The sequence below is a fragment of the Harpia harpyja genome, chromosome Z (assembly GCF_026419915.1).
Source record: "Harpia harpyja isolate bHarHar1 chromosome Z, bHarHar1 primary haplotype, whole genome shotgun sequence".
Classification (NCBI taxonomy): domain Eukaryota; kingdom Metazoa; phylum Chordata; class Aves; order Accipitriformes; family Accipitridae; genus Harpia; species Harpia harpyja.
Window position 1 is genome coordinate 71231178 of NC_068969.1, and position 144179 is coordinate 71375356.

The 144179-nt window shown below is 41.4% G+C and overlaps 1 protein-coding gene and 1 long non-coding RNA gene across 4 annotated transcripts in view; one reads left to right on the forward strand and one right to left on the reverse strand.

The window, feature by feature from the left end:
- Window positions 1–7108, forward strand: part of LOC128137401 (uncharacterized) — a 7750-nt gene extending 642 nt beyond the window's left edge. Inside the window, exons 2-5 of the long non-coding RNA XR_008233686.1 lie at window positions 1998–2082; window positions 3088–3220; window positions 6484–6648; window positions 6903–7108. This is a non-coding gene — a long non-coding RNA (uncharacterized LOC128137401). The remainder of the gene's footprint in view (window positions 1–1997; window positions 2083–3087; window positions 3221–6483; window positions 6649–6902) is intronic.
- A 13023-nt stretch (window positions 7109–20131) lies between these two features.
- On the reverse strand, window positions 20132–112942 carry DAPK1 (death associated protein kinase 1). Of its 3 annotated transcripts, XM_052778285.1 has the most exons (25): window positions 112737–112934; window positions 72198–72419; window positions 60673–60811; window positions 58628–58757; window positions 58306–58354; window positions 58127–58153; window positions 57552–57704; window positions 57362–57407; window positions 55641–55730; window positions 54288–54380; window positions 52602–52721; window positions 51354–51452; window positions 50451–50549; window positions 49181–49279; window positions 44457–44654; window positions 43222–43419; window positions 39762–39860; window positions 36307–36384; window positions 33352–33574; window positions 30725–30913; window positions 28779–28976; window positions 26312–26450; window positions 24918–25038; window positions 23167–23355; window positions 20132–22545 (listed from the first exon to the last, which is right to left on the reverse strand). In XM_052778285.1, exons 1-25 carry the CDS (start codon window positions 112796–112798, stop codon window positions 21313–21315), a joined length of 4293 nt encoding a protein of 1430 aa, XP_052634245.1. In that variant the 5' UTR covers window positions 112799–112934; the 3' UTR covers window positions 20132–21312. The 3 variants fall into 3 exon arrangements, with proteins under 3 accessions (XP_052634245.1, XP_052634246.1, XP_052634247.1); XM_052778286.1 differs by lacking the exon at window positions 58127–58153; XM_052778287.1 differs by lacking the exons at window positions 20132–22545; window positions 23167–23355; window positions 24918–25038; ... (3 more) ...; window positions 33352–33574; window positions 36307–36384 and adding an exon at window positions 38884–39356 and having other exon boundaries at window positions 112737–112942.
- Window positions 112943–144179: the final 31237 nt, after the last annotated feature.

The window sequence follows — 144179 nt, forward strand, 5'->3', positions numbered from 1 at the left end:
ATCTGAAATGTACACCCTGAAGCTTCAGGATAGCACAGCAGAAGGAAAAGGACTTCTGTGCTGGTTCCTCATGGGGCACTGAAAGTGAGTGTGTGCAAAGCGACGATCTAGATGTGAGATGAAGCTGGTTTAGTTAGTGGCCAGCATGAAACAAGGTATTTTAGGATACTGTTTCACATTGCAGTGGTGTCTTGATGACTCCATGACAAGGCCATATATAGTGCAGGAGCCGCAGAGCTGAGGGCTGAACGCTGCTTCTCTGACTTGTCTCATGAGTAGCTATAAGCTTATGCAATTTCCTCTTGCTCCATATGGGAACATCCACAAGGATTTCACTAGACCTTACCCTTAGGCTTGCAGAAGAGCACAGTGCATGACTGACACAACATTCATATGATCACTTCTCATCCCGAGTCTTCCTCTGCTCTTATAGTAGGTGATCTCTTGGTGTGTGGTCACGCAGTGCTAGAAAAGTGGGCTGTCATGGGGTGATCGCTGTGGTGCCTATGGTAGCATACAGCCGTGCTGGACTGTGGCCCCACTGCCTAATATTCGGGCCTGCTCAAGTCCAAGCCTCATCATTCACATGGCAGTGTCCTTTACTTGTGGATTCTTCCCTCCCCGAGCAGTACTGCTGTAAGTCAGAGACTCAGGTATCAGCCAAGTAAGCTGTTTTACACCCTGGCTCGCAACCAACTCATTACCTACAATACTGATGATTTAATGCAAAAATTTGACCTTTGCCCATCGCTGGTAAGGTGGTGATGGAACCCCTTTGCCCAGGGGCTGCTCTGATGCTGCATGCCTGGGTTGCCTTCTGCTCCCCTGCCCCCTGATAGTGGTCCCAAATGCCTCCCATTAGCATGAAAGGCAGACAGCTGAGCACACACTGCAATCCAAACACAGCACTGGCTGTTTCCTCTTCCCCAGTTAACTTCTTTTTAAGGATTTTGTGTTTGACTAAACGAATAACTGTTCAAAACACAGGCTGTGTTTAAGGGAGAACAGTCTGGGCTCCCTTCTGCTTTGTATAGTTGGCAAAGGCTGGGGCAGCCACGCTGGGGGGGGCACAGGAGCCACTGGCTGATGTGTTCCTCCTCCCCACCGTGGGAAATAGTTTGCCTGGGTGAACACAGGCTGCTCCAGCTACCATCTCTGCTGACAGAGGCTTTCTTTGCTGCAGGTTTCCAGGCAAATTTACACAGGCCCTCAGTCCTGACACTTGGATCTAGGACTAGGTACATTCCCAATCTGGCTGCAAAAGCTTAATCCCCAAACACTCCAATGGAGACAGACAGAAAGGAAGGAAGGGGGAAAGAAAGGAAGAAACCTACAGAAGATTCTCCACACTAGCAGTCTAGAGTTTACCTATAAAACCTTATTTTGTGACTAATTTGACTATATGTACAGTGGTAAATATGAATATAAAATATTTTTCTAATTATTCTTTTTTCCTGGCAAGAAGAGTATTTTTGGAATCAGTTTTGGGTGGGGTTTTTTTTTTTGCATTACCAATAATTGTTTCATGAAATAATATATCTGTAACTCAAATATAACATCACACACATTGTTTCATGTATTGTTCAATGGGCTGAATTTGTTCTGTCCTAAACCATTCATGGAATGTACATGAAAATGCCCAGAAAGAAGGGTAAACTATTAATGGAAAATCATGCTTTAGTGGTGTTCTGCATTTAGTATACTACGATCATTTAAATTAAAATGCTCCTTCATAATAGTATTCAAAATTTCTCCCCTGAAGCAGTAGTTGAAATTAAAACTACAGAATTCTCTAATCAAATACTGGATTAGACTTGGTTGAGCTGGCTGGAAAGATTTCTAATTCCACATAGGAAGCTGTTTTCCCCTCCTCTTCTTTACTTCTCGCTGAAAGGCAAGCCAAGCAGAAGTGGCAAAATCCAGCTGAGACTAGCCCATGCTTCTTTCTGTATTTGGCTACATTTAAAAACTATGTATAAAACATTGTCCATTTCCAGGTATTCTAGTCTTCAGTTGCCTGATTTGCCTGAAGGGGACTGAAAACATTAAATCAACACCTAAAGAACTATCAAACAAAGGCTGGTAGGTACAGATTTTCTTTAAAAGATAGTTTGGAAAATTCAGACTCAGATAACTGGCTGACTTTCCAGGTTTGCTTTTAAAAAGGAATCGATACGCACATGTTTTTAAATGATACCAGAATGGCTAGGACGGGTATGTCTGCATGTTTTAGCTCCGGCCGTAACGTGCCCTTTTCACCTGGGCTCGGGGAGAATTTTGTGCCTTGCAGATGATCTTGTACAAACCCGGTGCCACTGAGGTTGTTTGCTCCTCCTGTGGTAACCTCGGCCAGGTAGAAGTCCACTTCCTCGGCTGCGGGCCCCTCTGCCACCAGTGGTCTTTCTCTTAACCTTTCCTCATGTGACAAAGGTTGTGTGCTGACAGCTCCTCATGCAGAGTGAAAATGAAGACAAACAAAAGGACAGAGTTGCCAGAAGTGACTGATAGTTGGCTTAAGTAGAATACATGGGATTTCTTAACGTCTTCCCTGGCTTTTTCTCTTCTACCCATCAGGTCAGTTCATAGTCCTTTATAGTGCACTTTTATGCCTCAACTACTTCAAAACAAAAAAAGAGTGAAAATAAGCTCTTCTTCCCTCCTGCCCACAACCTTTATCAGCAAGACCATTCACTCTGGAAAATTCATTTTCATTAAGTGTCAGCCTTACCTTATCACTATTCTTTGAGAGATGCGGAGGGCAGCAGCCACCATAGATACTCTGTTAATGCACATTGTATGTTTTCGGCTAAAGCCTGGCTGCAGAAACAAATTCCTTAGGCTGACAAAGCAGCGTATGTGTCACTGCAGGGCTGCCTAAACTGTGGGGGCAGAGGATGAAAGCCAATTCTCAAGCTGATTTTTCCTTTTTGCTTTTTTTTTTTTTAAGATAAAAATGTTAGTATGTTCTTTGAAAAAGTCCCAGAACCATTTGTTTCTTGCAAAACACTGGAAAGACTACAAGAATTCATCACCTGGGTGTGTAATTCATCAGCTTAGATGTAATTCTGCATGCTGAATTCACTACAGGCTTGGAGGAGAAAACAACAGACTGGAAATACCATGGTCCAGTGAGGTCTTGGCTGAATTGTTGCTGTTCTCCTCCTCAAGCAGAGGAATTGTGGAGGATGCTCGCTACTTGTTCTCACATACTACGGCAAAGGTACATTCATAGAAACCAAGCTGCAGTGTGCAGTGGGGTTTTTTTTCTGATAAGACTGCAGATAGTGGGGCTGTGTGTGGTTCTTTATGAATGCTAAGTAGGTGAGATATATCATAAGAAAACAGTTTTATCCTCAAGTCCCTGGACAATCTTATCCCCACCTTCAGTTACATACTTGCAGTTGTGTACCTGCGTAATTCACCTGCCTGTTGCCTGTTGTTTTCCCCCACGTTTCTGTTTTGTACCTCCCTCCCACGGGTTCTGGGAACAGCCAGGGTTATGTCACATTTCTCAAATAGCTTTTTGAAGTTACTGACCCTAGTGTTTTTCTTACTAAATTGCTGAGTGTGCCATGAAGCAGGGGCTTCTTATCAACAGGGAGTGCAAGCAGAAATACAGCACAACTAGCTTTTTCCGTTTTCCTGTTTTAGAAAGACAAGAAAATACTCAGTTTCATGTGAATCATAGTGAAGTACACAGCGCCTTATCCTGCCTCCTTACGTAGGCTGAGCTCAAAGAGTGGCAGTAAGAGTTTGCTAGGTAAGCAAGGCAGAATAAATGGTGAGATTCATGCTTGCCCTGCTCCTGCTTTGTTGGTCAGACCATCAGTACCTTCTGGGTTTTTTTCTCTAAGAATAAAAGATCTAGGGCATCATATCATCCATATCTCTATTTCCCTTCTCCTGTATCTTTTGAGCACATCGGCCATTGCAAGTCAGGTGTGAAAGGGAGGAGAAATCTTCAAGTTGCCTGGAAGGCAGCAGTTTAGTAGGAGAGACGAAAACCAAACCAGAGTGTCTGCTGGGGAAAGCCAGGTAGACCACAGCTGCCACAAAACAGTGCTCAGCAGCTGCTGGTGCTCCCCCGTCTGAGCATGTACAGCTCCAGACTATCAGCTCTCTCTTGCTCAGTGGGGATGGGAAGAGGTACAGAGAGGAAAGGAGGAACAGGAGACAAAAGAGGGATGCAACGATAATGACAACTCACTGGTGGTGGCCTCCCACCACTTTTTTTTGCCATCCATATTGCCCAGCTGTCTCCACAGCCGGTTCTCTCATTTACTTGCAGAAGATCCTATAGCTACCTGTGTACTGAAGACAGACAAATTGTTGAAATGATGAATCATAGCTATGAAGAGCAAGAGGGAGCACATTCCTACCTGCACTTCTTTTCTAAAAAAACTGGTGTGTTGAAGCAAAAGGGCAGTGCAGTGTCCTTGGCTAGGAAGATCAAGCCTTTGCACTGCAAGCAGGCAGACTGCAGACAAAGGAGGAGGCAAAGGCAGAATGAGTTTTGCTTTTCTGTTTGACTGGTTTTGATTATGTGAAGTCTTCTGGGTAAGTGAAATCCCTGTAAAGATTGAACACCCTGCGACTGCCAAGTATGATTGACAATGTACTTCTCATCAGTAGCAGAAACCAACAATGATAATAAACATCAATAATTTTTCTAACCAAACATCTTAGAAAAGCAGTTAGGTTGAAAGGATCAGCACTAAAAGCACTCATTTTGCATGAGGAATCCATTATTTAATATGAATTTTAAAAATAGAACACTTTCCTGTTTCTATAGATGCCACTTCTAAAACACTTGGCATGAACCTCCAGCCATCACAGTTCTGAAGACATTAAAAAAGCATGCCCTGTAATATTATCCACAGAGGTGATTTCATGTAATTCTGTGAATTTGCTCACATGAATAAATTACACACACACTTTTAAATGTTTGCTGGGTGGAGCCCTAAACAGCTAAGCTGTCTGTTTCAGTGGGATGGCAGAATTAATACTTTTTGCTCAGGGGATAGCTGATAACACCAAGTCTTTTATCCACTTGTAATACAGTGCCTTGGGTTTTTTTCAGCACTGTAGCACTAAATTTCATGAAGATTATAAAATAAAAAATAATTATAGGGCACACATATGCAGTCTTACTGAAGAAAGTGTGTTTTGAAGAGTGTATAATTTAAGATGGTATTTCTCAGAGGACTAAATGGAAAGTAACCTGACATTTTTGACACATAACTTGAGAAATTAGCAACTTTCTAAGAGATGTGTAAGCAAATTGTACGCTATTGAGGCCAAGTGGAGCTGGTGAGAAGAAATTTTCTCCCTGCCCCAAAGCTGCTGTGAAGTTCATGCAGCAGTTTTTGCAGGTGCTACTCTGCAATGCAGAGTATAAGGATCATTAGTGTTTTGTTCCAACCTGTGGAAGTTACAGCAGTATTTCATAGCTATATACATCCAGTGTCCAAAGAGTCCAAACTTAGGGCTTGAATATGGTGAGTCGATGGTGGTGGTGTTGCTGTTTGTGCACAATGTGTTTCATGCTAGAGGGATGCTTCTCATTCTCTTCCAAACCCTCCTGGTGTTCTTCCCTCAGAGATTATTTGCACTTGCATGTGGGGAGGAGAAGGCTTTGAGTATCATGAGCTGAGGATTTTCTTTAGGCAGAGTTGATGAAGCAGTACCACTCACAGACGAGATTAGCAGTCACATTACTTGTACATGGAAACTGGCAGGGTGAGAGCAGATCAAGGCTCCTGTTTTACATAGACCTTGTTAGAGCCTTTTTTTCATTTGTCTTTGAGCCTTGCTTTATACGCTTTCTTGTACTACAGCGTCTGTAGAGCTTTCTTTTGTCACTTGAAGAACTTGATTTCTTCTGAGCTTCCTCAGGCTGGAATAGATGTGTTGATTTTTTTTTTTTTTCCCCATCTTTGGCTAAAAAAGCCATCCCCCGTGCTGTAAACATCCCTGCAAACTCTTGCTTTCCTTCTTGTCAAGTTGTTTCCCCTGATAGAAAAGCCCAGCTGTCTATCCACTTGGAGATGGTAACTGAAAGGACAGCATGAGGCAGTGGAGCACTGTCTGCTCTATAGGGCCTTCTTCAGTATGGAGCCTGAGCAGAATGGGGTAAATTCACACCCACTAACACAGATGGGCACAGCACCCAGACTGCTGGACAAAGGCAGGCATTATGCTTTCCCTTTGAAAGATGAAACAACTCCCAGACTCTTTTTGCTGCTGCAGAAGTAGCATGTGCCTAGATACGTTCTCGTCCAGCCAAGCATTTACAGAGATGTTTAAGCATGTTGCGCCGCAGCCCGGCTAGTATGGTGACTTCAAACGCGTGTGTCCACACATGACTTACTTGGCTAGCAGCTATAGCAATTAAACAAGTTTTGCCAGTATCTTGGATCGACGTAGTCTTTTTCCCATTAAATAGGTCACAACTTTGTTTTTTGATTTGTGCTCGTTTACCAGATTCTTGCGCTAGCTGACAGATAGCCTGAAGGCACAAGGTTGCAAAGGGGCAGTGGAATGGCTATAGGTCCTCTGCTGAGAGACACGTCCCTCCTGTTCAGGCACAGAGCTACCGCTGCCATGCCCTCTGTACCTCTACAGAGCCCCTGCACAGACAGACAGGAGGTGAGCGAGGGGAGGAGATGGGGTCAGGGCATGTTGTGCTCTGTGGTTTGGGGATTGTGCAATCCAGTGTCACCATGCAGAGACGTAAGCCAGTGCAGCAGTGCATTCGAGTGTCTCCCTGCACCAGACACCTCCCTTTACTTTACCAGAATGCATCGCATACAGGCTATGCAGGAAATGAGATGTCATAGGTATGTGGTTATGTTGCAAAAAAACCTGACCATGTGAAATCACCACATTTGTTTGTCTTACAGAATGGTCAGATGAGAGACCCCTCACCTCCTTTCACAGGTGAATTGAATAGATTGTGCTTCCAAGGGTGATGGGGGGCAAAACAAGACCATCTCTCTCACCTCCCAACAGCAAGTGTGCTGACAGGAGTTGAGGAAGGATTGTAAAACAGCCAAACAAAGGAGGAATGTTGCAATGGCATTTTGAAATAAACCTGTTTGTGACAAGCGGTGACTGTGGTGATATTTACGCTATGATTCATACTGAAGTACAGCACCTGCAGTTTTAGTCTGGGTGACTTTTAGGATAGAAGCAGCAGTAAATACTGTTCTAACATTTGAGAATGAGAAAGCAAGCATCAAAGCTGTTCTTGGCTCTGGGACTGCACTAACTTAGACTAGGGCTTGTGTAAAGGGTGGCTGGAGCACCTTCCCACTGCAAGGTGCAGCTTGCTTATAACTGACTCATGACAAACAGGAGTTCATACAGTTGCATATCTCTCTGTATTCACTTGCAGTGTCTCTTCTCTTTTATGTGGTAATTGCAATTACAAGGAACTCTTAGCTGGCACATATCATACCACATCAGAGCTCTTTGAGGATGGCCTCAGAAAGTTCCCTACACCACCTCCTGCTCCTCCTTGATGTCAAATCTGAACTTTCTTATCTGTCCCTGTGCTAGATTGCCAGCGATGGTGTCTGCCTTTCTGTCCGTAGGCTCCAGGCACCTACTGGCAGCCTCCTTACAGAGAGACATGCATGTTATTCTCTCAGTGCTGCTGATAAGCGAACTTCTACAGCCAGGAAGAGGTCAGAGATGGTCACTGCTTTGTATGCCTGGTTGTTGATGCTGTCGGAAGGCAGCTTGGGTATCTGCTTTTAAAAACTCATCAAATTCCAGCGGGCACCTGTGGGAGCTGCATGTGATAACACTGGAAAAACAGCCCTTCTGGGGGAACCAAAAAGTCAGGCTCCTGTTTCTTTACAGAAACACAGCATGGAGGCTTCAGAATACGGGACTGTGCTCCTGCTCCTGCCCTAAGACTATTGCTAACTATCTAGTTAGTGAAAATATCTGGCTTACTGCCTATATTACCAGGGGAAAACGAGATCAGAAAATGAAGTGTCCACAGATTATTTCCTCCAAGAAGATCTTTGCTTCCAACAAAATCTTCAACATAAGGATTTCTCAGTTCAGTCTTGAAAGCTGTTCAGTGTTTCTTCCTACAAGTGCTTAAAGTACTTGAAAGTGCAGTAAATACTTGAAAGAATCTTCACACAGACTGGTTGGATGACTCCTGCTTAGCTCTACACATGTTCTTTTGTTGGTTTTTCCCTGTACTCAACCACTGGGGCTAGTTTTGAACAGTTTAAACAAAACACCCTTAAACACTTAGGGGGGGAAAAAAAGAAAGAAAAAAGCAGTTTGTTCAAATAGACAAATGCCTATCCAAAAGCCTGGAAGAACTGCTTCCTGTGGGAAACCTCCTTGCTGACATTTTGCCTTTCTCACCTGTCTTTAATTTTTCACTTGAAGGAATTTTTGTTTATTTTAATTTTTGTTTCAGACAAGGACGATGACTTTGTATCTTCAGAGTCAATGCAAATGTATCTCAAATCCTAGCCAGTGCATTTTTTTTTACCACTGGAAAGGTAAAAGTTGTACCTCTGCACTTCAGAAGCAGGTGCATGAAAGCCAGTGTTATCCACACCTGAAGAAATGACAGATCCCTTGCCTGTCCTAAACTTAACAGCTTTTCACCACAGCACAGCCCAGTCCTTCCTACTTATTTATTTTAATCGGGCCTTACATTTGCTTTATACATGAAGAGGGAAATAATTCACAAATACAGATTCCCAAAGCCCTGCTAAATTAATGAGTTTTTCCATACCTAGTAAATAAAAGACAAAACTTACAGGTAAATAGAATTACCAATACCTTTCTGTACTCCCTTTATTGCATATCCAGACTAATTAGAGACACAGACACTCTGGAAGTTGCACAAAGGGACATCCTCTTCCATTCACATGCAGCGTGACCTCCCCAATCTGCAAATCTTCCCCATCAGCTAGACCCAATGCAGAAAACATCACGAGGCAGGGAGAGCCGGGAGGAGGCTGCATCATTGGTATGTCTGTAGCTGATGCTGTTACACAAGACCCTGCAAGCAGGGTCGAGGGGTGAGAGGAGAGGTGCTGCAACTTCTGTAGTGAGGAAACATGGACCACTCAGAGAAAAGTTCATCCTAATCTGCGGTTACAGCTTAGCTGTTATACTGTCCAGAGTCTGGTATCCAGCTGCAACACCTGGGAAACGCGCCGTCCAAAAGCAATACTGTGATCCTTGGTCACACCTGACCTGGCGCTGGGGACCAAGTTGTCCTCTCCTCTAGCTCTCGGGGTGGTGCCTTCCTGGGAAGGCTGGTCCTGGAGCATGGCCCCTGTAGATGACCAGGGCCGTGTGTGAGCCACAGCGTGGCAATCCCTGTTTGCTTTGAGGGTGAAGAATGAACAGGTTAAATGAACACCATTCTTCAGAAGCAGGATCACAGACTATCCTTTAAATTCATCAGCGTTTGTTAAAATACTAGGGAAAGTGCTTTCTGATTCACTTACAGAATCAGTATGGTTTGTTGGTTTGATTTTTTAATGCTTTCCCAGGCAGAATGACTTAGACTCAGGTCTTGAAACCACCAGTAATATTTGGTGTGCAAGAAACAGAAGATTGAGCCTTGCTTTTTAACAGCACTTTGATTTTTAATTCAATTTGCTCATTATGTTGGTTTAAGAAGCAGCATTTACAGCAGCTGCTGCATATCTGTAAAATCAGAGTTTTTTTCCCCTTCTTTTCTTACTGAAAGGAAAGCAACAAATCCAAATGCCAATAGACTAAAAATATCTGCTGGGTATAATGAAAGAGATGAAAGGGGTCAGATGACACACAGATGAGTTCTACTCAGAAATGTTTAATGGCAAGTAGTACCGCATTTCTTCTTCACGTTCTGTGTCTTTCCATCCACATCTCCAGCTAGCCTCTCTCCTCCTAGTGTTTGTTTTGTTGCAGCATGTAACGCCCAGGTCCTATTCAGCTAGGGTGGTATGGCACATGTCTACATCTCTGTGACAGTGCTGTAGGACCACAGCATGCCCTGTACAGCTCTAAGGAGTTTAGCAAAAGCAATGGTCATCTGAAGGCGTAGAGCTCTTGTGGCACTGAGACTTCAACCAGTTTCAGAAACATTCCGTGTGCTGAGCCTCAGCCCAGCCCCTGCAGCCAGGGCAGTACTATTATCTGCTTGCACACCGCAGAGGGCTGAGTCAAGGATGGACTCTTGACTTCAGCAATGCCACAGGAATCCTGTGGTGCAGGCAGGAGTACAGCAAACTCCCTTTTTCTTGCTTCAGTACTAACCTTGCCTTCATCACCAGCTGGACCAGAATAAGCTGTACCCAGAGAGAGCTTGAGGAGAGAAGGAAAGGGCTATGGCTGTCACTCTTCATTTTCTAACTGGAGTAAACCAATCTGCAATTCCTAGTACTTCAGGCATGGCCGTGAGTCAGGAGGGCTCACTCCCACAGCAGTGCATTTGCCGTGCTGCCCTCTCCTCCACAGCAGAGCAGATGTAATTGGTGCTCAGGGCTGGCTTTCCTGGTTAAACATCCCCCAGGGTACAAGCTCTACCATCTCGTATTTGCCAGTGTTTCTGGATTTGGGATAGATGCTGGTTCCCTAGAAGTGGGTGGAGGGCTGTTTTAGTTTACCTTGATCTTTTTTAAGTGTCTTTTCTGCCAAGGGCCACTGACATCTGAACAGAGTTTTACCAGAGCTTGTGGAAATGCTTTTAGCTAAAACAAATACTGAAGTCAAACCTTTACAGGGTTTGAAACTATTTATGGGTGTGGTTTACCAAGCAGTTTAGGCTGATTTGAACCAGCATTTCTGCTGAAAAAAGACATTCTGGCCCTTCCCTCTCCTGTGACTTCTCATTCCTTCTCTAAGCTGTAGCAGCAAGCTCACTGGGCTGCAGACAGAGCCTTCAAAATGAAGTGATAGCTTCCTGCTGGATCAGTGAGCCGAACTGGCTGAGCATGCCAGGTACTAGTGCAAGCCCAAAAGACTGCAAAGCAACAGTGGAGAGGACAGCTTTTCCCCTTTCAGTGCAACACAGTTTTGGATTAGCTCAAGATACTTGGGAAAATGGACCATCAAATCTTACAGTGTCAAGATTAGAGTGCTGACCTGAGATATTCCAGAACTTGGTTAAAGTCTCTTCTGTGTCAAGCTGAGCAGGGATTCAGGCCAGCCAGCATCAAATTCACCTACCCTAACACCTACATACAAACTCTTGTTTATCCCTCTCCATTGTTGCAAAAAATATTCTGGATTAAAGATAAGAATAAGAAAGAGCAAAATGTCAGAAACACAGAAGTTGCTGCAACAGGGTATCTAACCCCTCTCAGCTGTCCTGAGTGTAGTTATGAACACACATGCACCCGCACACACCAACTACCCTGCAAATAAGAGATGTCAGCCTTGGACAGATTTGCTGATCAGTTGCCAGCAGTCTCCTGACCAAAATATATGGACTAAGGCTTTGAACTGTGGCTGTCGGCCAAAAGAGCACCTGTTCCTCTCTCTCTGCCCCAAACACATAGTTACGTTAGCTGCTGCATGCTTAGTTTTGTTTACTGTTTCCCACTAACCTCTATCGTACTTCTTTTCTAAGAGAGGTTAGATAAAGCTGAAGACAGCACTTACTAAGCTGGTAGAACTGGACTCCCTCTTGCAATCTCTGTGAAGGGGCTCTGCCAGAACTGGATGTACAGGGCTCTCCAGGAACCATTACAAGAACATTGGCTGGCTTTAGAAAGAGTAGTTAATCTTATTTCCCAGGTGCCTTGTTTACCAGGACTATGGATGAACCAGGGTCTCCCTCTCCCAAGACCCTGCCTGCATCATGGGGAGTAATGCAGAGGATTTGTCACTGCCTCCTGCTGCCATTTAAAACTGTCTCTGCTCCTTACAGAAAGCAGTGTAGATGTTTTGCAAAGGTGAATGCCATAGATATGTTTTCTAGTCTGGCTATTTCAAGACTTAATTATTCCATTCCCACTCCCCAAAATGTTTTATTTACTCGGATCCTTGGAGCTGGCAATCACAGTTAGGCTTCAGATAGCAGAGGTTAGGAGGAGCATATCTGGTGCCCTAGATTTGAAACTGTCCCTGAAATTTGGTGCCCCAATGGACTAAAAGTCAGAAGGAAGGACTATAACTATTTGTCTTATAGCAAAACCAGATAGCTTGTGAAATTTGTTCTCCATGCAAGAACACCAACCTTTTTTTGACCCTAGACTCTAATTTCAGTCCTCGGCATCTGAACACTGCACCTTTGATCAACAGCTACTAGTATGTAACATCCCCAACCATTTTGCAAGGTTGAGAAGCCACTGATTTCACACATTTCCTTATTTTTCACATTCCCATTCTACTTTAATCATCAGCCCCCTTCCACATAATTAATAGAAATACCTGGAGATGACAGAGAACATTGAATAAAGTCTCTCTCTCTCTCTCTCACTTATGGCTTACACTGCAGCCCTTGTCTCTCCACTGGGGAGTCCAGGACAGTCCCTTGGCCACGCCAACTACCGCATCTCTGCCCATCAGGAATAAGATGGTGCCATTCCTGGCTAATGCTGGGAAACGTGAGGAGACAACATATCTAGAGTCTGAACTTGGCTCTACCATAAGACTACAGTATTGTGGCTGTAAATAATTTTTACTGTGACATGATTTGGACAACACCTCTCATCAACAGTTGGACTGATTCAAACACTAACAAGAGGAAGGACATCCTCACAATTAAGCATGTGTCAGATGAAAACTAAGTGGCAGAGGCAGTTTAATAACCTAGCACCACACCCTGCCTGATGGCAACAGAGCATGTCAAGAAGTCGCTGTTGTTGGCAGTGCTAATGGAGGCCTTGTCTGAATTACAGAAATGTGCACCTACACAGTACGGCTCCAGCTAGGATTTTTAAGTGTTGGGAAGCACCCTCTGGACCACGGCAGAGAGTCTTCTGCTGGGCAAAGACAGGAAACATTTCTACCAAGCAAAGGAGAAAGAAGTCCGATTCTCATTTGGCACGCGAGACAGTGCTCTTGGACAATGTTTCCAATGAGCAATTCCAGCCCAATTTCTTAATAGTCCTATTTCAGTATATAGCCCCAATCACTTATACTACAAGCTTTACAGACTTCATTTTGTTTCCTAGATTTGAAAAAGACAAATGACTTGACTTGGCAGATTTTTTTTAAAACTGGAAGTTGCAGAAAGAGAACAAAAACAGCTTGTGTTGCAACTGAAATGACCTAACTTGCACCTGATCTTACAGCTTCTCAAAATCATCATTAGCACTGTTTGCACACTTTACTTTTTGAGGCTCACCTCAGCTGGATAAACCTGGAGTTGTGGGCAGATAACAGGAGTAAAAGGAGAGGCAAAGAAACATAAGCCCTTGAGTAGGACTGAGACCAGGTCTGCAGGTCAGTTCCTCCAAGCTACAAATGGAAATCTTGGCTTCAGCTTACACAAAATGTGGCTCTGGGCTTGGTGGATATTAAGAATAAGGTTGCAGTGGCATAAGCAGTCCTTGTAGGTCTGACCACCCGTAGAAGGAACTGCAAGCTTCATGCCTACTGCATATACACGGATCTTCAAGACTCTAAAGACCTGTTAGGGAGGGTAGCCTTCATTTTTATCTATTATGCAGAGGCATACAGAAGTCATGACTCTGCTGGGGTAGTTACTACGTAGATGCATAACAGACTTGTGGCTCCAGATTGATAGTGGATTAAAGGAGGTTTTTCTATCAGGTTTTGAAACTAATTCTTCTAATGACAGAAACAATTTGCATGTTACTTCACTAACCAGTCAAAGTAACAGTCGGCGGCAGTCTCTATTAGTAGCTCATATGAGTAGAAACTTGTTGCCAAAGGTTATGATTCTCTGTTGGGGAAAACTTTTCTTTTAGAGATTTCATTGAAACCACATCCTAAAAACAATGTAGACCAGAGATGGAGATGATAAACACTTGCTGAAAAGAAGTGGTTTCCAGAACTTGCAGAGAAATTGACTTCACTTCTGGGAATGAAAAAGTGGAGCCCAATGAACATTGAATGAGGCAGGAATGTTCCCCTTACTGCTTAATGCAGTGGTACTGGGCTTTATAAAAATACCCATGAATGTCAAACCCGAGTTTAGTCAGATCCCTTTGTGCTTTCAAAGCTTGTTACTGAGCTCACTGGTGGAATGTGAAAGATTCTTCAAGTCAATCACACCATAAAGAAAAGCATAAGACAGTCGCCACTCTATTCTCCTCAACGGATATGGTATTTTGTATTTGCAGCAAAAGCTACAGGAAATTCAGAGAGGTCACATCCATACCACATGGCTGAATTGTGCTGGAGTCAGAAGCTTGGGTAGACTAAGAGTAGAGAGAGGCCCTGGGACCACCATGCTTATCTGGCCAGCGACAGCAGCCACCACGTCCATTTGCTTTGACCTGTGCTCTTCCTCTGTGCAACACCTGACTCACCTGGTGCTGCAGGTGGCATTTCACATGAGTGACTTAGGACTCTTTCCTGTGGTAATTTAAAGCAGAAAGGCGGGTCTGGTAGGGGAATTGTGAAACTACTGCACTAGCATAGAAGACTGGAACGTTTAAATAACTGAATATCATTACTGAAGAAGAATGCATAAAACAAGCCAGAATTTCTCCCTGACACTTAGGCTTTTCTTTGGTGGCTATGGGAGTTCCTACAGAGCTTTCCTAGCCGTGATAGAAAGAAATAAGATAGCTGCATGGTGTGAAGTCACAGCTGGGAAGTGGTTCTTCCCATAAAACTCCTTGACCTTCCAATGAAAGATACTCTCCCTGTTTTGTTAATTACAAACAAACCCTGGGCCTTGGAGAATGAATCCCAAATGGGGAAGTCACTTGGTGGCTTTGCATTCATTCTTTACACTTGGCCTGTACACGCAAACTGACACCAGTAGGTTAGGTTCCTTTTCATATTTTCCTGAGAAGGCAGCAAAAACCGCTTTGCAAAGCACTTCTCAGCCAGGTAGTATTACCTGGGATAAAAAGGTCTGGAAATCCTTTCTTCCCAGTAGCAATTCCAAGCTCTGGGCCTTGATTCACGCAACTCCTTTCTGAACTTCTATAAGCAGATTGATACTGCAAATCGTGGCCTCAAGCTTCCTTTGAAACCTTTACTGGCACTTGACTGCCAGGTCTAACAGCTGCAAGTGATACTTCCTTCTGGCTGTGAGCAACCGAGGAAATATAGCCCATCCTATCTGATGCTAATTTGGTTACAGTGACACACCCCCTTCCACAATTTCCAGACTAATTGCTACAACATTCTCCAGCTGCCAACACAATCCCCAGGGGTCTGTACAAAATTTTGATTCAAAGTGTTCTAGTTGTAGAGGATGGTGGTTTAACGCCTTGTGTATAATCAAATCAATGAATCTAATCCTAGCTGTCAAAGCCCTTAATGGGTGGAAATGCCTCCAAAATAATCTCTTTCCTGCTTCTTCTGCAGATACGTACCTTAGGAATGATGAAATAATCCACACTATAGGCTTAGGAAAGTAGGATCTGCTTCTGTCCTGCAACTCACCTGGGTTTGGCACTGGCTTTCCTGTGCACTGACACATTGCCTTCAGCACAAAATTCAAGACCTGTACTCTCTGTTTTCCACAGGAATAAAAGCTTTGGCTTAGCAGTAGTTGATTGCACTCAGCAGAATACTTTTTTTTTCACATTCACAACCAATAGAACTAAAGAAAGATGCCAATGCTACAAGATTGTAGTGCTTTGTAGGTATATTTAATGATAGCAGGATTTGCTGATGTTATCCCAATGCTCCCAGCAGATGAACCTTCTCTCCGCACTCCCTTTGCTTTGCTGATTCACTCTGCTACATACATTTTGGCTTGTAAGCTGTCCTGTGTAGGGGGTGTGCAAGTGAGACTGATTCATCTCTAAGGGGAAACAGACTGTAATGATCAAAGTATACTTCTTTGTGGCGAGGCTAAAATAGAAGATTTTGTAATGCAATGAGCAGCTCAAGAAGTGAAGCACACAGTGACTCAGAGTGTCATACACACACGATCTTCTAACAGCATCAGCAGTCTAACCCCCTAATGCAAGAGCCCTCCCTTCTCTCCCATGTTCCCCAGATAACAGTTTTGAAAAGCACAGCTTTATCCTCCCCTCCCAGTGCACCACATGCTAATGCCTCACCCAGCCCTTACTCACTCATGCAAATTTCACCCCCTTTGCCAGGTAACCCCCACCCCATCCCAGCCTCGGCTGCGAGATGCAATAGAAGCATCCCAACTATACTTCCAACACATACAGCCTGAAGCTTCCTGAGGTCAGTTACACTCAGCGGTGACAGTGCCTGAGTCCAGGGGGAAGATGCCTCACCCAGCTGCACTCTTTGGATCCTGTGCAGGTAGGAGAGAGTGCATATTTCTGTTCCTGGACACAGAGCCACTAGAAACGCCTAAACTATTGCAGCAGGTTGTACGATGTTTCAGCAGGAGGAGGAAGTATGGGCCCAGGCTGTCAACGTCTCTTTGCCAGCAAACCCATGCCAATAAGATGCAGCATGCCTAAGCATTTACTCAAGACCCCTTATCACCCTAACAGGATTCTTCCCAGTCTTCCTCTCTGCCTAGGAGATCTGAGCGCGTTCTAGTTGTGTAGGTGTCCTAGGCTTAGCGACAGCAGGACCCAGAGTTTGGGCAAGGCAGTCCAGGTTTGCCTGTCTCAGGGCAGGGCTGTGATTTTTAAGGTACATCCAAGTGACTCAGCGACATGGTTGCATTCTGAAAAATGATCTTTAAATATGCATGTTTTGGATTTGGACCTCACCCAGGGTAGTCTGGTTGGTGCAGGAACGCTAGGTCAATTTGTTTAATACAAACCTGAACCAGGTCCACCTAGATCTTCATCTGGCTTTGACGCAGTATTAGCTGCTGGCCCCACTGTTCCTGTAAAGCTTGTTATGATAAATGGTGCAGCCACACAGAGGAATACCATCAGTCCTCTTCTATATACAGCTCATCTGACATTTGGAGACCCCTGCAAAGTCTGTGGCTTGGCTGTAACCCTTTTGGAAACCCAAGTACCTCAGGCATTCTTAAAAACTGATTTTCTTCCCACTACCTTGCCTTCCAAGTCAGACAAAGACTGAAGAGATACGGGAGTGAATCTGTGGACCCGTTTAATGATTTTTGTGACCCACTGGACTGAGTTTAATGAACAAAAAGTCAAATAGAAATAAATTTTAATATTGTACATAGTGCTTTCAGGCCACCTTCGAAGAATACACTGCACTGCTCCATCTCCTCTGAGCTAAAGAGAGGTTTCAGCCAACAGCATGCTTCATTTACTTTGTTTGGAGTTACAACTTGGGCATTACGCCTCCATTTCACTGGCAAAGCTGAAACAGTGGTGCAATTCAAATCGAGTCACCTGTTCTGAACAATGATGCCGCAACACAGCATCTTTGGAATACAAAGGTTGCAATGAACTAAAAGGTAACTTCTCCTTGGAGTGGGCAATGCAGCCACCACAGGTTTAGGATCTGGAATTGGCTCCACCACAGCCAGCTCTAACAGTTTCACCATTGCTCTCGCTAGAGACCTGACCATTTAGGAAACTGAGCTCTGGCTCCTTTCCAAGTCTCCTGGCTCTGTCAATCTCTGGACACTTGGGAGCTGCTAAGCCCCTGTAGTTTCATATCTCTTTCTCAATCACTTGAATCACAAGGATCCTAAAACCTGTGGCTGTCTCCAGTTTACATCCTCTCAAGGTGAGAAGAATCATATACATCCACCTCCACCCAGGGTCACCTCTGGATGCCTGTCTTGTCCCACCCTCAAAATCAGTTGCATGTAGCCAGTGATCTCTTGTGGCTTTCCAAACTCACCAGTCAGGTCAGCAGCAAAACTCCCAGAGAGTAAGAACAGTAAAACCTAATACAAATAGCAATATGAAGCACTTTCCTGTCCTATGCATGCTGCTGCATGTCAGGGAGAAAAGACTCTACTTGGAAAAACGGTTTGCACCAAAATGCTCGCTTCCTCCCTGTCTTCTTCAGAAATTTTCTTCAGACTTTGAGTCCAGATGTCCATAACACACATTTCTAAACTGCAAGATCATCTGTAATGCATCTTGGCCTTGAGCAACTGTGTTGCAAGCCTGAGAGTTTGTCTGTATCATGGGCTTTGAAGACAAAATGAACGTTGGGGCTAATCTGCTTTATCCTCAGAAGGGTGTTTCAGAAGCTCTGCTCTGAAGCTACAAAGAAGCGCAAGGAAGAGAGTCTCCTAATGGTTAGTATCCAGCTTCACTTCTTTCACCAGCAGGAGCTGAGCTTAGCATGTTACTTGCACAAATGATACATAATTTATGTTTATGGCTAACCCTTTTTGATCTTGCAAAGACTTGCATTTCCTCCATTTCTGAAGTGAGTCAGGCAGGATCAGTGCATTTTAAACACAGTTCTAAAAATTATGGAATGAAGCTCTGCTCCTAGTTGCATTCACAAAACAAAACAGAAAATCAATAAAAGTGAAGCAACTGAAGAGATACCTGCTTCTATCACTTTGCTAACCTGTTTTTTGTCAAAAGTGCCATTTAGGACAACTTTTTTTTTTTTTTTGTCAGTGGCACATGATTTATAGGAAAGCAATCCAAAGCTATACTATGACTGTGATTCACTTTCCTGAACCTATTACCATAGAGACTGTAAATGATGCAATAGGCTGTGACTGCCATTCAAAGATCCATCATAGCATCCGTTAAGTAATTTATACTCCCAGGGCTGCATTTTACAGTAAATGGAAGTAGAGAATTGCCAGGAACATGCTGTTGGGAGGGAAAAAAAAAAAAAAGAAAAAAAAAGAGGAAAATAAAGCAAAAAAGGGAAAAAAAAAAAGGAAAAAGACTACTGCCATCAACGTTGGTTAATTGACCATGCATCTTGAGCGGGCATAAAGCATCTGGGGACGCAGGCAGGGGAGGAGCTACCTGGTATCTCAGAATCTTGCCACTCCACCACAAGCAGTACAGGGGTGAATTAAATCCCAAACTGACAGACACCACTACCACTGACAGCCCTCCACTGGAAAAGCATCTCATAGTAGTCTCTGCTCTCACGGGACTGGTGATACCAAGTCCCACTCCTCTGCAGTCACACAGACTCAGTGAAGGTAACTCCAAGTCTGATGCCTGAGGAACAGGCCTAAAGAAACCCGCTAGAAAACCAGGGAGTCTTACGAGATGAGAAAGACCCCTCCACAAACCAGAGTCTGACAGGAGTGCTGAACATGTCCACAGCTGAAGGTGAAGCCACACAGGTAAATATGGGCTGCGGAAAGCTGGGCTCTTCACTGAGCAACTTTGAGCAGCGGTGGGAGATGCTGGACTTGGTTCGTCAGAGGCAGAATATCAGAGCACAGACACCACAGGGTAGGACTGCTCATTAACCATACTTCTCACTGAGGACTAGACTTTTAAAAAATGTTTAACAAAGGAGCCCAGCGATGCCGGGGGAAGAATTTAATGAAGCAAGGGTAAAATATGCAAAGAAAGGCAGTGGGAAACAGCAACCAGCCTGTTAAGAAAAGCCCGTTTAATTCCTTTGAAGCATACACAGGGAGGAGGTATTGTGCAGAGCTGCCTGCATAGAGTGCCACACAGAGACTGTGCAGCTATCCGTGAGTGAAGCTGAGAGTTTAAACAAGCAGCAGCAGCACAGTCCCTCATGCAATGAGGGGATCCTTAATGTAAAGGAGCATTACCACACCACAGGCTCTCACGCAGTGTTCTCCCCCTTTGCAACACAGCGTAATCTGGAGGATTCCTGATGACAGACGTGCATCTAATGTTTTGGTTTCCATTGTAAAAAAACACAAAGGAAAAGCTATGTAGCAAAACGCTTTGGCTTGCCATTTGTCAAAATGAATGCAAATCCCTCTGCTGCAGAGGGACCACCTCTGCAGTAAGCAAATAAATAAATATTCTTCCAGCGTACTGAGAAATCCCCCTGAAGTGAAACAGGAGGTTCCCAGAACTTCAGAAGTCAGGCATTGCCTCCCCAGGATTGTGACTGTAAGGAAAAGAGAAGTTTCAGTCCCTTTCAGCTACAGAATATGACTGACAAGGACGCAACAAGCAACAGTTTATTTGTAGAAAAATCCTTTAAAATTTTACTACATTGTAAGATTAAGGAAAAAATAGTATTAATATATGTACATACAATATATATAAACAAACACACATCGCACCATTGAAATTACATGCTTTTTAGAACAGAGAATGGGTCATATTCCCTCATATCAATTTTAAAGTTATCACTGCAAGAAACCTTGCTTCCTTTTTGTTTTTATCCCCATCAAAGTTTTCAAGTACAGGAGGTAAGTAATGCAGGATCTAATAGTAGAAAACCTTTGTTATACACAAATTACAACTGACAGCTATACAACATTATTCTGCAGTATCCAACACTTGTGTTTTTTGAACTCTATAATGGTATGAACTTTTACCTGAGGTGCGTGGAAACAATGAAGCATGATAATTGGCAAGTTTAAGAGATTTTCACATTATGATTTGACTGTAACTGAAGTTGATTAGGTATCACATGTCTATACCCATAGTACTGGCACAAGAATGCTCTGCGTGAGTCATCACCAATGTCTTAGAAGTGCAGTAAAAATTAAAAGGCAAGCACCACTTGCAATGATAAGCATGCAGACAATTTAAGTGAAACAGAGGTAGCATGTTCTTGTAACTCCAGCAGGGTCATTCAAATCAACTGCACCCTCCCTTCTGCAAAAGGCACTCCTTTTTCAGCTATAAACAACGTGGTTTTAAATTCAGTCAGGTTGACCACAAATGGTGGATTTCTCTCCTTACAAATATAAAAAAATGTTAAGCAGAGGACACGATGAAAACTAAAAAATATGGGTGTAAGAAATACACATTTCAGGTAATATGTGCTATTCCTCTCCCCCTACCTTTTATGGGGAGAATAGAAATATTTTAGAAAACAGTTGCAGTACATAATCCAAAAGTTAAAACTTTCCAGTTAAAATGGCAGTATCAAGCAGCACATTATGTATCAGGAATAATTTCAAAACACCAGAAGTACACCAGCCTTTTTAATAGATAAAGAGCAACAATTCACAGTTAGAAGTAGAAAGTTTATGCACAAAAAGGTGGTGCTAGAGAAAAGATAGAGATCCTTTGATGTAAAACCTCATAATGAAAGTGCACAGAAACTCTTCTACTGTATCTTTTATCCTTTCTGCAGTTTTAAAAGATGTCCATGAAGAACACCTACCTGCTCTTACCGTGACACTACAGAGCTAATTGAGTTGTAAGATGTGCCACTGTTGCAACTGGAAGCATAAGCCTCTTGACCATTAGCATCTAAATTTATTTTGAATACAGAAGATGCCTTCAGTAAAAAGTCTGCTGCATCTCTACGACCTAATTCCCTCAGCTTAGACATTAGGATACCTACAGTGCTCTCAGGAGCATTACTCCACTCCTGCAGAAGGGCATGGACTGGGCTTGAGAGAAAGTCATTTTGTGTTCCATTATTTGTATTGTACTTTGCAACAAGATCAGGGAGGCCCAGGTTCATGGCCAGAAGGCACCAGTCTTTGCCCATAGGATCAGGAGGATCCAAAAGTCGACTTAGTTTTCTCCTGGTAAGTAGATTCAGATCGGAAACATGAATGTCCATTCCTAGGCTTCCCTGGGAGTAGACATCAAGACACCCAAAACACAGTATACTGCTAAAGCTCTCTTTATATCCCCCCATAGTGTTAGTTAGTGATGTTTCCTTTTGACTCTGTGCACGGAAAAAGTCTCTAGGCTGGTAGACCATTACTGGTTCATGATGTTCCCTCAGCTGCTGAGGACTAAGATAGTATTTCCCGGTCAGAAGGCCTGGTAAGGTTGTGGCCATTAAGTTATCAATGGTGCTGCATACAGAATCCAGAAGTAAACAGCACTTGATCTTCTCTGTTTCCAGTCCTCTAACTTGAACCTCTATACCCTGACCATGGTTGACCAGCAGCACTAAAAGCTCAGCTCCGCGATTCATAATCTTTGATCCATTTACCCACAGACGTATATCAGCATCTACCTCTGTGCTTTGCTGATGAATCCACCTGCAGAGATTCACCTGAACTTTATGAAAAATTCCACAAGGAAATGGGGTAAGATGTTCCACAGGAACGATTCTAACACCACCATAAATCAGCACCTCATCTTCCTCATCTGTCCAAGACCTGTGGAGATTGTCAGTCTTTATGAGAGCAGGAATATCCACCATTGCTCCACTGCTAAGGTCCCTTGCACAAATATCCATGGCATCCAAAATCTGTACCAGTTCTTCCACATCACTATCTGTCACCAGACGTTGGATATCCTCTATAGTGTACCGACCTCTATAGTGATGGAGAGCTTTTGGGTTCTCCACTGACAGGATTTTTCCAAGGACATTTGAACAGAGCCAGCGAGGATCCAGAAGCACAACATCTTGGACAGTTTCACTCTGCATAATGTTAATCTGTTTATAAATATGAAAGTTACTATTTACATCTTGTGAAGTACCAGATGATACCCCACGTTCTCTCCTTCCTAACTTACTGTCCCAATCATTCAATTAACACTGCTGACAGGAGAAAAACAAACAGTGCATTTTAATTTCTTGCAAGTATTCAGAACAAAATGCATTATTCTTGATTTCCACTAGTAACCATTAGAAGCCATTAGAGTCCAATAGCTGTAAAGCCTAACCATGGCCTGCAAGCTATTTATGCAAAGGTGTTATCCCATGATTCAGTTTCTAATGGACACATAAATTTCTCATATGCAGTGAACACATTAGGCACTACGTCACTTAAGATGATAGCATACTTATCCTTTCTGGGTATTTTATATTCTTACAACTATATCAATAAACTGTAATTCTTCCTGTCTCAAAGAAATAATGTGGAATGAAATAGGAGCCACAAGACAATTACGATAACAAAAAACCTTATTAATCAGTCTCTACTCCTTATGATGTCTTAACAGGGAAAAGAAAAAAACAACAAACTACAGAGATTTGCTTAAATCTCATTAAGCAATATTCTACCAGAGCAGTACCTTGCTAATTAAGAGATGCAATTTAGATAAAACCACTTACTTCTCCTATGCTATGCAACTGCTGTGCAATATGCCGTAGGTCATCTTCACTTGCTAAGGGGTTAAGCTGTTCCTGCACATCATATACAAACTGCTGCAAGGACATCAGCTGGTTGGGTCCATTCATTTTTCTCCATGAAGGCAGTGTGGAGATTATTTTTTCACAAAGGTGAGTCATAGGTGGGCAAGTCTTAGAAAAGCACAGAAAACATCCATTTGTAATTCTACTCTGCTGAGAACAACAGTACTATTGTTGTCGGGGCTTTTTTTTTTTTTTGCTTTTTTTTTTTTAAAATAGAGGTTACGAGGTCTAATGCATTCTTGACATATATTCATGTCTAAAGAGTTCCCCTTGTGATGGATTCTTCCATCTGGCTTTCAGTTGCTGTAAGATCTACCTTATCTTAACAAAGTGAATTCCAGAAACAACTTTTTCGCTGAAGTAAGCAAACTTTCCAAATGCCACCATGATTACAAAGGGAATCCTGACACATAGAACAAAGTTTGGTTTATATAGTCTTGCCTGGTCAAATGTGCTGACCACCTGAAACAGTGACTTCAGAATGTATCAATTGTCTTCATGTGTCTAGAAGTTAATCGTTATTTCAGAAACTGTCTACATTTAATTAAAATCATTTAATGATTAAACATTTAATCTCATCAGTATCTGTACAGGAGCAATTTACTTCAACAGGTGAGGCACCAGATAAGAAGTAAAGATGGTACTTTTATCTATTGATTGTCTTGGACATCACTGATGACTTCATCCTACACTCTCAAGCCACAGCACACACTTCTTATGCAGCAAAGCCCTCCAGTTTTCAAATTAGTGTCCACAGCTATGATAAAGTTTTGTCGGAGAAGAAAAGCTCATTAAATCAAGAGACCATTGGGAATGTAAAATAGGCTGAATCTTGCATAAACCCAAACATTTTCCTCGACCTACAGAATGAAATCAGTAATACATTCACACTTAATTCATTTTTTTAAAAAATACCTATCAGAAGTAGCTGCAGAGAGTCTTGGTGTGTCATACAAGTAAGAGGGCCTCTGGTATGACGAAATTTAAATCTGTTTAGCACAGGCTACATAACAACTTGACTTGGTCACCCTCAGTATGGAAGTGTCTGTAGATTCATGGTGATAACACCAGACCATGGCTATTTTACCTTTAGTCTCATATACATACACCTACACATACATATAAAACTCTAAGCACATATTTTCAGTAAAAAAGTGCGGTAAAAAGTTAATGCATATACAGTTCACACATCTATATTGGAAATTATCTTTCTAACAGTTGACGAAACTGTTCTACTCTGGTGTTGGGTTTTTTTTTTTTTACAAAAAACGTATTTGCCTGAAATACATTCTGCTTCCCTGTAATACTATGCTGATAAAAAAAAAAAAGATTAAAAAAAAAACCCCAAAATGAAGGGCCAATGCTGGAATCCAACCACTGTCAATTCAAAATACGAATCTGTAACTTTGAACTGAAAATCTCAGATCATTTGCTTTCAAGAGAGATCATTCTGGTGACCTGTATAAAACACCTACAATTTTGAAAATGCTGACTGAATCTTTGATGTCAGGAGTTTGTTTATCATCAGGTCTGTCTTGCATGCTGCTAAAAAATTGGAACAGCACTCCTTTCTTTAAGTTTCATAACTTAAGTACTAGATTTACAGTAAATTATTACACAAGATTTTCACATTTTGGCTGGCCCAACCCAGACCATTAGACATTACTTACAGAAATTATCTGGCTTCTTATTTCTTGCAAGTGATTTCGGAGAAGCTTCATGTCTTTAGACCCAGATGCTCCAGCATCCAAGACAAATAACTTGTCTGAAATTTGCAGATCATTTCCAAATCTAAAAAAGAAAAAGCGAGCAATTATTTACTGAGTCCCAAATCCAGTTTTATTTTCTTAATCCAGTTGTACTTCAGTCTTAAATTACACAAGAGTTATTTTTCTTCGAGGAATGATGAAAAAGTTTAAGTACCGATTATGCCAAGATATTTTATAAGCACAGACAGTATAGCTGATCTCTATTTTTCTTGAAAAACATCAGAGATATTGAGAGAAAATTGTTGTATTTCCTAAGGAAGAAGGCTGACGATGCATAAGAAAATTAAAATTGCATCACAGGACTTGTAATTACAAAACCAGACATTTTACTAGAGAAGGGATAGTAGGAATTAATTCTTTTTAAGGTCTTTGTATTTGTTTTCTTTCTTCTTTAAATAGTTCAGTTGTCATTGCTATTGACACCAGCTCTCTTTTTCACTTCCTTTTGACTTTTCAACCTCACATACTTGTTTTCCTAGCTCTGGACTGATTTGCATTTAAAAGGATTCCAACACAAAATATTACACACAGGTGTTTTCTGTTCGTTTATTTCAATTAAGATACTGCCCTGCCACTATTGTGCTGGAATTCCTACATCTGTTTTTTGTACAGTCCAGACAAGTGTCTACGCTCACAGGTATGGATGGTTCCTTGTACTACATGTTTACCTACTTACGTGCTCACTTTGGATATAAATTATTTTTACTTTACATAATAGCATGCTTGTGAAAAATTCCCTATTTCCATCTACAATTAGCATGCTCTCCAAACATCTGCTGAAGATTTGCTGTGACTCCACAATGTCCAGTTCTTCACAAACTGTATAGGGAGTACCTCCAGGCCTGGTTTAAGTTTTTTTCCTACCCATCCTAAATCAATGCAGAGCAAAGGCTGGCTCTCCTATAAAGCTTCCTTTTTTGCACCCAGAGTTTGTAGCTGAGAACTGCACACTTTTCTGAGATTGGTGCAAAACCTGAGCACCATGATGTTAAGACTGATGGCTGATTTGGGCCTTTGGATGTATCTCAGTGTTTACAGGGTGAGACTTCCTAAGTCTCAACTTATTTTTGCACCACTGGGCTCCTTTTACCTCACTGAAGACAGTTGGCTCACTGTAATATTGGTAAATGTTTCAATTTTTGCACAATATAAGCTTCCTGAACATACTCAAAATATCATAATACCATGAAGCTTAAGCCACATAAAAACCTTTTATAAATTCCTATGCATTTTAGTATTTTTTTCTTTCCAATTGACATGTTTAAACACTACATATAAGAACACTCCCCACTTACCTGTTTCTGATTTCTTTCAACAATGACATATCTTTGTCATACCAAAACTCTCCTCCAACAGGCCGAGGCAGATTCACTATGTCAGCATGTGTGGCGACCAAAACAACATGCAGGGGACTTTTCAGCTTTCCACCAAATGCTAGAAGAGAAACAAGAGCACTCCCTCACTATGAGACATACCTACGGAGATGGCTGTCTTACTGAGCTGGGAAAGTAGCAATACATTTTACATTCTTCATACCAATCACTTTTGCAGTGGATTTCCCAACTCGAAGCATAGCCATACGGTGCTTACACCACTGGTGCTTTGGCTGTTATCTGCCTATAGGATTATCTATATAATGTCCAATTTGAATAGCTAGACTCTTTGAATAACATCAGATATGTTGGTACTACATGACACTATTGTTTTAACAAAAACATTAATCAATAACACTAATGATATATCTATTAACTACAAACTATGATAGTGTAGGGAAAAATAATTTAAAATAACAGCTTCTTGAAAGGGTTTCTCACAATCTTTGGATGGTCCTTAATACTACAGGTGCAGAGTAGAGGATTTAAGTAGAACACAAAATGTCTACAACATTCATACATTGGTACGAATGCTATTTTGCAGTACTTACACAAACAATGACCTCTCACTTAGGTGAGAGTTAAGTAGGAAAGCCTGGCAGAAACCATGGAAAAGAATGAGAAAGAAAGATACATACAAATGGCATGAATGAGATGACAGTACAGAACACAGCTTTCAATCTTTTCTCAAACTCATCTTCCAGAAAAGAGGAGACATCATTAGACTATTTTTTAAAAAGACAGTACATCCAATCCTGCTGTTTTAGTCTGAAAAAACTTCACATGGGAGAAATATACTTACATCACTGCTCAGTTTTCATCAACTAAGAGCTACAGAATCTTGTTCATTCATAAAAAAGCCACATTTTCCCAAATCTCTGTGTAACACTTTGAGATAAGTACTTTGTAATTGTACCTTTTTTTTTTTTTTGACAGCTGAAGGACTTGGACAAAATAACTGGAAAGTAATTCCAAAAGTTTAAGTTTTCTGCTAACATCAGTTCCTACATATTACTTGAGAGATTTGTAATAGTACAAATGCATGGGTACCCAAATTGAGCTGACCACTATAAACACTGATTTAAACAAAGAATCTAAATAATGCTGATAATTAGATCAGCAAGAAGAAACAATTAACTGAAATGCTAACTCGGTAAAACTAAATTTCCTTGCTAGACTGAGGAGCTGTGAAAAGCTTTCAGCAATTACAAATTAACTGTATTTTCAGCATTGATGCTTTTCTGCAGATTTCTGAGTTTTTACTTCCAGAAGTAATTTCATATAATTAGATCCAAATGCTCATTCTGTTAACCTTGTGATTTGATCTAAAATGGAAAATGAAAGACATGCAGATGCCTGAACTGAAAACTGAAGGTCTGCCTTGGCTCATCATTATTATCTGACTGAGATAATGCATACAGAATCGAGCAGAACACAAGGAGAGGGGAAACACTCTTTGCACTATGTAAGTATTTGATATGCTTGTCTGCTGAGTCGCTAGCAGCGTTACAAATGTCCATGAGTACTGAGTTAGATCCACTGGCTAGAATAACATTTTGGTTCATAGAACCAAGACACATGTCAGAGCTTGGTTCATCCATGAAACTGTCACAGTCTGCAGACCAAGGCTCAGCTACCAACACAAACAAGTTATATGGTATGTATATATATATATATACACCTAGACCTACAGACCTTTTAAGAGAAAAAAAAAAAAAGTTATTTAAGGTAATTTGTTTATCACCCAAGTAACCTTCAGTTTGTTAGAAAGCCTGAATATAAACCAAGTGAACTTAAGACCTGTGCAAAGTCTGAGAACATGTGAAGTGAAATTTACAACAAGTACCGATTTCTGTACGCTCTGATGCACCAAAAGTTTAAGAAATTTGAAGTCCAAATACAACTGTAGTTAAACATGTTAAAGTTGCATGTACTGAGAGGTAATGCCACTCTACAATGTCATTCTGTCCTGTTCTCACTGACAAGACTAATTTATGCTGGAAACACTGTTAATTGAGGCTAGATATAAGTAGAATTTAATCAATGCATCTAAAAATGGTTTTAAATGGTTCCAACCCTCTGAAACACTTTTCCACTCAGCTTATCTGACGTAAAACTTCATCTGCCATTTACAGATGTAAATCCCAGTGCCACAAGAGGCTGCACTGTACCTCATGACCCTTTTTAGTTGGACTATGTGGTGTGTACAACTCTTCAGGCTTGTCCAACAAATAAAATTCCCTTTCTCTAAGAAACTGTGTGTAAAGTTTGTTTGAATACATGGGGATGAAGACACATAACAGCACTCAACATGGAGGACGTACAAAGTTGCAGGGAAACACAAGAAGCTTTATCCTACAGTCCCCTAATATTTCATTAACAGGCATACCTATTGGCTCCTCAACTGGGACCAATGATTTCAGGAAACTGAGCCAAAAGGTCACTTGGTTTAACTGGATTTCATAAGGCTCCTCGAGACTAAAAAGCACTATGTGAATTGCAGTGGGATCATTTGCAGCAAAATAATCGTAACAGCAGAAATACACAGGATTCCCAGAGAATTCCCAGATGCTGAAATCACCAACTCCTGAAAAACAGACAGAGGAAGAGATCATACTTTGTCAGTAAGCACAAAACATCTTTCAGCCACGGAAAGACAAACAAAATTGTTAATCTAATTTAAACTTTCACAAAGAAAAACCGTATGCATGTGAAAAAGCAAGACTGCAAATGCAATCATGAACAAAGGGAATGGGTTTCAGTCACTCAGAAGCTGAGAAGTTGGGTCTTCACAATCTCTTCCTCTCTCACATTCACTTCTCTAGGACATTCAGCTGGATGCCACATGGAAGCACCTGTGTGTTAAAACACATGCAGCCTTACATATTAAATTGGCCTTTGCCTTGCACAACTGCAACGATCTTGTAATGCCGTTGAAAAACTAGAATAAAGGCTCCTATTCTTTTCCTGCTCACCCCAAAAAGCTCAACATTTTAATTAATTTTTCTTCTTAACATGCCACTGCTGGTATTAAAAAGAGCCAAAGGACATTCTCAAAGAAGCCACTTTGCTTTACAGAATTGGACTATTCACATCATGTTGATAAATTGGGACTGAAGAATCACCATGTTAAGGATCCCAACAGCACTGTGCTTCTTTTTGCCACCTCCTTTAGCTTCAGGTGAAAAAAGTATTAGTGTGTTGCACTGTATGGCACTTCCCAGACACACCATCTGATTAGGGTGAAGTCTGCAGCAGTTGTACTACCTCTATTTAAATAAATGCTGATTAAGATGCACCTTAAACTTCTGGAAGAAAAGAAGCCAGAAACCTCAAGTCTACTGTTATGAGTACAGTTATTCAGAGTTCACCCATGTGCACACTTCCATCCTATATCAAGGCAGCACAGAGAAAGAAAAGAAACCCCTTCTGACGGTCTGTTGCATAATTCTGTTTCACTGCAGACTCTGACTTGGTTTCAAATGACACTGAAAGAGGAAGTTAGACTGGACAAAGAATAAGCTTTAGCTACATGGCAAACTCTTCAGCCTGTAGGACAAACGTTTTGTCACTGCATATGTTAGTCTGCATATACTCGATTCATAAATAGGTTTCTCTCTCCACAGTAAAATCTTGATTAATCCTAACTCAGCCTCAAAACTGCAGCTGCTAAGGCATGCAAAACATTTTCCTTATGAAGAAGAGATACTACTGGGAGAGATTATACCACCTCCATAATGATTAGTATGGCTGGTGGTGTACAAGCACCATTTGTATCGTCTTCACAGTGAAAAGCCATATATATACTTATGACAACTTCTCTGACTGACTTCTCTTACTGCTAATCGATTTCAATTGCAGAGCAGTTAGCTTCCTTTCAAAAAAAATGAAATCAGAAGCTCTACTCACCATGTTTGGTGAGCTCCGGGGCTCACCAAACATGCTCCAGCCCTGTCACGGGGTGAGAAAGGTAGGTCCTTCATACAGCTGGGAACGACTTATATGGTAAGGACACTTGGGTCTACAGGACCAGATTAAATCTGATAAAATCTCCAAAGGACATACAGTACAGGCGAAGGAGCCTTCCAGTTTGCCAACCCACTCCTATTATGCCAAATCCCTAGTGATTACTATCTGTATTACAGGTACAGAACTTCATGCAGATTTACTTTCTGCTTAAAAAACTAAACCCCACCAGTGTTGGATTCTCAACCACAGTCACTACCATACCAAATCAGATTTTTTTTTTTTTTTTCATTTTTATTAAAAAACCCAAGCAATATGGCATTAACTGTCCCGCAGCATTAAGGCATACCAGCCCAGGGCTCTGCTTACCATGCAAGTAGGCATTTTGAATGTCAATGGCCTTGGTGGACTGGTCATCAGCAGAGAAGTGAGAGTGATGAGCAGGTGAAACGAAAGCTTCTAACACCCCTTTGGTCAGGCCTGGCTCAAACATCATACTACGGCTTCTCACACTGACATTCTCACAACCAGGATAAAGATTCGTAATGCTTACTGAAACTGGGTCAGGGAAAGGAAAATGAGATTACAAACCATGTGAAAATCACAACCAGATCACTTCAAAATAGGTATGCAAGGCATAAAAGCTGAATAAAAACCCCAAACTGCTCTTCAAAGAAAGGAGATGACTACTAAGCTGTGAGCATACACAACTACATCCTTATTCTGAATGATGAAAAGGAAAGTATTACAATGATCCCATATAGCATGTATGGCCCTTTAGCAGATACACCGCTGGGTGGGAAGCATAGAAAAAACTTGATTGATTTGGGAATGAAAGGTATCAATAGTTGAAGTTCTTCTATGTTGCAAAGATATACGGCTTTTTTAGCTAAGGCCTGCAATTTCATAGCATGGTCTATTTTTATTAGCATGGAAATGCTACATATTTATATAGTTGATTCCTGTAAGTAAGGATAAAAATACCACTGTATAACAACTGTTTCTGCAGAGATGAGGGAGGAAAGCAGGCCCTTAACCAAAATTATTTTACTAATAAGCAATTTGTTTAGTTCATGCTTAATTCAGATTCCCTATGAGTAAGTGACAAACGAAAGGGCTTCTTAATTTACTTGCACCATCTAGTGGAGAAACTAAAGATTTATTTCCTCCACTAGATGCTGAATTCAAATACTTGGGTTTTAACATAGAAAGAAACTACCTGTCAGCTGTAAAACTATACTTTCATGTTTGATCTTCTAGTGTAATATTTACGTTTTTAGGCTCTTGTAAATAAATACATGGTGAATTCACACACTTATTTTTACAGAATTTAAACAAACTTAAGCACATGATCAAGTATAGACCAAATCCTGCTGGCTTAGATGTTTATCTGATGATGTCACTCAACCCATAACATTATTTACATGTTATATAATTATTTTCATCCAAAAAGTACAGATACTTAAACAAGCAAAACCCAAAACTCCAAACATCAAAACAATGCAATAGTAGCTTTGTTTGCATAGAACTGCACAAGTTTCAAGTATGCGTAGCACTGCACAACTTTCTGGCTTTATATCTAGGTAAGCTATTTTCAAGTGCATGCTTCAAATTCACCATTATTTCTATAATGATTTGCCAATGTGACTGGCAGTCTTGTTTGATTTTATGATGGTGTGAGCACATAACACCTATCCTCTGGTTCTGGTATCAACCAACACAAAAAAATCTGTCTTCGGTCAAAAACTTCCTACACTGCCTCCAGGAACTGATATTCCTTGAGTGATTTATCTCCCCTTGTATGACACAGTAAATTACGATAAATAAATCAGGAACTTCTGACTGATTCATTTCATCAATTTTTTTATTCTGTTGTCGCAGATGTGAGCCCCTTGTGTTAAGTAAACAGTAAATGCAATAACAATCTCTGTGCCGAATAACTTGTCTTGTTAAGTCATTCTGTGAGTACCTTATAGCTTCCTCAGGTGACTAGAGAGAAAGTAGAGATGAAATCTACTACTAGCACTGTTCTAACATTACTTAAAATGATAAATGAAACTAAACTTGCAAGTATTATCCAAAGGCTTTTAAAGAAAAAGGCAACCCTTACCCCATCTAAAACTTATGTAGTAAGACTACTTCTAAACAGCAATTTAAACTTGAGATTCTCAAAGTGCCTGCTTAGCTTGTATACATTGAGCAGCCTCTCAGTGTTAGAAAAGGGACCTGGACGAATAGTTCACTATTCTTTCCACTGTCCTGCCACAACTGTGTGTTCTTCCAAAGCCGGGCACATGCTGAAGTGTAAACCTAGCTAGTTCCTCCACATCCTGCAGCTCTTTCCACTTCATACAGGCCAACTGGTGCTACATGGGCAAAGTTTCCCTATTATTTGCACACATTTACTTCAGTTCAGAAAACCTCAATTTTCACCTTGTTTGGAGACAATTTTAGACACCTCTAACTGGGCTAATCCACTCCTGTACCTTAAGGAAAAGCACTCCAAGGCATCAGAGGCAGTTCTGAATCCTCTGTTATTACTTAAAGATCACATAAAGATGCAGCAACTGTTTCAATTTTGCACAGAGCTTATTGAAGCTACTCAACCAAAAAGGCTGACAAAGCATAATCCCCCAAAACCACAACAGTGGAATCTAGTCACGACACCGGCGTTCATAGCCTAGGACTTTTTGTAAAAAATAAATGCTGGTGTTCACAAGTTCTGTCCTCCACTCCCTGAGTTCACTTGTGCAGCATGTGAGTAAACAAAACCTTAACTACTCCTTGCACTCTCCACACCCACTTCTCCTCTTCACTCTTACACCAGGTACGAGCTTGTGCACAGAGAAGTCAATACCCTCTCTGCTTTGCTTTGGTTTCTTACATGCTTAGCCTGTCCTGCCTTTTGCAGTGCAGCCAACAGCTCTTCCTTGGGAGCTACACAGAGTAAGAGGAAAATGTTTTCTCATTCAAATGTTACAGCTTCAAAGCCATACCTGAAGGTTTGGAAGACAAAGGAGATGGGGGGAATCTGGTTGAGTTTGTGGAGGAGAGCCTAGGCCTGCGTCTTCGGAAAAAGCTTCGTATCAGGCCGCACTTGAGAGACTCCACAAGGGTTGTTTTCCCAGCGCCAGAGTGTCCAAACAACTTCAGTTTGATGCGGGGCTGTGGATTCTGCATGTGCCGCAGCTGCTGGATAAAAAGCCCCCGGTGCGTATCCTAAAATTCAACATAAAGAAGAAATCAGAACATGTGGCAGAACTTCTGCCTCCCAACGAACTCAGACCACTGGGTTTAGATAACGCTTTCTTGCCAGGTTAGCGTTCATCTGAATCAGTTCCTCCATCTACTTCATCATGCAAATGATCAGTTACTGGCAGGAAGGCAGGGACAGGTAGACAAGGTACAGCTGATTCCAGAGCCACCTTGAGTCTTCACGAAAATCACACATGACTTCAGGCTCAGCATCAGTGAATGGGATCATTTTGACCTCTGATGGAGAGGGCAAAGGAGGAAAAACTAGCCTCTTTCAGTACCCATTCTCCTTACCTGTCAGTCTCAGTAGCATAATCAATATTCATAATCTTATATAATATACATGCAGCATTGAAGAATTTTGCAGTGACAGCTACCACCTGAGCGATCTGAAAACTCGGTGTGCATCTCCCCTCTTCTTTACATCAACTTTTTCTGTACTTCTCATATTTGGGAGAATTGTCATCTTCCCTCTCCCTCCGCCCACTCAGTTCTGTTTATTTCCACTTCAGTTCTTTGCGAGGTAAATATTGCTTTTCCCAGACGACTCTTACCTCTTCTTTCCCCACACACTTATTCTTTACCTTAAAAGACTTCTCGCATACTATTCACCTTCCATTTTTCTACTCCTCTACTGCAAGTGTACAACCTCTGACTGGTTTCCCTCTTTACTCCCAAGCCTCAATAGATCTGCCTCCCTACTTAATTCTCCTCTCAGTTTGCCCTCTGTGTGCATTCACTCTCTCTTGCACAGCTGCAACCTCATCTTCCTACACAAGCCTTACTCAAACCCAATCACGTCTCCTACAGAAGAGATTTCCACTTTGAGCTCTCCCATTACCCCTCTGTATCCTGTCTTGTAGTATCTGAAGAATACTCCTTCTGTTCCTGCCAAAGACAGAGCTGGGAATGAACAAATCGAACCTGTCTTTTCTCTTTGCCCAGCAAGAGGCAATGAGACATGACATGCTCTATTCCCCACACAAGCTGAGCTTGAAAAATCAACTCAACAGGGAGATGCAGTGCAGGATAGCAAACTATCAAGTTGTCTCTCACCACAGAAAGACCTGTTTTAAGGAAACAGAGAGATAGCAGAAAGGTGGAAGGCCAAAGGAACTAGCTTCATATTCTTTTCCTTCATTCCCTCCATTTGGAGCTGAGAGGCTCTGTTGTTCTGCATTTGTACTGAATTTAACATGTAGGATGAGTCATTAAACGAGCACCTACAGCCCCCCAAAATTCTACACATGCAGCAATCAAGCTGAGAAATTTGACAGAAATAGTAGCTCATATAATTTAGTTCCTTCCTTGCTAACAGGCATTTATTAAATAAGTTAGTCACAATGCAAATACTGCACCACCTCATGGCTAATACTGAATCTCTGCAAGAGCCACTATGACAGTAGGTTCTTCATGTACATGCTATTAGGGACAAAACCCTCCACAGGCACTGAAAATAAAACAAGCATCAGGTACGCTCTGTACTAGATGATACTGACCATTTTGAGTAGTACTAGAATATTTTCAGTGGTTTGATGTAATTTATCAATTTCAACTGATCAGACTCTCTTGCAAAGTATACTCCGATGAAGTATGTAATTATCACACATTTTCCCTATATATAGGCAGGCCTTTACTAATTAAGAATACTCTGCTAACAAGAAGAGAGTTACAGCTACTAACATCTCTTTCAGAAGAGATTTATCTGACTTTCTCCCTTTTGTTCTAAGTCAACTTTTATTAGTTCCCTATTTACATCATAACTAAAACACAAATCTATCCACCTGCATGCAGACACAGACAAGGGTTTGGTGCAGGGATAGAACTATGCAAAATCGATCCTGTTAAAACAAACTTTTACGAAAGCTATCATTGCAAAGGAAGCCTGAACTTTGGCACTTCCTGACATCTTCACTGATATATTTTACAATCCTAGTAAGTACAGACTTACTGGCAGGACTACAGGACATGATTCTACTTCCACCTTGGCAATGCCTGGTACACACCATCCTCTACTGCTACTCTGAAATGGTCATTTATTTCAGTGTTCCACAGAACCATCAGCATAATTAAAACAGGATTGTTTTAATTGGTCTGGTTCTTGCCTGTGATCTCCAGGCAAGTGGTCCCTGAACCTTCACAGCATGAGTGATGCTGCCTATTCACAATAATCAATGCGTATCAGATGTGTCAGACTTACTGCCTTACAAGCCCAGATCAGCTTTCCGTTCTAGTTGCGATTTGGAGATACTGAAATTGCAGAATTAAAAGTAAACATTGAGAACTTATGCAACTATTCCATACGGTATTAGAGTTTCCAGAAGGGGCACAGGCCCCTCATACTTCATAACCCTAATCTAACTAAAATGGTGATGGTGGGGAATTAAGTCCTCTTGTGAGATGTGCAAATTCTTAATAGTTTATTTTCCAGTTTCTTCTAAACACCTTAGATGCTTTGCTAGGCCCTATCAGAGACAGTGTAAGATCAGTGGTGCAGACTAGCTTAGCCATTTTTGTTAATACGTACATAATAGCTTTAACTGAGGGCTGTCAAAAGACAGCATTCCAGTAAGGATTTTTGCAGCAGCTTTTAGAATGGCTTTGACGAATACCTTATCGTATGATTTGCCATGGTCAAACTTTTCCTGGTATCTTAAAAACATGAAAACCTCAGTTAAAATTAATGCATTCCCAACCTTTTTAAGTCTTGCAAGCAGACTGGCTACATGTTCATGCTGCTCTGCTCTGGCAAGATCTTCTGCTGTTTTCCCATCCTGTTAAAACACAAATTGTTAGCAGCAGTTCCTTCCTTTTGCCCACAATACAAAAAATCACAACACAGCTCAGCTGCTCAAGGCAGTTAACAGAATTGCTGTCAGATGCAAATGAAATACAGAGAAGTAAAAAAAAGCCAACAACCAGTAATGATTACCCCCACCAGAATCCCTGTTTTTTTAAATTGTCAAAAAAAATATGGTACAGTGCAGAACAATGGCATTTCTTCTACAAATTGGCATCTGGATGCCACTGTAACAAGATACTTTGAATTCAGAGCATGAGAGCAATACCAATACTCCCCATCTGAATTCCTCTTCTCACCAATGGGAGGATGATAGTGATTTCTAGATATTACATACTGAACAGATCTAAAAGTTTAAACAGTTCACCAAGAGGGGACACATCAGCATATTCACTCACATGAATAGCAGGTAAATTTTCTTTACTAATGGATAAGGAATGACAGTGGCATATCAGTCACTGGAGGCTTCCACAAAGCAAGAACAGTGTAAGGGATGTGGTTTAAATTGCATCAGCAAATTTAAAAGGAGAAGCAAAGCTGCCTTCAGCATTCTGGTCTTGCCAATTAATCACCCATGCTTCACAGGTCAGGTGTTTAATATTAAATAGGCTGAAAGAAAACTGCTCACTGCTTTCACTCTTAAAACTACATTAATGCTATTGTATTGTTTTAAATTTTGGTAACAGGCAACTAATTTATGAGCACTTTGCTTCTTTCACTCTCTCAGATAAGAGCTTTCAATTATTAAGAGGTAGTACTGGAAAACTAAGATGTCTTTCTTGGGTTTCTATCTTTGATTTTACTAGTTTTTCATGTGAAACCTGCATTGTCTTAAGTAGTCCTGAGGTTACTGTAATTATTATCCCTACATATGAAATAAATATCTTTGACACTTGACTGTCCACCTACAGAAGCCATTTTCAGGTTTCCATAAAAGTTATTATGTACTCCAGAATGTCAGATAATTCAGACAGAACAGGAACAGAACATTACCAAGAAACAGCCAAAATTGTAGTTGATGGTGTGAACTGACTAAATTTGGACCAATACTTTACGCTTAAATTCCTTCCATAGTTGACATATAATTGCAACTTTAGTAAAGAAACACCTGAATGTATTTTTTAAAATTAATTTTCCTTAGAGAAGATATATCAAACAGGAAGAATCTCTCTGTGCTGACCCTACCCTCCAAATCCCAGCTAATCTCGAGCGCTTGCTGCATGAGAGGAAGAGCAGACTAGCGGCTGGGCAGCTAGCCTGCCATCAGAACTGCTTCAATACTTCTAGTGCTTCCCAAGTTTCCAGTCTTAGGCACATCCAGGGGAATCCAAAACCTTCAAAGAAAGGGGAAACCTCGATCCCCTTCCTGAGAAGCCCTGTGGTAACAGGATGCAGGCTTCACCAACCTTAAGTGTGAACTCTACCCAGATCCTCAAATCTTTGGCCTCCTCTTAAGTCCAAAGCAGGACTGCTACAGCCTGGCCCTGCGCTCTTCCAGAGCGCAGTACGCTCCTGTTGCAACACAAGCTTGGGAGATGGCCTGGCCAACTCCAGCACCAAGCACGTATGCAGCGACAGATCCCTGCACGGGCACTGTCCCTTTGAATCAGAGGAGGTCCCACACCTCTCAACGGGGACACCACAATTGCCCTGGCATGGCTTGGGTAACTTGACACCCTTGCTTGCTGGTGTTTCATTGCTCTGTGGGGGTTTGTTTTGGCTTCAAGCCTGGCTTTGGCTAAACAGCTGTACTCTGATATATCATTTGTTTAGCTCAGTCACAGCTATTCAGGCACAAACACAAAGGAAATAACCATCTGGTGAGTATTTGCCAAAGAGTGTGAATGGCAGTGGCTCAGCCAGAGCCTGATCAGTGGGCATGGTTATAATGGGATAGAGGTGCCGGCTCCCAAAACTGGAAAAATGGCAACAGGAATGGTTCAAATTGCTAAAAGTCTAAGCAGATGTGTGCAAAGAGCAAGCCTACTTATAACAATGGGATGGCACCGTTGTAACCCAGAGCTCCACTGCCACTTCCTAACAGGTTCCTGAGCTCAAGACCAGCTGTCCGATACAGCTGTCTGATCTTGGTTCAGACTGTGAAGGAAGAAGACCTGAAAAGAAGGCCCATCAGGGGCTTTCGCACTACCTTTTGCTTAGCCGCTACTCTTAAGCTGAGGCTTTAGCCCTTGGTCCTCACCTGAGCAACACTACAGCTATATGCCTGCATGTGGCCATGTATCCCACTGACCCAGTCCCTAACTTCTGGGTTTGACCTTGAACCTACCTCTTCACTATGGACTTGCCTGGTGATCACTAGACCCTTGGCTGACCATGGTCACCGAGCCCAATTCCTGACCTTGACTTAACTCAGACCTACTTCATTGTTAGGGACTTGTCTGGTGACCCGGACCCTTGGCTGAAGCTGGTTGCCATCACTGGACCTGCTCTGCTTGGGTACTGTGGGACTGGGCCCTTGTTGGTGAGGACACTGTCCCTGCTTGCCTTGCTGTTTACTCTTGGCTCCTAGCTCACCTTCCCTTATGGAGCAATGCCTTAGCAAGGGCACTGCCTGACGAGCTTTATTTTTTAAGTTCATGGTCATCAGACCACACAGTAACCAGAAAGGCCTGTGGAGCAGGTGAAGGACACCCCACAGCATTGGCAACAAGCACCAAGTACAGCAGGAAGAACTCTAGGTCAAATTTATCCCCAAAAAGCATTTTGAAATGTTTACATTGACAGATGCTAGCAGTTCAGTTCACATCTCTGTTGAAAATTTAGACTCAGATCTGGAAGCTTAATTTATTGACTGAGGTAACAGGTGGAAAAGCATAAATGAGATAAATGAGATAAATGATTCGTTTTACAAGGATACTTGCATGCTAGTTCACTCATTCATGCACCCGCACATCTTGCACCATGAAAATAAAACCTTTTAATTCCCTGAAAGCAAGAAAAATATTTAAGATATACATAATACATTTGTATGGTAACGGTATGTGATATGAAATGACATACATTGTAATGACAGTGGCCCACTGTGCTTACAGAAAACACAATGCTACAAGTAATTCTTACGTGAAGAAATTCTTAGGTGTAGATGAAGTGGTAGCTGTACTGTACCTTAATCAGTTTTAAGTTCCGTTGTAAGAAGGGAACAAGTGGACAACAGAGAATGCTTTTCAAGCTGTGGACATACAACAGCCTAACTTTTTTTTGGAAAAAATTTCAGTATGTCATTACATTAGACCATTGTCCTTTTTTCCACCCCTCTCTAAGAGATGAATTCGTTTCCTACTATCATACGTGAAAGAAGCAAGAAGCGTAATAGTATCTCTCAATACTTACAGAGGTTAAAGCTTCTACGTTGGCACCAGTAAGACATAGGAACCGGACAACATCAAGAATGCCATTGTTTGCTGCCAGATGTAAAGGTGTTCTTCCATACTAACATGGGGGAAAAAAGTGTCATTATGTTAGTCAAAGAACTTCACTCCAAATTCTATGACTAATAATCAAACATACTGTACACACTGAAACACAGCAAAGGTCTTGCAAAAACTGTAAGAAAATGTACTTTTGATTACAGCTTAAACACAACTCCTTAAAGCTCAATTAAAAACAAAGGCTAGACTGAATACTTAAAAAATGGGAAACAATTTTATAGCTAAATCCCCCACAACTGTGGAGGAATCCTTTAGAGTTTTTTTGCTATATTTGAGAATGTCTTTCTAATTTCCAGTAAATTTAATTGCATTTTGCTTAATTAGATATAAACCAGTTAAGCAACACTACATCCTTAACCTTCAAAGCTCTGGATTCTATTTCAATCCAAGTATTACTGAAGATTACATATCTGCAGTCTTCCTCTTCCACCCAAAGGAATAAAAGGGATCAATGCAAGAAGTCAGTCTGAAGGAATTTGTGCTTTCAGTGACAGAGGGAAAGTGCTGTAAGTATTGCTTCCCCAGTTTTTGCTTTTCCCCATCAATCTCTCCACTGACAACAGGTCCTCATGACACCCACTTCTGGTCTTTCATGTTCAGAGGTACTGTTAGAAATATCACTACCATATACTCTGCTTGTAACTCCTCTTACTATTACTTCACATATTTTCATGCTTTCAATGTTGTTCTCCCTGTTTCAAGCCTACATTCAGAAACAAACACATAAAATTACTTCACGAGAGAGTATTTGAAAGCAAAGCTAACTTCCTGACAACCAGAAACTGAAAAGGCTCCTCAAAACCCTACAACTCAACTCAAATAGCATCCTGGCCTGTATCAGAAATAGTGTGGCAAGCAGGACTAGGGAAGTGATTGTCCCCCTGTACTCAGCACTTGTGAGGCCGCACCTCAAATACTGTGTTCAGTTTTGGGCCCCTCACTACAAGACATTGAGGAGCTGGAGCGTGTCCAGAGAAGGGCAACAAAGCTGGTGAAGGGTCTAGAGAACCAGTCTTATGAGGAGCAGCTGTCTAGTCTGGAGAAAAGGAGGCTGAGGGGAGACCTTATCGCTCTCTACAACTACCTGAAAGGAGGTTGTAGCGAGGTGGGTGTTGGTCTCTTTCCCCAGGTAACAAGTGGTAGGATGAGAGAAGATGGCTTCCAGTTGTGCCAGGGGAGGTTTAGATTGGATATTAGGGAAAATTTCTTCACTGAAAGGGTTGTCAAGCATTGGAACAGGCTGCCCAGGGAAGTGGTTAAGTCACCCTCCCTGGAGGTATTTAAAAGACATGTAGATGTGGTGCTTAGGGACATGGTTTAGTGGTGGACTTGGCAGTGTTAGGTTTATGGTGGGACTTGATGATCTTAAAGGGTCTTTTCCAATCTAAATGATTCTGTGAATCTATGATTCTAAATAAATGTGTATGATGTTCTACTGCACACAGTCTGTGGAAGAAACAAACTGTGCCTTCAACTGGTATTACGTACATGTTGGACAATGCCACATGTGAGGACCAAGGATAAATGGTCGTTATGTTAATGCACTCCCATTACAGGGCTCGCTGCTGAAGAGGACCAGTAGAAATAAAGCCTCTCTATTTGAGAAGATCCAAACTCACCCTTTCAAATAAAGAGCGCTCTAAAAATCACTCTAGTGTACATGACTTCTAAAAGAATAACAGGACACAAACTATAACCACGGCTTCTGTAACCATGATCCCACCCCCACTGAACACTTGAAGACCGACTTTTTTTCCACAGCATGCTTGCAGCCAGGCCACTGATCCCAGCTCAGCATTCTCCATTAGGCAAAGAGGTGCTAATCCAGCCTTGCGCTGCATTAACTCACCTTCCCCAAAATGTGTTCTCAGCTGTGGATCTGGATTTAATTGCCTAGTCAATCAGGTTTAAGCTCAGAGTCAGGACTGGGGAGGTCATTATTTTAATTTTTTTCACTTGGCAGCTCATGATTTTAACTATTAAAACCAAAAGTGATTGCACTAGACAACCCTCAAGCCAAAAGCCCCACAACTTTCTTCAGCTGGCTAATACAGAGAAGGTCAGTGCTTTGGTAATAAACGGAAGTGTTAACTAGAAAATGTTATTGCCAGAGTATGTACTTTTCCAGAAAAAAAAGGAAGCTAGAATACCTGAATCAAACAAATTGCAGATAGCAACATAAAGATTCCTATGAGTAACTGTTAAACTTTGTAGCATATATAACATTTAAATAGGGGTTTATTCAGAGCTAAATATCAAACCCTAAGCCCCATAACCTGTCAGCAGAATCCAATGGCTGACTGTAACCTATTCAAACTAACCAAAGTAAAGTTTCCTGAAACAGCTTGCTTTCTTTTAAAGATCTCTAGGAGGAAAGCCAGAATGTTAAACCTGTAAAGCATCACATTCAGTTATCCCATACACTACAGCACTAGCACAACAGAAGAAGCAAACAAGGCACTAGTACCTCAAAGTTTAGGGACAGGCTATTAAACGTTCTTTTTAGAAAGTGCTTACAACAATTATGGACAGTTCACATTTTTAGCTGGCAGTCATCCAGTGATATGCACTGGAATCAACATTTTTAGGGTTGTAACATTTACCAAGTGTTTCTGCAATTGTCACATGTTTGTGAAACAATGAGCAGTAAGAAAGCACCTTACACAGACTGCTGACTTCAACTCTTGAAAATAATTTTACATTTAACATTTTAATTCCGAGATTTCCTGTACCCTGCCAGTGACAATTTGTTTAATAGTTAAAATAAAGCTATTCTATTCTGAGATAAATGTTTTCTTAGGATTTATTTTAATAAATCAACTCAATGCAGAACATAAACCAGCCAATATGACACTTATTTTTATAACCAGGAATATAATCTGCAGTTGAGTTAAATCCCTTGTTAGATGACAGTGCAGATCTTTTAATTTAATTTGCAGGACTTCGAGGCAGATTTTTCATAAAAACGTACCAGTCTCCAACTCTGTATATACATTACTGTTACTAAATCACATCAAATCAAGGCCAGCAGCAATGCATTTCATCTGTTCTTCAGTGCCTAGATGTAATCTGCACAAAACAAAGCTATACAGCTAGGGAAGAAGGTTGGCACATATTTCCACATTAGAGTTGAGTGGCAAAATACACTGGAATAATTCACTTGGGCTCTTCATGGATCTTTAATCGTCTATTCAACTGAAACAAACAGGTGAATTTGCAAGGTGGGTCATTTAATGCTTTGCTTTTGGCCACTTTAAGAGATAAAAAAATAAAAACATTTTTCATATCAAAGAACTGGAAAAGGTCATCTAATGCAATAGGCGAGCTATTAAACAAAGTAGCTCAGTATCTGTATTCCATACCTTATTAGTGACATCCAAATTACAACTTGCTTCACAGAGTGCCATCACAATAGGAACATTCCCATCTTTGCAGGCCACATGCAAGGGAGTGTTGCCATGTCTGTCTTGCAAATCTACAGGACATCCTTGACTGATAAGACTTTTAACTACTTCTATTTGACATCTTCTGACAGCAAGGTGTAGGGCTATATGACCATCCTGAAATCACAAGACAGCTCGTAAGCAAGATTTAATAATGCTAAAACCCAAAACATTTTGCAGAGTCACAATCATTTCACTTAACTGGGTGTATCTCCTTGCCTCAAGAATCAGAGTGGTTTTAATTTTTGTTTTAAGGGTGGAGGCAGGGAGATGCACAGTATCTGTCTGAACAAATCAGCTATGGGATGAAAGCAAATTTCTATTAAGCTACTGAGCTTTGCAGTGGAATGGATGAAATGCAAATACACATTCTCTACTGACGACTTCCCTAGGAGGTGGAAGAGTGACCAACTGTAACAACCAGCTGGATACTGTAAACCACCCATGTGTTTACTGACAGAAGTTAGTGATGCAAATGTCATTCAAACTGCTTAGTGATCAGTAACTTCAGAGACAGAGCTTTCTTGCCCTGCGGAACAACTTCAAGAGACAACGTGACCGGTAAAAACAATTTAATTCTTTTAGAAGCAAAAGCATTTTTCTGAACTGGCTTTAATAACTATTTAGTAACTATCAGCAATAAAGGTAGCTAAAAGAACAAGCATACCAAAGCTGCAAGCAATGAAATGCCAAATTTGTTTGTTGGGATTACACCATGAAAGACAAAACCCAATTCTGAATCAATACAGTTATATTTTTAAGTAGTCAGAATTTAGCTTATTGGAAATAGGTGTGATTTAGCCAACCCATAGGAATCAAAGGCAAACAGTAAACCCATCTTTTTTCTCTTAAGTTAATAGTTTGTTACCAACTACAGAACCCAATGTTCCTGCCATTTTTCACAGAGTGTTACTCATAAGGTAGTAACTGATAAGGTGATAATGAATCAGCAAAAACTCAATTGTGGAAAAATAATCAGTGGGCAACTTTAAAGACTATTGCTGTCATCAATAGTCTCTGCATGAACTGCTCAGAAAACCCACATCATTGAAACAATGCTGGCTTGCAGCGTTCAAATGAAGCAATTCAGAGACATGGCTCTGACACCTGTGATCTCTGGACGTAATTCCTGACCAAAAGCAACTCAAACTAACCTTGTCTGTTGCACGAAGGTCAGCCCTGTGTTCTGCCAGGCATTCCACAATATCATGGTAACCCCTAGCAGATGCTGTCAGGAGTGGCGTCTCCCCTTCTTTGTTTTTAATGTTCACGTTGCAACCTGCTTCACAGAGTGCTTTGGCAACAGAGTAGTAGCCATGCCAAGCAGCACAATGCAGTGGGGTTTCTTCTTCCTGTCAACATGGGAAATAAAAAAAAAACCCAACAGAGCTGAACCAAATGCCAGGAGGAACAAAACCCCAGCTTAATTTAGAAAGACAGGAAGGTGACATGAAAGAAAAAAGACAGTCTACTAAGTAAGCCCTGTAAAAAGATGTTGTAATTTCTAATGCTGACGTTCTCAAAGGAAGAATAACTCCTGCTGACATACAAAGTGATTATGGTAACACACTAAACTGTCATCATTACCTGGATTCTGAGAGTACGTATTTCTCACCATAAAACTATCTATTGACAACACCTTGCATGTCAGCAATCTTAGTTTAGATGTTTCCGTGCTTCTGCAGCTAACTATCTTGGTTCTCTCACTTGAAAACTGATCCTCATTGGTAAGCAACTTCTACATCCTGTGTGCTGAGGGACAATCCAGTGTTTAAAACAGATGGCTCACCAAGGAGATGAAAATCATAGAACCACAGAAAGGTTTGGGTTGGAAGGGACCTTAAAGATCATCTAGTTCCAAACTCCCTGCAATGGGCAGGGACACCTTCCACTAGACCAGGGTGCTCAAAGCCCCATCCAACCTGGCCTTGAACACTTCCAGGGTGGGGGCATCCACAACTTCTCTGGGCAACCTGTTCCAGTGCCTCACCACCCTCATAGTGAAGAACTTCTTCCTTACATCTAATCTAAATCTACCCTCTTTCAGTTTAAAACCATTACCCCTCATCCTATCACTACAATCCCTGTTAAAGAGTCCCTCCCCATCTTTCCTGTAGGGCCCCCCTTTAGGTACTGGAAGGCTGCTATAAGGTGTCCCCGGAACCTTCTCTTCAGGCTGAACAACCCCAACTCTCTCAGCCTGTCCTCATAGGGAAGGTGCTCCAGCCCCCTGATCATCTTTGTGGCCCTCCTCTGGACCCGCTCCAACAGGTCCAAGTCCTTCTTACACAGGGGGGCCCTGAGCTGAACACAGGACTCCAGGTGGGGTCTCACGAGAGCAGAGTAGATGGAGAGAATCACCTCCCTCGACCTGCTGGCCACGCTTCTTTTGATGCAGCCCAGGATGCAACTGGCTTTCTGGGCTGTGAGTACATTTCTGGCTCATATTCAGTTTTTCACCCACTAATACCCCCAAGTCCTTCTCTGCAGGGATGCTCTCAATCCACTCATTGCCCAGACTGTATTTGTGCTTGGGATTGCCCCAAACCATGTGCAGGACCTTGCACTTGGCCTTGTTGAACTTCATGAGGCTGACATGGGCCCACCGCTCAAGCCTGTCAAGGTCCCTCTGGATGGCTTCCCTTCCCTCCAGCGTGTTGACTGCACCACACAGCTTGGTGTTGTCCGCACCATGCAACTTGGTGTCGTTGACAAAGTTGCTGAGGGTGCACTCAATCCCACCGTCCATGTCACCGACAAAGATGCTAAGCAGAGCTGGTCCCAATACTGACCCCTGAGGAACGCCACTTGTCACTGGTCTCCACTTGGACATGGAGCCATTGACCACAACTCTCTGCATATGACCATCCAGCCAATTCCTTATCCACTGAGTGGTCCATCTGTCAAATCCATGTCTCGCCAATCTAGAGACAAGGATGTCATGCGGGACAGTGGCAAATGCTTTGTCCAAGTCCAAGTAGATGATGTCAGTTGCTCTTCCCTTGTCCACCAACACTGTAACTTCGTTGTAGAAGGCCACCAGATTTGCCAGGCACAATTTGCCCTTAGTGAAGCCATGTTGGCTGTCACCAATCACCTCTTTAGTTTCCATGTGCCTTAGCACAGTTTCCAGGAAGATCTGCTCCATGATCTTGCTGGGCACAGAGGTGAGACTGGCTGGCCTGTAGTTCCCCAGGTCTTCCTTTTTTCCCTTTTTAAAAACAGGGGTTATGTTTCCCCTTTTCCAGTTAGTGGGAACTTCCCCAGACTGCCACAACTACTCAAATATGATGGACAGTGGCTTAGCCACTTCATCCACCAGTTCCGTCAGGACTCGCAGATGCATCTCGTCAGGTCCCATGGACTTAAATACCTTCAGGTTCCTTAGATGGTCTCAAGCCTCATCTTCTCCTACAGTGGGCAGTTCTTCATTCTCCCAGTCCCTGCCTTTGCCTTTTGTAACTTGGGCGGTGTGGCTGGAGCACTTGCTGGTGAAGACTGAGGCAAAAAAGTCAAGTACCTCAGCCTTCTCCATGTCCCAGGTAACCAGGTCTCCCATTTCCTTCCTGAGAGGGCCCACATTTTCCCTCGTCTTCCTTTTGTCACTGCTGTACCTATAGAAACTTTTCTTGTTGCCCTTGATGTCCCTGGCCAGATTTAATTCTATCAGGGCTTTAGCTTTCCTAACCCGATCCCTGGCTGCTTGGACAATTTCCCTGTATTCCTCCCAGGCTACCTCTCCTTGCTTCCACCATCTGTAGGCTTCCTTTTTGTGTTTGAGTTTGTCCAAGAGCTCCTTGTTCACCCATGCAGGCCTCCGGGCATTTTTGGCTGACTTCCTCTTTGTTGGGATGCATTGCTCCTGAACTTGGAGGGGGTGATCCTTGAATATTAACCCTTTCCTGGGCCTTTTTTCCCTCTAGGGCTGTATCCCATAGTACTCTACCAAGCAGATCTCTGAAGAAGCCAAACTCTGCTCTCCTGAAGTCCAGGGTAGTGAGCTTCCTGTGCACCCTCCTCGCTGTCCTAAGGATCTTGAACTCCACCATTTCATGGTTACTGCAGCCAAGGCTGCCCTTGAGCTTCATATTCCCCACCAGCCCCTTCTTAGTGAGAACAAGGTCCAGCATAGCACCTCTCCTTGTTGGCTCCTCCACCACTTGGAGAAGGAAGTTATCATCAACACATTTCAGGAACCTCCTGGATTCCTTATGCCCTGCTGTGTTGTCCCTCCAACAGACATTGGGGTGGTTGAAGCCCCCCATGAGGACCAGGACTTGTGAACGTGAGGCTGCTCCTATCTGTCTATAGAGGGCCTCATCTGCTCGGTCTTCCTGGTGAGGTGGCCGGTAGCAGACCCCCACTACAATGTCACCTGACCCTGCCCTCCCTTTAATCCTGACCCATAAGCTCTCAGTTGCCTCCTCGTCCATCCCCAGGCAGAGCTCCATGCACTCCAGCTGGTCATTGACAAAGACCCCCTCCTCGCCTCCCCTGCCTGTCTTTCCTAAAAAGTCTGTATCCTTCCATTCCAACACTCCAGTCATAGCAGCCATCCCACCACGTCTCCATGATGCCAATAAGATCATAGCCCTGCATACGTGTGCATGCCTCTAACTCCTCTTGTTTATTCGCCATGCTATGTGCGTTTGCATAGAGGCATTTAAGTTGGGCCCCTGATGAAGCTGACTTACTGGCTGGAGTGGCTGGAATTCCTTTGTGCTGCTCTCCAGGTGCTCTCCTGCTGACCTGTGATCCCTCTCCAGGTTCTGGGTATCTATTGCTGACACTGGCATCAAACTGGTAGGAGTGGGATGGTTCCCCTAGACTTGCAGTTTGAGGCAGATCACTCTGCTTACCATGTTCAAAAGGCACATCCTAATGATTTAGGAGTGTAGGCAGTGACTTGGGTCCTTAGAAACCTGCGTCCTTTAAACACGCATCACAACAAGCATTTGAAACTGTAGGCATTTTGAGTTCAGTTGTAACTGAAGTTCTAATTTGCTTTTTGCTTGAACCCAGGAAGCTTCAAAATATTCACCTTCAGTCTCTTTGTACTACATAACAGTTATGTGGAACATCATTAAGAAACTCAAATGTTTTACAAAAACACGCTATTGAAAGTAGCCCACTGAAAAGCAGGGAGGATTAAAACCCACCAAAAAAGTCATTCTATCAAATTCTAAGAGACAGGATATCCTTTCTGTACCTGGCAAGTATCAATGAGGAGACAATCAATGCTGATAATAGTATAGGGCTTGGGCTGTATTCAAGGTTTCTGTAAAAATCTGAAGAAACAGTTGAACAGCTTGTCCTGTGGTTCCTTGGCCTGCTGCTGCTTAAACAATAAAAGGTAGTCCTAGAGGATGCAGCCTGGGGAGGCTTACGGAACTCCCCTCCCCCCCCAGTTAAATTTGGGTCAAATGGATGTTTTTTTTCTATTAAGCCTTTCCTTTCCTGTTTTCTCACAAGAGTTCAGAGCTCCAATGAAGCCCTCCTGAGCCCTTCTCTCATTTTCAAAAATGAGTGCTTGACACTTCAGAGAAGTCCCATGATGGCTGAAAACCAAGCTGAAGGCAAAAACTAATAAAAAGCTTTAGCTGAACTCACAGAGCGCACACTACCACCCATACCTTTGTGATGTTGAGTTTCTCCAGCTTTATGCTTTCATTTTCGAGAAAACCTGTGTTTTTTAACAGTAGTTGGTTCATGCACACTGTTTTTTGCAGTCTTCATTAAGAGGTATTGAAACCTCCATAATTTTGTTATTTTTTTCAAATTCTAACATGCCAGAGGCTGCAAGGCAAGACTAAGAGTTTTGACCACTGGTACTAAAGCCTTATTTGTTGAAGAAAAACAGACAGTGTCCATGACTCACCTTGTCTTGAAAGTTTGGATTGGATCCAATGCGACAGAGAAACTGAACCACATCCACATGCCCGTACCGAGCTGCAACATGGAGAGCGGTCTCCCCAGACTGCAATTACAGAAGAACATGCCAGTGTAATTTCATATGTCACTCCTAGATATACACCTCCACGTACAGCCTGAATGCCTGTATGCTGTATGGGGTACTCCTCCCTCCCTGTAACTCAGTGGCACAGCTGTGGTCAGAAGAGATTTCCCGCTTACAAATTGTAGTTGTACGTGACAGATACAGCACCACCTGACAGGTTATTTCTTCAAAGGCCTTCCTTTTTCAGAACTTATTTTCCTACTTAATTTGTTCCGGGTCACAGCCACAATAGGTTTTCTGAGCAATATGGGGAGGCAGCTGCACGCGCAACTGGTGTTGAAACAGACATCCTATTTCTAATCATACTATTTCCATACGCTTCCCCTTCACCCTGTATACACAAATGTAAGGAACTGGCCTAACACCTTGGTATATCCTGGTGTATTTTGGTCATTACATGTAATTATTTGCAACCTTTTGTTGAAGTCATATGGAAAAGAAATGGTATTTTTATTAAGAGAGTAACCTCTTTCCTAGTAGCCCCATCAGGAGTTGAACACTAATTTTGCTAATGTGCCTTGTCTTGCACTAGTCCCCTCAACAAAGCAAACTGTGTTTCACAAGTATAATTGCCTCTCTACTGGAGCTTTGGCTAGTATGAAAACAACACTACGGTGTAAGATTTTAACAGCAACTACTTTCTAGGGCAAATGTGCTCAAGTAAAACTGCTGGAGACAAGGTTAAGTGCTCATCAGCTATAAACTGTTAGACTTCATTATGCTCAACTTAGTAACAGTCAAATTTACTTGTCAGACAAAAGTGATTTTAAATCAAGAGGAATGAAAAACAGAATCACGATTTTACCCCAAGTTCCAATGAGAAATCTAGTCTTCAAGCAAAAATTAATTTAGGTTTGTACTTCCCCACCTACCCACCATGTACTCACCACATTTAATATGCACGCTTCGTTAACATTTGTCAGGAAAATAATCAGTACATCCAGCTACTTTAAAACTGTGTTATCACAGCCCTATATGTCAGCTTATAAATCCACACTAAAAAAGCCAGTCACATTCTTGGAATTATGGCACAGCTGAAAATCTTTCCAATTGAAAGACCTCTCTCTCTGCTAGGATAAAGTTACAAAAAAAAGGTTGTCTGCATGAAAAAGGAGAAGAATTTTTTTCTTACCTTATCCTTCACATCCAAAGGACATTTATTATCATTGAGAAATTTCAGTGTTTCTACATGACCATGTCGAGAAGCCCAATAGATTGCATTAGATCCAGCCTGTCAAAAATATTTGATTACAGATGTTATCGATAAATTTAAAATCCTAATTCTAGATTTTCACCTGAGGTATACATGCACTTAGTTGTACACAGATACATTGAACAGCTATTCAAGCTTATATGAACACATTTACTTTAAAATAAAACAACTTAGAATTGGTTCAACAACCCCACATACCAACGACAACAAAAACCCCTCTATGCAAGGATGATTAACAGGATCACTCACTGTTTCCAAGGATAATCCTCTTCCCCCTTCTAAGGGAGATTTTTGGAAAGAACAGTCATGAGATAAAAACCTTTCTGCTGCTTACTTTACCATCCATTAGATAAAGAAGCAGACAGTGCTTCAAGTTTGCTTTAAATGAACCCCAGATTGTTACAACACATTTTGAAAAAACCTTGTTGCAAAGCATACCCTCCATCGCATACAAGTTTTAGTTGTGATATTCCCCATCGCTAAAATGTGCATTTATCATGCCATATTAAATAAAGTTCACCACTGTGTTTTAGGGCTATCACTAATTTGAACTAATTGAGGCAATTCTGTAAGCATGAACTACATTTTAAGATTAGTATAATTCAATTTACTTCAGCTAATAAAGTGATCAAAATCAGAGGATATGCACTAGTAACAAATGACATTATTAAAGATTTGCTTTTATCTTTTTGCTGTGGAAGACAGAAACAGACTCTACAGCCCAGATTTTCTCCTTTCCAATACAACTTGGTCTGAACTGCTTGTCCTCTGCCAACTGGACTGAAAAACTTAAACAGAACGATGACAAAGCAGAACCCTGACCTTATCTTGAACATCAATACAGGATCCACGCTTTAAAAGCAACTGCAGCATCTGAATGTTTCCACAGCCAGCAGCAATCAGTAGTGGAGGTGTTCCATGCTAACAACGAAATACAAGCAAGAACGATATATTTAATTTTTGAAGGATTAAGAAAAGAGAGTGGAATAGAAGGCAGGCATTGAACGGTATCTCTGGATTTCCAGTTTCAAATTAAGTCTTCAGGGAATACTGTATAGAAAATAATTGTCCCTTTGTCCAAAGAAATTTATTGCACAGCAATCTTCTATTTTTTTGGGATGAATTCACATTTACTAAATGATACACCACACATTAAAGGCATGTTTTTCAAATTAGGAATATTAGTGTTAAGCTCTCATTAGCCCAGTCTGGCAAGGATGTTCCCCTTTGCAAATTCTTTAATATCTACATTTGAAACTAGATTACCTAAGGTATTTGCCACACCACCTCAAAGACATAAGCCACCAGCAACGTATGGGAAAGTTAAATGGGACTGCGCCATTAAAACAAAAAATACAGTGACTTCTTGAAATGTTCAAGGCCCCATCACAGTAAAGTAACTGACGCTTTACTTTATAGTGCTCTTCATGCATATTTCTCAAAGTACTTTAGAATGAAGGTCAGTATAAGCATTCAAAAAAAGTGAAAATTAGAGCAGAGATCCAAGGCTAAACAGCAGAGCCAGCAACAGAACTTTGGTCTCTTTGTCTCAGTTCCAATACTCCCGTTAGTACAGCAGCAGCACACTGAAATACTGTAGTCAGCAAGTAATTTCATTTCTGAAAATGAAGGACACCACCTAACATTATGTTCACATAACCAGTCTCTGCAGTATAAGACTGTTGTTTCTAACAGTGCTTTGCAAAGTCAGTTTTGGCAGCCTGGTTATTCCTACATATTCTGCCATCCTCATCTGCCACAAGAAACAACAACTGCAAACAAAAGCAAAGGCTGATATCTCATATACCACAGATCTTGACAATAGATTTGATTAAAACTTTCTCAAAGACCTAGGCAAAAAAAAACATTTTGGGCTCCATTTTCAGGTAGTTTGGGAAGACTGAACACAGAACACATTAAAATTTCTCCTAAAGAAAGGCAGAATTATTTCCCATCCACTTGTCTTTTCCTTTTCATTTCAGGTGTTACATTTCTATTTTACAACCACATTGCTCTATTCAACAGGGTGATAGCTAGTCCCCCACGCACCGCAACACAGACCCACACTACCTTGTTGGGTTGATTGACATCGTAATTTGTCAGAGATCCCAGAAGGTGCTGTAATCCAGGAACATTGTCATCATTGATGGCATGAATAATAGCTTTCATCACAAAAGAATCTTCCTCATCCTTGTAATTAAGTAAGAAGAAAAATTGTTAGCTTCAAGGAAAAAATCCCTACCTCAACAGCTGCCAAGACATCTAAAAAAATTAAAAAGTAATATTTTCAAAGTCTTTTAGAGTGCTTCAGCTGCAAGTTGTAATCCTTCGTGAAGCATATGGCTAACATGCATGCATGTTATTTGAAAACCCACACCAAAAACGCCCACACTTTTTCTAGTACAATATGCTTCCCTCTTCTTCACACATGAACCCATTACTCATTGAGATTCCGAACAGGTTTCTTTTATTAGGTGTATTTTCCTTTTCCTCCTAGGACTTTCAATAGATGCAATACTTGCATGCAATGAAACTAATTCCATGCATACAGGAGAACATTAAAAACCCCAAGAGGTACACAAATACAAACTGGAGTATCACGTTTTGCACCATCCAGGAATATGACACAGGAGAGGTACTTTGGACCAAGCTTTCATCTATTCACATGGACCAGTTAAAAATCTAAAACATAAGTAATAAGCCTACATACCTCTGCAGGTGTAACTTTATTTTTTTCCCATGCACTAAAATGTCACAAGAACTGAAATTCACTGAGCCCAATATTTGGATCATTCTTGCCTCCTCTCTCTTGAGGTTTCAGATATTTTAGAACACTAACATAAGGCTACAATCCTTTCTGCTACAACACAGGTGTGAAATGCTGATCCAGTGTTAAAAGGCATACTGACAGCTGAGGTGGGGGAGGCAGGGAAAGGAGGGCAAGACCGAGAGAACAAGGAGCATGGAAGCAGAAAGATAAGAGGAAGAAAAGCGGAAACAAGAGTGCGGAGTTGCACAGGAGGGACACAGGGAAAGTAATATGGATAAAAAGGCCTTTGCAGAATTTTTGACGTTTGATCCTATTAATGCACAGAAAAGATGAGGTTACCCAGCTCTAAACATATTAACATACATACTTTGCTGATAACAGGGAATTTGTGAAGCATGTATTAAAACCTGGAGAGTAAGCTAAGTAAGAATGCTTTTGGATTTACAAGCATTTGTAATTACAAAGCATACAGCAATTGCTCCTGACTACTTAGCTCCAGTACATGTATATAATACCACAAACTGAATACTGGCCAACTTTAAAATTTCCTCCTTAAATAACTGCTTGTTGTGATACCACTGTCTAGCATTCACTGGATCTAAGAGGGTCTCAATGTTTTTGAATATTCTGTTAAAAAAAATGCAGTATTATTTTACTCTACACAGTGCCATGAAAAACTCAGATGCAACTTTTTCACATTGCAATTGCTACGGTACAAAAAAACCCCCCTGAATTAAACTTCAAAACCAAGATAGATGAATTTCTGGCACTAGCTATCAGCCTCACCATGGTAATCAATAAATTAAATTTCAACGTTTGTGTCATGCAGCCGATCAGACTATGGATAACTGACCTCTGTAGCCTTAAAATCTATTTCTTCCTACATATGAGATTAATTAATTATGCACATTTTCAATAGCCCAATGCTTCTGTTAGAATAATTTCAGATGTAATAAAGCATTCTAAACATGTAAGTACACACTTACCAGAGTATCATCACTCCTAGCGACACTCATGTTACTTCTGGACAAGAAAGATCTTGATAATCTTTGGCACAAGGATATTAAGCGCACTGATTGCTTTTTAAAAATAAGAAGAAAAAAGCTATATGTAAAAAAAAAAAATCAAAACAAAACACTTGTGATAACATGCTATTGCAGAGATTTTAAAGGAATACTGTTGTATTAACAAAACAAACTGGAGTTTGACTTCAACACCCCCCATCTCCTTTTTATACTGTACTGGAACCTTCAATTTCTTTTGACATTTTTAATCCAAATAGGCTATTCATATGCACTAAGAAAAGCTACAGGATTTTTTTGGATTGCTACTATTTCACCAAGCTGTTCAAATACAAAGCAAAACCGATTTGTGTTACATCCTCTAAAATATGTGTACATATTTTAAAGTATGTATACACAGAAAACCTAAACCGAGTGCAAATTAGCTGACAGCACTCCTTTAAACGTCATATTACAGAACAGTTTATGATATTCCTAGACCCACCATTTCACTCTAAGGCAGCAAACTAGTACTTAAATTTTATAAATACGACAGAAGTTCACCTATCACAGACACTAAACTGTGGCAAAAAAAAATATTTTGTGCCTTTGGTCCATATCTTAGCAAAATCATCCTGTTTCTTGGCCTCTGTGACAATGAATAAAACTTGTTTTCTAATAATAGCGACCTCTGTTGTCTCATGTTTCATTTCTCCTCAGGATAAACAGATTTCTCGTACAACAGTCCTCCTCTTGCTTAGTATCAGTGTGAATTTCCCAATGCGCACGCTGAAGGAGGAGGGATAACTGTCTTGATGAACTGCTCCTTGCACAGATTAATGCTTTCAGCTAATACCTTGCCCTACTTCTGGAAAGATTAAGTGATGCCAACCTTCTAAACAGGATAGCAATCTCAGACCAAAAATCCTTTGCAAAAGAGACTAGTTTTTCCTTCCTCTGCTAAGTGTTGGTGTAACTACTGGAATAATTAGTTCTGTGAGGCCTGCTTACGGGATGTTTGATTTACTGGGATTACTGTCACAAAACATGTACCTATACTTTGAAGTGCCTTTTCTCTGAAAAAAGTACCAAGACAGGTTATGACAGCATACAGCTAGATGCATAAAACAATCCACACACAAGCATTTTTATGCATATCATTAACAAAGAAGTCATCTCCCATACCACGATACTCAAGCACCTAATTTATTCCAACTGACAGAGGAGCAGGTTTCTTCTTCCTTCTCCACTCCTAATGACACTGATGTTTCCCTGGAGCAAGTAATGTTACTGTATTTGTATGTCACCAACATTTTGAAGATTTATTGAATGACTCACTTTCCATTTTCGTCGTGCTGCAAACTTTTTGAATTTCTCCATATTCACTGCAGATGCTTTTCTACTAAGTGCTTGCTGGGTGTCTTTAGGCTATTCACAAAAGAAAATTAAAGTTGTTGTAAAATATCCCTCAATTACAACTAGAACTTTCATAAAGCACCTTCCTGTATGTAAGACACTGTTCTTCAATGATGATTTCCACTTACATTATAATAATACTGTAATCATACTGTAATAATAACATAACTGTAAGCATGTAATTTTAACATCCACAGCCTAGTGGGGCATGCAGATGGAATTTCTTGAGAAAATGCCCTGAAGGAAATCCGGACCTAAGAATATTTCATGCAATACTAAAACTTGCTTTTTCATTTTAAACAAAAAAGCCAACAGAACATTCAGCTTTATCCTTCACCTCCCTCTGTGACAGAGGCATCAGATATCATCTCCTAGATAGATCTTGTCTTCTGGGAAGGTTTCCTGGCTGATTTTAAATGCAGTCAAACTTTGTTCCAGTCTCAGTGTAATCAGCTGGATGCTGCTGGGACCCCAGAAAAATCACAACCCAACTATCCGTGCAGCAAGCTCTAAGGCTGCACACTTTGAACCTTCTCACAGGCTAATACTAAGCACCAGTTACCAGTGCAGTATACCAAACTTTGCAGTATATGATCCCATACTTTTAAGTCATTATTATGGAGAAATGCAGGTAAAAGTAGTGATGGGGAAGGGGGAAAAGAGGGTATGACCAGTGGGGTGGGGGGAGAATGCCTGGAAAGTTAAGATATAAAGGAACATAACATGGTACAAAACAACATGCCTTGCTGCAGGAGTGAAGACCTTGGTGCCTGAGAGACACACTTGGACAGTGCTTGCTTCAGTGGTTCAAAAGATCATTTCAACATGTTCAACATGTTTCAACTGTTTAAGATTACCCCACCAAAAAGTTAGCAAAACAAAGTCAAATTTGTAGTTTGGTGTATTGGTGTAGAAATGTCTGCCCTAGGATGCTAAACTATGAACTGGAGCAGCTGTGGCACGGATATTCTGCTAAATTGGTCCTCTGGGAAGTGGAATGGGGTCTAATACCCACTGTGCATCCCCAAAACCTGGGAAATCAATGGCACTGAAGAGGTTTACTACTTACAATCAGAATGCGATACGGAATTTAAAAAAATAAGTGGCAGGTATTACTACACACATTAAGAAGAATGATAGGTCCCATTTCCTCCCTCTCAAGCTAGTAGCACCACAACAGCTTGATCCAAACCAAACACTGTGGAACACTGAAAGAACTGGACCACCACCCCACATTAACTGCTTTCTTCAGTCTAAAGAGGAAGGACAGAAGAGAGATTACTCTTTTTTGCCTGATTGACGTAAGGAGATTGGAATATGAAAAATGTGAGAGGAAACTGGACTGGATTCAGAGAATGTATTTATTTCTTTGTGCAATGCTCCCTGAAGATTAGTTTCTCTGCCTGAGCATGATTTTAATCTCAATAGTGGGCTACTTCCCCATTGCTAACTTACATAGAGGGTTATGTTAATGAAGTCTACGTTCTGCATGTATTAGTTTTCATAGAGACAGCTTTCCAAAACAGTAAGTTATAATAAACGATTATGCCAATTTTCCTTGTTAAGGAACTTTAAAAGTGAAGGCAAAGTATGAAATGAAGAATGATTAAAAACAGGCAACAGAGAATGAATTACATGCTAACCTTGATCCAAGGATGCAGCAAACTATCTTGAATAGTCATTCTCTTCCTTTAATAGAATAACAGAGAACTGTTTCAGACAGTAAAAAATACATACTACTATATGTTTATTAAACTAACATCTCAAAACATCATGTAATTTGAAATACTAGACATAGGCTGCAACAGTGCGTACACACGAGAAACAACTCACTTTGGATCCTTCACTAGAAGTCTTCGTATAAAATCTTTAGCTAGGGCACTGGTATTACTGAAGAACTCTTCTTCAAATTCATAATTCACAGCAGACACATTTGCTAATGTTTCCTGTTTGGTTTCTCCAAGAAATGGTGATGCACCACTTAGACTGCAAGAAAGACAGAACATTCCTCTCCTTACATGTTCTAACATTGATGTTTCAACCCTCTGGATCAAATAACAGTAGAAAGTGAACATTTTTCTTTTCTGCTTTAAGATTGCAAATGTACTTTCAGGAAGATGTGATTTAGCAGGGCAAAATCCTTTGCGGTAATTTCAGAGAATATTGATTAAGATAAAGCTGCTGTGGAAAATCACCTACAGATTTGAAGACAGCTTCCCATGCTCAGTGCTGACTAATGGGACATTCTTTCAATAATTATACTATTGCTTTTATGATCATTCAACTTGAATCATGTTGTGCAATCAGAATGGTTTGACTTGTATAAACACCACCAAAACCCCAGAGGATAGAATCAGAATTAAAAAAACCAGCATTTGCAAGAACCACCCATAGATTTTGGTACTTACAGAATATAAGTTATTACACCAATACTCCTGGAGTGAAGGGGGGGAAGGCGGGGGCAGGGGAAAGGATGAGGGAGAGGGGAGAGAAACAGATGGAGGGAGAGAGAGGAGAGAAAAAAAAAAAGGTTAGAACATAAGAATAATCATGAGAGATTTACTTCAAGTAAGATCCAATAACTTACCACATATCTGCTTCAAGACCAAGAGGCTCATAATTTACTATTTCAGGAGCTAAAGGAAAAAGCAGGAAGATCAGTACCTAGTCAAAGAACAGATCTATGTCACTCTGAGCCTATATATGTCAGAGATAGTAAGTTAAGAAGCTGTTAGATAAAAACACCTTAATGCAAGTCTAAGATGAAACTGAATTGCTTATTTAAATTTCAAAATGTTATGAATTACACACAAATTACATAATCTGTAACTCATCCAAACCAAGCTAAGCCACATACACTGTTTCACAGAATGAGAAGGAATAGTTTGAATAAACAACAGTTTTCTTACCAACAAACTCTGGTGTTCCAAAGATATTTTTGAATTCATTTCCGAAGTCAATTTTGTGCGCTAAACCAAAGTCAATAATCTTGATTCGAGGCTTTGGTACATTCCTGTCCAACAACATTATGTTTTCAGGCTTTGCGAAGGAAGAAAGGGGAGAAAAAAGAGATTATATATGGGTACAAAATGTCTTGACACATATCAGCATTCTTCAGCACTGAATGCTTCTCTCTACCTTCTTCAGCCTCTTGAACTGTGTCTTCAGCACAAAAATCCTGTCTTTTCCTATTGCAATCTAACATATGCTAAAAATTAACTACAGTAAATTAGGATTTCATGTTGATGACAGAGGGCTATGATTTCCACAGGGCCAAGATTTTACCTCTTGTAGATATAACAGTTGCAGTTTTCAGGTGGACTGACCCTAAGTGAAACACACTGTCTTCAGTAAAGATCACAGCCCCTGTGCTATGGCCATTTGAACAGTGCCGGGAGCTTTCAACAAACAAAGTCCTATAAACTAGTATTTGGGCTTGGTTAACATTACTCCCTGAAAGAGGTTTCTTTCACACTGCACAAGCAATCAGGGAGGTATATCTTGTTGCCTTTGGATGTCCAAGAGAAACTTCTGGAGTGGTCCAGCTCCCAGATTTTAAGGCTCAACATACTTAGAAAAAGGATAAAGAGCAGGTTCTCATGTCTTTTCTAGCTCTATTTTAAAATATAGACTTTGGTTTATTTTGAAATAAAGATTCGCAAAACCAGAACAAAGTTAGAAGATAAAATGTCAAGATTATCATCGAAGGAGCCTGCTTCTACACTCCATTACTTTAATTAGCATACAGAACCGGCTACTTAGTCTCCATATCCTGTCACATCCATAAGCTGGTGTGCTCTGAAGAGTTCCTGGAGCTACATCCATCCTGCTCGCATTGTTAAGGACTTCTGGAGTCATTAAGGACAGCTCTTCATTATCAGCCTTCTTTTACCTCTCTTCCTCAATTACAGGGGCTGATACGTGCAAATGTAATTTTCTTCCTTCCCTTCCTACATTTGTATTGCATACTTTTATTTTTCTGCATAGTTTAATTCTTGCTGCATACTTTAATTCACATATTCTTGGTATGCGGTGTAAGGATGCTTTTGTTTTAGTACAAGCACGTTGGCAAAAATTTACATTTCATATTGTAAGAAATGTATTTCTTACTGGATTCACAATTCTTTTTTCTTGCTGACTGTCATACAAAGACCAAATATATTACTGTAGGTAATGAGGATGAGACTGGAAAAGGTGAGCTTACCCTGAAAACCATTCCCTTCCCTATCTCATCCCCAGAACACAGCACCCCTTTCAGAACTGCATTGCAATGTAACAATTATGCCTCCTTTTCCTGTTACAGACATAGCTGCCAGCTTCAGCAGACTTCAGGGAATGTTCAGCTGCCTAGCTCTGAAAAAAATCTTACAGAGGAAAACATTCTGAAATTGAAACATTAAAAAAGCAATAACTGAGTTTAGATACAAAAGCTCTCTTTTCATTAACAAAAGGATGCAATTAACAGTTTTTCTAAAAACAAACAAAAAAAAAAGAAGAGGAAATTATCTGCCCTGTCTGCTCCACAAGAATCTTTGTACTTTGTACTGTTTCATTTTAGTACCTATAAATAATGTTCATTTGAACATAAAATGTATACAACAGCAAAAAAAAAAAAGTTGGAGAAAAGACATCCTGTTCAGAATGTTTTATCCAGATCCCATTCGCATTCCGTAAAATCATAATCATAATATTTATTTCAAGATTGCTTCCTCAGAATGGTTTAATTTTATCGGAAGTTGCCATTTTCCATGAAGAATCTTACATTAAAAACAGATGGGACCTATTTATGGTTCAGTAATGTCTTTTCAATGGCTGAGCTTTCCCCTGTCTACATAAGCTAGCAAAACAAAACTACAGCCAAGATCTGCAGGATGGCAGATTTGTTGCTGGTGTTAACAAAGGACTTTAATGGATGCTGCTTACAGCTGTCGAAGTTTTTATGTGCTCAACACACCTTAAGATCAAAGTGGGCAATTTGCAGAGAGTGGAGATACTGAACACCATTAAGTATCTGCTTGAGAAATTCAGTGGCTTCCTCCTCCGTGAGAGATTCTTTCTCAGCTAAGAAGTCGAAGAGCTCTCCACCTGCAACACTTGGAGAGCAGAAGCAGAGTTACTGACATGCTCGCTTGAACGAACAGGTTCCTTTTAGCATAGCTATTCTCAAACCAGCCTTGAAAAGGATCCAGACGCTTTAACGGTTGTCAATATCAAAAAAGAAGATGAAAATTACTTAAATTCAATACCCAAAATAGTTTGTAACTACCCTTCCTCCCCCTGAAAAGAATACAATAAAAAGAGTCTTATTTTCAAACAAAAAAAAGGTTTGAAAAACCCAACAAGCATGGTTGGCTGTATCTAAATTTAAATGAAGCAAAACCCACCTACTCTCTGTATGCACATTTAAGAGAGTAACAGTGAATGTGAAGTAAGTATACTCAAAACATACTAATGTAACGGGACATCTAGAAAATCAAACATGAATTATCTCATGCTACCAGTAAAACATTAGATTTCCACCTCCCGCCCCTCCCTGAAAATACAAAATTCAAAGCTTATTTTGAAATAATTACTGGTAGCTGTCTTACTATTCAGTTTCTAAATTTCTCAAAGCATTCAGCTGTTTGAAAATATATTCTATTCTTCGAAACAGTGTATTACATTTAGCACCCATGTTGTATTTGTACTCTGACATTACCACACCTTTCCTACAAGGAAAAGCCACTACTGCCCTTAAGACTACTTCCAGCAAATGTTTTAACTACATAGGCAGAGAGAAGAGAGGTAAGAAGTGAGGAGGGTACATAAGCATATCTAAATTTCTGCATTTGAGAGAGAGGAATAAACTGAAGATGACCCTTTTCTCAGCTCAGTCAGCAGTCTGGCAGGAGTGATGATAATTGTCAACAGAAGAAGAGATACTGAAGTGAAGTGAATAGGAAACATAAACTGCAACTATTCTTAAAAAACAACCAATCTCCTCTCAGTTTAAGGACATATACTGAGATGACTGTCCACTGTGGCAAACTTTATAAAAGCAGCATTATTACCTAGAAATGTCTTAGAGACAGCAAAGATGCTCATATCATCCCCTATATTTTGCATTTTATTGATATTAAAAAAAAATCAGAAAGTACACCCTAATTTATGTTGCCTTTCTGTAGGGAGAAAAAAAAAAATCTGTTCACGATTTAAAGTTCCGATTATGAAAAATAATGGGATTAACATATAACAATAGCTAAACAGTCTGGGCAAATTTCTGGAAATGTATTTGACTTCTTTATCATGTCTACTTTCCAAGAGACTTAATCTGCATTATTGTAATGCAAATTGCACGAAAAGTGTATTTTAATGAGTTCTTGGAGCTTTCACTGAGCTGCCTAGACAATAATGAGAGTATTGTTTTGGGTATTATTTGTGTTGTAATATTTTCTGCATGAAAGCAATTATTGAAACAAAGTGCCATTAAATATAAGAATTATAGACTGGAAGGAAGAGAGGTCATTTTAATAATCTTTCTTGTTGTTGTTGTAGAGACATTAAAACAGAATTCCTAAAGATTAAGTACATTTCATTTTTTTACAGAGGCTAGTCAGAAACATCTTACAAATGGATACACATGGATTTGCTTTTGCACATCTCATTCTTTGCTTCTGACTGAAAAGAATAGAAAGAGGTTTTCAGGCTAAGGTCTGTACCTCTGCAGCACTTTGTGATGATGAACAGAAACCTGGATGGTGACACCGTGCTGGCATTTCTCTTCATTTCCAATTAATGGGCTAAGGGACTTACACATCACATGGAACTTGTTTCCATGTGTTTCCAAGGATGTTTGCTGCAGTTGCCGGGAAGCTGTTAACTGGAGCACAGCCACGCCACCTGGAGCAGGCAGACTCACCATGGCTACTTGTCCAGCTGTGGGCAGCTGTGGCAGCAGTCGCAGCAAACCCCAGCACCTTTATGCACTCAGCACGGTTTGCCACTGGGCTAACCATCACACAGTCTGGTGAGCCAGTGGAGCCAGACCCTTTGCTGAGGAAGAGGCTGGAAGACTGCACCAAACACAAGGTTATCTGGTCTGCTTTTCATGTAGATCACCCACCCTGTGAAACAATGAAGTGCCTGCTGAGGCTTAAAGCATTCATCAAGCCATCACAAATGCAACAGAAGTATCCAGAGCATGCATTTTCAGCAATGCCAACTTGCAGCACTGTGATGCCCACTCTGCAATCTAAACCAGACTGTGACAGTGTCAGACAGGTATGGGTATGTTTTATGGCTGTCACAGCTTGCTCTTACACCTGTTGGCTGATACACAGTCTCTGTGAAACTTACTAGTCATCTACAAACAGCAGCATTGATTATACATGTTCCTTTTAGATCCAAAAGAAAGATTTAATTCCCAAGGTTTACCTTTTTTTGAGATATTTAACAAAGAAACATAACTGTATTTGTGTAAAATGGGAAGAGACTCTTCATCTTCAGCTTCTTCTTATCTGCAATCATTCTGTTTTGTGCAATTTCATATGCTGAAAGTTTAGACCACATGAAATTACAGGTTTGATGTACATGTGTTTTTATGCATCTCAAAGATGTCACATTTGTGGTTAACTGCATGAGATCGCATATAGCTCTTCTCTAGCACTGCTGAGTACTATCTTTCTGTCTTTGCCACAGGTTAGTTGTAGTGACATTTCTTCTATGATTATATCATAGGCCTTATAACAGCATGAAATAAAATGTTACCTGTCTTTCACAGGTAACATACCTAGTGCTTGCAAATCTTGAAACTGATGTCCAGAGAAGCTAACAGGTTAAAAAAATACACATTTTATTTTTCTTAAAATTGGAAATTAATTAGCAAAAATGGTAGATCTTTCCAAAGTGGTGTGAGCTTCTTTAGATGCTGAAGTACTGTTACCCTGAGTAACCCTGAGTGACTCGGCAGCCCTTGCTTAAGTAGGTGAGTGAGGAGAGACTGGATGTAACGCACTCAAAGCTTAGTTCCAGAAGCAGCTGTACCCCTGGTCTACGGGATTTTAGTGTGCCCTTCACGTTACGCACCTCACCCTTAATGCCTAGGGTGAGATACTACACGGGTTCACCTCAGAGAGCGGGCCATTGCGACTTTTCCTTTTGGGGACCTCAGTAAGGCAGGTTGCGTACCTCAGCTTCCCCTTCACGCTCATAGAAGACTGCTTATTCCGTACCTTCCTGCTGACTCTGGTAGCACTGATACTAAGCTGTACCACCAGAGGTATAAAGAAAACCACAGTATCACTGCAAGGCAATTACTTCAAGCAAGTCATAGAGGGTAAATACGGGTCCACACTCAACATCCTTTGTAAGTTTCACTTCCACAATTAATTCACTGGATTATAGTGCCCCAGGTCTATCAGCAGAGTCTGCTTTCACAGATTTCATAACCAGATTATATTTCTAGAATCACTAGATGATCTTGACTGGACTTCCAGATATCACAGATCAAGAAATGGGTTAGAACAAGCTAGTAAAGGCACTGGCTACGTAAGCTATTGCAATCTTCACAAACCTTCCAAAATGCTGTTGGATTTTCAAGTCCAGCCCTGTGCCTCAGCCAGGATAACACAGTAAATAAACACCGCACGTTTTACTATCCCATGGTCACCTTCAGAGGTGAAGCCAGAAGGCAAGCAGAAAGCCCCATTCCACCAACATACCTGTGAATATCCCATCTCACGCACAGAGGCAGTCTTAATCTAAAGGACAAGGGGCAGACAACTCCATACATCAGCCCCTACGACTGATCTTTTTGAATGTCACCTTCTCTCCAGAAGTACACTTGTTCAACCGTCATTACAATGCCCCAGCTTTGTTTCTAATTTAGCTTTGGGGTTGCTGGTGCACGAACACGCTGTTGAAATGCAGCTGAAACCAGATCATTGCGTGGGTTTCCAGAGCCACACAAACTCACTCCCAGCCTGCCTCTGGGGCTTTGCAGAGGGGCCTGTGCAGCCAGCATCTAACAGACTGTTGCCAACCACCGGCTGGATAAAGATGGCTTCCTGAAGGGAATAGAGGCAGGAGGTTCACCAAGTACTAGTGTTTCTTCCTGTAGACCACTTTGGAGTATCTCTAGTACCCTCTGGAAGCGCACAGCTTCACTCTATTCAATTTCTCTGTTTGCTCGTAGGAATCACCAGACAGCTTTCTGAGCAGTTCATCTGTGTCGTAACACAACTCTGATCTCCAAAGTGCTAGCAAGTAACTGATGGGCAACAACCTATACCCCTTCAGATTAATAGGAACTTGATTACTGTCAAGTCACAGCTAAATTCCTTTACAGCTGAATTCCTTTACAGCTGCAAAGCCTCTATCTTCACCTTCACATACTGTTTTCCTTTAAAGCATTAATTCTTTCATGTTCCTGTATAAAATCTTTGTTTACCTTTAAAGTAAGTCAAATTTCATAGTCATAATAGGTAGTTCAAATATTTTGCTCTATAAAATAAGAATTTGTGATTGATGGAGGTCACATCTTAATCCTAAAGGGCATGTTGTATTATTGACCATGTTATAACATAGAAAGCCGTAAGGGCTGAGTAAATCTATTTTCACTGTTATGACTACATTTTATATTGTTTTTGAGTAGCAGAGCATGTGTTTTTAGAAATATTTTGTATAAATATTTTCACTAAGCAAAGCTGCTATGTGTTACTTCCCTGATATTTCTAGGCAGAGGTGCTAGCTTTCCCAAACAGATACAAGTAAAATAAAGCTTCACGTCAACTGCATTCTTTCATAAAACATGTAATAGTGGTAAAAGCATTTCCCAGCCTTCCTGAAGGAAGGCTGACAGATGTGTTTGCAACCCACATATCTCCCTCTGGGTAAGAAAATACATCACACCTGTGGAAAAAGGATTTCTGGTTAGTGCTTTTGCAAGTTGCCAGGTTTTCTTACCTATGGAACAGAACTGATCACCAGACCTCAGAGGAAGTCATTATGGGAACCTACACAGGGAACTTAGAACAAATTAACCTTCAAAGCCAGCGTGGTCACCTCGTAACGACTCAGTCACATGCCACATTGATCACATTGCTCATACTGTAATAGCACCTAAATGATAATTAATGATTATCTAAGGATTCCTGATTAAGTTAAAAACCCACAAACAAACCCCCAAACATAAGCCCAAACCCCTTGTTTGAAGAAACTTAAGCTAGTAAGTTGAAGCTTACAAGGTTTAATTCACCTTGCTTAGATTTGAAAACAACATAAACTAGTAAAGTTAAAGAACAATTTGAGAACCAATTTATTCATTTTTTTAAAGCAGATTCAATTTACTAAATTATTTGAATTCTTCTCTAATAAAAAAATTTCTTCTGTCAACTTGCAAAAGAAATGTCTTCTCTAAGAATTCTGTGGTCAAATGTCTCTTGTAGGACTCCTTGCATTATTTCGAAACATAAGTTGTCAGCCCAAGTCTAGACTGAAATACTGCTACTTCTGTTTTATTTAAGGTTAAGGGGTTTTACATCCACTTCATTTCAACAGCCTTCATGAATTGTGCAGTTACCAACCAACTCCTCAGAAATACAAAGTGTACCAAGTATTTTGAAAGAACAGAACAAGCCTACTGGCTCATTATGTTAACTACCCGCTGAACAATATTGTACTTAGTTTTTTCTTTAGCTAGCTACCAGAAAAATCAAGGCATGTTATGGCATCACTATACCTTGTCATTTTCATTTGTCCAGCTTCTATTAGAGACACCAACTGTCATGAAATCCACTCTTTACTGTACCTAAATTCTTCAATTATATTTAACAGGAAGCATTGGCGTCAGAATGGCCAGCCAGAAGAACACAGGCACGAAAACCTGGACTAAAATTTAAGCAGTTAAGTCCCACTAAGAGGGAGACCTGAACACGCTTGTGAATCTTCCCTGCACCCAAACACAGCTGGTATTTAGGTTTTCATCACTGAAGTTCCCTAAGTGCCCAGAATCTGGATAACGCACATGGTTACTGACACTTTGGCCCAGTGGAGTGCCTTAGTATTTTGATCCTGCCAAGACATTCAAATTTAACACGTGAAGAGTATTCAGGTTTAGTGTATATTGTGGTTTAACCCCAGCCAGCAACTAAGCACCACGCAGACGCTCTATCGCTCACCCCCCTCAGCTAGACAGGGGAGAAAAAATATAACAAAAGGCTTGTGGGTTGAGGTAAGGACAGGGAGAGATCACTCACCAATTACTGTCGCGGGCAAAACAGACTCAACTTGGGGAAAATTAACATAATTTATTGCCAATCAAATCAGAGTAGGGTAATGAGAAATAAAACCAGATCTTAAAAACACCTTCTCCCCACCCCTCCCTTCCTCCTGGGCACAGTGTCACACCCGAATTCTCTACCTAGCCCCCCCAGCGGTGCAGGGGGATGGGGAATGGGGGTTGAGGTCAGTTCATCACACGTTGTCTCTGCCGCTCCTTCCTCCTCACACTCTTCCCCTGCTCCAGCATTGGGTCCCTCCCATGGGAGACAGTCCTCCACAAACTCCTCCAACGTGGGTCTTTCCCATGGGCTGCAGTTCTTCACAAACTGCTCCAGCGTGCATCCCTTCCACAGAGTGCAGTCCTTCAGGCACAGACTGCTCCAGCGTGGGTCCCCCGCAGGGTCATAAGTCCTGCCAGAAAACCTGCTCCAGCACGGGCTTCCCGCGGGGTCACAGCCTCCTTCAGGGCACATCCAGCTGCTCCACCGTGGACCTCCATGGGCTGCAGGGGGACAGCCTGCCTCACCATGGTCTTCACCATGGGCTGCAGGGGAATCTCTGCTCCGGCGCCTGGAGCATCTCCTCTCCCTCCTTCTTCACTGACCTTGGGGTCTGCAGGGTTGTTTCTCCTACATGTTCTCACTCCTCTCTCCAAGCTGCCGTTTCTGTGTCACAGCAACTTTTTTCCCTTCTTAAATCTGTTCTCCCAGAGGTGCTACCACCGTCACTGATGGGCTTGGCCTTGGCCAGTGGCGGGTCTGTCTTGAAGCTGGTTGGCATTGGCTCTGTCAGACATAGGGGAAGCTTCTAGCAGCTTCTCACAGAAGTCAGCCCTGTCACCCCCCACCCCCGCTACCAAAACCTTGCTGTGCAAAGCCAATACAGCATACAAGAGTGCCAAGCATTTTGCTCAGGGACTGCAGAGCCCAGAAGCCCAGTGCTCTCCGCCCAAGACGTGCTCGATGCATTGCAGAGTCACACTGGCTCTAGCTCTTTTCTTTTCAGCCCTGTCAAGCCTTCATTGTTACCTGTGCATGTATCTGTGGGCCTGCAGTTCAGGATTTTGAAGTCAAAAGGTGGCACAACATCTATAAATCAGTGCTGCAGAGCTTGCTTACCTGCTGTTACATCCCAGTAAGCACCAAAGATTCAATCCTCCTCTCAAAATTCAGTACAAGGCCACTTGAGAACAACTTTCTTATGACTTACAGGTAAAGTTAACAAAAACCTCAGAGCTATTTCTATCAAAAGACAACTAAAAATTAAAGAAACTCTGTGAAGACTTCAAGCTTCTCTGGAAGCCAAGCTACTATAAATGTAACAAGTTAAATTAACTCCCCAATAAGATAGAAGAGGAATTTAAAGAGTTTATCATTATTTGCTCTTACTTACACTTCAGTGAGCAACTCATGACATCATCAAGATCATCATACAAGAGCTAACGGTCTTCAATTAAGATTTCTAATTCAGAAATGAAGGTATGTTTTTTGCAGAGAAAAGTATGAATACCTAACTCCATCCTTAGCTTCCCAGTGAAAAGAGTCAGCTATTGCTATCAAGCTATTTTAAAAGGCGAGACCACCTGCATTACTTTTGCGCACTCTAAGGAAGTACTGTATAATTTAGGATAAGGGTATTTATTCCTTGCATTTGCACCAAGAAACCATAACCAAGGCTCTACAAAGCACCACACAGTGACTATATTTCGTAGGTCTGCAGCTAAATGAAGACATAAAAAAGTGGAAGGAAAAACAAAATAGAAGAGACAGATTATGCATCTAAGGCCAGCAAAAGGGGAACCAACTAGGTGCAAAACATGCTTCAGCAAAGAAAATAATTATCACTGCACAACAGAGACACTTGTGTTTTCTAGTCTGTGAAGTCTAATAATGGCTTCAGCAGAGCTCACTGGAAATAGCTTAGTATTGCTGACATGTAACAGAGACTAGTTGTTGCTGCTGGATGGAAAAAAGTACTATAAAATTCTGACTAATTCAATTATTTGTGTGATAGGAGAAAAAAAAACTATTACAGTTTTGAGTTAGATGAAGAAGAGACAGTGTCTTCCAGCTCGTATGTGATACGCACAACAATCCTCGCAAGATGATGAAAGAGTCCACAGAGTGGAACTTCCAAAGGTTATTTCCAAATCAAGGACACACTTGCCACTAAGACCTAGAAATACGAAAATACGCCCAATTTCTCTAAATATACCAAAAGACTGTAATAAAGTAGGCCTTTTCAAGGCTATCTCATGCTTGTGTGTGACTGCTGAATCTTTTAAGGAAACATTTGATTTTAAAAGTTTCAGAAATTAAATGTTTTGTAATTTTATTTTTGTTTTGTAGGTCAGTTTCCTGACGTGAAGTAGTTGAGAGAAAAACCTCCAAACACCTATGTGGATAAAGTTTTTGATATGCTCTGTTTTGCGTTCAGGATTGTGAGGACCTTGCCACTGCAACAATTAACTAACTGACCACATATTTCTGCATACAAATCACCACCTTGAATACATTGCTGGCTGACGTAGTATTTGCTGCAAGTGAATGAAGTGAGAACTTCTACAGTCAGTCACTCACCTCTGAGAAACAGCTGACTGATAATGCAGAAAATTGTTTAGGAGGCTGCACACAATACTGCAAACCTCTTGCTGAACCAGGAGATAAAAATCAATAGTGAACAGGCAAGAGACGCTGTTGCCCTGAGACTGTGCATGTTAACATCTGCCAGCCACCAAAATGGCAGCTGCAGTGGCTTGACATCTGCAGGCTGCAGCTTCTATCCAGAACAGAAACCAGAGATACTTTTCCTCACCACTGCTCGCATTACTACACTTGCTTACTAATATGAGATCAGTGTTTCTTCCCGGTTTTTGTTTTGTTATGAATATCTTGTACATAGCTGGAGTGTTGGGTTTTAGTTTCTAAATTCTAGAAAAACTAAGTTACACAAAATCCTGTCTGTATGTGGTATACTGTCTCATCCTGTAGTCATAAAGGAACACAAGTCCCAGGAAAAATGCTATGTTCTAATCAGAAAGGAAAATGGTCAGTTAGGATGGATTCTGAGGACAGCAAAACAGGTTATTAAATGAGCTTTCAGCTTTACTTCTGTTTGTTTGAAATTGTTATGTAAGAACAAAGAATGTCAGGGGAGTAGGTCCCTAGGCAAAATGTGAATATTAGAATATTAAAAGAAAGGGATTACATATTTAAGTGCCTAAGCACATGATTAAAATGACAATCTTTTGTCTTTTCAATAGCTTTACGTAATATCACCATGATTTTGAGAATTACAAAACTTCAGAGCAATTAATATATTTAGTTTAGAAACAGATTGCTAACGTGTCATCTTTTCCTCTTTGACCCTGTAACTAAATAAATCCATTACCTTTGTGATACCCCAAATAACACTGCTTCAACTTGAAAGACTCATGTAGCTGTTTGGAAAACTGGAAAAAAAAAAAAAAAAAAAAGCCTCCAACTGAAACTATATGGGGATTGTTAACTGGGCAAACCAATTAGATAAATTGCAATGCAAATAGTTTGCTGAGCTTCATGCTATCAAGCTTACAAAATATCAACACGTTGTCAGAAGCTGTATCTGCTTCCATTCAATGAACGTTAGTGGGTAAATACAGACACTCACAGCAACTTTGCTGCCAAAAGAGCTCCTATGCCCGTGTAGAAAAGCCGGAGGGGCAGAATGGCCCCATTCCTCCTACCACTGTCTATGATGACTGAGTCTTCCTCAGCACTTTCAAGTCCAGGCACTGGCCTGATTTTACCTGGACAGATTACAGAGCAGAAAGAAAGCACTGCAGAAGCAGCGATACACTGACAGTAAGGTTACAGACGGAAAGAATGTGAGAGCTAGTACAAGTGGGGAGAAGAAGCATCATCATACTAGTTTTGCTGTGTATTCATGACACATTTAAAGCGTTCTGAACAAAATCCAGGAGTAGCAGATATTCCAATAGGAATATAAGGAAATCTTATACTTCATACAGGATGTTAATTAGCTTATTTAAAAAAATACTTGCTTAAAGTAACCAAAGGTGACAAACTAATGCACGTGTATACTTCTGGAACTAAAAAACCAACCCAGACTGCAAGTATTACTGAAAACCATCACATGCTGGGCTAGAAGTGTAAAAGTATGTTCTAACATAACAAAGCAGTATCATGTATGTATATACCATAGAAAAGATGAAACTCCAAAAGCTAGTTCCCAGTTTTCTTTTTAAATCTATACTATAAATCTACATGTATGTTACTGAAAGCATGCAACACTAAACTATCCTTATAAGGTAAAGTGGAAATATCATTTATCAAAGCTAGTAAACAGGAAGATATAACCTACATAAGAAAAACCCCACAAACAGCCAAGGAAAAGACGCAAGTACTGCCCAAGATTCTGGTACCAAATAATGTGCTTGCATGAAATACTTATTCTAAAGCACAGTTAACTGATACAGAGCAAATATGGCAATAATAAAGTGTCAGGCACGCAAATTATGTAAAGACACGCACATCCCACCAGCAGACAATGCCAAACTGTAACGGGTGAGTAATGCTTAACTTCTGAACCTGCAATCTTTGAGGAACTTGAAGCCAGATTTGAAACAATGCAGAAGTATTCTCTGCTGACATATTTACCTCAATCCATCAGCAATAAGCTTGGATGAAAAATGGGAACTAAAATAAGGATATGAAACTTCAGTTTACATTTCAACAGGACAGAACTGGGAAAATTCTGTTCTCTGTCATGTGGGTTAAAAAAAGAGAAAAAGCATTCAGTGATGCTACTTTACTTCACACCAACATAAAACACAGTAAAATTTGCTAACCTAACCTCCACTTAGAATCTCTACTTCCCTCTGCTCTTGTCTTCAAATCAGTTTATTTAGCTCCACGCTATTCTTCTGGATCCATAACATCAACAATGATTAAAGTAACAAGCAGAAAAAATTCCTAAATACACTGGATTTCTTTTTTAAATCTTTGTAGTGCATTCACAGTGAAAAATATGTTTAGAAATCACAAAGCTAAAACTCTGACTTAAAAATAAAGAATTCTCAGGCTATTATGTATCTTCTTTTGGGGTGGTAAGGAACATCCACTAAATCACTGCGATTCTCAGAGAAAGTGTCTATTTTTTAAAAACAAACAAACAAACAAATATTCTGTTACGCCTCCCCAGGTCTCTAGAGCTACTTACAGTTCCAGAATAAGAATGACATCTGTTTTGTTCTCATAAACATCATGCAGCGTGATCACATTAGGATGTTGAATCTCTTTTAGTATGCCAACTTCACGCTCGATATCTTCCCGGCTCACTCCACGCCGGCTGGATTTCGTTCTCCGTTTTTTGATGAATTTTGCTGCAAACTGCTGACCAGTGCTTTTCTCACGGCATTTTTTCACTACAGCAAACTGCCCACTAAAAAAAAGAAAAAAAAAAAGAGAAAGAACGAAGATGAGTGTTTGGTTCAAGGAAGTTTAGAGTAGCCTCTATTTACTATGGTGGGGGAAAACAGCTGTACCTCTGAATTACCAACTTGACTAAAGTACATTACTTGCTTTTTGTGGTCTAGAATAACACCTGATAAAAACCCTAGAAGAGGTAGAAAAGGTACATTAAGATACTGCTTTTACATCACACAAACGTACATACATACACGTTTCAGCATATCCGTAAGTAAAAGGTAACAGCTGTGTAGACCACTGGATTTTTGGCAAACATGTGCATCGGGGATTACTGGAGAAAAGTAATAGTTTCTGGATTTCTCCTTCCATATGCATGTTGAGGATAATTCTTTTTTGGTTCTGCAAGAGAGACAGTCCTTAGTTTCTTCCAATCTATATGATCTGTCAATATTCACTTTATTGTATCTTCACGTTTAGTTTTTTAAAAGTTTTTAAAACAATACTCTGTTTCAGGATGCTGCTTTTGTTTTCAGTTTTAAAGGCACTGACTAAATACAGTAATACAAAGAATTACAGTTATTGTATCATCTTGTTAAGTAGGAAGAGTTTGAAGGTAAGAAAAGTACCAAGGCACTGGGGAACAAAAACCTGTGATTGTGTTACAAATCAGAAGAAACTCCAGGAAGCTGCTGACTCCAGGAAGCTGCTGACTCCAGCACATTATCATTGACATATGAGCCTGTTGCTGCTAGATGTACTGCTTCAGATCAGAAATCTCCAGGAATCTAATGCTGAGTTAAAGGAATTTTTCCTTCTAAGTTTTCCTAATCTCTTGCTAAGGATTCTCTAGCTATTCTGTTCTTGGTTTACTTCACTGTATGAAGAATTTGCAGAATAACAGACTGATACCAATGAGAAAATTTTCTGAACTTAGCCTACCCTGTTAACTGAAGAAGTGGTGTCCCCTAAAGTGGACTTAGAATAGCGGTTAAAAGCTAAGCCTACTAGGGTTGACTGTCTACACAGTGTTGCAACATGTAGGCATGTATAACTGCACCCAGTACCTGGAAAAGGAGCTAACCTATATTAGTGGTTAATTAATTACAACTGACAGATCTCTAGGAAGATGCATCACCTGCAAAAAGGGCATTACATAATGACAAAGTGCCAAGTGGGAAAGCTACGCATACCATGCATGAACTCAATGCACAACACTACTTTATTACAGCAGAACGAACATTTGCCACATACACTGACAAAGTAATTAAGCAATTAAGGAACGCATGACAGAAATAGAAGATGATAACTGAGTTTTATGCAATAAATGAAGATCATAAAATGCTGTAAGGGAAAACCACGCTCATGATTTTTGAATTTAGAGGGCTGATCAGCTGAGAATACTTTATGCTGGTGGGTCACCACTGCCACCATTACTATGCTGACCCCATACAGAACCCTGAGTGACAAATTGTCTTGAACTGGGATACGCAGTTGGGCGAGGCTAAATGACTGTCACCTGCAGAAGGCAGAGCAGAGATGGATCCTCTCCTATGAATGCCTAGAAAGGGACTCTAGAGTAGCCACCACCAGCTGGGAGGCCTTTGAATGCAGCCACAGGCAGTGAAAGAAATAAACTCTGAGAGAAGCAGACAACAGCCTTTTAAGTTTGAGGTGTTGTTTTATTTCAATGTTATGATCACCATTCAAGTTTCACTCTTCCTTATTTCAGAAAACAGTTTATGAACTTGTGAGATGACTTTATGTTGCATGACAAAAATCCTTGCCTTAAATTCCACCCCCCCACCAATTCTGCACAAAGTTGTCAAGGACCAGGTTCACAAGACAGGGCCCAACACATTATTATTACAAACCACAGTGGACAGAGCAGTGCTTTAGACTGCACTATATCTGCTTCCCCATTACACATAGGCTGAAAAACCTGCTCCACTTGCCTAGACCTGGTCAGCTAGTGCTGTCTGAGATGCTCTTGGACACCTAAGATGTTCATATGGCAGTGGCAGATAAGGCACAGGACCTCTGAAAGATCTGTGTCATCCTAAACTGGTAGCAGAGGGCTAGACAAGGTACCCTAAGGTACATCAACCCTCTCTGCTTAGTTCAGTTCAACTCCGCAACAACTTTTCCTGCAACAGCAGCTCTGGGTTTGATCTGCAAGGTCTGAGCAATTTTGCACTGTGAGACAGACAGCCAGAGTAGAGCATGCACTTAGGTATTTGCACTGCTGCAGAGAAGTGCAAACAGGGTTTTCTGGCCCTTGCTTACATGGGGGGGAAAGTGGTGATTCTCTCACTCTCTCCCCCACAACACGCACATCTCCACAGAGATATTCAGCTTTATTTAAAAAGCAATCAGCTTTCCAGAAAATTCACAGTTCAGAGAAATGGCCAAGCCGGGTACTAGACAGGTGTAGGCATCACCACAACCCTGAACAGCTACTCAAGCTCACGGACCAGAAAAGAATTAAAAAGCCACTGCTTGCCTTTTGGCCACCTGCCTGGCTTTCAGGTTAGAAGCCTAAACTGCCTGATAGAGGAAGAAAAATATTTCTGCTAATGATTCATCCATAGGCTTGAATGCTACGTGGCTAACCACTTTCTTATCAGTGCTTACCTCATAAGTTTGGCAAAAGCTACTGCTTCATTTAAAAAAACAAAACAAAACAAAACCAAACCCCCACAATGCAAACCAAACAAACCCAACAACAACAAAACCCAAAAGACTAAAAAAACAAAATTACTGTTAACATCAGCTCTGGAGAGGCTGGGACTGAAAAGTAACTCTGAAGTACGTGGACATACAATACATTTTGATATTCAAGAAGATATAATTATAAAAGTTGACTGGGATTAAGAGTTATCTATGTTTCAGTGACAAAGCATGTATCATTGACTTTTGGAAAACTCTGGTATTTGAATTTCTGATCTTTAACCCTAACAGATTTTTTCCTTTAGCACTTCTTCACTGAACAGAGTAATGCACTATAGGCTTCTTTCTAAATAAAAAAATATTCTGCAAGTGTTTTTAAACATGCACTGGCTGTGGACCTGTAAGCTAAAGAAAGATGATTTTTCCACAGTATTATTCATATTTGAATTACTCCATTCCCCAAAGCCACTTCATGCTTCCGATGCCCTTAAAGCTAAGGCTGTTTAATCTTATTTTGGCAATGTGTCAACTATGACGTTACAGCATGAAGGTGACCTACTGAAACAAAGGGGACCAGGTAAGACAAGTAGATCTCCTCTCTCCTCCTCTTCTGAGCTATGTAGCTTTATTTTTTCACTCTTCTACTTTTTTCTCCAACTACAACCAGCTGTTTGAAGTATGTCCTGATCTATCACAATTCAATATCAAAGTGTTATCAGAAGACCAATATTTTGTTTAAAACCACATGACTTTATAGATTGGTCCCATTCACAGTTTATTAGGATGTCAGGCTCCAGAAATCTTTGACATTGCTCAAGTCTGCGAGAAAGCTACCAGCTAAGAGGTATCTAGAGTAAGTGCCAGTTATACACCAAATAACCTTCTTATTGTTGCTGTTGTGGTATTCAGCACATAACACCACAATTAGTTGTTTGTTATTAAATGCTGTACATGCAGATCACACTTAAGCTGCAATCAAAGGGGCTATTTCATGCCTGGGATCCCTAAGCCACACCATTTTACAAGTCTCTCTAAACTCCGGTTTTAAAAGCAGAGGAGAGATATAAATCAAAGGGTATTTACTGGGTTTTAACCCCTAGAACTGCAGCAACAAGCTGTTTTAAGTCAGCTCTGTATGGGCTAGCACATTTATACCCAGTAATATTCTCCCACAGATCCTACAGTTTCAGAGCCAGCTTTCATTCATACAGCATCTTCAAAGCCAGAAAAGCCCTTTAGTTTTTTACGTTCCCTTGCTTTTGTAGATTTGATTTAAAGTGGGTGGGGTCAAAAAATGACTGCCATTTTAGGAGACAATTACACTGAAAAAAAAGCCAGAAGTAAATCACAAACTCACACTTAATAAAGTATCTGACATAATTTTTTTTACCATGTGGCAGAATTAGGTTAAACAGCGAAGCAGGATGACAGCTTGATGTGAGAACAAATACTTCTGCTAATAACAGTAATTTGGTTTGTGATCTTGTAATTCTTATGCAACTAGCAGTTAATTACTATCCTAAATCCACTCTTTTTGGGACACTTGGCACAGTATCTCCATACCCAGTGATTCTTCAGACTTGCTTCAGAACGAGTGCTTATGCCATTACCTAATCATTACATTTCTCCATCTTTTTTACGTCATAAGATGACATACTGCCCTTCATAATACATACATATATATATATATATATGCAAAAGTTATGCAGCAAGGTGACAGAATCACCAATAAAGCACCTATACTCCACCCTTTATTGGTCGTGGCTTAGCAGGATCACAAAACAACTACTCATTAGCATGAATTATAGACAGTTTTAACTACAGAGATGGACATTTTAGAATCAAAGGGAAAAAACAAAAAAAGTCCTTTCATTTTTTTCCAGAAGGATGATCACAGTGATTAGGGGTGGCAGACACCTTGTATTCCTCCCCACTCCCAGCCTTCTGCACCAGGTCTTCCCAGCTGAGTGAAACTCTTGCCCCAAGAGCCCTCCGAAAGAGGTCCAAGCTGGACACAGAGATGCTCAAGTAACCCCCGGTGTCACGACGCGGGCTGGCCAGACCAGGGATTCGTGTTGAATTCAGAACTCCCTCGGGCTAATTAAGATGAAACGACACCAAACGATCAGTTAAACATTTTATTCGTGGCAGAAGCAACCTGAACTTGGGAGGTGTAACAGTAGGTGGTGGGGTTTCTCACAACAGGACTTGCCATGGAACTACCTCAGTAACCCGTGTAACCCGTGGTAGCCACGTACATCAGTTCAGGGAAGAAAATAAGGAGCTCCCTCCCGTTGAGTCACGAGGTTCAGAGCGGACCCCCCTTGCTTTCTAGACTCCTTCTTAGAGAGGAGCCCAGGGGCGGCTGGATCCAGTCCTAGTCCCAGACTTGGCCAACGGTTCATGTCTAAAGAGATGGGGTGTAGGGATTATGGAAAAGGAGAGAAAGAGGGAGCAAGACAGAAAGAGGAAGAGAGAAAGATTTCACCAGCCCTGGGTCCAGCGTTGGTCCAGTCAGTCTAAAGGTCCAGCTCTGGTGGGTGCGCGAGCACATGGGGGCTTCAGTTTGTGTCCTTTTATCATCTCCTCGCCCCTCCTTCAGGTGAGCACTCAAACTCATTAGGCTAATTAGGTGTCAGGCGCAGTTTGTGCTTTCAGAACCTTGGGGAAGTGGGTCGGTGGGCTTGGGGGACGTCTGGGGGGTCACTTCCCCTTCCCTGCAGGCATGACCGTTGTTTGATCTTCGGCCACGCACGGTGAGCTGCCCTGCTCTGCCCCGCCCGCGCTGCACACCCTCCGGCAAGCCCTCCCCTCCCGTTGCTGAAGTCTGATCGGCTTCTTTTCACCTGCGGTTCCTTGCTGTGCAGGGTTCCTTGTTATGCAGAGCTCGTCGTTAAGCAGAACTTGCCCCACCGCAACGTTTGAGACATTAACTCTTGCAGTCTCTCACACCCAGGGACCAATTTTCTAGTATTTATTGCCACAATAGGGCACACATGGGGGAATTCTCCATGCCACGTTGTGAAGACTGCATTCAAAAGACAAAGTTTCATAGGAGGAGGGGATAGGAATAAGGAAAAGGTGTTACGCTGACATCAGAGTAGTAAGACATCTTAGTACTTTCCTGACACTCAGAAAAAAAAAGTGCCTATTTTAAAAATTTGGTATTCACTACTTAACTCTAAAAATGTGGTATATTAAGATCCAACTGCTTTTACTATTTGACTGCTTTTCTTTTAAAAATTATACTAATCCAACAGAAAGAGATTTACATACTACTATTAGATTAGCCCATGAAAGAAAGTGCAACTCGACCACAGAGCCATTCGTTATCCCCAGTAAAACAGTTACTAGCAGACTGTGGACACCTGTTTTTCCTTGGAGATCTGCAGCAGGGAAGGCCAACTGAGCAGGTGATTTCCACCCCCAGTAGCCTCTCAGCGTCAGGCAGATCCATCAGTCACCACTGCCACATACAGCTGCCTGTCATCAAGGACATCTGAGCTGCTTCTGCTAATAAGGTTAACTCTCACAAAACTCTCCAGTGAAGAAGCAGCAGTACCTAACTGAGTCTTTTACAAAGGAAAGGAAGACTTCTCCACAAACTGTGAAGGGTTATAGCTACGTTAAGTACCTCTCCACTTTCTAAATAAAGCAAACCAACGTTTTCAGTTCAGCTGCAATGCCAAATTGGAGGCAACCTCTTTCCTCTCTCCCCCTTTTTTAGAGTCTTGCAAAAGACGGTAAACTTTGAGGCACTTGAGAGCCTCTCTTGCGCGTGTAACGCTTACAGTACTGCAGCTGAGACTCACTGGCACAAAGCATTGCACTTACCCCATTGAGGAGATAAGCTATTATCAGCATTAGCAGGGCGGGGTAAGCCATGGTTAATGGGTTAATAGAGCACTCCAAGCAGATGCGACCGGGAAGCGGTAGTATTTCATGTGTACTATGCTCAAAAGACAATCTGTTTCATGGAACAGCAGATTTAGTGCTAGCTACCAGTATTATGCCCGCAAGGAAAAATCTTTATTGATCTTGACAGATAAAGAAACTGGGATACTCTAAAACAAGGTGTCTTGCCAGGTAGAGTTTCTCTAAGTGTGCATGCACATATTTTCTTTTCCCCACAGAGGGCACGTTAGGGAACATAAGGGCCCTTTCCCCAAATCATGTTTTTAATTTTGCAGCCAACCAAAGAGTACAGGCAGATGGGGAATGAATTCAGGACTGACTGATAAGCTCATACCATATTTGTTTAGGCTCTGAAAGTCAGAAATACTTGTACAGTGCTCACAATTTTTGTGCCCCTTCCCTTGCCCTGCAATGTTGAATTCTCTAGCACAGATGCTGAGAGAATGCTAGAAGTACTGTTTAGCTGCAAGCCTTCCAAGTACTGGAGAGCTTTGAAAAGAAATGGCAAACATGAAGATGGGAACATCGCAGGACAGCTGTATCTGAAGGATACATGGATCCTGGACAGATGATTAGGCTATTTATCCTTCCCCCTGCAACAGCTCTGGCAAAACAGTTTTCAACATAAGAAACAAGTTTACACTTCAAGTGCTGGCACAGACACACACATCTCAGTTGACAGTGGAGTTGTCTGCTTTGTGTCCCCGGTGGAGAAATGCATCTTCACAGTCCACAGTAAGGCTAAGCGGCTGCACTCAAAGTACTTGTCCACTCTGTAACATGAAGGAACAGCACCTAATTACTCAGTAGGAGAAAGAGCCACAAGCACCTAAAGCCTACCGATCACTGTAAACCTATTTCAGCTGCACATAAACACTTGTTATAGGAAAGGGCACACTGGCCATAGCAAAAAAAACAGTACTAAAGAAAAGAGGCAAAAGAGGAGTTAAACATGATACAGCATTTAAGCTGAAGAGAAAATACTCCTCAAATGCTAGAGTGACTAAGCAGGAGAATAAACCAGCTGAAATCTGATGCTGCACCACAGAGATCATTGTTAGGACTGGTCCTTTCCAACTACTACTAATAGAAAAGCAAATACAAGGACTTATTTAAACTTGACCATGAAACTATAAATAGCAGAGTACTGCAAGTACAAGGGCAGAAGAGTAACACACGTTATACAACTGTGCAGTGCATTGCCAACATGTATGGAGTTTAAATCAAGTTGTAATTTATACCCATCAGTAAGATGCATGCTGATACACTTTCCTTAGAAATATTCTGGAAAAGCAGCAAAGCCAAAAAGAGCAGGGACAGCAAAGAAGGGGAAGCAGAGGGGAAAATCAGATTTATAAAGCAAAGACAAACAAATGTACTGACAACTGGTATTTCCTAACTTCTGAGTTCCTTGTTATGCATAGATGTGTTTACACACTCATGAACTCCGTGTCTCTTAAATTCCCTTTCCTAATTTCTGACTTAGGCTATCTTTTGGTGTCAAATTACCAAGTTTCAGGAGTACCCTGATCCCAATATAGTGACTCAATGTATGTGATGATAAAATAGTTTGATTATATTTCAGTATGAATATATCAAATATTTCATTTAAAGTTACTTTACCAAAACATCCAAAGTATAAAAGGGACTTCTTTCCTTATGTAATATTTTAAGCACCCCCTCAAATTTCAAAATAATCTGTATTATTACTCTATGAAATACTTCCAGTTAGAAAAAACACTGCATTATCAGACACCATCTTTTGCCTGTATAAATCAACCGAAACCTCTGCTGTACTACCTATGCAAATACAGTTCAAACAGTGTAACTGTAAACTTATTAAAGAAATTAATAGAAACAGTCTGATAGTATCTATGACAGATGATACCACAAGATGAAGCAGTCAGAATCTAAGGTTTCAAACACTGTAAGAAGCAAGTGAACTAAGTTAACTTTTTAAGGATATCCATAGCCTAAACTACCTACCGTAACTGTATAACTGAAGTCAGGTTGCAGGATGGACCAGCAAGTGAAGAATCACAGAAGTAGGGAATTTGTCCAACCTGTTCTTTTCTCCAGCACTTTATAAGCTCATGCCTCATATTCTTGTGGTTTGGTTATTTTAAAAGAAACTCATTGTGCATTTCAGCTACGTATTTATCTCCTGCAGAAACCCTTTTGTGCTGTTAGTCTCAGTATATTACGCTGATGAAAGTGGAGATCTCTGTTGCTCTGCTGCTTTCTGCAATTTCATGAGGCTGCTAATGGACTTCTCTAGATATTTACTAAGCTTACAGAAAAGTGATTTTTCAGTCTCTTCATTGTCTTCTTAGAAGCCCAGAGGAGTCACTAGTCCTAAGGCAGGACATGATAAAGAACTTTACCTATGACAGAGCACAAGAAAGATACCACATTGTTTACTGTTTATTATTATTTCTTACATGCTTTATATTGCTCCGAGTCATGTATGAAAAATTTTAGAGGAATAATTACATGGGATGATGGACTAAAAGAGGGAGAGATGGAAATACAGAAGACTACTTCTTTGTCTGTGTACATGTATGCATGTATATTCAGTACTGAATGGAAGACTATGCTACATGTCTTCATGATGCCAGTTCATCATAGTATTATTATGCCAGTTTCTGGACCATGCATTTAAAAAGGCAAGTGATCAAGGGTGTGACTGGCATTGCCAAGGCTCGCTACACAGACCGTTATCCACATACGGATTCGGTCAAGATCGCATCTCACTGAAGACAGCTCCCCAGAATAGTAATTACTGTTAAGCACAAGCAGATTAATCAGATGGCTCTGGCTGGCTCAGAGAAAAGGGGATGAAGAAAGACAGCTAGATTTGGAACATTTTTAGTGTACTGTACCCACATGTTGAAAGTAAGACCAAGCACACCAGTATACCTTCCCATGGCCCTTCCCCAACACCCTCACCTAAAGGAAAGGGGCTGATCTTCTTGGGATTTTCTCATTCTACTCAGAGAAGTATGACAAAATTTTTCCAACATAGTTAATGCCAAACAAGTTGAACTGTTGGAGCATGTATGCATGCACACACCTGTGTATACATTTGCTGGGCTGAAAAGCACTTATTAACTAGTACAGTCCATCACACAGAGATGGAAAGTGGATCCTACATATCAGCAATCTGACAGTAAACTTCAGCTGCAGATGACTGAAGAATTGTTCACATTTAGGAACAAGAAGTTTAGAAGAAATGTAATCTCATGATGATTAGGCTTAATTTTGTGAAGTGGAAGAAAGGAAGAGTTAAAAAAAAATCCAGCTCTTTCCCTCCGGTTTACATGCAATACATGTAAATGCTTTCACCCACTCTCTGTGTACATATAAATATGTTGTTATGTCTCTATACATCACAAGAGCATTGTAAAAACAGGATACAAAAATAAAATATGACTGCATATTTTGCTTATAGTTTATTTTATACACACTATACTGTGGACTGAATAGGTAGATATTTGATATATTCTATCTTTGTAAGCAGTAACTGAGTTACTGTTCTTGAAAGGGTTTTAATTAGAAACATAGCACCCTGAAAAAGAAATTAAGAGAGTTAAAAAGCCTGCAACATTTGCATCCTGCTGATGTACTTTGCCTGAAGGCTAATGCATAGCCCTTGCCAAGTACGGCTGCTATGTAACCAAGTAAGAGCACAGTCCTCTCTTTTATCCAAGCAGAGCACCTTCACATTTTTTCCCCTTTAAGGAAGGCTTTGTTTCAAGTCAGGGCTCTAAACTGAACAAGATTTCAGCATGCAAAATGTGTTCTGACTGGGTAACACCAGATCTCCCCACAAAGTTGCAAATATATCTTCCCTCCGCAATTCCCGAGCGTTGGCATATGACCTCCAAGTGGGGAGAAGAGTGGAAGGAATTACGAAATGCAAAGTTAGATATGCTTTATAGTATGATTCAATGTGAAAGCAGTTATGAAAACACTTGAAAAAAATAGCAGCGTAGGTTCTGTTTGAAACAGAGGCCATTTGTATTTCCCTTCTGTAGTCCACCTGCTTAATATCTCATTAGATGTGACTGAACCATGGTTTACTTCACCACTTTAAAGGGATGTTTAGGTAAGTACTTAAGGCACGATGCGTCACACATTATAGTATAGGAAAAGGTAAATGGTGTTCAAGAACATTTTAATTACCCAAAATAAAGGCAAAGATTAAAATATAACCAAGCATTAAAACAGAAACATGTATAGCAAATTTAATAAAAATAAATCACATGACAAACATCACCTCTCAAGACTCTATCTACATTGAACACAGCTTTGTCTCTGTTTAAAGATACAATTCGTCTTAGTTCAAAATAATAAGGAAGAAGAATACAGGAGTTATAGCGAAGAATAGAAAGCTCTGTACAAACCAAGCAAGAGTCTCTTGTATATACAACACTTGAACAAATATTTATTGTCCAAACTGAACTGCCACACAAACCATGTAATTGTGAGACACAGTCAAGGTTTACCAAGGCATTTCATCACTGTTTAAAAATATTAAACAGTTAAGTTTACCTAGGACTTTAAATAAGAGTTAACATCCGTAAACTCAAATTGGCAGATAACAACTCCATAGTGTAGCAGAGATTTCATTAAGTCCTTCAAAAGCCACCTGCTCAGAAGAAAATGCTTTGCAAGAAAGACGAATCTTAAAGACTCTGCACAGTCCTTAAGCTTAACCTCTGAAGCTGCCCAAGTTGTCTGTACACTACGTTACTTGAGTCTTAAGTTCAGCTTAACATTTTTATTGATTTTTCATCTTTTTTAAAGGAAAAAAATTTTTCCTATGACTCAGTTTCCCTCAATTTAGGTATTTATAGAATGAATTTAATTTCTGTTTTCCCAGGTTGTCTTCAAATTTCTTATGGCATTAAAAATAATCCTTATAATTTTCATTTTCATAGCCAATAAAAGAGGGATTTTTGGATAAAATTCAGATGCAAAATAAGTGAAAAAAACCACACATGAAATCATTACTTTATGATCAAGACACGACACAGAACAACCTCACACAAAACGTTATGTAAATGTGTAAGACTTAATGCTGATGGATACTTTAGAAGATTTAAGCATTCACACAGAAGTCTTCAAACTATTTCTGAGTAATATTTTTCTTTTCAGCACTGATATGACAGAATCATTTTGGGAAGCACTTGAAGATTCCTGGAAATCGCTCCCATCTGTTAAATGTAATACTACATCTGCTTTCCAGTGAAGACCTTTGAATAAAATGTTATATTGCTTTAAACAGACAGCTGCAACCGTCTCATGAGTTTACTCTACTTCCTGATTAGAAACAATGGCAGGGGCAACAAAACTGGCAAGTCCACGATTTAAGAGACTTTGGAGCATGGCACCTCCTACTCCTCACCCTCCTTTCCTTTCTTCCCCACCTCAATCATGAATTCGTTTCCTGGTTACAATACAACCAATAAACGAGGCTTGCTGTCACTGGGTGGCCCACTGTGGAAACATGGTGAGACACTGTGCAACGTGCACCACTCATTTTGCTGTATTGCTAGTAGTCTTCCTTGGTGAAAGTTTTGCAATAGAGATGAAACACCGCTTGTTTGCCTTTCACCTTTTTTGAAACACTGATTTTTGAATAAGCTGCATGGTTTCATAGGCTGTTTAGCTCTGCTGTTTACCACCTTCAAGCCTCTTTGTCCCATTTGCTGTGCTCTTTTAATATAATTGAAAGGTTTCCTCCTCATTATTTTCACAACTGTCAGCCCACTGCATTAATTTTCTTTGCTAAGCACTCTTAATTCCAGGTTTTTATGATCTCCACCTTTCGCCTCCAACCTCAGCACTTTTGAGTCCAACTCTGCTGTGTCTTGCTAAATCTCTGCATTTAAGCCACAGTGTCCAAAACTTGGAAAAATTACAAATTCCTCCTCACTCCTTCCAACTCTGCTCTCTTCTTTATTGCTTTTCTCTATGCTTACACATTCACCTGACTCCAGTGGGATGGCCAGGTACTCAGGTCTCTTCCTGAGGCACAATTAAAGAAATGAATCAGTACTCCCCACAAAGTCTCTCCTAGGAGAGACGCCCTTCTCCAAATCACCCTCTTGCTGCATATACTATGTCCTGAGCACATTTGGTTTCCTTCCGACTTGCCTAGCTTACCTTCGCAATAAAATGGCAAAGCACACCAAAGAAACATACCTGGGAAAAAAACCAACCAAACAAACCACCCTGACAATAATGCTTCCTTTCTGGATTAAACAGAGTGCTGCACCCCAAATGTGGCATTCACTCTTTCCCAGCATGTTTAACACTCAGTAGAGCTTATTTATTACATAGAGAGAAACAATCAGTCAGAACCTATTAAGTTCTCAACTATGGATGTATGAAACAGGTGGACTCATAGCATGTTCAAGTTATAATACATAGTCTTAAAGAAATTCTTTACTATAATCTAAATAAAGGAATAAAGAGTAAACTGTAAGTTAATAATTTAAAGCTTCTACATACCTCATTAAAAAAATACAAATCTACTACTTTCAAAGTTATTTGTTTTATTTAGATAGCTGAATAACACTTGTAACAAGTGTTTTAAGGAATAAATAAAAAATAAAAACATATATGCACGAAGTCTAAATTTAACTTAACAGCTAAGTGGCAGATGGGACATCATGTGGTTACCCATCAATCTGCAGCATTGGCGAAAGGATTAATCTACAAATCCTGCTGCATAACCAGCATCAATATAGAAAGTATCTGCCTCCCCCCTCCCCACCCCGGCTGTATTCTCCCCTCCTCTCCATTTCACATGCACAAAAAAAAATTCTGTTCCTTATGTAATGGTATTTCAGTAGGAAATTCTTGGACATTTCCCTATCCATTTGTTTTTGGACCCAGTCCAGTCCATTTTTAAGTACTGCCCCATTTAAAGTACAAACCATCTGAAGTTCCTGTATTTGCCAAGATGTTTCACTTCCAGGAATTCTGTTATATATGAAGTTTCACATCACTTTTCTAATTCCAATCCACTATTCTTCCAAAGATGTAAACATAATTTCCACTGATTTGCTTTAGGTTTTTTACCTCCTTTCTCTCCCACTCCCAATTATTCTAAGTATTGGTATCAACAGTGTCACCATAACTGAACTAAAGGGAACAATTATCCAAAACCACAGCAAATTAATTTTTCTTTGGCTTACTGCAGATAGCTCTAACTTACAGCATCTAAATATTTTTTAAAAGTTATTCCAAAGACAGAAAGGGCAAGGGCATTCATATGCTCTCCAATATGAATGCATAGTACAGATGCAATGGCTGGAGGGAGGGGAGGGAGAAGGCAGTGACAAGCTTTTTTTTTTTTTTTTTTTTAAACCATTTCTACCCAAACCCCCATAACTCTCTAACATAACACATAACTAACTCTTCAACTCCTTTCCTTCCAGGAGAAACAGAGCCTGTGACCTAACAACTCAATCTATGGACTTTTATGTTGAAACATAAAAATGTTGAAACATGCTGAATTGAAGATCACTCCTCTTTGTTACCTTGGTATTGGTTTTGTTTAACATGGAAATACTTAGGTTTTAGGACTTTGTGCTACAACAACAATCACAGCGTACTTGTGAAAGCAATGGATGAAAACCACTAATGCCAAAATCAGCCACTTTGCTTTCTTCATTAAAAACACAGTGTTTTCTTCCTCTGGTAGGATTTGAAAGTGCTGTTGTGGAGCGCTAGAGAGATGACAAATTTGGAGCATGACGGCTGAATAATTACACGGACTCAGGTTAAGCGTGCATTTTATTCGCATGAGTGCTCCTTGTGGAACAAGAATGAGGTTTCCAGTTAGACTTCCAGATGGAATTTGAGAAGAGGGGAAAACGTCAAGTCTTTGGAGGGCTGATTGGCTAACTTTTTCGGAACATAAAAATGCAAAATAACAGCAGAGCCCTGAAAATTAAAAAGCTTGTATCAAATTAATAACAGAAATAGGTGCATCATCATTTTATTCATCTACTGGCTCTCTTTAATTGTCTGAAATAAAACAGTAACACCACCACCATCCTTTGGGATTCCACTTATTTGTGTTCCAGATTCTTAATGGTATCCACTTCCTCTCAAAAACCATCTAATTTTCCTTGCACAGTTTTTAACATGCTTTCTGCCTATAAGCACGCACTTTGACCCATCACGAAAAAGCCAGTAATATGCATTTAGTTAAAAAAAGAGCATTAAAAGCTTCATTTTTCAGTGTTAGTGCTGCTATGGAGAGAATACCATAAACATTTTTTCTGTGCTTATAGGCAGTTGATCTTCTTTTGAAGCAGAGAAATGGATTAAGTGATTTCTAGAGATGTCATCATGTTCTAGCTTTATACTTTAGATAAACCAGCTCATTGTTAAAAATGCATGTTTTTCCAAATGCTCTAAATCTGCATTTTACTGAATGTAGATAGAAAAACTACTGTGCCTTAAGAAAGATTAGGGAAGTAGTAGTGATCCAGATTTAAGGTCATTTGAACAAAAGGATCTCTGGAGAAAGCAGCACTCTGCAGCATCCAGAACTTACCTGAGTCCCATGATCTGGGATTCAGACTTTCATACTTCCAATATTAATACAACCTACTTAATGGCTAAGTTCCTTGAGTGGCAAGTTGTGCCTTATTTTCACTCCAAGTTGTACTTGGTATGAAAGATTAATCTACTGCATAGCTCCTAAGCTTCAACTTGCTAGAGAAAGCAACTCGATTATGCATGGGATGACTGGGGCTATGCTGCAAGGCAGCATGTGCACGCAGGCAGCCGTCCATCCGAAGCAGCAGCTGTCACTCGGTGATCTTCTGCAGGTACCGAATGCCTCCTCTACTCCAGCTGCACTTCTGCAAGTGGATGTTGCACACAGAAACTCTCTCCTGTAAGCTTTCACCTAACACCACCTTGATTTCTTACTTCAACAGTCAGTATTTTGAAGCAGTCCAAAGTCCACACGCCTACTTTGATGACCTTTATGAAAGCTGTGAAAACTATTACATTGAAGGAAAGGTCAGAGACTCTTGTAAGCAGTGCATATACTTTCATAAATACAAGCAGTATGCTCAATGAATATCAGCAGTGAGAATAAATACGACTAAAAAAAAGAAAGAAAAAGAAGAAAAAAAAGAAGAAGAAAAAAAAAAGAAGAGCTGCAAGTCCATATCAGCATTACTAAAAGGAGTAGTCTCCTAAAATTCAGCTTCTCTGCCAAAACGGAGAGCCTTTTTCTAAGTTTGGTTTTGACTAACAGGATGCCAGGAGATTTGTCATTCAAAACAGTTGTGTATTTATAATCACTAACATTGCATTGGGAAAGTTTCACTTTCTACAGTAATTCAGCCAGTCTACAAAAGACTCACACGCATCAATTCCAGCTTTCAGCATTGCAGCTCTTTCTACTCAGATGAAGAGTTACACATCAGAATAAAAATGCAGTCACATGGACATCAGCATAACAGTCACTGCAAGCTGCAACTGAAATCCTTTCTTCCCCTGGTACAAGGGCTGAGAGCAAAGGAGTGCACAAACTACAGGAAACATTTTAGAAATTATGGTCTTAATCAAGGGGCACTTCTCTAGACTTTTGCATTGCAGAATTGGAAATTGTCATGTATTACCTGGCCTTGCCGCTCTCCACCCTCTTTCTTTATATATTATAGATATGCAATACTACACCAGAGATAAAACAGGTGGGTAACTTGGGGACACTTGGTTAAGGGATGAAGCATGTCTCAACACAGGTCCAAAATAAAGCAATGATTTTTGAATTCACAAATTACTTTGTAAACAGAGCTTTAACAAGAATATCTTTCCAGGAAGCTGGTATTCTCCAGTTAGAGCAGGCAAATGAGAGGGTAGTACACCTACAGAGAGCAGTATCCAAGTCCATCCATCAGCTGTGCTCTGCTCCAGAGAGTTACAAATGAGCAAGTAGGGGACTTGTGTTTCTTCCCCATTGCTACCACCAGCAGTGCGCTCCCTAGATTCAGTTCCTCATCTTGACTCTACTTGGGACCTCCATACATCCCAAATGAAGATAGGCAGGGCCCTGGAAAAAAGCAGAACCAGTCGCCCAGGAGCATTTCAGTATTTCCAATAAATTTCTCTGCACATCACTTCCCTCTCCATCCTTCAAGAGGTATTGTACTGCACCCCCTTTGCTGTCATGACTTCCTCAAAAATAACATAAGAAATTCACTTCCTAAAAGTGTTAACTCTTTACGTAATAGATTTCAGAGGCTTAGGGAGGAGTACTCTTGACATGCTGGAAGGGTACAAAGGGCTTTCGGTTAATTTTAACTCTGCATCGAAGCTCTCTTTGGGAAGTTTTGGTCAGACATTTCTGTATTACATGGTATTCTAATAAAAAAGAGTTGCCCACAAGTGACAGCCTGCTTACAGAAGATATGTTTGTGCTAGTTGCTACATATTTTTGCATGTGGAAATAAATGCAGACAATCCTGAAATATTTCACTTCACAAGCCGCAGCCTACTTTGATCTTTGATTTTCTAGATATAGACTTTTCAAGTAAAGACCTCAAATATTAAACAGCACTAATTCCTGAAATTTTCTTGTATCTATTGCCTTCTTGACAAAGCTATATTCCCCAAGGAAACAGACAGAAATGACTCAAGCTCCAGTACTACCAGCACAGCTATAACTAATTTTTGCTGCATTTTTTGTTACAAATCCAGTTCACAGAGGCATTTTATTTTGGCCTCAAGAACACAAATTCCATTTATGCATTTCCTTCCTTTTTCTGTCATAAAGCAGCATTCATATGCATGAGTTGCATCTGCTTGAAACATGACCTGGAGCAAGGTTTCTCTTAGCAGGGACTGCTACTGTTTCTTTCACAGAAGCAGGAATCTCTAATAAAAACCATGATGTCGGATGACCGTGTGCCTCTCGACAGCTTGCTGCATGCACCCCCTGTGTCAGTGAAATGGTAAGCAGCCTGCCTTTCCTACCGCCAGCCACCAGCTTTTCAGGTCAATACAAATTGTCTCAGGGAGGCCAGCACAATGCGCTCTCCCCCAGTGTCATGCTTCATTTTGTTCTTTTTCATGTTAAAGTGTCAGACAAAGAAAAATTGCTCTGATGGGGGGTTTCTCTCGGCTCTTTACACAGGGAAAAAACGTCAATGAGGAACTACAAGAGAGCAAGAGATCAGCGTGGTAGTGCATTTCCCACAACTGGTCTTGCAGAATAGTTTGATGAAGAACAAATCTTAATTGTCCTTTTTCATTCTGGGGAAAGAGGTCTTTTAAGAGGGGCTTACTGTGCTTTGTAAGAAAACCTGTGCTGCCAGAGGCAGGGTCTGGCAAGCAGCATTTTCTTGTTTCACCTCCTGTAAAGGTCTCACGCCCACCCAGAAAAAGCAGCAGTGGCTGCTCCTTAGGAGGCCAGCACTCCAGCACAGCTCCGTGAAGCGGGGGAACAGCCCTGCATTTCGTAGGATGGCTCCCTCCCTATTCATGGTGTCTCAGTAACCTGCCTCAAGGCCACTTCGTGTTTCTACTCAGCATGCAAAACTCTCCCTTTCAAATCAGAGTTGTGGTATCCCTCTATGCCACAGTGCTTCTGGAACTATTTTGACTGCTCAGTCAATTTCACCAAGTACCACAATGCTGGGTGCCAGAAAATGTTGCCCTTTTTACCTGCTGACCAGGAGCTGGTCACCCCTGGCAGAGCTCGGAGTCCTGAGGCAGGCCCCTCTGCCGGTGGGAGGGAGACGACGCTCGCAGATGGGGTCGGCACCACCTCCAAAATCACTCCTTCCTGCTGGGGCAACCGCAGGGAGAACACAACCAAGCGTTTGGCTGGCGGAGGCGAGCGCCCGGCAGGCAGCCCTCCCTCCGCAGGCACTGTTACCCCCACAAGACCGCAGGCCTCGGCGCCAGGGCAGCACGCACCTCCCAGAACAGGGGGAAGGCCTCAATCGCTATGCCGTTCGAAGGTATGGGGCCAAAAACCAAACCCCATTTGCTCAAAGAGAGCAAGCCCGAGTCCCCAGAACGTCTTGGTTTCTTCCACTGTCCTCTCCTGCCTCGCACGTGGAGGCGAAGTGCCTCACAACGTGTCAGGAAGGCAAGTGTGCTGGTGTGCGAACAGCATTCTGGACACACAGTGTCACTGCAGGAGAGACTGTTTTGTTACGGCAACCTGTACGGTACATCCGCTGTGACCAGCTGTGAGCAACCGTTATGTGGCACGCTCCTCAGCATTCACAAAAAAATTAAACAAAAGCCACTTGTGGTCTTGGTAGGCTGTCCAGAAAACGTGGTGGCACCCAAGTTTGCATCTGCAGAGCAACAGCCGCATGTCAAAGTACCCCTTCCCTCACAGGTCAGGTGTTTCTCTCATATTCACAGCAAGAGCCCCTTTGGCCTCACACATTCATCACAGAGGAACACCGACAACATGCCAGAAGGAAAACGAGTTTTAGGGAGAAGGGGAAAAAAAAAAAAAAAAAAAAAGAAGAAAACAACCCACAAAATAAAAAAGGATTGCCAGAAGTCTAGGCAAGAAAAGCACTAGGTCACCAAATAAAGACAGCTCCCTTCCTATTTCCTAGAGTGACAACAGTGAAATTTCTCTAGTAATTAATGAGTTTGCACAGGTGTTACTCCAAGTGTAACCATAAGACTGTCTAGCTGGCAGTAACATCACTGAAGTGATAGTGTGTTGGTGGCAACAGAGAAAGAGAGCAGAGCTCAGCTACCATAGCACACGATAACTACTGCGGGGTTGGCAGTCAAAAATCAACTTGTAGGCTTGACATGGAAATCTGTCAAATGGCACACGGAGTCCCCAAACACCTTCCCATCTGAAACCATTCAATCACACTTGAAGAGTCAGAAAAGCTTCTGAATTACTTTTCATTATCTTGGCAACAACAACAGACACACCAGTGAGCCTTAGCTGTTTTATAACACTGCTTAGGCTTAAATTCACTGGTATTCTCAATGAACTCACTAGGTACAACTTAAGATATTTATTGCTGTTTTTGAAAGCCTTCTCAAAGCATGGAAATAAAAAAAAATTCTTCAGCATCAGAGAAAGTTTATCTCAAGCTTTGTCTCAAAGAACATTTGAGTAAACAAGCTGAAATCCTGACAGGTGTGTGGGTTCAGGCTTCCACTAGGTAGTGAACACGGTAAGTGCAGGCATTGCTGCAAGCAGCCAGACACAACGTTTGTCAGGGATGCAGATATGAACCGTCATCACAGTGAGTACAAATGCCTCCCAACAGAGCTTTATCAAAAATTCACATCCTTTCGGAAGACACAATGCAGCAGCAGTTGCACGGGAAAAAGAAGTTACCATGCAGCTGTAAACAACCCTGCACACAATGACTTCACCACGGTGCTAAAAGAAGACGGTTTATGAGAGATGGGAACATGATGATAAGATGAAACTAGATGACAGAATGGCTTGAAGCAGCACCCACATGAAAGATAACGTGATCTCTGCTGAGCGGGCTGTAGACGCTACCGCTAGCACTACCTAAGCACAAACACAGCTTTCTCATGACCGCAAGTACAGGGAGTACTAGAACTACAGTGAGCACAAGGGACACTGCCCTCTTCCGAAGATGTTACAGAAAACCCACAACCACGTGGAAAACAGACCGCTACCAAGAAACAGTCACTCTTTTTCTGGCCTCACATGATTTTTCATGCTATAACATTGAAAATCTTTTCCCCATCTGCCACATGACTAGCAGAAGAAATAACCTTCAGTCAACACCACCAGGGTAGCACAAAAAAGGCCAACACTGGAACTCTAAAAATGAAATCAGGGAAGGCAGTAGCTTTTTTGAATTCTAAAGCTCTACTCCAGTTAAAGCCTACGTAGGCCACACATTAAACAAACATCTTAAGTAAATTAGGAGAGCGCATAAAAGTAGTTTAAAAAGCAGTACTATGAAGAGCAACAGGAGACTTGTCTATGCAATTTATTATCAATTTATAATTTTCTCCACTCACAGTCTTCCCAAAACAGTATTTTTCGATAATTCGGTTTAACTAATTTTCACATTAACATCATACACTTTGCACACATTTGTTGGGCCAGATTGCTAGCACAGTGGCAATTCTGCAGCATATGGCACTGCAGAGAAAAACATCTCTAACATGTTCCTCCTCTGTCTCAAAGTGAAGCTGGTTCAAATATGTCTTTGTACACCCCACCTACCCCTCCTGCATGCCCAACTACTTGTTCCTGTTGTCACACCTCTTCTTCAACTGATCTCACAAAATCAAAATTTACTTCTAACCATTAATACTCAATGATCCAGTTTAAAAGATAATTTAAAAAAAAGGTTCACACAAGTCGTGGAGGAAAGTGCTACCACATGTCCTAGAATGAAACGCCAACAAGCTGAAATTCTTCAAGCCAACGTTGCCCTGTATCCTGCAACCAGACTTGGAAAGACAGTACTCTAAAAGAGGCACGAGAGACCTTAGAAAAATAGGCAGACTAGAACGTGAACATATCAGAGGTTGTTTCAATTTCTTTTATACTTTTTCTGAACAAGAAAGGTTGTTTCCAAATAGTTACGGAGTTCTCATTTCTAGTCCCTCAGTTCTCATTCGTGAGAGCAAAACCTCTTACACACAAGTCTTTTGCTTGGCCAGCCACATCCCAATCATCAACATTAGCCAGAGAAGTCAGGGGAAATAAATTTTGGGGGTGGCGTAAGAGAGCCTATTTTTTTTTTTTTGGTCTTCTCAGCAACTAGTATATTCAGCATAATTTTCGGAAATTTAAATTTCTTTAAGATGCTTCACCAAAGACAAAGATAAGATTATTTGTCATGCAATATGATGTGACGAAGGAGAGATTTACTAGGACTTATGTGGGGTTCAGTTAAAAGCTCCAGCACTTCTCCACAGTGCTCAGATTCTTCCAACTACAAAAGATCAATTACTGTTGGGTTAAGAAACAAAACTGAAATAAATTACAGCTAGTTCACTACTTTTGGGACACTACTCTAGAAACATCAAATTTGATTTTTATACAGGGCAGTTAGAGAGATAGATTACCTAAAATGAAATATAAACTCACTGTTTTGAATACAGAAAAAAAAAGCAAGACAGGTCAGAAAATTTTCCCTGTAGATTATTTTCTCCCTGAATTATGAAGTTGAGAGGACAGAATTGAAAAGATTACACTTTGTTACACTAACTTTCCAGCAGTAGCACCAAACCACCTATGTTAAAAATTGCAAAGTTAACACCAAACATTTTCATCAGCTTTCACTGCTGGTGAGCTACACCCAAATTCCACAGAAAACAAAGGAAAGGGCCACCTTGCAATGGTTGTGGAGGCCACTTCAAGTGAGCAGAATGGTCAAACCCCACAGTTGTCCCCATAACCTAAAATCCAATAGAAATGCATAATATAATAAAGATACTCCTTTACTGTGTAAATCTTCTCGTGGGAAAGTATTGGTGTACAGTTTAGACACTTGGGAATTTCAGCAGGAAGGTTTGTATGGACAGCAGTGAGGTTGTATGCAGGACCAACTTTGGTGTCTCCAAAGAAAAAAAAGTGATTAATTCAACTGTTGCTTCATTATGAGCAGATAAAAATGTCACGTTATAGCCCCATCTCTGAAACAGTTCTTAATTCAGATTCAGAGTAACCTTCTCCAACCTAAAACGCAAAAGACTGCACATCCTAAACACCTGAAAAAGAGCTTAAAAGTAATGCAGGTACTGCAAATGGCAAGGAAGAGACAGTAAATTGACATTTAGAGGCCTCTTAAAAGCGCTTGAAGGTGAAAAACATTAAGAAATCTACACAAGTGCTTTTCTCAACATCTTCCTATGGTACCCTGTGTAACACAGTTACAATTTTCAAAATAAAAACTCTAAATGGCTACAGAGAAATGAAACTTTCCATCACAGTAACATATGCATAAGCAAGATAAATGTTAATAATTAGCAATGTTAATTAAGATGGATGCAAGAATTCACTGCAAGATGTCTTCTGATACTAATGATCCCAGCTTCACTGTAGTTTTGTGACTGATTTTTAAGCTGAAGTAAGAGTATTCCAGTAACTTTCAGTTAAAACAGCTATGACTGCATAACATGCACCCCTGCCCTGCCTCCCCCGCCTCCCCCCCCCCCCCCCCCCAAATCAGCTGATGAGAGTTCACCATCTGTCAAGGTGAGCTTGTTACCATGCAAGACAAGTTTCTGAGGCAGATAATACAGTCAGGATGCTGGACAAAGATAAGCTAAGAGCACATCACAGACGAAGGAGATGCTTTCACACTAAAACTGAAGACGTTTTTCCATCCTTTCATGACTATGAACATCCTGAAAAATCCCAACTTCTGGGTGTTTAGTGGTTAAGGACAGCATGGTGCATTTTGAAACAGGGAGATAAAGTCAAGGAAAAAGTCTAATAGGCAGCATGAAGTGAGTATCATGTTGAGATTGAATAGCTGCCAAAGTGCAAAGGACAAAAAGCAAATGTAAACAAAGATAACATCCAAGACACAGACCAGAATGCAGTGATGTGTTGTTTCTGATGGCATATAGAACAACTGAACTTTGGTACAAGGCAGAAGAAAGAGAATGGAGAAGATAGGGTAGAAAACAATTGATCTAAACAAAGCTACACATATAAACAAGCTGTCAAATGTACTTAACAACCTGGTCTGAGCTTTACAAAGATTAACCAGCCTCTCTCTGTGCAACCTTGAAACATGGAGAAGCTACTGAAAAATAAGGTGAGCAGCAGCACTCCAGGCAGCACCCCACACTTGCAGCTCTGCTTTACTTTTGTTAGAGTAAGTGCCTGGTTCCACTTTGTGAAAGGACACAGCCATTACATATACCTATTGCAAAACTAGAGTAAACCTGCTCTCACTCCAGCAGAAGGCTACATGGTACATCTGATAAATGTGCATTATCTGCCACCTCCATACAGGTTCCTGCCACTCAAACACACACATGCACATTTTATAACCACCAACAGGGTGATACTAACCACATCCATAAAGTTCACCCCTTTCCCTAAAGGATGGATTCAATCCTCAGTTCAAGAAGCATCACATTGCATTATCTTGCTTTTTCCAGCGTTTCAGCTCTAACGGTAGCTGAGAAACTGTTTCTGTAAGATACCTCTTTTTCTCTATGTCAGAGTTTGTCATTCTTGAGAATCTACGAAAAACCACCAGCACATAAACACTATTAAAGATAACATTACTTAGTAGATTTAAGAAAGCTACGTTCAAATGAGACAGCTTAAAAGGCTTTTAAAAATTCAGAATCCCTCAAAATGAGCAATAAAATTGGATGAGGGAACAGAATTATTAAGCCATTTTATGCAGCTGACTAAACACCTCTCAAAACATGCCAATTACAATACAATCTATGTGTGGGGTAAAAATGGAAGAAAAAACAAGCACAGAAACCCAAATACCATACATCCTGTATGTCCCCACAAACAGGCACACAAAGTCTTTTTCCTCTTCCCCTCCACCCTTGTTTTTAAGAAAAAGCAAGTAAGCTCCCTCACAAATACATTCTCATTTTCCTTTACCTCTCATTACCACCAAAAGACCTACTATAGGAGGACTTAAGGTTGCATGGTCAAGGAACTTGGGCTGTAAAACTTTAAAAATTACAGACCAGTAGAATTACACAAAAATAATAATAATAATAATGATTTGAAAAGACACCCTTGACAACACATTGCATGCAGCACATATGCGACATTTGAAAGGGCAGTCACCTTTTTTGCCCCCCTAACTTTTCTTTTAAAGAAGTTACAAAAAAAGACAGGAAAATGGGGTAACTAATACTGGAACACACAAACAAAAAAAGCCAGTGTAGTTTGCATTCTAATTTTCAACTGAAAGTGACAGTCAGAAGAGCTCTCCCACCTCAGCTTTCTTCCTACCCTCAAAAAACAGGGGCATGACAACAGCGTGAAGGATACTAAGTGCTACAATGGACAAGCTTTGAATTCAGCAGGAGTTGCCCAACGATAGAGAGATCTTCTACAGAGGCACAATCAGTCCTCCAGGAAGAGATAAAAATTAATAGTTCACAATTAATTTATTTAGCTAATGAATCCAATAGCAGCTAGGAAACACTGATGTTTTTCCTTGCACTATACTTTGCAGACTGTTAACTTCAATAATCCTTAAGAACTTCACACTTGACACTGGAAGTCTTATTAGCAAGTGGATTTTCCTGTCATTAGGCTGCTCTGTAGGCTAGAAAAAGTCCCACGCCCCCACTTAATTTGCGACTTGTTTTAGTACAGATAGACATATACAAGGAACTCAAATAATTTCTATCTGCCTCACAAAGGAGTCTAAGAAAACATTTCTTTACTTGACTCTCATTTATGTTACCATTATGCATAGCTTAAACCAGAAGCGTGTTAAGAGTTTTCACAGTGTAGCCCTGCATTCATCACTCTAACGAACAACAGCAGGAAATGCAGGTTTCAACAGATGGAGGATTCGCTCTGCAGCAGCGTACAGCTTCAGGTTTTTTAGAGATGGCCCTGATGAGCTAGATAGAAAGTATCGCCAGTAATGAAAAGAAGGCTGAAGCCTGCAGCAAGGTGCAGGTAAGGAAGGCACTACAGGCTCCCTGGGTGTGAGCACACAGACAAGAGCCAGTTGTGCTCCCTCTCTTCCCACCATGTTTGCTTGCTGCTATGCTTTGAAAGTTTTCAAAACAAGGCAGCTAATAGCTATTACTGCATCTCCTGCTTTACTTTGTCTTCCGGTCTCTTATTTATCTTTTTCCAAATCATCAGAGCATTTCAAATTTACACTATGCCTGCACGCAAGCCTTCTAAGGAAGAACATGCAGGAACACACGCCCAAGTATTTTTCATTTGGGGAAAGTACAGATTCATGATTCAATAAGGCACAGATTAAAGACTTTCTGTCTCTTTCTGAAGTGCCATGCAGCATGAAGGATAAGGGTTTTCAAGAAGAAAAGGTGGCACTGACAATGGTATCTCAGACAATGAAAGAAAAAGAAAGGAGAGATCTTGCAGCTGCTAAATCCTCCACAGACAGCGCGAGCACACAGCCCTCCCTCCCATCAATGTGGTCTTCTTCTTTCAAAGGAGCACATGACTTTAAAGAAGTTATGACCACAGGGTTAGCAGACAATGTATGGGATCTCTCCATGATCATACTCTGCTAAGCAATTAGGTCAAACCATGCTCTTGAAAATTAGTTTAGCACAGCTGAAGGTCAAGGAATGAAAGCACACAGGGGAGGAGATGAGGCAGAAAAGGAGAAGAAAGATTTATTTTAACTCTGAAGCATGTACAAAGCCCTTGCCAGAAAAAGGAGTTGCGCTGTTGCTAGAACTTTATAGTGCACAAAAGGAAAATGCTCGACACTGAAAAACTGGCATCTGTGTACAAATACAAAGTGTTGTTCTAAGTTACAAGCTGTACACAGAAACAAAAAGGAACTCCTTTACATCAATGTGCTTACCAGTACTGTCTTGTTAATTCTAAATTACACTTTTGTCAATGGATTGACGTGGCCTAACAGTCAGGTAAATGAGCAGATTTTTGTTGCTGTTAACGAGAACAAAGTGACATTACATGCTTTTATGGAGTTCTGTAATCCTGTTTTTTTAAAACAGATTCTCTTGCATGAGCAGGAATTCTGATGTCAGATTTTTTTTTCTATTCACATTTGGGTTTTGGAATGCAAATTTGAATGAATAAAGTACTCTGGGTCTACGCTGGCAGCAGATGTTCAGAAGAGAAGGCACACTGAAAAAGCTGGAAGCATTACTTAAGGTTTGATGATTCTGTCCTCCTGGAAACCCATAAATTTACTGCAGACAAAAAACAAAGACATACTAACAACTTTACAGATTGCTATAAGAAGATCACTGAATTATTGAAGTCTGAAAGTAGTCAAACGAAGACTAAATTCTCTTTCCTGCTTTTTATAGCGCTTTGAACAGTTAGAATAGGTGGGTGAGAGGCAAACACCAGACAGGCACAGACAAAACCTTCGCTGCTTCCTGTATGTATATAAACAATTCAGCTCTGTCTTCAGTTTCATATTATCTATCCAGCATTCACTTACACAGTCTGGGTAACACCAGACATGCGTGCTTGTCACTGTGCCAGTAGACGAGACAAGAAATGCAAGTTATCAACATCACTGAAACTTTATACAAGAGGCTGAGCAATGGCCAGACACTATTTTTCTGCTCTCTGATCCAGTTATTGCCTAGACAGGAATAGCAATTACAACATTATCGGGGGGGGGGGGGGGGGGGGGGGATCAAGTTGTTGGCTATTCCTTTATAAGCAAAAGTGTAATATCTAAATGCTGTGATTTGCTCTTTTTAGGAGCTGTAAAACTTCTCACTGCTCAAGAGAAACAATTTTTCATGGTTCCTTGTTGAGAATTCATTTTACTGTACAATTACTTTTCACCTTAAAATTTCATCTAATATAGTTCAATGTGAGATGGCCTAAGTGCATAGGTATCACACATATAGTTTGAAAACTTTAGAGTTAAGTTTTTAAACAGTCTTCTCCATGGTATGTTCAGTCCCTTTTTTATTTTTAATATGAGACTAAGCCATACTGCAAAGCTCAAGACCTCTTAGCTTCCTAGTATACAGACAACAGCAGTGCTAAACCACTTTCACATTCTTACTGCCTCTCATTTGTACTCTACTGTTCACAAAACAAGTGTAGTGTCAGATTGTCTGAAGCTCAGTATTCTGCAGTTCTCAATGAACACTTCAAGTCACTGATCTTTGACAGTGCATTGATAACATTGTAACAAAAGGGAAAAAGTACTGACCTGTTCTAGAAGACTTTGGAGCTGGTCCTTTGTCAATATGCAGCGGGTGAAAAAAAATTCACTAAACATGGTGTCAAGTTTTATCACACTACAAATATAAGATGTACACAACCAGTATGAAAGTGAATTCAGTCTAAACACACATGTATCATACTTTTAGAACTTGGAGATGGTAAAAACAACAACAACAAAAAAGCGTGAGAAGGTCCCATGCCTCGAGTCCCTTAACACAAGCACCTATACTTAAGTGATTATCAAACTACAGAACGCGAAGAACTAGGTATTATCTTATTTGCCCAAGCAAGTACTCAAGAAAATGCTTTAGACAGAAGTCTACTTATAGACACAGTGGTTTAAATACCAATGTGAAGTCTGTGCTGAGATGTAATTGTATTTAATGTATAAGCTGGGGGAATATGTATGGCTGCAAGACTTCCAAGGCAGCTGGATGTCAGCCATTTCCTATTAATGATGCTTGGGCTGGAGCTTGCCGAAACCCATTTGGTCTGAATACACGTACATCTGCTAAAGCCTTTTCAGAAATCATCTTATAACACGAAAAGCAGAGTACTCACACTTCTAAACAGTTCAAATAATAACTACATCTATGATGGAAAGGAAACAGCCAGAAAGAAGGTGGGATAATGCAAAGAAATGCACAGATTTTCAAGCAAAGTGCTACCCTTACTGCCATTTATGGTATTAAAAAGAAGCTTGCACGTACAGGTACCTAAAGAATCAATGCTTAAGTACATGCCCACATAAATAAGGAACATAATATACTGTGCCAGTACTTAACACCAGAGTTTGAGTCTTAATGCTTCTATTGTTCTTCAGTACTTCATTTTCCCCTTCATTTGGGCTTTTCATGAAATTTGTAAACCAGCACAGCAATTAACATTAAATCATAAGTTAGACTTCCTGAATTTTGAAAGATGTACGTGATGTACATCTGACTTAGAACTGAACATAACAGCTCAGTCATCACTTGCTCAGAAATTCTTAAAGCAGGAGCTGGGACTGAATATTAAAACATATGAGCAGAAAAAACGTGATTTTGGTGACGCTAAAGACTGTTGCTGCTGCTAGTGCATACATAAAATGTTTTGGAGTTTCCTGTTTCTCTTCTGTAGCAATGGGTTCTGAAGCATGCCTGACGTGGGTGTTTGTCCTTCATCTTGGGGAGGCAGAGTCTAGTGATAATACTTATCAGATCTCAGTTATGCCATCCACTCTTTCATCACAATGGGCAGCTTCCCTTCCTTTCCCCTTTTCAGAACCTCCCTGTTTTATAGCATACGAACTATGATCTTAATAAGCAATAACAATGTGCCTCTAGGCAGCATTTCTATGCAGATTTTGACTCTGGAAGATAGCTACGTTGAATGGCCACAAATAAAAATACACAAATGCATGACATTGGCAGCACAGCTGCACCTGTTAGATACATTAAACAATGCTAATGTAAGAAAATGTTGCTTTTTCAGTATATTTGAAAAATGATTTAATATGATGGTAGGGTATGGATCATTCACCAAACTGTTGCTAGAAAAAGGGTAAAATCTAATCACTGAAAGCATAAGTGAGGATGGACTGCAAAGTCCCAAACAGGTTATGACTCAGCTTTCCCAAGAAACAATAGAGTTACAGGTGGGGAATGGATTTCACCATGTTTCATTACTTCCCATCAGTTACAAAGATTCACTGTAAAATCCACAGGTATCTTACTAATATTTCAGTACCAGCGCACAAGAAGAAACATACAGCCTCAAGCTTATAGTCCACAGAAGATGGCAGAATAATTTTTTGTGGGGGAAAAATTCTGCTTTTTCTCCTCCAATTATTAATTTGATGTTAGCTAAATACATAAGAAACTCACCAAGTAATACAATCTATAGACACATAATTTAAGCCAAAAAATTCAATCCAGTGATGAAAATACTGCTTTCCCTTGACTGAAGACAGCTTTTTAAGAAGACATGGCATTACAAACAAAGCACAGTTTGTGTCACATACACAAATCTCATACCAACTGCCTTACTAACTGTCCATATACATCATGGTTTTATGAGCTGCTATTTACAGCCAAATAATTGTTCACTTCCCCAGCTCTTCAGCCTTTATTCACAACTACTCACTCTCGCAGACAAGCTTGGGCACTTAGGAATTTAGAACATTTAAAAAAAATATTCCAAGTTACCCACTCTGACTGACCTCTGTGCAAAGGAGGGCTTGTCTGGCTACCCTACGGCTGCTGCCGCAGGAAAACATACTCAGACTGTGCAGTCACCGATCTCGTTGTCCAGGGTTAATTGACAGTCAGTTTTTGCTTCCCAGTTCAGAGCAACTCTTCCATGCTGTTTTAGCTGACCACACCTGCATGGCACTGACACAGAGCACACGGGGCATGGGCTTTACTGTGCGGGTTACTAGATTGAGCCAGCATCTGTCACAACCGGAGGCTTCCCCATCCCTCTGGCTCTGCATTCCTACACTGTGCCGGCAGCTGGCACTCATACTTGCCTGGCATGCCCACGGTGACCCAGTTCAGGGAGCTCAATCTGTAATCCCCTCCTGCTTCCAGGCTGTGCTCGGGACAATACCAGTGCCAGCACAGGAGAAGCAGCAGGAGAATGCAGCTCAGTGGGTGAGGAACAGGATCATCCCATTCACTGGCCCTCTCATTAGGCTGGCTTAGCCACCCTGTAAAAACAGGAAGGCAGGCCAGCAGGCAGGTAGGGCAGTGCTGACCAGAAACTAACACACCCACAGGAGGGACACTAACATAAAGGTTTCTTTTTAAAGGAACAACAGGGGCTGCCGAAGTGGACCAGCTTTGTAAAATACAAACTGGAATGATTTGTTCTCCAGTTAATGTTATAACTGGCAACAAAAGCAGGAAAAGCAATCCTTCTTTTAGGCAGGAATGTCAAGTAAGTAGTATCAGAAGGCCCTTTCAAATAAAAAGCAATGAGAAAAGATGAGACATAAGGAACTAAGCCATTCCCTGATGTGCTTTCCTTTCCCAGGGAATCAACAACAATTCTGCGCAGATGGTCCTGCTCATGGAGATACAAAAATACTGGCAGTCAGATAATATACCAAAGTAGTCCTAACTCCCATACCAAAATGTCTGAAGTCTATGCTTGCAGGAAAAAGAAAAAAACAAACCACCAAACAACACCCCCCCCAACCCCAAACCCAACACCAAACCAACCCAAAGATAAAGAAAGCAGAAGGAGACAAGGTGAAATATCCATCTCTGGGATTACATCTGCGTCATCTTCATTAAAGGTAACAGGAACCAAATGTCCCAATAAAGGAATCAGAGTCAGCAAGAAGAAAAGTATCAAAACAAAGCTAAAATTTATTTCCACACAAGACTCGCATGTACTTTTTTTTCTTGTGAAATAATAAACTGCCAGTTTTGTTGATGAAGCTATTGAAAGCGCTGAGTTCTTGGCCATGAAGTTATTAGACCCAAGTAAAATACCCACTAATATTATTATCCTCTGTGAATAAAGGGGAAAACCCCCACACCTCAGTCTCCGTTAAACTTGGCAGAATAATTTAGTTGTATTCTGTTCCGGCATGGTTTACAATATTATCAACATAAAAGTTAGCTCCATCTAGTTATACCTACATAACTAGGCAAAGGAAGCACAGTACCAAATAACACACACCACACAGAGTACATATGAATGTAGGTTTTAAGCACAGGCTTTCTTAGTCTCATTCAGAAATACAGGATTACAAAGGACCATCTCAGCAATGAAGTCCAATGCTCTTAAGCTGTAGACAACCCTGCAATAGTCAACGAGACTAGAAATTTCAGAAAACAGAGAAGGAAGAGAATAGAAGAGATGAGAGGCCCCATAGTGCTTCTCTATAATCACAAGACAGTTAAAATTCACCAAAGACTCCAGAAAATTAACACCTTTTCTCTGTCCCGTAAGAGTAACAACTTCCAAACACCACAGTTTCAACAGACTATGCGACCTGGAGAAAATGTCCCTCAGCTATCAGTTCCCATGACACATGAGCACGTACTCTAAGTGAACACTTCTACAGGCACACCCACCCAGTACCTCAAATCTTACAATGATTACTTATTGATACTTGAGAAAAAACTGAGGAAAGGGACAGGAGCCCAGAAGCCAATTTACATATCGGACAGAAAGTAGGGCTCTTCAAGTAACTTGTGAAAACTTAGAAACACAGTATTAATTGCTCACAAATAAAGATACAGTGGAAATCAAATATTTCCAGTACACCAGGTCAGTTACAGGCTAACTTCGCATCCTGTTCAAGCAAGAAGCACACAGACAGAATGCTACCGCCCAAAGCAAATTTTTTCCTTTCCAGAAGCTCAGTCCTCTGCATAGTTCAGCAGAAAACTCAATTAAACTATATGTTTCAACCATATTGTATGCACAGTTACAACTTACACTGCCTGTGAACTCTTCCAAGCTTTGGGTATGTCCCCTTATGTTTGTGACCACCCAGTAAGAAGTATTTTTGGGGGGGTTAAGTACAGGCAAGACCATTTAAGCTAACAAACAAACAGACTTGCCCCTGCAGGCAGATGACACTGGATAAGACTTGCTCTAGCAAAGAGTGGAACACCACCATGCTGCAAGGTCCCTGCTGCTGGTGGTCAATGCACACATGCAGTCTGGGGAGCCTTGCAATGACGCTTCCTCCTCAACAGTATTGTCTCTTGAAGCGGAAATTGTCTGTCACATTTGCTTGCATAATCAGAAGGGAATAAGGGGACGGAAATAAAACATCAAACCCAAGAGAATAAGGTTGCAGACCATCACGTGGATTACTCAGTGTGGTGTTTTACAGCAATCCACATGATGGTCTGCAACATTATTCTCTTGGGTTTGATGTTTTATTTCCTTCCCCTTATTCTGGATTTGCTTGAGAAGCACCCATTAGAAGACATTCTCCCCAACATCAATGTGTGCCACAACCAAAAAACCCACCGAACTCCAACACACTAAAAATATAACGCCTTTAGTACAAAAGGACAACATTCTCAAGGACTACAATATGCCTGAAAGCTTTGAAAGAGAGAGTTAAAACTGATCTAAGATATCCACAATAACTGTATCCTTATCAGCTTCCTCCTCCCCCAGGACAGTATCATGCAATCCTTTCCTTTAATTTTACAAGCTCAATCTTGATACAACTTAGGTTCCCTGTTCACATTGACTTCATTTCAAAGACAAGTCCCAAACTTCACTTTCCTGGAGGCACGCAGCCTTTCCATTAACAGCCTGAAGATTCATCTGTGAACACTGTAAGTGTAAATCCAGTTACTAAAGTTTCGTTTCCCCAAGCATTTTCATTCTTCCAGTGTATTTAAAAATCATACCACTCCAAGCTCCCTGGTGCAAGGCTAACTGTACCAAAGTCTTAAGTCTCCTCTCTTAAGAAGCTTCTTCCAGCTTCACCACCTTAGCATCTCTTCGTCACTTTAGAACAGAACAGCAGCAATCTGTTTGAAATGGAGGGACAAGAGCTGTGAGTACCATGTAAAGGAGGACGTAGCAAGGTATTGCACAAGGATGCAGAGAGATATCCGACCCTAAAATTCAACTCTGGTATTAGCTTGTTCCATAACTGTACCAAAACCAACAGGAATGTCACCCAACAACTGATGAAAACATGCAGGTTCCACTCTTTCTGTATCACCCCCTAGGTGATGATATGTCCAGAGTTTAACAACATTAACTATATTAGACTGCTTGGCACAGGCCTTTGTTCCCAGTTGTACTAAATTTCACACAATTTGTGTTACTCCAAAATTCACTGCATAACAAAGACATGCAATGAAATAGTTGAGGCTTGAAGATCTTTAGGCTTTGTCCACACTTCCCTCAGCTTCGTCTAGCTCGGCCATGAACTAGTGATGGTTAAGCAGGATCCACTATACTGCATGGTAAGTCAATGAACACTTTCCAGGTTTGTTGGATAATCTTCCTTTGCGTCACTTATCTTCCTGCAATGGGGTCAAAATACAGTTTGAGAAACAACTGTCTTATTTGAGACCGAGCTCCTATGCAAGTCACTACCATCCAGGAAACAGAAACTATTCAGCTACTCCTTTAACTGGCACCTTTACTGCAGAATATAAAATTGTACCAACAAGTTCCACAGGTTTGCTAACCAAGCCAGTTAAAAACAGAAGAACACCTGGCCATTAAGCCCATCTGTGGGTCTCACAGGAAACATGCAATTTCCTCCAAAAACTGATACACCTTTGAATACCTCTGACCAACTGCAACAATCATTTGTCAAGGTAACTCCAGAACCACTGCGCCACCCATCATTTTCCTAATTTCCAGCTTAACCTCCTTGTTGTCGGTTTATGTTATTCTGCCTTTGTAGTAAAGTGATTCTATCTCTGTCCCTCCTACATATTTAACTTGAGGTATATTTATGGAGGCAATCACAACTTCACACAGGCTGAGATTTCACAGTGCTTTCAGCTGATTTGAGTGTGCACTGCTGCCATAAGTAAGATATAAGGTGGTCTAGTTTTTTTTTCCCCTTTGGCAGCACTGCTGCATCAAAAAACCCCACACAGAAACACAGAGCAGAGGAAAGTGATACTGCTCCTTTCAGCCACCAACAGCACGGACTGAGCTTGGTGCACAGCTCTCATAAAAACACAGCCTCAGCCTCCCTCTTCCTAAGCTAAAGGGGCTAATTCCTGTTTGGTACACACAGCTCCATCAGAAGCAGCGATATACTCGACATCTGTAAAGGGGAGAAAAAAAAGAAAACACCAGAAAACTCCCACAAACACAGAAGGACAAAAAAACCAAAGCCCAGAAAGATGGAACAAAAGTTTCAGCACACCCCTAACACACCAGCTCCGGTACTGATTGTGCCTCACTGAGCCTGGCTAGAAGAGAAATCAAAGACAAGTGTTTTTATCTGCTTCCTGATGAGTTTAGATTTACAAAGATTTGTACATTTAAACTGAAGGCACAGAATAATCAGCAAGCTCTAGTTTTAATTACACTTCATTTTAAAAGACCTACAAAGCAGGCATTATTCTCCCCCAGAGCGAGAAATAAACTAAGCAGGACCAAGCAATTATACTGAAAAAGCATCTGCACCTCTTGTGCTTTTCATGCAGCAAACCTCTCAGCACATTTTATAAGGCAGTAATTGTCACCAGTAGCACTGTATGGTGACAGCCTCTTGCAGCCTGCGCAATCAGCAGCTCGCAGGTTATTAGGCATTTGTGAAAAGGAGGCATTTTGAAGCATGGCTGGGAGGTAAAGTGACTTGAGACACAGAAGAATAATTCCTCCCACCACGCTTTCCAGTTGAGACCTTCTTTTTCAGTACCCACGCAACCACCAGTGACAGAACGTGCAGACAGTCATGGAGTAACTGACTTCTCCTCTGAGAGCTAAGACTGATACAACATTTACGTGGTTCACAAACAGCACAGAAAGGGTTCTTTGCTGTAGTCTGAATTTCACAATTTTCAACCCTTAAAAAAAAAAGGCACAAATACACTAACCAGGCTTCCTGCTCAAACAGCAGCTTTGTGGCCAACGTTATAGTCCACTCAATTTACTGCAATTAATTATCATGTTCTACTGGAATTTGCATGCATGTAGTTATAGAAGCAGTGAATTCCACACTGGCTGTATTTATTGTTGTGCCTGTACACATAACACAGGAAACAGTACCACAGAGGTTTGCACCTTTTGCATCTTCAGTACTTAACCGTATCATCTCTGTATGAAAAGGAAGGTTAACACATGCCTTTAATGGAGCAATGGAGATATTGTTACAGCAAGAAAATCCAAGAAAACAGAAACTGGAAACTTCAGTGTATCACAGTTAAAAATTTTATACCTTAGATGCAATACTTTCAGCCTTACCAGACCACCTTTCACATTGCTCCTTCCCATCCCCATATGACTTTCTAATCTGGTAATTCACAGGAAAAAATGTTACACTCTAACATTATTAAAGACAGTTGGCATGGGTTTTAAATGTGACCACTCTGAAAGGAAGTACCACCTCAAAGGAATTTCACATCCTATACATCTTGCAAGAGAGCTTGACAATACTCACACAATTTTAGTACATCGGCTAGTTAGCAAGATTAGTTTAAGTTGTCAAGCCTGAAAAGCGCCACGAAGGTAAAATTCTAGTTGCCATCCAAGTTATTTTTTGTTCGGCGTTTTTACTCTCCTCTCAACACCGGCGTGCAATGTAGTTACAGTTATGGTGTGTGGATAGATGATGGACAGGCTTCGCAGTTCTAAAAAGCAGCGTTTCTGAAAAGTGATATGTGAATAACCAAAAATACATATATACATACACGTACACACACACACATATATATATTTGTGTTCTGCTTACATACTCCCTGCTTACTACAGAAATCAGTTTCCAGCATCCAGGGAAAAAAAATTTTAAAAATCTCTTTTCACTCAACACTCAAAGGCAAAAGAATATATTTCAGATTGTAAATACACATTTGCACAGCTCTCTGTTCTCCCTTATCGGCATCTTCAGCATGTTATCCTATGCATTTTTATCTCACAAATGATAAAGTGATTAGATACCTTAGATAGCAGGGTTAGCTTACTGCTTTTTACTGTTAGTGCCTCTGCTTAGTGAGCTACCAAGCAGAAACAGACTGGTTTCCAAAACTGCTGAGATTCATCACAGCTTTTATTCAACAAGTGCTTTGCTAGTGAGTCCAACAGGTCCAAACAAGCTTTAAGTTTAAAACTGTTAGATACCTCTTCTTACTTTTTGAATCAACAAGAATCTAAAAATTGCAAACTACAGTGCAATGCAAATACCATTCTTCAATTCCAAAACTTTATTACAACAATCTGCATCTCTTTTAGGAAGCACATGAAAGTTTAAAGAAAAAAACCCAACAAACAAACAATGGGGTAGGGGGTGAAGGAGGAGGGAGCTGTTTGTAAGACCAGGAACTAAATCACTTCAATTCACATAAACAGACACAGTATGTATCTATACCATAGCTTTGTTTGGGTACCTCTCCCTGTAATTATTTAAGCAATGCCTCATTTCTTACAGTATGGTAGCAACGCCCAAGTAAGGCTAGTCACAGGAGGATAGAAAAAATATTTTTATTAGTTTGATTTAGTTTCAAGGTCTTGCGTGCTCACTGTGGTGAGGTTTTTAATACTGATGAACTTGAATTTCTGTCTTTTGGGCTGACTGAAGTAAAAGCACTGCAGCAGGGTATTTAAAATGCACAGCCACACTGCCTGCAACTACCAGCAGAATTAAAATGAACAAAACAGCTTTAGTAAATTTGTCGCTCTTTCACAATAATCTCTACCACCCCTTGAAATTTCATGGTCAGATGATTACTTAACGCATCTGTAGGTAGCCTGCATCTGAACGATGCAATCACTTCAAATTCGTAAGACGGAAGAAAAGCGTATGCAATGCAACATACACAATGATCAAGAGCACAATCTTCTTTATGTTCTGTGCTAAAGACAACATTTGATCCACAAGTCTCACAAGACTGTTTTGGTACAAAAGCTTAAGATAAACCAACTTGAACAGCCACAAATGTGTCGGAAGAAATCATGTACAGGGCAAGACAAATAAGGGTGATCCTGTCAGTATGCACAATCCCAAGTTTCTTTTTTCTGACTCTCCCCAGGCATAAATCAAAACAAACAAAAAAATGGAATAAAACTCAAACATTTTGGTAAAAGGACAAGGACCATTTACTACTTTTTCTGCAAAGGCACTGTGAAATACCAGAAAACTAGAAAGTGCATTTTTTTTCAGCCTAGACACACCATTATCCCTTCTCCTTGTTTCCAACAACTCTAGGTTTTATGTTAAGCAATATTTAAACCTCCTTTATTAGTTTCAGTCAAAAATTTAATTTACATAATCCATTTACTTTCTTCAAGACACCTTTCTTAGATCACTTTCTTATTCAAATGATTTTTTATTCTAGTTACTGTCGGAAGTATTATAACGTAATAAAGACTGCTAAATAATTTACAAGGGAAAATAGTGAAGATTATTAAAATTTCTGAGGATTTGCATCTTCACTGAGCTTTCTCAAAAGGCAGGTTGGCCTAGGAACTTCAGGATCCATTTATTCAAACACACCTCTGTCAATAAAAACTCATCTGTTCATTTATTCACCTTGTTTGCTGCATGACTGCAGCTAAGTAAGAGGAAATAAAAGAATGCTTCCCTTAGAAGGGGAAAAATAGGTTGATTTTGCAAAATGGAACCTTTCATCATTGCCTGGCTCAAGTATTAAATCACATTTGGGTTCCCAAATGAACACAAGAAATTTTAAAGTCAAAGGTGTTTTTAATATTCTCTCCTTTCTGAGTTTTGATCCTCAGAGTTGACATCTGCAACTACATTTACATGCAAACGTAATCGTGAGAAACCTACCGAAGAGGTAATGGTGAGAAACCTACCTAAGAGGTAAAGGAGGAATGGAAAGCAATGGGATTTACAAGAGAGCATTTCAAGCAATCCTAGAAATTTAAATTTAAAAAGAAGTTAAACCCACCACTGAACTAAACCATACAACAGCTATCCTAAGATTTGTTTACTCTTACGGTTTTATGGCAACACTTCGCAGTGGAATAATCCTGGTTTCTTAAAGTGATGATGAAGTGAAAGCTTTGGCCCTTCTAAATAACTGCATTCCATTTTTAAAGCAAAAGCCCTGTCAAATATTTCACAATGTTTTACAATCCACCGGTAAAGTAGATAAAAAGTAGATAAAACTGATGAGTTTCTTAGTTTCCTTCACTTTTTTCAAAGAAAAACTAGAGCAGAGTTTAACACTGTTTTAAATTCTTAAAATATTACAGGTTTGGACTGCATGCCAAGCTTATATAGCATTAAGATGAATAAAAACATCTTCGGTACTGTAATACCTTGTCGGTAACTGATCACATTAATACACCTTTTTTTTTTGACTGAACTCTATTACCTAATACTCTGCCAATTTGAAAAACTCTTTTTTTTTTTTTTTAAACTACATAACATTATTCAGTGTTTGCACTTCCCCATACTGCAAAAATGAAATGCTTGGTCTTCACTGCTGTGTTCTTGAGCTAACATGTGACCTCCAAAGTATGTTTGTTTGGAAAAATCCCCATATATTTAAACATTTCTTATGTAATTGGCCTAAGGCCAATTGTTCTATTTCACAAATATGTACTGGGGACCAAACATTGCGTTGACACTTTCTCTTTAGAAGTAAATACAAGAGAGGTTATATAAACCTTCAACACTTTCTAAACTAGCATACTGACATCGTCTTCTCCCTGAAGAACCTTAAGAAAACACGATAGACAATTTCTAGAGCTGTGTCTTTATTTCCCTCTATAAAGTAAATCATGTACTGGTGTCTGTATGCACAGGCATAGTTTTATTTTTAAGAGTCCAGAAACTGAAACTTGAATTTCAGAACACTTTATGTGTTCTTGCCAAAAAAGAATGGAAATCAAATCAAACAATTTTGTGTCCAAACAAAATATTTAGACCACATAACTGAAACTTACAGCTTAGCATGATAAAATGTCCTTCTAACACTATATCCAACAAGTTAATAAGACTTCGCTGTCCAACACAGCCTGTCATTCTAGATGTATGAAAAAGCCAACTCAGAACACTACGTGAAAATAAGAGTACACATTCATCATGTACCTGCACAAGTCACGGCGACAAGCTTGTACATAAATGGGGTGAGGTTTATTTTAAATGCAGTCCAATGAACTTTCTGATAATGTGGGGGCTTTTTGTTCCTTTGGTTGTTTTTTTGTTTTGTTTTGTTCTGTTTTTTAAGACACAGTGCTCTATTTCTAAGTTCCTGCCTATGCCACTACCTTGTTCACAACATTTGCTACTACTGCACCCTTCACTGGAAAGGTATAGGCAAGTAGATGTGGGATCATCTGCCCCACAGACACTGCCCTGTGGTAATTAAACACTGATCCTAAGCTTTGAAATCACCAAGAGGAACAGTAGGAAAGGATTCTGCCATACTGGTGTGCTAAAATGCCACTGGATTCCCCCTTAAAGAAGGGGGAAGGAAGATGAAAGGGACTCGCACGTAACACAACTCAGTGTTAAACTGACAGTTTTAAAACACAGACGGCACTGAAAAAACAAGGCATGACTAATGGCTTGAGCTCGGAGGAACATCACCATACAGCATTCAAGAACTGCGGTTCAAGCAGGCAGCGCTTCATCTGCGGCGCCCTGCTCGCATCCCCTGATCCGACTTCCAGCTCCAGCAGCGATGCCCAGAAAGTGATCTTCACCGCAATAGTACTTACTGATGAAATGGAGTTTCTCCCGCCTCTTTAACCGCGTTATTAAAGCAAAACCAACACGCCATACATGCGGAGTCCTCCACTACTGACACAATGCAAACTTCTGTCCTACAAACCCACCACGTTTCCAGTCAGTTTACCCGCCTGGCTAACAGCAGCAAACCTTAGGATTTCACAGCTGCCCCTCCGGCCCGAAGGCAGCCGGTACTCCCGTCCGCGCCGCACGACACCCAGATGGGCACCACGCCGAGAAGGTAGTAATCGTAGAATCACAGAAGGTAGTAATGGGGAACTGCCCAAGCCCAAAACCCCCTCAGACCCGTACTAAAAAAGCAAACACGCCGTAGCTTAAAATCCAACTGCCCTTCCCGTCTCCGGGCACCTCAGAAGGGGTGGAAAGGCAACGCGGGGGCATCTCAAGCGGCAGGAGCTGCGCCTGCCCTCGCCCCTTGCCCCGCCGCGCTCAGCGGCGACGGCTCCCGCCGCCCGGCCCCGCCGCCAGCCCGCACCCACCTGCCGAGGTCCTCGCCCGTCTCGTAGTGCTCCTCCAGGTTCTCCTGCCTGAACACCGTCATGGTCGCCGCCGCCTCGCCGGCTTCAGCCCCTGCTCGCCGCCCTCATCACCAGCACCCCGGAGCCGCCCCGCGCTCGGCTGCGCGCCCTGCGGAGGAGCGCGGAGGTGAACGCCCCTGCCCGCGGCCGGGCGGCGACCCTCCCGCCGCCGGGGTGGCCGCCCCCCCGCCGCCGCCCCCGCCCCCGAAGGAAGCGGCACCCGCGGGCCGGAGGGCGCCTCCCCGGCCCCTGCCCGGGCGGCGGCAGAAGAAAGCAGCGGCGCCCCCCACCCCCGCCCCTTCCCCGGCAGCCGCACTGCCGCCCAGCCGCCCGCCGCATTCCTCCGCGGCTCCGTTGCCCGGTCAACCGGGACGTGCCGTCGGACCTGCGGCGGGAGCCCCCGGGCATCCCCGCACCTGACCCCGGGCGAGGGAGGGCGGGCGAGGCGGGGGATCCCCTCCCCGCCGCCGGGCAGGGGCTCGCGGGGCCGGTCCCCGCGGCCGCGCCGCGCCCGCCCGCCCGCTCGCTCCCTCCCTCCCGCGCCCGCCCGCTCGCCCCTCACCCGCTGCTGTTGTTGTTGCCGCCGCCGGCGCCCCGGCCGCTCGGCGACCCGTGAGGCGGCGACAGCGCCGCGGCCGCTCCCGCCCGGCGCGCAGCCACCGCGCGACGCCGCCGCGCGGGGCGACGCCGCCCGGCCAATGGGAAGCCGCCCACCGCCCCCCCCGCCCCACGCCGCGGCCTGCCCGCCTCTGCTCTGCCCTGCCCTGCCTTGCTCTGCCGTGCCGTGCCGTGCCCCGCCGGGCGCCACAGCCAGGTGCGCCCCGGCCCGGCCCGGCCCGGCGGCGGGGGGAGCCCGCGGCGGCGTGCCCCCCCGCCCGGCGCGGGCCTGCGGGCGGCTGCCGGCGCGGCCATTGTGTGCGCTGCCGCCGGCCTCCCCCCCGCCCCGCTCGGCGGCCGCGCCCCCGCCCCGGGCAGGCTGAAGCCGGGCGGGGGGCAGCCGCGGGGCTGGCGGCCTCCGTCCTCCCGCCGCCCGCCGCTGGCAGCCCGCTCCGCCAAAAAAAGCGGTCCCCGCGGGACAGAGCGGGCGGTGCGCCGTCCTGCCCGCCGCCCCGCACCGGCTCCCGCCCCAGGCGCGGTGGGCAGGGGCGAGTGCGGGAGGCCCGCCGCAGCCTCCCAGGGGGGGTGAGGCCGGGCGCGCCGGGTGGTCCCGGCCCCGCGGAGAGCCTGCCTGGCGCCGGGCTCGCGGCGGGGAGCCCCCGGGGCGCTCTTAGGCCCTTCGCAAAGTCAGCGTTTAGGCGCAGTCCGCAGGTGTTCTCCTACCACCAGGCGACAACAGGGAGCATTTTTCTAATGCCGAATGGACCGAGTTGTCCCCGCCGAGCATTTGCACCTTGCATGTGGCGCTTGCTAAGGTTCCCCGGCTTGGCCCGTGCTGCTGCTGCTGCTGCTGCTCAGGTTCAGCTTTCCCAGCGCATGGTGTTTTCTGCAGCGTGTTGGTCCCACGCCAGCTCGGAGCTTAGGCTACTGCTTACGTTTTGGAAGCGAGTTTTTTTGCTCCCATCCGTGCTGCTCAGCCTCGAGGGAGTATGTAATGTCAAGTAACTGAACAGCTTTTAACTTCCATCTGAACTCTTAAGACCTCTCAGAAAGAGAATTGCTCATCAAAGGTGAAGAAAAGTTCAACGCAGTCATACGATTTTACACTTAACTTGGTTTAGCACTTGAGAGAGCCTGGCCGCCTTCAGGTGCAGGGCAACCAGTACAGAAGCCCTGAAATTTTCTGGGGTGAAATAAATTTTCAAGGCGTGACCTTGGGCAAGTGTCAAAAATTTTTCTGCCTCCGCTGATGTCAGCGCTAACATAGAGGGAGGGCATCTGAATGGATCGCTGGATGTGAAGTTACATAAAGCCACCTTCAAAGAGGGCAGCGTGGTGGCGTCTCCCCAGACTGAGCTACATTCAAAACTATACACCCCTCACTATTTGATTTATAGCCAGACATGCAGGAGTATCATGCCGTGCCTTGTCTTCAGCCTATCTTCTACGTATTTATCTCTAACAGGTTTTCAAAGTCATGACTCACACACTTTAGGTTGTCAGATTTTCAACACAGCTCAAGGTTTTTAACAAACACTGGATACAGGTTCAAAAGTTCATTTTGGTTTTAGAGATTCTTCCTTTGCTGGAAATGAGGACAATCACTGGAGCCAGCCCATGAAATTTGAAGCACTCTAACCTTGCTTGATCTTCAGATGTTTTTCACTTCTTTGTTTTGGGATTTTTTATGATGTTCCTGAGCTCATACAAGAATAACATTTGTTGTAGCTTGTATGTGTATTGCATTGCAAGCGCTACTCAGACACACAATTCAGTATTACTCCTTATGACCCAGCCCTGCTTTAACTACAGCAATTGAAATTTCACTATTGATTCAAGTGAGAGCAGGCGCACGTTGGAATCAATACACTGTAACCGAGATAATTACCAAGATGCGTAGGATCAACAGAAAAATGGTTTGCTTAAAATGTTTCTTGTTTCCCTTTCATTTAATAACCATATCTGAAGGGGGAAATCTTGCCCCTGTCGCCTGTCCATCTAGATCTGGGATGCTTGAATCTTGCTGACAAGGCCCCTCAGTGGACCTGAGCGTTGTGTTTCACTGCTGTTGTGGCAGCAGCAACAGCACATGTCACCATGTTGTGTGCATGAGGAGGAGTCAAGCTCCGCCCGAGTGAAGGCAGCTGCGGCGGCACGGCACTGCTGTGGTATACACAGGTACAAAAGAAGAGGTTTGCCAGCTGAAGCACCGTTTCTGTTTCTTCAGAGAAATACTCAGCGGGTTGTGTTTGACGCAGTCCACTTTGAAAGGGCTTGCCTATTCCTGGTGGCACTTGCCCTGCAGTCTGGGAACACTTAATCTAGGTAAAAACCCAGCCCCATCGCTATGCTTTTAAAATGCTCATCGACTTCCATGAGAACGATACTGGATTGCACACGTAGTTAGTGGGAAAAATAATTTTAAATTGCTGTCAAATGTGATTCAGCAATTGTGACTGTGGTTTATGCTTACAGGTTTAATAGCACATTGGGTGAAATCCAACCCTAATAAACTCAGTAGCAAAATCTCCATGATTTCATGGTTCCGTGATTTCAAGCCAATCTGTATTTTCATTTATTGTAATATAACAGAAATAATAAAGTGAGATTAACTCCTTAGTTACACTGTTGTAAATCAGGAGCAATACTGATGTCGGTAAGATTATTTCGGTATGAAAGAGGATTAGGAGCAAGATTAATAGCAACAAATGTGTTTTCAAAGGAGTGATTTGTACCTGCTAGCTTACTACGCCAAGTGGTTCATATATATTTTGCTATGTAGAAAATCAAGTGTTCTGTTTTTCAATAAATATTACAAAGAATTCAAATTTGCAGAAAGCATCTGTATCCCTAAGCAGTGTTAAGTGAAAGGAAAGCTACATTATTTCTGCAAGTCAAGTGATTTATAGCACTCTTCAGCCGCTTTGCTACTGAATCTACACAGCCATTTCTACATAAAGTTAACAGACAAGGAAGCATATTAAGTGTATTTTTTCAGGATAAATCTTTTCAAGATCACTGTTTGATTTGTTTCTGTCATCCAGGTGAGATGTCTCTCCTAATAATGTAAGATACTAATTATGGCAAAGAACATACATTACTTAGGCAGGCTATTATTTCTTCTGTGTATAGTTTTCTTTTTAAGAGATCAGCTTTTATTTTTGACATGACTATAAAAGCAATTTTCTGGGTCGTGTGTGATGTTCTCTGAGCTGATTAATAGGGTTTTCCTACCTGTTTTGATTTCTCACAAGGCAGTCTAGTTACTGCCTCTGAAGGTTGCTCTTGCATATCCATCAGAGACACCAGGGATGACACCAGAATGGGAGGGTGACCATTAGTGTCACAGAGCCACTCAGTTTTGGCAAACCCAAAGCATTTTTCCTACAAAAGGAGCTCCAGATGTGCCAGTGACTTTTGTGATTAGGGCTCACATCCCTCAGAAAGTAAACTGAATCCATCGATTCCTTTCACAAGGAAGCTGCTGACAAAGAAGGCAGGATCTGTAGCTTCACAAGGCAATACTTTTAGCACTGTAAGTAGACTCAACTAAGTGCTGCAGAGTAAATTCTGCAGGCTGGAAAAATCATTCCTTAGCATTTAAATTATTTTGTTAAAAATTGCTAAAATTCATTTAATTGCTGTGTTTTGGAAGCCACATAGAAGTCAAGTTCATAGAAAATTATCAGCGTTGCTCTTCTGAAAGCACCACAGAAAGATTAGTGCCTCATATTCTCTAGATATTTATGTCAGTTCCTCAAAAAAAAAAAAAAAAGTGTTTCATCTCCCAAGAAGGTTACAGATAACCTAGGATCTGCTAATTCATGTGTTTATTCATCAGGGACCCATACCATGTATATCCCCCAACGAAGTCTCTATTGGGCAAGGCAATTAATTGAATGCCTGACATGGACCAGCGAATAGCAGATTATCAGAACTACTTGAAGGCTTAAATGCATATGTTTCAGCACCTCCCTGAATCAAAGCCCAAAACCAGAGTCATGGGCAAAGCGCTTTGGAGTTTGGGTTACAAGCTGTATGCCATTCCTTCTGTGACAATGCCCTCACAGGGCAGCTCTTCTTCCCTGGAAAAGTCAAGCTGTCGATGGAACAGGGAAGACTCACATCGACAGTGGATGGGTCTTGCCCTGAACCTGAATTAAGATTATGAAAGCGTCTGACAAATGACCTAAGAATAACCACTAACCACAATCAGAACTAAACAGGAATTACATCTCTTTGACTTAGATTTCCTTTAACTATTCTCCCACGTAGATTTGGTCTCTGTGTTACTGTATATTTATTTAACTGAAAACAAACTGCAAATGATTAAATTTTTGGCAGAACTGTTTCTGAAAAGGTTTACTCCCAGTCAAAACATTTTGATAAAGATTTTGTTAACGTGTAATTTCAGTAAGGTGAATGTGTAATTTGTAATATTTAGTTAAAATGTTACTTTTAATAGTACAATACAACTTTATGTTGCATATAGGATTACATACTCCACAAGTCAAAATATATATTCTAAAGTAGCATGAGAAAATCCTTTAGATTTTTGGCTTTTTAATTCTGAGCTCAAAGAGTTTGATTTCCTATGAAAACAAAACCAGTCAAATATGTAACAGAATGTTTGGTAAATTTTCATCAGTCAGACCAAAGAATACTCCAAACCTACATTTGAAAGAAGAAATCAAGAAAGCACTTGCTGGAAGTCCTTAGTAATGCTCAAACTACTTCAAGATTTTTACAGAGAAATTGAAGGCCTGATTTGTACAGTATATTGTGCTATAAACCTTGAACTTGACTGACATCTCAGTTTTGTGATATGCATGTTTAATAATAATAATTTATAACACTTACTATCATAAAACAATGGGCTTTGCATCAGCTTCTCGCACAATATGCACTAGAATTCCAGCCGCTCAGCTTTGAAACATAAAAGTTCAGCAGATCAGTAATATGTGATACCATGAAAACTTATTTACCCAGATCAGTAAGCTTCCAGAGGTAATGGACGACAGGATGAGATAGCACTTGCTGTCCTGTCTTTATGTCTATTTCTTCTTTTTACTTTTTCCAAGAGAGGCTCCACAATTCAAGGCACGAGGCAAACAAAAAAATCAAAGTATATACATAAAAGAAAAAAAAGGTTAATAAGGGTAATTAAATTTATATAACAACTTTAATTCAGTGCTCCCCAAATGCTTTGCAAACATTGGTTGCTTTAATTATCCTTTGCTACACTGCTGTAGCAGTGAGGGTTGTTAAGTATTTGTGTTCGTAGATGCTGAACAGGCACTCACTGCGCTTGCCAGGGATAAGAACCAGCTTTAGAGAAAGCCATGTGGAGGGCAGAGGAGGTCGGTGGGACAGTGCCTGTGGCGGTATCTTTTGGTGCTGTAGTCAGCCAAACCTCTCACACCACTTTACTGCTGATGTCAGCTATTAGAAGGGAAACATGCTTGCTGACACTTGGCCTTGGCTCACTGCCTGGCAAAGCCACTTGTGGGTTCAAATTCCTTTGGCATAGTATGGTCATAGAGTGGTCATAGCCTTATCCTTAGAAATGAATGCTGAGTCGTATTTAATGTAATCATTTTACAGATGAGGCATTGGAAGTGCAGGCTGGATATGGGATTTAACCCCAAAACCATGGATGTGTATTTAATTGCTCGAAGTAATTTTTTTTTTTGCTCCTTTTTAGCTAAACGTGACTAAACTCTACATGCAGAATGTCTGTAGGATCAGTCTGATTTGCACAATATTGCACCTGAAGTGAGTGGTGATGACTAAAAAAAGATGCTATCCTAACACTTAACTCCTTATTCCAGTTAGTCCCTAAGAAAGTCTCTGTCAGCTCCCATGAGCCAAGACATCTACATGATGGTGTTTCCTTTGAGCATGCACTGGAAAATCTGGATGTAAAGTCATTAATGCTCCTAACTGCTGCCCCAGATTTTTCCTGTCTCAGTAGGTCTGGCATGACAGATATACTGCTGTGGAGTCCGTATTAAATATCTTGTTACTACAGCTAGCATTATTGCATCTTCTGTTCTGAAAGAACGTTTACCAAGGGAATCTCAAAATCTGTACAATGTGCTGATCCAAAGCTCTATCTTCACACTGGTGCTTGCATGTGCCTATCACAATTTTTGTAGGAGAATAGCTCATAACTCAAGACTTGACTAGTGTTAAACCGGAACAGATACAGCAGGTGATATTTAAAGGTAAAAGTGTGGGAGATTTCTTTTGTTGGATTAGTACATGATACAGATTCCTCAAAATACTGGGGAACCAAGGGAAGCAGTTTGAAAATCATGGGATAGGATGAACTTACCAGCTGCCTGGTACCCTGACTAGGGGGAGTGTTAAGAGAGTAGCACTCTCCAGCTGTTGGTAAAATGCCTATCTGTGAAATCATTAGCATATAAAAAAAATGTCTGTTTGAATCTTTTGCAGCATTTGCTCAGTGTATTTGGGCATTTCTGAAAGCAAAATATCCCTAAGCATGAATCTACAACAAGTTCGTCTGCATGGAGTTGTCATCTAGATGTTTGGGAGATAGAGTAATCATGTTTGGCATGTTTCATGCCCATACATTCCATCTGCCTATCTTGCCTACACGTGCAGCAGTCAATGAAACATTTGTGCTGGAATTTCTGAAGAGAGAAATTTGAAGTTTGTGCTCAGTTTCCCTTGCATGTGATTCCTTTGCCCAGGTACTGGCCATGACACATTCTGATCCTGCAGAGCATTTTGTGTGTGTGTGCGCCACGCAGAGAGCTAGGTAGGAGTATAACTAAGCTTTTGCAAACTGCTGGATTCACCAAGCAAAAGGGTACGGAAAAAAGTACAAGAGGCTTCTGTTGTGTAAGTAAGTGACACTTAATCTTGGCTGGCTGATTAAGAGATACTGTATATTGTTCAAGTACTGTAATTCGGTCAGCTGAAGTTCCCTGTGGTATCAAAAAAATCTGTCCTGATGAAATGCCAGTTTCTGAGGTTGATCTCTAACTTCACCTGGCCTAAAGAGTAATGGTTGTGGTGCCTGGCCATTGCCTGCTGAATTTTGGTTCCCTGGCATTCCCCATCCCCTTTATTTCCCCTTGTTGCATTGTTAGCTCAAGGTAACACAACCTAAGTATGTTCCACCTTGCTATGGATGGCTATGATAGCCTGCCAAAGGTCAGAGAGTCATGATGGTTTCCCTTATGGCACCTCTTTGCTAGGAGTATGCTGGGAGTAAACATGGTGGAGGAAGGGCTCTGGGCCAAAACAATAATTTCCAAAGCAAGGCAGGATGCAACCGTTGTGTGGAGGACCAGCAGTGAGCACCTCTCATTTTGTATGATGCAGGATGTGTTAAAAGGGGGTTAGAATCCATTTTCCCCAGCTGAATTAATCCCTCCCAGCATGCCTTTAATTCATTTAGTATTGTGTCCCTTTAATCGATTTATTATTGTATCACAGATAAAGCTGAACAAGTTACTTAATGAGTTCAGCTACTGGGATAGATGGATGAGTTCGGCTACTAGGATAGATGGATTATTTGTTCTGTGTTTTGGTGATTATTTTCTTTCTGTGCAATTTTCAAAGGAAGAGCCGCTGCCATATACCTACATACTCAGCTGTTCCAGGAGGATTTTACATTCTGAGCCAGGGACCTTCCTTCTCCAAAGACGCTAAAGGCTCATCAGCTACAAACAGAACATGTGTGACAAGCGGTGTTACTGCTGTCATTGCTAAAAACAATATATTTTTTTATTAGTGATTTTCACAGTTGCCCATTAGGATGGAAAATCCTTGCAGGAATCTGTAGCTGAGATTTGGCAAAGCAGATCTGGAGGTCTAGATGCTAGACATAGCACTGTGAACTCTGAATCTGGTGGAGTAAACCACTGTTCACATAGGTACAGGCTGGAGAGTTTGTAATCACTCTGTTGGGTAGCAACCAAGCATGCAGCACCTTGCAGAACAAAGAGTGAAATTCTTAGTTATGGGCTTTGAATAAAGGCACTGGTTTTCAAATCCAGAGTAGTCTCCTGACTTCAAGACATAGGGAGTAGCATGGGTTTGTCCACCATTAAAATACGGAATGTTATTTTAGTATTCTTAGCATAAAATTAGCATCATGATTCATTCACAATCACATACAAAATTGATACATTATTTACATGCATTTGCTTAAATAGATACTATTGTATTCATAAAGAATTACTAAATGGACAGTAAGCATTCAAAACACCTTGTTCCTGAATTAACAAAGGCATGCACAAACAATGACCTGTCTTGTACCTGAAACCATATTTAGCAGCTAATTTAACTGACAGGCAAGGAGAAAGAGTTCTGTCATGCAGCTCTTTTTTTCCTTTTGACTTTCAGCTATCACGCTGTTGCAAACACCTAATACATAATACTGTGCAAAGCAGTTTCTTTTTTTTTTACAGTATATTCTATTTACCTAAGTAGAAACTTTTTTTTTTTATTAGAAGAACAATTTTTATTCTGCAAAAGAATACCAATATTTAGAAAACAATAATATTTTACAAGCTGGCCAATGAGAGAAAAGTCTAATCAGGATGTGTGAAAGAACAACAAAGACATACCAAGAAATTCAGATAAAATTAGAAATTACTACTGAAAACCTGGTGAATATCGCTCAAGGGGAGAAGCAGCCAGGAATCCAAGAGAGGGAGGTGGGTGGGTTGGTGGCTCAGCCGTATGCCCAGGACCTCTGACTCTGGAGCGAAAGCAGGAAAATGACTGGGACTGGAGGAGGAGGAAGGAGGAAGCTCATGTCCCTTCAGTGCTCTTGGTAAATCTGCAGTTGCATCGCTTTATATAAGTAGTGACAACATGAAGAAACACTAGAGAACACTGGCCTCTATTTCAAATAGTTCAGTAATATTAAATGTCAGAAAGTTATCCAAGGCTGGTTCTTCAGCTGGTGTAAATCAATATAATAAATTGGCGCAGTCCTCTAAAGTAATGGAGCCAGGATAACTTAAAACAAGGTCAGTGCTTAACATGAATTAACTGTTTAACTTAACCAGTTGCTTTGATTTGGGGGATTTAGTATTAAAAAAGTGTGTGTGAATCCAACCTTGGAGAAATACCCATGCAGCTAAACACAGGGCTAGATACTCAGCGAGAAAGTGGTAACTGTACATTGTTTCAGAATAATTACATGGAGGCCAGGATTTTTTTTTTTTTTAATTTTTTTTTATTTTTTCCTGGTACAAGCTTGCTAAATTACATTATGTGGTGTCCTAATCTTCAGACCGTGGTGGACGTTCTGCAAGCTCTGCTCGGCCTGTCGATCTGCTACGGAGGTGTTAATTTTGAAGTTGTTGTGGTGCAAGGGTGAGGTGGCACACTGAGTTAATGCAATAGCATTTTACCTTAGGAAATCAGGGTTCTACTTCAAACTTGACATTACTTTGGCAATGCCAGGCTAGCGCAGGTGCTTGCTCCCACCCCTCCCAGCAGATCACAGTGTGGTGTTGTAGAGTTGACACCGGCAGTGAGCGTGTGTGCAGAAGAGGTACGGGACTGCGGATGGATGGGTGCTCACAGGCGTCGTCGGAGCGGACCAGACTGGAGACATTTCAGACAGCACACCCCATGCTTCCTCAGCATGCTGAGAATTCACTTGGCTTCTATACACCTGTCAAAACAATAACTACCATGTCCTCCACCCCAAAACATGCAGATGTATAGAGGCTGGGGGTGGGGAGGTTTTGCTGATTATTGATGGTAATGAAGGAGAGTGGGTGGTGATTGCACATTGCAGAAACCTAGAAGAAAGGCAGTATAATATAATTTCACCCTGGGAATCTATTGCTATGGCAACAAAGAACAGATTTTTTGTTTTGTTTTGTTTTTTTAAATAGGGTTCAATACAAAAGTATCACAAAAGCAGAAATGAGATTTTTAATAAAACTTTTCTCCTCTTTGCTTGTATTTTATTCATTTGTATTATTACTGAAATGTTTGTAAGCATGAAAAATAAGTGTTTGTGGCCCACAGACGTTTCCTCTAAATGAAATAAAGTATCGTTGTATTAGCTTTATTGACTTGGTGTGAAGTCACAGCAAAAATCCTTGTGGTGTTCTTGATGTTCACTCTACGGATCACTTACAGTTTACGTTCCATTTACAGATACTAAACAGTTCCTCCAGATTTAACAAGATGTAACTGAGGTCAGGATTCGGCCCACACCGTTTTCTATTCCATATGGATAAAGAATTAATGAAAACAATTGCTTTTACTTAAAGCCACTGAAGTAGGTTTTGATGGCCATTACAAGACACTCTGCCAGCAGCATTTCACTTCAGGAACTGAATTGGCTTGGGCTGGTGAATGGGTGCTCGGGGAGGCAATCTTCTACATTTTCTGCACGAAAAAGGTTTAAGCTCCGCAGTAACATTAAATGAAGGAGCAGTGCTAATCAACCCTCTACAGGAAGAAGTAAGGCTTTTTGTCAGAAGGCCAAAAACAAATCCAGGAGCCAGATGAATACTGCGTGGCTCCATGCCAGCATTGCCTGCCAAACCCCTGGGATCACCAGTTTGAGTCTGCTGGAGAGAAGCTGCTGGTACAAGGAATAGTGACCAGTTCTGAGTTTCTTTCCCTCTTCAGGGTTTAAATGAGAATTATGAGCCAAGGATTAGCCTGTACCTGATATCTTCTCCTCTGTTTCCCCTCAAGACATCTTCACTTCATTCTTTCAGGCTTCATCCCACCCCATTTTCCTAATGCTTGCACTATGGTAATCACATCTGCTGTTTCTCTGCTCGAGCATGATGTTAATTTCAATTACCACTCATGTTTACGCTATTTTAGCTCTACACCAGGCATAATTACATTTTTTCATTATATTGATCATCTATTTTAGAATATCTGCAGGCTTTTCATATGATATTAAAATGTATTTTTTCATACCTTGTTTCTGACATAGAACTTGCCAAAGAGATCTCTGCTGCTGTGGGATACCCTGAGCTCCATGCACAAAACTCTCTGGGAACATCAATAACATCGATAGCCAAATTACAAATTCAGTGAAGAAAGGCAGCATGCCTATAGCAAGAGGCATTGAATCAAACAAAGCAACTTCCCTCTGTATGACTAGTTTTCACAAAACACAAACAAACCAAACTCAAAATTAAAACAAGAAACAAAAGAGAACCAGTGACTCATTTTGACAGAAGATAAGGGTAAACACAGAGATAGGATCTGAGGGCTTTTCCCTCCAATGTGCAGACAGGAGAAGACAAGGATGCTGTTCTGTTTAAAAGTCAATTTAGAAGCACCTACCAGGCTGGTAGGTGCTGAAATACTGATGACCCATACTTTCACCGTATTTACCATGCATGTGCAGGAAATTAGATTGCGAGGCACTGCTCACTTTTGGACCATTTTGGGAAGCTAGCTGGAGACCTCTGTTGTGTATGGGAAGCTGTGGTTGGCATTGACCTTACTCAGACAGCTCCGCAGCACCTACTTCCTCATCTTTGCCGTCAAACAAGGCTGCAAACAAACTTTAGTGTGTGTTGGGTGTCCTGAGATGAGAAGGTAGGGGAAAGACGGAAGTCCTCTTAGGCCATATTGACATGTGGCAGTCTTTGGCTGGCAGAACTGTCAGTAAGAAGCAATGGCGCTGAGAAATTTTCTGAGACCAATTTTTGCTTCTCTCCTCAAGTGTCTTGCCTATAAATTATGAATTTGCAATCAAAGGACTCTGTCCAGCAGACAAAGCTTCCCCCACATAATTACTGTTGTGTTCTCACAACAACACTACCAGTTTTCCTGCTGGCAGGCCCTCTGGCAGCAGCCCTGGCCCCTCTGAAGTGAGCTGGAACCTTGGCACTGCTGCCAGTGGCAGTGGGGTGTCAGCTTCTTCTATCCCTTTGTGTTGCTAATGGAGCTTAAAATGAATACGGCTTTTCTATGTGTTTGGACAGTAACTTCACACTGTTTTTTCAGAGTTGGTTTTTGGGTTTTTTTTGTTTGTTTGTTTGTTTAAATACTAATTACCAGAAGCCAAATTTGCCTGTGCTATTACTCGACCCTAAGCAATAATTTTATGGCAGGCATAAATCCACCTTCTGTGTTCTTCTAAGGCTGATAGTTATTGGAGAGACCTCTGTGAACGCTGTGGAATACTTCTAGTTTGCTGTTAGTTAAGCCTAACTTATAATGATACTTTTTTGAAACAAGCTGTGTTTAGTATGAGCTGATTTTTGTTGCGTATCAAATGCTTGGAATTTAGCAGCAGAGACTTCCCACCTTGTATATAACAGAAAAGAAAAGTAGCAATTTTACCTCATGTTAAACAATACAGATTTATTCTGCCTTGTATCTGTGTAGGCTGCAGTAAAGGTGCAGGTTTTTTCTATGGAAAAGCCTTATTGAATTGAATGGGGAAGAAATCAGTAAGATTCCATAGAAATTTAACAACTAATAGGTTTGAATGGAGAATTAGATCCCTGTGGCAGCACTCTCTGGGTTGTTCTAAGCATTCTATAGAAAGCTTGTCATTCCCTATTCAACTCCATAGGAATTTCCCATAAATGCTGTTTTTGAGCTATTGGGACTGGAAGTAGACCCTAAGGGTTAGGAAGCACCATCCATTTCTTGGACTACTAGAAATTATCATTTAGTCTACCTGACATAGCTGTCATTCCTCTGGGACCACAAGGCAATCCAAAACCTGAATTCCATTATGGTGGTGCACGTAACCCAGCACCACCGCTGCAATGGGGGGGATTCTTTGCAGCTTTACCGTGGTAGAAAGGAGAAGAGAAATGGGGTCCTCATTCTTATTTTTAACTCCAAATCAGCAATATAATCCACACTATATGGCCTAGCTACACTATTGCAGTATTGGGTGCTGTTTAGGGGTCAGCAAATGAACATATTATTAGATTGGTGGGGTTTAATACATACTGCGGTGTAAAAGTGCTGAAATTGTGTCTGCCTGCTGGCTGCAGAAGGAAATCCTACTGTACGTTCGGGGATTGCACTCCCGTGAATTACACCGAATCTACGCGATTCAGGTATCATAGCAACCTCCATGAATCACAATCTTTGTTTCTCTGTGACTTGTTTATATAAAAGACACTGCTAGAGTGGGGCCTGCCTTTCCACTCTTCACCCCAGTGAAGAGAAGGACTGCAGAAGTGGTCCTACCAGCTCCAGTGTGAGTCATGGGGCAATGATCCTCTCCTTTGGTACCGAGTTCTCCGTAGCTAGAACTGCTTTGTGCTAGGTGCCTGTACAGGCATTAGCACCCACTGACTTTTCTGACAATTACGCAGTTTTAATAACAAAAAGGCTTAGTTTTGCAATCGCACAGAACATAAGGAAATAGCACTTAAAACAATCCTTCCCAAATGTGCTTTTCTAAGAAAAAGAAAGAATTTAAGGAGTTATTGTGCTCACACAGAGTAATGCTGTGTGACTGGCCTTCCTCTTTGTGCTCACCAGGTCACACAGCATGCACTGCTGAGGAGGTGGCTCAGGAGAAAGTAAATTCCTTCAGTGCCTGGCAGTACGTGATTTGCTTTGCTTTTGCTCACTGCTGTCTTTTCAGGTTGGAGAAGAGAACCTCAGGTCCACACACTTCTCACCAGGCTCCACGTCCTCCCTCCGTACCATTTGCAGTAGGATTAGGGAACAGAGACTTGGCTCCAAACCAGGCCCATCAAGCAAGCAAAGGGGTGAGATCAGTGTAGCAAGTGCTTTGGCAGGTAAACACAAAGAAGGTGGTGCTGGAATTTGCTCTTATGTAGGAAAACAGAAAGACAATGCCGTGTAGAAGAATAACTGCAGTGAGAGTCCTTGGGCTTATAACTTTTGGTCAGCTATTGTTTCCATCTGGCCCTGAAACTTCTGTGCAAGAGAAAATGCTTTCATTAACAGATAATCTACCACAGTGTCAAGTATTGCACTGAGAGGAGAACAAGCAGAGAAAGAGTGAATCATCACTATGACCAAGCAGAACAAGACTGGCTAGCCATAAATTTCTACTTATTTCATTTTCTCTGCTGTCACTGGTATTAGTTCATGCATTTTTTCAAAATGGAAAATAACCAGTTCTTAAAGTCACTGCAGTTAGATGGTATTGGCCTGAAAAGGAAGAACATCCATTAAACTCTTGAAGTTCTGTATAGGGCAATAAAAACATACCAACTTTTGTAAAATAAAACAGAGGGGTTGAATGACTATCTTGAGTATTACGTTAAATATCATATAAAATTTCATAAGCCAGTGGAGCCTTTTTAAACTTTAGTTACTGATTCTGATATATGGCAACATAGATAACACTGCAAAGACAAAGCTAGTGCTAACTTAAAAGCTCATAACCTTACCAGACAAAAGGTGCTGTAGATATAAAAAAGCCTTGCACATCCTCCTCTGGATGAAGAGTATTTTGCAGTTGCTGGGAACTTGAACATTTGTGATCTTGATTCAAAATGCAGCCTTTTGTCAATAACCTAAATTTGATACTGCTAGAGAGCAGTACTTTAGTAGAGTACTGCTTTAGTAGAGCTAAATCACAAGAGTTCAGAAATGAACTGTAAAGATGAAGATCAGACATAAGATATTATTCTAGGTGAAAAAAAAAAATTTCAAATCACAACTACAGAACCCCAAAAGAAATGTAAATGTTCTTGGCAGTGCTACAAGGAAGATTCCCCTATTTATTCTTGTGCAGAGATAGGTGGTGGCTCCATGTATGCATGCATTAACCTCAGTTCCAGGATTTCAGGCCAGTTGGCTTATGGGAAGTTAAACATTAGTCCTGGCATTATACAGCGTGCAAGCCACCTCCACACTTCACACTTTCATTTGTGGTGTTAACAGAGAGGACAAAAATGTGAGTAATGCAGTGATTGTGCCTGAACTGAATGTTTTGCTTCCAGGGAAATACTAACATACTTCACTGCTGAGCATGCTGGTGTGGTCACAGCTCTGTTTTTTTAGTATTTCTTTCCCCCTCACCCCAATGTGAAACTGGTAAAAGAAACATTTTGCTCACACAATTTTATCTACATGTAGGTGTCTGTTCTATCTGCTGCATCAGTTATATTTATTAAATCTTGCAGATAGCTGTGGCAGGTAACCTGCAGTTCCTTACAGTCTGAACCACCTTTCTTGTTTCTCAACAAGGTAGGGGCATCCTGAGGAAATGGTAGAGGTGGCAGAAGTCTTCCAAGGAGGAATGTGTGTTCTTCCTGACTCCACCGGGATTTCTTCACTCTGAAATTACAGGTGCACTATCTAGAGCCTAATGCTGTGTAACTCTCCTTCATTTTAAACTTTGTTCTTTTATTTCTATAGCATATTTGTTCTTACCTCATTTTCACCCCATTTGGCTGATTGCCCTCATATCTCTTCATCTTGCCCATTTTCCCCTACCCTCCTATTTTTGGTTGCTAGAGGGTCTTTCTGCCTCGGCCACTTCCCTGCACCTGGGCTTTGTCCAGGCAGCTGAGGCTCAGTGAGCTGCCTGATCCCACAGACCAGGGGGCAGAGCTGCAGCCCGGTACAGCCCTATGCTTCCTTCCTCTGGCCTTAGACCATCAGTTATGAACTGCCCTTGGTCTATCAAATCTGGGATCAAGAAACTTGGAGCCTTGGCCGGCGATTCTCTTCCTCTTCTCAGTGGTCCTAAAAATTGGAAAGAACACTGAGGTTGTCTGTCCAGATTTTCTGTGAAAATCCTAATACAAAGTATGTTGTGTCCTTTCCTATTTTAATTCTGCTGTTCCAGTCATTATTTCCAGAAGACAATGATGAATTCCTGATCTCTGATCTCCTCTGTTAACAGGGCTCATTAGAGTGACCTTGCAGTGCTTGGCAGTACAAGATACCTGACTTTTTTTTTTTTCCTGACATTTATCAGTCACTGTGAAGGTATAATCTGTTTACAGCTCTTCAAATCCTATTTGCCTCATATGAAGTTGGTGTCCTTGACCACAAATTGAGGGCACATTGTAGCAGCTGGCTTTTTATGAATCTAAAAGGAAACACAGGAGCAACGCCACTGACAGATAAATGGAAATCAGACAAACAGGTGCTTATAATGGTGAAGTTCAACAAGCTGGGACCATGGAAAAAATGTTGCCTCATGAACAAAGTAGATGGTATCCAGGAAGCTGGTAACAAAAACAAATCCATCAAATGAGGCAGATTTCCATAGTGATTATATGTGTTTTCACAGCAAAAGAGGTTTTGGGGAATCTCTTGCCTCAGATGTAGTTGTAAAGGACGCAAAGAACAATCTCAGCTCAGCATTTGCAGATTAATCAGAACATGGAGCCTCATGTTTTCTTGTGGCCATTGATGTAAGAACAAAGTTGCCTCCAACATAAGAAGAGAAAAGATCAACAGCTAACCGAGTGTTCTTGACATAAGAGATGACTTCCGGTGTTTCCACAACACAGTCCAAATTTGCAGAACATAAAAGAGGGAGCACCTTCCCATATAGATTCTGGATAAAAAACCCACAGTAACAGAAGTAGTACCCATGGTTGTTGGGGTTCAACTCTGGGCTCCTTTAGACATCATGCTCCTCAGCAGAGCCTCCTATATACGTCTTAAAAGGATGCAGTGGACCTTCTGTAAGGAAAAGTAATGTCCATCTCCAGTTCTTTCTAATTCAGACATTTGCCCTTCTTGATTGTTGTGAGTGGTTGCTAGCAGAGAGTGTAGCTAATGGCTGTGATATAGAAATAATTAATCTTGTTTCAACACTTACAAAAAGAGCTGACAAGCCTTGCCTCACTGAAACAGGTATCTGCTTTCATTCATTAGGTAGAGTGAGGGAGCAGAAAGGATGGAGCTGGAAAGGTCTTTCTTTTACAGGATGAGACTATGGTTGTTGACTGTTTCCAGACCTGGAAGTCCATGACAGCATTTTAGCCCATAGGAGAAGGATTGCTGGTAACAGACTCCTGACATTCACAGGGCTGTTGGAACAGAGCACTTCTCCTTGTAGTTAGGCTTGATAGGTAAAGTTTTTTCATCATTTGATTCAGGGTACGTGGAAGTCAGGGGAAACCACCACCACAGGCAGCTCAGTTATATAGCTTAGATCCTTTAGTCCAACACACAACTCCTGCTTCCTTCTCCCTTCAGCTAGACTACACTTTTTATGTTGTATTTTCTTCTGCTTTCTGCACGGTTCAGACTGGGAGATGCAGTTCACTTCCAAATGAGGTAGATTATGTTAGGCTCTATACTTCCTTCTCTCCCAGCAGGAGAGAACATCGCTTGCTGAGGAAGCTGCATTTCAGGGCTGCTAAAGTTGCCTTTGATTAGTACCTTTGCCTTTCAATGGTGAGTCACCCTGTTCTTTCCTCCTGCGAAAGCTAATCTTAGTTGTTGTTTTGGGACAAATACTTTACAACTGCAGACTTGTTCACTAGCAGTGAACTCAGTGCTTTTCTATTTACAGCAAACTTCCCACGCTCTGTTGTCTTGTGATAGATCTGAACTTCACAAAATCACAGGGCATGGCACTGTACCCTTCTGTGCTGAAAAGAGCTTGAGAAGAAAACTGTGTGATACAAGAAGCAGAGAAGTGTGAAAGGGCAATGGAACAGTCTTCCATGGAGATGCTTTGAGACATGTATTTGCTTCTGAGGCGGTAGGAAGAAAGCTGAAGCTCTAAGAAACTGTGGGCCATTCATTAGCCTCTTGCTGTCTGAGCTCAAGAAGTCCTATGTCCCAGGTTGGCAGAAGACCTCTTAATACACAGTATAACACCATCCTGCTGGAGAAGGGGAATCCGTGTAAGAAGGGTAATCACTTCAAAGAAATGCTGTTGTGGTCAATAATTAAGTTGTGTGACTGTGTAAACACAGATGTCTGTATGCCACAAAGGTTTTGCTTCCTGCTGGGGAAATGATCAGTGACTGAGGAGTGCCTATATCTCTGCTACAGGAAAGCATAAGACCTATCTAAATGTGTGCAATGGAAAATAAGACAGGGAACCAGAACACAATTGGCTGTCCCAGCTGTAGTAACAGTGGGATCTATCAATTTCATTTAGAGGTTTGTTCAAAACCCTGCTTACGTCTGAGTATTGCTAGGTGCTACTTTGTTCTATGTCTGAGTTATTTATATATTTTTCCAGGTTAAATGCAGCAAGGCGGCAATACAGTCTGAAGACCTAATGGCAGGGGAAGGAGAAATCACCAATGAAAGTGTTTGTGCATGGTGTCAACCTCCAGACTTCCAAAGGTTTCTTGGTCCTGCTTTGGGGCACATGACCCCCATCCTGCCCATGGGACTATCATGAGCAGTAGTAGTTGGTTTGACTTCTAACAAACTATAACCCAGATGTGCCTTGATGAGATTATGCAATATGAAGAAGGTGGTTGTTACTCCAGAAATGGGGTCATCCTTCTCCTATCTGTTGCTTCTGGGTCAATCCTAGTATTACACCATCAGATTTGTTTACTTGGTTCAGGATAACAGCCTTTTAAATAAAAAATTTGGCATATTCTGTCATCACCATTAGCTATTGACACAAGATGCAATTCTCAGTTGCTTTGCATTTTCATAGACAGGAGAAACAAGTGGTAGCTATGGGGAAAGGCACAGCACGGTTTTCAAACTTGTTCATGCTGTGTTACTAAGACATTTTACCTTCTGAACCTAAGGATCTCTTTTAGGCTTATTCATTATTGTGTACCATCTCCGTGGCAACACCAGTGATTACTTACAAGGAAACATAATGTTACAGAAGAGTGAAACTTATTTCTAGCAACCTTTAACCCACCCTGGTAGGTAAGAAATAAGAAGAGCCATTACCATGAGCTCAGCCTGTCCTCCACTGATGAGTGTAAGATTCTGAGAGGGAAAGTTTTGGTAGTGGGCAGGTGGCTAAAAACTGCTCATTGTGGCATTTTTTCTCTCTTCTAAACTTCCCATCAAATACCATTTACTCCTTACCGAATAACATCCTCATCAGAGCTATTCTGCTCTTGTGGGTTCCAGATTTGCATTCCAATGTATTCCAGGTGCAAAACTGAAATCAGCTGGGAGATGAGAACCTGAAAAGGTTTGAGTATTGGCCCTAATAGTTACACGTATATTCTCAAGTTTAGATCTTTCCAGAACATGGAACCAAGAGTCAGATAAATTGTAGAATGCAGAATCTAGCAGACTTTTTCCCCTCCTCTTTTTTAAATGCAACAATCACTTATGAAGCAGTGCACATCCGGTTCCATGCATACATAGCTTCTGGATGGCCAGACATGAGTCCTAATCCTATAGTTTGCCCGGGATGTAAGGAATCAAGGCAAAAAGCATTGATGCTCTCAGGCAAATTGCTAACAAATTTGTTTTAGTGTCCAGATGCAGAAAGGTCACATGACTTCATATTTGCAGTAGTTACGTGCTACCAGGCAGAATTTGAAAGGAAATTTTCTATAATTTCTGTAATCCAAAACAGTTTGCAGTTTGCAGTATTGGCTGCCAGCACAGAATGTTCAGGTTCGGATGTTGACTGAAGCATTAAAAAATACAACCTATGTGAAATTGGTTATTCACTGGTGAAAACAGTGAACAGGCAAACATGTACCTTGGAAGGCACAGAACAAGCAATTACTTTCTACGTCCCTCCCACTGTACCTCCACCCTCCCTGCCCACTCACTTTCCCTTCCCCAGGGCATTTCACTACAGCTGCATCCTGCCCTTTACAAACTGCCCTTCTTTTCTGGTGTTTGGTCCCTTTAATAGAAGTTGCAAGTTATGCTGGTTTGCAACAGCTCTGTGATGTATGCAAAAGAGGAAAAACAGGATCAGAGCCCCATGTTCATGTTTCCTTGTAGCCTAGGGAAAGATTTGAACTCAGGTTTGCAAAAGGAAAAGGCATCTTTCTTGTTACAGTTCACAGTATGTTTCAAAAATTGTCATGGCTTAAAGCCCACAGCCTAAAACCTGGTGTTGAATTTGTGCTTCCTCTGATAAGAAAAAAACTCCCACTGTGCTCCTACGGGTCTGAAAGAATGTAAAGCTTAGCACCAAGTGCAGGTCTTTTATGTAGGCAGGCAGAAATCAACTGCTCACTTACTGTTTTCCAAGATCTTCTGACGTACTGAGGCATGTCTCTTTTGAAAAAGTGTTCCCTGTTTCTAAAAGAACTCTGCACGAATTCTTGTTTGGTAGCTCAGGGCACAACTGAAGGTGCAATAAGACTTGCTTTTTGCAAATTATTATATGTGAAATTTGTTCACCTGATTCGTGTCAATATAAAACAATGCTAGAGTCGCATAGTAAAATGTGACCCCCGCTGAATTTATCATCTTTAACCACTTTGTCGGTCCTTGTATAACCGCAGACCGAGGGGAAACAGATAGCGTGTATATAGTTTTTTTGCTAGCTCAAAACTGGTTTTGAGCTGATTAACTAGAAAGTGTTAAGCAAGAGATCTTAAGGGAAAACTGAGGCATTTGTCATGGTGTTGAATGGTGTTGTGAACGGGGTGACCCTTGGTATGTGTGAGTATGGGGTGTATTGAGATAACTGGATATAAGCAATTTGTTATATGCATTTGTTAAAAGGCAAGTGTCTGTTATGTCTTGCTGTTGAACTTGTTTGGGTTTTGGTAGCCACAGCTGGTGTTGTGCAGGGTGTCGGCTGTTACACAAGATGTCTGCTGTTGTGTCTGAGCAGTGGGGAGCCTGCTCGGAGATGCATTGCCTGGAGGACCCCTCGGTTGCTGGGGTGAGTTCGAAAAGATACAAAAAGAACTACTGCACCTGCGCAGCCAGGAGGTGGAAAGTTTTTTAGGGAGAACACGCCTATTATGAATATGTAACTAATGCTAGACTATAAACAAGCTGTGTTGTTTTTCACAGTGCGCGTCTTGGTAGAGCAGAGGCTGCCGGCGTGCACAGCGCTGTTTGCTTGCCTTTATTCATTTAATAAATTGTAAACTTTAATTAAAATCCTGTTTGGGACTAAATCATTTATCACATTATACATTTGATCATTTAGGGTTAACCTTGACCAGCAGAGCTGCACTGCTAGGTCAGTGAGGCCTCCTGTGAAAAGGTTGGCCTGCACGTTTCCTTGACGCTTGCAAACAGGCACTCCTGAGCCTCCCTGGAGGGAAGAGATGGGAGTGACTGCCTCAAACAGCAAAACTGCTACCCTCCACAGCCAGTTGGTTGTGTGGTAGGAGGCATTTGTTACCCCCAAAGTGCCCAGGAAACAAAGCACAGCAGTGCAACTAATGGTCCCCTTTCTCAAAGGTCCTGCCAACGACAAGACAGAAAATCTTCTTTCACGAGTCCAAATCTGGCAGTTGGTTAAGGCTGACTATCTGTCCATGTCTCAGAAAGTGTTAGCTTTCTTAACAAATGATCTCTGCAGTGCAAGGTAACTATGGATCCCACTGTATACTTAACAGGCAGAAAAAGGATAGCTGGGTAGCAAAGTACATGGACAAACTGTCCAGGACAAGTTCCAGATGTTCTTGAGTGAGGATTTGTCCTGGAGATTCAGAGCTGTTATTTTCTTCTCTAGCTTGCTGTACAGGATTATGAAAGGGTATACCTTATTGGTGTTCGGCTGTTCTCAAAGTACAAGAAATACACCAAAAATAAATTTAAGTAAAAAACATTTCCTACAGTACCATTGATGCAAAGGTTGGAAAACAGTGGTTGGACTATTACGAAGTGGCAACTTTTGTGTGATTATTTCATGCTATAATTTCATGCTGAATATTTATTTCCAAAATGTAAAGCAAGGGTTGGTGAATATGACAGAAAGAATTCACAATGAAACAGGATTCAATTCAGGTATGATTTCAGTCATAGTCTTACGTATTGAAAATAAATGGATACAATAGTCTGCCTACTGTCAGGATAGAATGACTATTTAGTAGATTAATGGAATAATCTATACAGTTATTTTTGGGTATTCGGGTATTTCGGGTATTATTTTGGCTTACCTGGAATCTTCCAAAAAATACTAAGTCTTATTTACAAGTGACTAAGTTTTCAAATACTGTATTTCTATGCATTTCGTTACATAAATACTTAATTTGAAGAAAATGATTATCTGAAATAAGAAAGTTTTTACACTTTTTCCTGAGTGGAAGTCAGAACAAAAGAATAGAAAGGAAATGTAAGGACAAAGGCAGGTCAACTCTACTAAGTGGTGGATTATTGGCCTATAATTGCTACATTTGGTAAATAGAGCATTTGATTTCCAAAACTGGAAAACTCTTATATAAGTACAGATTTATTTTATCCTGTTTGAATTCAGAAAATCCTTTCAGTGGTAAGATTCTGAGGCTTTGCCTGAATCAGAGCTCACTGGAGATGGAGGTTTGCTTTTATAAAAATGGTGCTCTGACCTCCATGCATTAAAAAGTGAGAAGGATGCAAAAGACTAGGGGTCTGCAATACTCCTCACACCATGCTCTAAAGTACTCCTTCAACCAAGGAAGAGCTATTTCTATCTAGACCTACTGTATTTTCTACTCACTCTGCCTCCCTCTGTCTGCTCCCAATAATCAGTTCTTGCTGCCTTCTTCCAGTATGGTGAATGGAAAGAATGAGTCCTTTGGTCCCTGCCTGTCTTATGGACACGGTTTGTTAGAGGGAATAAAGTAATGTGGAGCACCAACACTTCACATGTTCTCTTTTGGGGTCCAAAGAGTCTGTGCAATGATCAGCCTTAAGGCTTCTTTTTGAAAGCATGGTTACTAGAAAGGCATCAGGTAGCTTTTTACTTTTCTTCGCTTTCAGGCTCCTCTCCTGCAGATGGAAGTTACCTTATACCCCACCATTCAGTTTGGCTGTTATAAGGTACCAGCTGTGCAATTCTGTCCCTGTATATAACCCTGCCATTAAAGATGGCAGGATTATCAGTTTCTATCAGAGAAAATGCCTTGAATTCTATTAGCGTTCATTGACATGCATTCCTTCAACTCTCATAACAAGTCCTTGTTCTGGAGCGTGAATATTTAATTAATTGTGTCAAACTTGCTTCTAAAACTAAAAGAGACTGAGGCTGAGTTAATTTACATTTAAACAATTGATATTATCTTCTGAGTTATTGATTAATCCTTTTTGCAGAAGGATATTTGAGTAAGAATGAGTTACACAGCCAAATGCTGATTCTGTTTCCTAAGTTGTGCACTCTACATTGATAGGCAATACTCCTACCAAATTAAGTAAATGCTTTAATTCTGGCATGCTAATTGTCACACTAGAAACAGAATAGTACTGTATCTGAGCTAGCATTTAGGCATACTTATTTATTTCTATTTTTTGAGAAGACTAGTGGCACAAATCTCTACAGGGAAGCACAAGTTACAGTTTTCTAAAAAATTGTTAGTAGGGGCATTTTACATCGGTTCAAATATTGTCCACTGAGATTTTTCAGCACAGTTCGGTAGCAGAAAGTGAAATATTTGAGAGAAAATATTGTTTTTTTCTTTCGAGGTAAGATAACTTTGCATGAAAACAGAAGCTGGTAGAATCTTGAAGCTGGTAGAATCTTTTAACACTAAAACATGGGTATTTTTTGATCTGTAAGTACATATAGTGCAGCTGCTGTCAGGAAAAATAGTCTCCCTCAATTATAATGATGGTGGATTTCCTACATAGTTGTTTTTTAAAAAATGTAATAGTGCACTGGGGCTCACTTAGAGCTGTATTTCCTTATTATCACAGATCTTCAGTGTTAAAAGAGGCAAGACATTTTATTTTCTTCCTCCTGGAAACAATATTCTGTACCATAATCAAAGGGATCAGCTTATTTTAAGATACACAATTAATGTAGACAGAGACATTTTTCTTGCTCTCACAGAAGTTCAAGAGCCAAGTTTGTTCTCCGTGCAAGTTCAAGAAAAGAAGTGTGTCAGCAGCTGTGCAGACACCACTGATCCAGCAATGTATGCTGACAAACATAGTGTGTTATTGCATAGGACAGGACCAGTGCTCCTGCCATTGTCATCCTTCTCTTCCAAGAATTCTTGCTATATTCATCACTGTCCCATGTCCTGCTTCCTCAGCCACTGTCCTGCAGCCTGCAGAGTTATCAGAGGATACCGAGTAATGTATTCTTTTACTCATTTTCTTTGTCTTGAAGAGAGGAGATGGTGACCATTGTAACCACCATATTGCAAACAGTATTTATGGCAATAAACATATAGAGAAAAACTTCCTTTCTGTATCTCATTTTATAATGGAGTATCTGTTTTGTCACCAAGATGCTGGGGAAATTTATTTTGCCTTCAGGATGCTGTTTGCTTACACTGAGCAAAAAAAGACTGCAAAATTGTGAGCATGTTGTGATTTAAAAAAAAAAAGTTGCCTTGCAATGAACCTACTCAACCTTACATGCTAACACCATAAGAGAAGAGGATGCCCTGTTTCCTGCCATGCTTTAGAAACAGCCATGAAAGAGACCCTGCAGTTCCCTCCCTTCTATTTCTGGAGGTGCAACAGCATTAGGGATCTGGCTGGGTAAACTCTATTTGCCTACCCACCTGAATTCTCCTCATAAACTTCTCAGCTTTTCACTTGTATTCAAAGAAGCATTTACATGTGGCTTGCTAATGAACACTTTCATTGAAGTATACCATTAAATAAAAGGTGCTGTGCTACAAATTAGTTCTGTTCTGCGGTGCCCACTCTGCATAGTATCCAGGAAGCAGTCCCACATGAATTGAAGTTTAGGAATACTGGCTCTAAAAACTGGTCTGATTCCTATTGCTGTAACTTGTGTTTGCTAGCAGCTTGCATTCTGGAAGGCATCTGCCTGTAGCAAGGTCGTATTTTGAAGTCAGACCTTGGTAAGATGTGGGAAGACAAGTGTATTGACTTTATTAATATTGCCAGAGACTGCTGACTCCAGAAAAAAACTGAGCAGGTGAGAATAATCTTCTCTTAAAAACTCAAAGGGATTGAATAACTTTGCAACACCTCAGACCTTCCAGCCTTTTCTCTAGAAGGCCAGAAAGCCAAAATTACAAATAGACAAACCTAGAACTCAGCCCAACGAAAAAGTGTGTGCACGTATCAGGGAGCAGGGAGCACCACAAAGGAGCCACAACCTGCTCCCGCCCCCCTGAGCTGCAGGAAGGGCAGTGCAGAGAGATCTGAGCGGGCTGCCTACAAACCAGGCTGGATGCCCGGCTTCCCACGCACCACGCTGGAAACACTGGCCCACAAGCCAGCTTTGGCAATGCGCTTCTTAAGCCTGTGAAAAGTGCTTGGCTGGGTGGATGTCCCTGCATGGGTCTCTGCTAGCACAGGGAACCCTCCCCAGTCACCCAGCTCACAAAGCAGGGGTCAAGCTTTAAATTGGTAATTAAACCCTGGTCTGTGTCTTTTTATTCTGGAAGACTAGCTGATGTCTGCTCTTGTTTTTTAATCCTGTCCTTACTTTGGAGGCTGTTGTATGCTGGCACAGGCTACTGCAAACTGCTGTAGGAACCATTTAGCTCTACTTCATAAAGCACAGAAGATGCACAGAAAACAATGACAGAAGGCAAACCACATTGTCAATCGTCACGTGGCACTTCCGAGGATGGTGGTTCTTCTGCCCTAATGATATCAACACCAGCAGCAGGCCTTATGGAAATGTGTCATTTCACAAGATGGGAGACACAGAGCAGAAACCAAGGTGGCAGAGGCTTCCGGCTGGCAATGTCCCAGGAGTTGTAGCAGTTCTCTGACCATCCTGACACAGCATGCCTGGAGGTGTGAAAGCCTTGTGAGCGCTTGCCGTGAGAGTTAAGCAGAAACCATGGTAACAGTAACTCTGTCTGTGCCTTATCACCATTTAACTTCGCATTCTGGCCCAGTTTTAGCTTTTCCACTTTTAGAGTGACCACTTGGCTCAGGCACACCTTTGCCTGCGGCGACTGAATTAAGTGCTCAAGCTATCTGTGCAAGATTCCCTTTATTTCACTAAAAGATCAAACTTATATATTTTGTAATGCACTTTATCTATCTCTATGTGATGGGTTGATCCTGGCTGGACACCAGGCACCCACCATAGCTATTCTATCACTCTCTTCTCCACAGCTGGACAGGGGAATGGGTAATGAGGTTTGCGGTCAGTTCATCACACGTTATCTCTGTCACTTCATTCTCCTCAGTGGCAGCACTCATCACACTCTTCCCCTGTTCCAGCGTGGGATCTCTCCCACGGGAGACAATCCTCCATGAAGATCTTCAGCATGGGTCCTTTCTGCAGCGTGCAGTCCTTCAGGAGCATACCGCTCCAGCGTGGGTCCCCCACAGGGTCATAAGTCCTGCCAGAAAACCCGCTCCGTGGGCTCCTCTCTCCACAGATCTGCAGGTCCTGCCAGGAGCCTGCTCCAGCGTGGGGTTCCCACGGGGTCACAGCCTCCTTCAGGCATGCACCTGCTCCAGCGTGGGGTCCTCCCTGGGCTGCAGGTGGATATCTGCTCCACTGTGGACCTCCATGGACCGCAGGGGAACAACCCCTCTCACCATGGTCTTCCCCATGGGCTGCAGGGGAATCTCTGCTCCGGCACCTGGAGCATTTCCTCCCCCTCCTTCTTCACTGACCTTGGTGTCTGCAGGGTTATTTCTCTTACATGTTCTCACTCTTCAGCTGCCGTTTCTGTGTGTTCCGCAACTGCATTTCTCTTCCCCCTCTCCAGCTGTTTTTTTTGGTTTGGTTTTTTTTTTGGTCTTTCCCTCTCTCTCTTTTTTCTTTTTTTTTCTTTTTTTACACAAAGGTGCTACTACTATCACTGATTGGCTCAGCTTTGGCTGGCGGCAGGTCCGTCTTAGAGCCAGCTGGCATTGGCTCTGTCAGACACAGGGGAAAACCTCCAGCAGCCCCCACAGAAGCCACCCCTGTAATCCCCCGCTACCAAAACCTTGCCACACAAACCCAATACAGTCCAAGCCAAATTACCACTGCTTCTAAAGCGTCCAATCATGCTAGTATTGTTGATCAATTTGTACCTGGGTATTCATTTCAGCCGTAACATTTTTTAATACATTAGCTACTGTGTGAGCAGTCTGAACGGATTTCACAAGCGCCGTGGTAGCAACGGCGGCAGTAGCTGCAATAATGATAGCTGATATTATAAAGGCAATGAGCCATCCTATAAATTGTTTTGGGTGACTAATTGTCTGCTTTAAAAGCCTTGATAATTGACTTAATCCTGATTCCCCTTCCCACAATTTGGTCGTATTTACAGGGATCCACAATCCAGCACGACGTCACATTGGCATGATTACTGTAAGACTTAATTCAGATATATTCTTATGAGTAAAACAACTAAAATACCAAGGTTAATTCAGATTAGTTTCAAAAGCATGGTTACGTAAAGCGATATCTAGAAATTGAGCTCCTACAAAAACATAAGGATGTGAGTACATATCATCACCAAATCTTTGTGATTCTGTGTCAGGTTCAAACTTACACAAGAAATGTTTTTTCATATAGTCACCGTGGCTTAGGCGTAACACCTTCAGTGGGCCCAGTAAAAATCCTGCACCCGAGCCACAGTGACCCCGCAAAGAAAAAAGATCAGAATTCTTACAATACTGTTGCTGGCCACTATTGCCAGGTATGCTAAAAAAGGTATTCTTTGGAGTAGGGTACACATTGCATCATCTCGCTAGCTTGTTGTTGCATACTCTTCAAATGTCCCTATGTGATAGCTTTTTCATTCTCGATGCACTGCTTCCTCCTCATTTGTCTCTCCTCCTTCAAGTTCAGAGTTGTCATCTGCGGGATTGCGTTGTCCAAGTGGTTTCGCCCGCTCATGATATGGCTTCACGTGTTTAGCTGGAATCCACTTGGTTCCTGTGGGAAGAAGAACACAAGCATACCCTTGCCCCCAAGTGATTAGTTCCACAGGTCCATTCCAACCAGGTCCACTAAAAGGATCTTTATACAGTACTTTAGATCTGTGTGAAATAGAATCACAAGTTTTAAAATGCCGATCTATCTCTGTGCTGGCCATTAAGTCCGGTGAGTGATTTAAAAAATTCAAAGTAAACATAGCATTATCTAGATGTTCTTGTGGTGGCATATTTTGATCTATAAGTATCCCTGATGACAAGTTGTCCATAATTTGTTTCACTGAGAAAACATTGTATTCTAATTGCCATACAGAATACTGAGCAGAAGTCAACACCATTTTCAAAAGCAATTTCCAGTCCCAAGGAGTCCTAATAGTATAAGTGCCTCCAATTGTTTCCACGAGTCCCATTGTAAACGAATTGTGTAACCCATATTCATGAATTGATTTCTGTAACTCTTTTATAATTTCATAAGGTAAACTGTCATGCTGTGGTGGATTATGAGGTTTGTATATAACAGGAAAAGCGAACATGCTATCACCTTGCTGTAGAGCTTTTTCTTGACAGCGTTGCATCAAGCTATGTGTATTTTTTCCCAAATCATTAAGTGCATTGTCACATTTAGCATCAAAGTCTGTTAAAGGCGGAGCTGAAGGCACTATAGCGTTTTCTTCGCATCGCTGTAAAGCAGGAGCCACAGGATTAGACAGAGGCACAGAGTTAGAGGGATTACTAGGAGGAGATACAGGCAGCGCAGCAGAGCCAGGTTACGTTTTAAGTTCTGCAAATCCTGGAGAGGGAGTACCAGGCGATTGGGGTGGGGGGTGGGGGACGGCGGCGGCACAGTCAGCGGCGGGGCGGCCGCGGCAGGCGGCGGCGGCGAAGCGGGTGCGAAGGCGGCGGGAGGCAGCGGCGGGGCGGCGAGGACCTGTATGCGGTGGTGAGGGTGGGCGAGCCCGCGGAGCCCGTGCTGCCCGCCCGCTGCCTGCCTGCCTGCCGGCGGGGTGTGTGCATTAACGGTGTTAGTGCAGGCGGCGGTGGAGGTAATGAGGAATATAAATCCGGCTTTTTTTCAGAGTCCACCCTGCCTGATACAAAAGAATTATTATCGGAATCAGAATCCTGCTCATTAGCGGCCTGCTTACAGACTGTCTCCTGAAAAGCAGTGTCAGGTTGTATTGGTATGATTTTCACTGCCGGCTGTAAATGCACCAGCGCAGCATAAATAAATCTCCGTGTCATAATTAAATTTTCTGATACACCAAAGGCCAAAGTTTTTTGCGTTTGTAAATGCTCCCCAACTCTTTCCCAGACCTTGCTATCAAAAGTTCCCTCTGTGGGAAACCAGTTACAATTATCCTTTACCCATATTAAAAGCGAAGCAATTTGTCCCTCTGTTATTTTATACCCAGAAGCCCGTAAAATCTGCTGCAAAGCGTTTTAAGTAGAGTTTATGCTCCTGAGAAACTGATTGCCCCATGCTACCGCAATCTCGCAACTCACCCATTCCACAGGCGTTGCTGTTACCTATTTTTTCAGAGTTGTGGCCACTTCTTCAAAACTCCCCGTTAGATTGCATGGTCTCAGCAGTGAAGGGGAATCACCTCTTTTCTTCTCTCGATCGTGTCGTCTTCTTCTCTTGATCACGTCGGGCTCACCATCTGCGGCGACTGAATTAAGCACTCAAGCTATCTGTACAAGATTCCCTTTATTTCACTAAAAGATCAAACTTACATATGTTTCAACAAAGGTCTAGAAAGAACTAACGGCATACAGCCAATACTACTAACACAGGAGGGCATATCTGGCTCAGCTGGGATGTTTGCCAGTCCTCACTCAGAACAGTTAAAGACAAAAACATTCCGTACACATACTCGTGACTGTCTTCAGCCACATCTTCCCAGGCCTACACAAGGCCATCCTCCAACCTAATGTGTGAGACTAGTTCTTCAAAGGCTTGGCAAACATGCAGCACAACAAATTCTAACCGTCACTCTTGAAAACAAATGCCAGGTGTTCCGAGCTGCTCCCACATTTGCCTGTCTCTTGCCTAGGTATTTTGGCCTGATTGCTTAAAAAAAATATTTATGGGGTTACGGGCTCCTGTATTTCACCTGGATGTTTCTGCGTAATATTCTACAAGAGGTTTTCTTCTACATAGAATTGCAACCACAAGCTAGACTCATGTTGTAATTCATTGTTTACTAGATACATGCAAGGACTAAGATGTTCACTTGGTTAGGGATTTCTCCCTTAAAGACCTTCCAGTCTCATACTTCCCCCCAGCATTTTATTCATTGCTAAAAAATGCAGGCAAATGGAAAAAAACCAGCATTGTGTGTGCTTTGCCTTCAAGAGATATTATCACAAAAACTAAATTCTTTGTACACGTCAATACAAAATGTTGTCATGGGAGATCTGCTCTGGAAAAACCCTGCTGGACAGAAAGTAATTCAGAAGAGTAAGGTGATACAAGTGCAAGAATGTCTGATGTTGCAGAGAGATGAAAGCCATACAAATAATTTGCTTTCATCACAAGTGCTTCTGCTTTACATAGTACAAATTGCTTTTTCTGCTGAACATGTAGCTTGAGCATGAAGTCATAACCAGACAGATTAAAGGACACGGTTTTACTTTCTACTTGTACTGTCACTGTTCTATTTTTGCACTTCGTAGACTACTTTCTCATAAAATAGCTGTGATTTTACAGGGCTTCATGCTGCAGTGCTCATCAACTCTCCTCCTGATTTGGGTCATTGGCCACAACAATGGGAGAAAGGTTAGACAAAACCTCATGGGAGCAAAATCCTTTCAAGGGCTACTTCCCTGCTGACAAGCAAGCCTTGCTGCTAAGCCATATAACTGGCACAGATATTTGTGGAAAAAAGCAAACACTACCTATCAGCCCTAGCTACATATGCTGCATCTTCCCAAACTAAGGTTTTGGTCTCAGACCCCATGCCATTACTCACGCTC

Excerpts from the sequence above, each read along its gene's own strand:
- DAPK1 (XM_052778285.1), bottom strand. The coding sequence starts at position 112,798 with ATGACGGTGTTCAGGCAGGAGAACCTGGAGGAGCACTACGAGACGGGC. Across the intron at positions 72,420-112,736 it reads ACGGGCGAGGACCTCGGCAG|TGGGCAGTTTGCTGTAGTGA; the intron begins GTGGGTGCGGGC and ends TCTTTTTTTTAG. Across the intron at positions 49,280-50,450 it reads CTTTGGATGTGAAGGATAAG|TCTGGGGAGACCGCTCTCCA; the intron begins GTAAGAAAAAAA and ends CTGTAATTGCAG.